Source organism: Sceloporus occidentalis, unplaced genomic scaffold (assembly GCF_023333645.1).
Source record: "Sceloporus occidentalis isolate IW3139 unplaced genomic scaffold, rSceOcc1.0.p SCAF_1, whole genome shotgun sequence".
In the NCBI taxonomy this organism is placed as follows: Eukaryota; Metazoa; Chordata; class Lepidosauria; order Squamata; family Phrynosomatidae; genus Sceloporus; species Sceloporus occidentalis.
Window position 1 is genome coordinate 116083171 of NW_028316981.1, and position 144179 is coordinate 116227349.

General features: G+C 40.3%; 5 protein-coding genes across 9 annotated transcripts; 3 read left to right on the plus strand and 2 right to left on the minus strand.

Moving 5' to 3' along the window:
• Positions 1–42214: 42214 nt before the first annotated feature.
• LOC149321971 (securin-like) lies at positions 42215–50276 on the minus strand. Of its 4 annotated transcripts, none has more exons than XM_089532211.1 (7): positions 50262–50276; positions 47724–47891; positions 46613–46723; positions 45737–45912; positions 43360–43450; positions 42972–43121; positions 42215–42712 (listed from the first exon to the last, which is right to left on the minus strand). In XM_089532211.1, exons 3-7 carry the CDS (start codon positions 46701–46703, stop codon positions 42627–42629), a joined length of 594 nt encoding a protein of 197 aa, XP_089388337.1. In that variant the 5' UTR covers positions 46704–46723; positions 47724–47891; positions 50262–50276; the 3' UTR covers positions 42215–42626. The 4 variants fall into 4 exon arrangements, with proteins under 4 accessions (XP_089388337.1, XP_089388321.1, XP_089388311.1 ...); XM_089532195.1 differs by lacking the exon at positions 50262–50276 and adding an exon at positions 49662–49728; XM_089532185.1 differs by lacking the exon at positions 50262–50276 and adding an exon at positions 48640–48746.
• Positions 49945–70198, plus strand: LOC149321972 (pre-mRNA-splicing factor SLU7). Of its 2 annotated transcripts, none has more exons than XM_089532163.1 (16): positions 49945–50018; positions 51296–51480; positions 52930–53083; positions 53442–53522; positions 54714–54878; positions 55778–55846; positions 58986–59033; positions 60106–60237; positions 61423–61520; positions 63641–63708; positions 64548–64687; positions 65079–65240; positions 66582–66686; positions 66805–66876; positions 67539–67652; positions 67847–70198. In XM_089532163.1, the coding sequence occupies exons 2-16, from the start codon at positions 51302–51304 to the stop codon at positions 68024–68026; spliced, it is 1767 nt and encodes a 588-aa protein (XP_089388289.1). In that variant the 5' UTR covers positions 49945–50018; positions 51296–51301; the 3' UTR covers positions 68027–70198. The 2 variants fall into 2 exon arrangements, with proteins under 2 accessions (XP_089388289.1, XP_089388299.1); XM_089532173.1 differs by lacking the exon at positions 49945–50018 and adding an exon at positions 50111–50187.
• Positions 70199–77318: 7120 nt separating this feature from the next.
• On the plus strand, positions 77319–90108 carry LOC149321973 (complement C1q tumor necrosis factor-related protein 2-like). The gene is made up of 3 exons (XM_089505857.1): positions 77319–77471; positions 85397–85648; positions 88854–90108. The coding sequence occupies exons 1-3, from the start codon at positions 77447–77449 to the stop codon at positions 89465–89467; spliced, it is 891 nt and encodes a 296-aa protein (XP_089361983.1). The 5' UTR covers positions 77319–77446; the 3' UTR covers positions 89468–90108.
• An 11576-nt stretch (positions 90109–101684) lies between these two features.
• LOC149321974 (cyclin-J-like) lies at positions 101685–112790 on the plus strand. The gene is made up of 6 exons (XM_089505964.1): positions 101685–101782; positions 104445–104553; positions 106674–106884; positions 109413–109712; positions 111265–111424; positions 112187–112790. Exons 2-6 carry the CDS (start codon positions 104491–104493, stop codon positions 112602–112604), a joined length of 1152 nt encoding a protein of 383 aa, XP_089362090.1. The 5' UTR covers positions 101685–101782; positions 104445–104490; the 3' UTR covers positions 112605–112790.
• A 9762-nt stretch (positions 112791–122552) lies between these two features.
• On the minus strand, positions 122553–126996 carry FABP6 (fatty acid binding protein 6). The gene is made up of 4 exons (XM_089505977.1): positions 126930–126996; positions 126160–126335; positions 124287–124376; positions 122553–122617 (listed from the first exon to the last, which is right to left on the minus strand). The coding sequence occupies exons 1-4, from the start codon at positions 126994–126996 to the stop codon at positions 122564–122566; spliced, it is 387 nt and encodes a 128-aa protein (XP_089362103.1). The 3' UTR covers positions 122553–122563.
• Positions 126997–144179: the final 17183 nt, after the last annotated feature.

Consider the following 144179-nt stretch of genomic DNA (forward strand, 5'->3'; position numbering starts at 1 on the left):
GAGAGAGAGAGGCAGGGAGGGAAGGAGAGAGAGAGCTCCAATGGAGCCCCCGTTGCCCTGAAAGTGGAGAGGGCCACCGGAAGCAAATGGGGCAAAATGCCAGCAGGGCATCATGGGAGATTTGCAACCCAGGGGTCTTGTGGTGTTCAAGAGCATCAGCAGATTGGAATTCCACACCAGACCAATCCGCAGTGAGTTCGAACTGACCATCAATGCGAATCTCATCAATCCACTTATTTAGCGCACTCGCCAAAATGAGGAGCCAGCTGGATTCAGTTCGGAAGCCCCACGGAAGGGGCTCCCATTGAAAGCTACCAGGTGTGAAAATACATGAATGTTCTAACGTGAATTCGCATCACTCAATTCGAACTCACCCTAGTTCTGAGCTAAAAAAACCCAGTGTGATAAGGTCCATAGTGAAGACATAATTCCAAAAAATTCCAATGAGAAGGAAAATTAGAAGTGTCTAAATAACCTGAGGGGTGCAATAAAGTGCATTTGAAGATGACTCCAAATTAGGAGGTATAACCAATACCCCAGAGGACAGGATCAGAATTAAAAATAACTGCAACAGATTAGAAAGCTGAGCCAAAACTAACAAAATGTATTTCAACAAGGATAAATGTAAGTTAGGCAGAAAAAATGAAATACACATATTTAGGATGGGTGATACCTGGCTTGACAACAATACATGTGAAAAGGATCTAAGAGTCTTAGTAAACTACATGCTGAACATGAGCCAACAGTGTGATGAGGCAGCTAAAAATGCCAATGCAATTCTAGATTGCATAATAGGATTGTGTCTGGATTGAGGGAAGTAATAATATCACTCTATTCTGCTTTCATCAGACCTGGAATACTGTGTCCAGTTCTGGACACCACAATTCAAGAAGCATATTGACTAGCTGGTCATGACCAGAAAGGGGCAACCAAAATGGTAAAAGGTCATGAAACCATGCCCTATGAGGGGGGCCCTTATGGAGCTGGGTATGCTTAGCCTGGAAAAGAGTAGGTTAAGAGGCAACATAATAGCTGAAATATTTGAAAGAGTGTCATATTGAAGATGGAGCAATGGAATCAAACTACAGAAAAAGAGATCCCACCTCAACATTAGGAAGAACTTCCTGACAATAAGAGCTGTTTGACAGTGGAACACACTCCCTTCAAGTATGGTAGAGTCTCCTTCTTTGGAGGTTTTAAAAGAGAGACTGGGTGGCCATCTACCAGGGGTGCTTTGATTGTGTCTTCCTGCATGGCAGGAGGTTGGACTGGATGGCCCTTTAAGTCTCTCCCAGCTCTATGATTCTGTGCTTCTATTTTTCTAATCTGCTGCTCATTTTGAGACTACCAATCAGTAGGCTTTGGGCAACTACTCCAGCTTTCCCTCCTTCTGTGATCATGAAAAACAGGCTGAAGAAGACCTAGGGAAATATATGAAGCTTACAAATGGAAAAGGCAGTAATATCTGGAGACGAAGTAATATTGCATAGATGGGTTAGAGCCATTTCACAATAAAAACTACACTAAGAAACACTGCAGGTCTGCCTATAAAATGGGGGAAATCTAATTTTAAAAATGCAGATGTTGGAAGCAAGAATGTTTTTTCACATTCTGTAGATGTATAAGATTACATATGTTAGCAAAAGCCAGAAAATTACTTCCTAGAGTAAATGTAAAATGCTGAGTTAAACCCTTATAATCACAACTGAAACCAGGAAGGGAGCTCCATAGTCAAACTCTATTGCTGTTCAGAAACTATGTACATAGACTAATGCAGATAAGGCCATTCAAAGGCAATTTGCTGCTGGAGGGTGAGCAGCAAATGGTAGCCTTCACTCATGCCCTGTCCATGGTGTATAGTACCCAAAAGCAGAGAAGTTATTTGGGCAGAAAATCTTAAAAGTAATTCTCCCAGTTCCTGACAATATGGAATAACTTATAATTTGCTGACCTTTTATGGCAACCTAAATCTGCTAGTTGAGGTAGTCACATCACTCTTCCTAATGATAGGGCCAGCACATTGCAACTGCGTTTCAGGTACAAAGTATATAATGAAACAAACATATGTAGCATACATATGGATGATATCTGGAACTCTCTATGGCAGTTATGAATGTGTAACCTAAAGTTGCACAATCGTGACTATTAGTATTCACGGTTCTTACATAGCCCCTAGTGTAGGGGCAATGTAGAGACTGTGAAAGTCCCCCACTCTCCATTTACCAGGAAGCAGCCATTGTGATTAACAGTGGGTTGTTTCCCTGACAGTCAGGAAGCAGCTAACTGCTGTTCCCACCCATCCATAGCTGAGCAATTTCTAGCACAAAGGAGAATTGTGACATGTTACACTAGAGATTGCTCATGGGAGCGGATGAAAACAAAATCCTGGGTGACAGGGAAACAGACCCCCATAGATCACAGCAGATGCTGCCAGTAAATGGAGACTGGGATGCTGTGACAAGCATAGCATGGTAACTAGGGTGCTGTGCATATGTAAGTCCCCATATACGATTCCGGCTGATGTTCAACAGTTCCATATAACATTACAATATGAAGAGGAATACATATTTCCAGTTACCACCTCACAAGCCACACTCCCATGCAACTGTACCGGGATGGAGTCCTTAAAGTACTGTATAAGCAACCCCAACAGCCAAGGAGAAAAGTAACCCTTTAGCAAATATCAACACAATCCAATAGCGCATTCTCCAAGTGTTAATCCCTGGTGAGGTTTCAGAGCAAGAGTGAGAATCACATGCCCATCCAGATGTTGTTGAACTGCAGCTCCTAGCATCCTTCACAATTGCCTAGCACTGCTGGAATCTGTAGTCCAACAACATCTGGAGGGCCACATAATTCCAGTCCATGCTTTAGAGACAAATACAAATTCCCCATCTATCAGAGAAGGACTAGGAAAGCTTTCTGACCCTTCTGGATCATTATTGCAGAATGAGAGTAAAACCCATTTATATATTATCCTTCATAAAATGTAGCCAGCCTGATTATAAAATTAATTAAATTAGATTTCCTCTGGTGATTTTACCTCAGCTAATACTACACTAATTCAAGAGAAGATATATTAAGGAGAAAATATAGAGCAGTCATCCTAGGATTATTTTGATTTACATAAATTCCTATCAAATATTAGTTTTCAGACTGCTAAATGCCAATGTGTAAATTAAATACTCCACGTGCAGAAGAAGTCTCTGAAACCAAACTTCTGATTTTCACTGCATTGCCATAGTAGGTCTATCTCTCCCTGCATTGCCCTGGTTATCTTTTTCTTGATCTTATAGATTCATTTTCATCCTCTAAGCAAAGAACCCATAAGGACATCTTCACAGCCCCAAAACTTCTCCTAGACAACTTAGAAACTCCTCAGGTAACAGTTTCTAATGGAAGTGCTGACAAAGGCCAAATCCCAGCATTACGGCATGGATTGTTCTACAAGGGTAAAGTGAAGGGCCTTGAGAAAGTCCAGCTCTGCATGACTGATCAGTCTCTTTAGGGACTACCTGCCCACCTATCTGACAATATTCATCCAGAAAAGCGCTAGGCTTGCCTCAGTGCTATGCATGTCAATGAAGTCAGGAGTAAACAAATCGGTACCTCAAAGTAGCATCCTATTATGCACTGGCACATCATTTTGCATTGGAACTGGCTCTGCATTTTATAAGAGGTATCAATATTGCCTTTGGGCTTCTACTGAAAGGAAAAGCTTAGGCAACATTAAACAAATAAAAATAAGAGCAAAATGAAAACAAAAGGCTTTCTCTAATATATTTTGCTACTGGGAACATTCTGCTGCTAAAGTTAAATTATGATTTTACAAAAAATTGGTGGAGAGGGGAAACTGAACAAATATTAACCATTTAGTCAGCACATTTGCCATAAAGTATATCATTTTGCTTTTAATTTTATAAGACATTTTTTATCCAGATTTCTTTAATTTTACAACATAGTACAATATATTGCATATTTAGATTTCACTGATTTCAGATTTCCAGACAGACTGAATATCATGCAACTGTTCAGAAACTGTTGGACTGCAACTCCAGGTAGCCGAACTAGTAGGCCTAGGCAATGGCGAGCTGTAAGCTGCCACTCCTCCCTATCTAGAGGCCCAACTGATTTCTGCTCCCACCTCAGAGCAATGCCAGCATGCCTTTGAAATCACTTTGTTGTTAACTGCCCTTAAATCCACTCCAGCTCACGATGACCCTATGGATCAGACATCTCCAACACCCCTTGTCCTCATCTGCTCTGCTCAGGTCCTGCAGGCTCTAGCCTGTGGCCTTACTTATTGAGTCTAACCATCTGACATATGATCTTCCTCTCCTTCTACTGCCCCCCATGTTTCTCAACATTATAGTCTTTTCTAACGAGTCATTCCTTCTCATGATATGGCCACAAATATGACAGTCTTACTTTGATTAACTTGGCTTCCAGGGGAAGTTTAGGCTTGATCTGTTCAGGGATCCATTTGTTTGTCTTTTTGGCCATCCACGGTATCCTCAGCACTCTTCTCCAGCACCACATCTCCTATGAGTTGATTTTCTTCCTATCCACTTTCTTTACTGTCCAGCTCTCACATCCATACATAGGGATGAGGAATACACTGGCTTGGATTATCCTAACTTTAGTGTTCAGTTGTCTTTGCACTTTAGGATCTTGTCTTGTTCTTTTCCAGTTCTAGTCATCTTCTGAGTTCTTGACTGAAGTCTCCATCTGGATCAAGATTTGATCCAAGGCATGGGAACTCTTTGATTATTTCTAGTTTATTATTATCTAGGATGAAATCACTGCCACCTAGCAAAATAACAGGAACTAATGATAAGTAGCAACAACAAGATGATAGATACAAAAATGGACACCATTACCTCAGACAATACAGTAGATAGGACTAACATTTTAGTGCTCTTTCTCTTTCAAAATACACACACACATACACACACACACACACACACAATACAAAATCAAAACAGACAAAAAACTAGGGCCAGAACCTCTTCCTGATGTGTGCTGCTTTTCTATTTTCAAGTGATTTGAGGTTGTTTCTAACTGTGAGAGCAGTCAAAAGTGAAATCCCTCACCTACCATCTGAAGCAATACAAGAGCCAATTAGAGACATTTTGCTGTCACTCTGTTGTCTGAGGCATAAGAACAAATGCTCTTCTACCCACTGAAAAAGAATGATGTAGCCAAAGCCAAGCAAAGCATCTTGAAATATATAGCAGAATATCCCACAAACCTTCTCCCATTCCTATGAGTAAAAAGACAATAGTGACATAAGAATTTTATGCCCTTTCCAGTTCCCAAAATCCATTGTCTGAGGACAATGCACTGCCTAGTGGTAGGTGAGGCCTTGAATTCTACCATCTCTTTCTACAGGGGTGGACAATGTCAATAATGGAGTGTTATGATAAGCAAACTATTTTAACAGAACATCATCCAGATTCAGGATCTCTACAATTACAGATTTTTTACTGTTATTCATGCCAATCTTTATTCATGTTTATACCTTTTATTCACACTGACGAAGACAGAGAAGCTCCATTCTCTCTGCCAAAACAAGACTAGGAGTAGATTCTGGCACAGACCATGAAATACTAATAACAAAAATTAGAATAAAGCTAAGGAAGAACACTAAGCCAAATGCCATGCTGAAATGCAACCTGAAGAACACCCCCATGGAATTTAAAGATAATGTGAAAAATAGATTTGCACTATTAAGCTTAATTGGCTGGGAGCCAAAAGAACTCTGGACTGAAGTAAGGGATATTTTCAGAGAGGAATGCAAAAAGATGCTATCTGTAGCCAAAAAGAAATAGAAGCCTCAATGGATAACAGATGAACCTCTTCAACCAGTTAAGGACAGATGAGAAACAAAGCAAAAGGTGACAGAAATATAATCAGAACCCTGGATGCAACTTGTGCAAAAGGACAAAAAGAACTACTTTTATAATCTGTGTTGTGAAAGAGAATGTGAGAACAACAAGAGACCTCTTCCACAAGATTTAAGAAATCAAATAGAAACTTAAAATGAGTGGGGATGCTCTACAGTCAGCATGGGAATATATTACATGACCAAGCAGAAATAAAAAGACAGTAGAAACAATATAGGGAGAAGTACATAGAAAAAAATGAAAGAATGACAGACTAATTCAGAAAGAATCATTTGAAATTGAACCTACAATTTTAAAAACGGAAGTGGAAACTGCACTCAGAGCACTTGGGCAAAATAAATCACCAAGAATAGATAGCATACCAAGAGATCTGTTTTTAGCTGCAAGAGACAGAACATACTCTAGTTTTAACTAAAATCTGTCAACAAATATGAAAAACAAAACAATGGCCCACAAATGGGACACCAGGGATTGCAGTAACCACAGGGCCATTGCATTAATCTCCCCACCATGCAAAGTGAAGTTCAAAATTCTATAACCAACACTTTTACCATATATGAAGCAAGATGCCCAAGCTAGGTTCAGGAAAGGCACTAGGGATCATATTGCAAACATAGGTTGGATAATGGAACCCACCAAATAATTTCAAAAGAAAATCAGCCTGAGCTTTCTAGAAAATAGCAAAGCCTTTCATTGTATAGATCATGAAAAACTATGGCTTGCTCTTAAAGAAAAAAGGTGTGGCACAACATTTTATTGTCTTGATGCGCAACCGTTATTCAGAATAAGAGGCTACAGTCAGGAGAGAATATGGGGAAACAGAATAGTTTCCAATTAGCAAAGAGGTCAGGCCAGGCTGTATTTTATCCCCTAATTTGTTTAATTTGTATGCTGAACATACCTGACATAAAGCAGGATTAGGCTCCGAGGAAGAAGAAATGGAAATTAGAGGAAAGAACATCACCAATTTAAGAAATGCAGATGACAAAGTGCAAAAGTAGGTTTACAGCTGAACATTAAGAAGACAAAAAATAATGACCACAGATGATTTACATAATTTTAAAGCAGACGATGAAGACATTGAAATAGTTCAAGATTTTTAATGCTTGGCTTGGTCACTAACCAGACTGGAGACTAGAGTCAAGAAATAAGAAGACTAGGGCCATTATCACATGGTAGGAATGTCTCCCGATTTTGAAAGAAAAGAAAGTAGGGCCAATTCGAAAATGAACGCTATTTCGTGAATGGTTATCAAACACACAGAAGAACACAGCGCCCATCCCAAAGCCAAAGTAGGGCGAATGCAAAAGAAATGATCATATGAGTACATACCCTTTGTAATCTAGAATTCGAATTAGCATCCCTGCACACGCGCAGTGAGGGCAGAATCAGATCGTGACTTTTTTACACTTCCGGCGGGGCTTGTATTTGGTTCCCATGGTTTTGCCTTGTTTCATGTTATTTGTTCATTCATTACCCCTTATTTCACATTATTACACAATTCACATTACTTGTTCATTCAGTACCCCTTATTTCATGTTATGTTGACAATTTTATTTGTGCATTCATTACCCCTTATTTCACGTTATTTAGGTAATTGACCAATTCAAAACCATCGAAAGCAACCTTGTACTTGGTTTGAGCATCGGACTATGACTCTAGAAGGCAGGGATGGAATCCCACTGGGTGACCTGATGCAAGTCACACTCTCTCAGCCTCCTCAGAAAATGGCAATGGCAAACCCCATCTGAATAAACCTGCCAAGAAAACTCAAAAAGCAGGGTAGGGGGTCCCCAGATGGTTGTGTGTGGGGGTGAGTCTGTGTCTGTGCCTTCAAGTCCCCAGCTATGGGGAGGTGGAGGGAGAGAAGGAGTTCCTCCCATTTGGGAGAGCTTTGTTGCATTGAAGTTGTGGGGGGCCTGGGTCCTCTCTGGTTCTAACCTGGTCCATTAGGAGTCCCATTGAAGGCAATAGTGCTGCCTCGCCATGAGTCGGAAGAAGGGAAAAGGGGAGGGGAAGCTGGGTAGGAACCAGAGCTGGCAGCTAAGGCTACATCCACACTGGAGAAATAACCCAGTTTGGTACTGCTTTAATTCTTTGTGGCTCAAGGCTATGGAATTCTGGGAATTGGAGTTTGTTGTGAGCCCAGAGTGATGCCCCTGAGGAGAGGAAAACAGACCACCATTCCCCAGGCTGCCCGACTCCATCCTCCCCCAAAGGAGGAGGAATAGGGGGAAAGAACTCTTTGGGGCTAATAAAAATGAGGGTTCTCTCTTTCTGAAGCCCCCTGGCCCTGGAGGAAGAAAGGCAAAAAGATCCCTGAGGGGCACAAGGGGCCAGGAGCAGGGCAAGCCCCAAGCCCACCATTTTGGGCAGAGCATGCAGGACGCCTAATGGAGAGCCTTCCCCCCGCCCCGCCGCTTTCCTGTCAAAACAGCTGCTTTTCCTCCCAGTTCTCAGGGAAGACCTAAGAACCCGGGAAGCCAAAACAAAATGGAGGATCATGGGAATTGATGCGGGAGGGAAATACCAGGGCCAAAACAGACAGACATATCACGCCAAACAACACTGAACTGAATGTGAAGTAGCCTGGGAATGGCAATTATGAATTCACTAGTTCACTAAATTTACTTAATTTTGGATTGCTGTGGAATTGCCTTCAGAGTGCGTTCGGAATGCCAGCGAATGTGTTTGATAACCTTTCACTCAATAACGTGAATACCCATGATTGTGGTTGGGGTGACACTGGATTATACTTCCAATTTTCATCATGTGATAACAACCTAGGACTAGGCAGGTATGAAGGAACTAGACAAGTCCTGAAGTGTAAAGATATATTCCTGAATACTAAAGTTAGTATTTTCCATGCCATTTTATTTCCCATTTCTATGTATGGTTGAGAAAGCTGGAGAGTTAAGAAAGCAGATTGGGAAAAAGTTAACTCATTTGAAATGTGGTACTGGAGAAGAGTTCTATGAATAAAATGCACTGCTAAAAAGACTAAAGAATAAAATGGACTGCTAGAGCAAATCAACCTTGAACTCTCCCTAGAAGCCAAGATGACTAAACTGAGACTGCTGTACTTTGGCCATACCATAAGAAGATATGACTTACTAGAAAAGACAATAATGCTTGGTAAAGTAGACAGCAGTAGGAAAAGAAAAAGACTGCATTCCAGATGGATAGACTCAATCAAGGAAGCCCTGAATCTGCAAGACCTGAGCAAGGCTGTTGATGACTAGGTGACTTGCAGGTCTCTCATTCATAAGGTCACCATATGTCAGTCAACTTGACAGAAACAACAACAAGAACATCAATACTGATGGTGCCCTAATTACACTGGAAATCTGGAGCAGATTTGGAAAGACTCCTTGTTCCCTCTGTTTATAGGCTGAATCATTTAGGGCTTTGTCACACCAACTACCTCCACATGCTCTGCAATGGAGTGAATGTGTCTTACTGGCAGCATGCTGTTACACAGCTGAGATACAAAGCTGAAATTAAATCCTGGACTCAATTTACCCTGAGAGATTTCGTCAGACTCATACAGATTGAACAGGCAACCTGCAACCAGAAATGAAGGGCAATAGGACAACTCCAAAACATATGGAAGGCAGTAGTTGCTGCCATTTAAAAAAAGGCAAACATCTTGTAACTGGATTAATTGAGTCATGTATTTTGAAGCCAAAGGGGACAAATTTCATTATTTGACCTACTGCAAAACATAGGCCAAATAATTTAATCCTATACCAAGCAATATGTTCCTATCCCTCAGGTGAATCATTTCCATTCCATAGCCAATTTAGATGGGCTTGAACTTATACTTCTACAACCATTCTTTCCCCACAATACTATGCTGCTATAGCACACAGATATTTACAAAGGGAACTTGGGGGGAAAGGAAAGATGATTACCAAATTTCTTCCAGCTCTGAATTAAAATGAGATGCTAGAAAACAGACTACAAAAATTAGGGTCAGAGGAGGTAGCACAGATTTAAGGTGCAAGTTGAATGCAAGTGGGGAGATGGGCAAATTATAGGAGGAAATTGGTTGAGGCCACAAAACTGGTGGCAAAAAAAATCCATCTCAAAATAAACACAGTATTAAAACACATTTTAACTGCTTGATGAAAAGTTCTGTTTGATGAAAAGTTCTTTGGTTTTTATGTTGGCAGAATTAAGAACTGCAACGCATTTAATAAATTAATTATATTATTTATTGAAGAAGGAGGGGATGTTTCAAATGTCAACCTATTAATTCTGTGTTTTATTTTAATCTACTGTTGAGCTGCATTCTTAATTGATCTTTAAATCCAGCTTTCTTTTTCCATCTTTTCTCCCCTCTAGCAAAATATATAGATTACTAATTTTTTTAACATAGTTGTACTATTGTAGGCACACCTGTGTTCTAGCTAAGGGTCTACATGAGCAAATACACCTGCAATTACTGGGGAACTAGATAAATGCCTATAAAGAGGTGAATATGAACACCATACTATCCTGGCGATCACCCTATTCTCAAGAGTTAGGCCCAATGTGTTTGTTCTAAACAAGACTTGAATTCAGCTTTTGTGGGTGGTCTTCCATGTGCAGTTCAGGACACAAATATCTCCATTTTAAAGTGTTGTATATGAGATGATACGAAGAATTTCCAAGTGTGGCATTTCACACAAGCCATTACTTGATTTCACTTGATGTTGTAGTCATCAAAGGACTACTATGCATGAATAAGATCACTTTTAGATGTAAAAGAATTAATGATTGCCTCAATTTAGATTCCAAAGAACATCCACTTTCATCAATTCCCATTCCAACTCTAAAACCTTTTTCTTGGTCAGCCCACAAAACATGGTAAAAGACAGCTCTGAAGCCAGGGGATTTGTGGAAGGCAAGTGTTCTTCCATTTTCAGTCGGCTCCAGATAAAAATTAATACTTTGGCACTGATTTATCAAACCACTCATTGTTCTCCTGAATTTGAGTAACATCTAAAAAGTCCCTTCTGTAAGACATCATGGCTATCTGTATGCTTGTCCCCCTTTTCAATTACCATCACTATATAATACCTTCTGTCAGTTTTTCTTACTGAAATTTATATTAAAGGAAGAACTATTTCCATGGAGCAGGTTTAAATTTAAGCATAATTTTATGCTCATACATTGCTTCAATTTAGCTCCAACATAAAAAGACTCCCTAGTTTTTTGAACTTTGCAGGGAACAAGCAGCTAAAAAAAGAAGTGAACACTCTGGAAAGAAAATTTTAAACAGGTTATGAAATTTGAAAGGAGTAGATGCCAAATTGGGACAATCTTTTCATCAAGAATAATTAAACATCTAGCAATTGGCCTCCTTCCATAATTCTATAGGGCTATGCAGAGAGATGTGCTTGTGTAGCTGTGTAATGCAAAAGGCAAAGTACAAGGTAGAAGGAGTACACCAACATCTAGCAGTTTCTATTATGAAAACTACTGGGGTTTATTCTGTATATAGGAGCCAACCTGCCCTTTCTGCACACCATGGGAATGCTGTACAGTGGGCCTTTCCTATATGCAGGGGATGCATTCCAACTATCCTCCCCCCCAGTGCATGGGGAAAACCACTATGCTGGAATCCTTTGGATTCCTATGACAGCGCACTCCCATGTGCAGTGGCATGCACACACCTGCAGTACCCACACCATTTTGTCCACCGGGGCTTTCCATCTGCATGACCTCAAGTCCGTGGATGGCAGTCTGTACAAAAAAAACATCTTTTGGGCAATTGTACAGTGATTCTGCTCCATGTCTTAGCTCAAACTTTAACTGTCATAGAACAATAGAGTTCGAAGACAACACAAAGGCCATTCATTCCAACCCCCTGCCATGCAGGAATACACATCCTGACAGATGGACACTCAATCTCTGTTTAAAAACCTCCAAAGAAGGAGACTCCACCACACTTCAAGGCAACATGTTCCATTGTCAAACAGCTCTTACTGTCAGGAAGTTCTTTCTAATGTTTGGGTGGAATTTCCAGTAGCTTGAATCCATTGCTCAATGTCCTAGTCTCTTCAGCTGGGGAAAACAAGCTTACTTCATCCTCAATATAGTATCCATTCAAATATTTAAGCATGACTGACATGTCAGTTCTTAACCTTCTCTTCCCAGACTAAAAAAATCCAAGTTCCTAAGCCACTCCTTTTAGGGCATGGTTTCCAGAACTTTTACCATTTTGGTCACTCTCCTCTGGACACATTCCAGCTTATCAATATCTCTCTTGAATTGTGCTGGCCAGAACTAAACACTCTTCCAGGTGAGGTGTGACCAAAACAGAATACAGTGGTACTATTACTTCCCTTGATCTAGACATGACTCCCAGATCTCTTTCGTATGTTTTCAAGCCAGGTGTCACTCATCCTTTATCTGAGCCTTTCAATTTTTTTTCCTACGTTAAGTGTAGCATCTTTGTTGAAATAACTGGGGAAGAAGATAGTATTTTAGGACAAACTAGGCTATTAGGATAACATAGACAACCATTAAAAATGATCCCTGGCTGTGATTGGTTGAGCTGCTTTGATATCAGGCAAAGTATTTCTGGTGACCTTAGCTAAGCTGCTCTGATCACAAGAGCACTAGTCTTCCAGCCTTGCTGAAATCCTACAGATGGAATGAAGCACCTAGGGACAGACTGTTCTAGCTAAAAATAAGCAGGTTGTATATATGAATAGGAATAGAAATGCAAAACTTGTGGGTATGGTGATGAGGTGACAAGTTCAGTTATAACAATGGTTGATAGGTGACAAAGTACATAAATCAGACATTAGGAATGGAAATACACAAAATCCAGTTGCAGAACACTTCAGTCTTCCTAAACATTTTATCTCAGACCTCAGAACAACAGTCCTTGAACAATGACAAAAACTACAAAGGAAGATTAGAAAAATACCATTAAAAACCACCCTCCGGACCTATAAGAGGGCAATGTCCAAACTCCATTTGTTCATCAGGTCTAACGGCCTCACCCCCCACTGGCCCATAAGATCAAAAACTGTATTGAAGTTCCTAGTTTGGTTGAGGGAGGCCAACAGTGCGCCGCGCACTATGGCGGTTCACCTGGCGGGCATCTCCTTCTTCTCCAAGGCGGGTGGTCACCATGATCCATGTTCTTCATTCCTCGTCAGGAGGGCCTTGGAGGGTTGGAGGAGGGCCACTCCTCGACAGGCTGACGGCAGAAAGCCCATATGCTTTCAGTTACTATGTAGAATTGCTAAACAACTCAAAAAAGTTTGCACATCCAAGACAGAGGCAAAGCTATTCTGGGCTGCTTTTGTCACAACCTTCTTTGGGGCACTGCGGGTGGGGAAGCTGGTTCCTGCTTCCTTGTCCGACGCTTCCAACCATTGTCTACAGGTGGGGGATGTATATTTTGGGACTGATGCTGTTTTCTTAGTACTTCACAGGTCCAAGTATGACCAGCTAGGAAAGGGGACCACCATCACCCTCAGGAGGCTGTGGGGTCATACACTGTGCCCAGTACGGACTCTGAGAAAATTCGTGGCAGCCCACCCTAATCGACAAGGGGCCCTCTTTGCCCACAGTGATGGCTCACCGGCCACCAGGTTCCAGCTCATGTCGGTGCTACGCATGGCCCTGCGTAGGGAAGGTCTCCCTGCAAAAGACTTTGGCAGCCATTCCTTTCGCATTGGAGCTGCAACGGTTGCAGCACAATCAGGATTGCCGGTTGATGCCATCAAGCGGGTGGGCAGATGGAAATCTAAGGCCTTCGCAGGATATATACGCCCTCAGAAGGACATTTGCATGGATACCAGGGACCTGGGGCCCAGGGCTTCCCAATGTTAGGGTCTGAGTTCGGGTGAGGGTTGGCGGAAGGTGAGCTCCGGGGGGGGGGGGGCATCGCCTTTTGTGGCAGCAGCATAGGTCATGGATCTGATGGGCGTGGTTTCCGATGCTGCAGAGCACGGAATCGGGAGTCCCACCAGGACTCTGGGGTGCTGAGGGCTAGCAATGTCGCCAGTGCGGGGGTGACATCAATTCAGCGTTCCCCTGTGACATGGGGCAAAGATGCGCTCATGCGCATAGCCAATGTCTTTAAGTGGTGATCACGATTTAGGCCAGTTACCCCTCTGTCATCCCAAAGCCTGGGCGTGGCCAGGCAATTAGGTCATTGACCAACGCAGGTTGGTGGATGTTGTCAGGATTTGAAGGGTTAAAACACAGCACACAGGGAAATGCTTGATGTGTGTGTGTGTGTTTGGCCATGAGCAGTCAGCAGAGTGGCAAGGCTGATCTAGCACAGCTGAAGCTCATTGTGTCAAGGACTCTTCAGTGTCCAAGTGCACGTAGCCATGGATGATGAAACATGTGTCAGGATTGCACAGGAGACACATGACATGGCTACACACCTGAACTCACTGGGTTTGAGAGACCACATGGTCTGGAGACTATATAAGCCCAGGGGTTGCAAGGGATAGCTTGTGGGTTTGAAGTAGGAGTTGGATTGGTACGTTGTGGAGTTTGAGAGATCTAGTTTTGTATTATAGCATTGTTAATAAAGAGCACTTTGGGGACTTTTGTTTCTCTGGTGGTTTAAGCTACAGCATCGGTTTGCTGTGTGTCCCTGGAGGTCCCTGCATTGCTGCAGTTCCTGGAAGACATCCAGTTGCTGTCATCCCAATTGGACTCTGGGAGCCACGCTTCGGCTTCTGGAAATTTGCCAGCTCTGCTCCAAGGGTCTGATTTAACCCCAGGACTCGTTTGAGCTGCTGACAAGGGTTGTTGGACCCCAGCAGTTGCGCTGACAGATCCAGATCTCATGCTTTCTGGCCAACCCTCTTGTTATGTTTTCTGTGTTTAATAAAGTTGTGGCCTTTCCTTGCCAATTCTGTGTCGGCTGTGTTTGTCCACCCGGCAACCCCCTTCTCCTCTGGAAAGGTTTGTTCCGAGGCAGTTGCATCTGGTGAAGCTGACTTAAGTCTATGTTATGCTATCAATTTCTTTTTTCAGTTATTCTCAAAGGTGCTACAAGATCCTTTTGCATACTGTTCCAGACTAACACTAATTAAACCTTACAGAGAGTTTAATCAGGAAAAAGACCTAAGGATTGAGTAGACAGGGCAAAGAAGATGAGTTCCATTTCCATTAATGTGAATGGAAAGCTAATTTGAAAAAACTTTGCTTTAATGGAGAAAGAGTAATTAATTAGCATAGTTGATCTCAAGTCTGTTTTCACAGAAAGATCTGTAATTTAAAGGTGGCAATTAATTCTGCTGTTTTCATGCTCCTCCTTTGTTGTTTCTACTCACTTATTCAACTACAGATGGTTCAAACTATTGATCAAAGAAATAACTACACATAAGATACCACTATGCAAACAATGCCCAAAAGGAAAACTAACAGACACATGGCTATTTAACTTAAAATTTAACAAACAAATAGAGAGGAGGTAGACATAGATGGATCTTTCTGTACTATTTGTGTCTGAAGCAGCACAGGACAGCATTATTAAGAGCAAGCAAAGTACTATGAGAGAGGCATTGTTTTCCACAGTAAGCCATCTTAGCTTATTTTGTCTCAATGTTGTTTCTAGTCAAACAAGATTTATATATCATTGCAGTTTTTGGAAGCACATCAGAGGCATAAAGAACCTGTTAATGGTTCCCCACTTTAAGGTTAAAATGGGAAACAGCAGCAGCTAGTTGTCAAGTGGATAAATTACAGCAAAAGAATGTTAATGTTTAAAAGTACATTTTGACAGCTGTCAAAATGGCTTTTGTTTACTCTTACCAAATGACATGACAGATGAAGAACTGATGAACTTGTTTGAGATTAAACAGATAAAGTTGGAAATAATGTATATGACTTTGGATCTGAAGAATGATTTTAAACAGATGGTGAAAAAGAAGTGATAGAATTAAGCAATCAGTACACCAGATGATCTATAGAGTGGTACAGTCAATTACAGAAGAAGCTCATATTGGACAGTATTGTGAGAAGCCAGAGGACTTAGTAGATAATAAAGTTTAGAAAGATGAAAACATGGAGATTGAATTAGAGACTGGAAGACTTGCTAAAGATGCTCATCTGGAGGGTGGTATGAAGAAATTTGGAAGGACAGGAAAAAATGCTGGATGAGAAAGGCAAAAGAAGAAGGCTCATTTATGACATGTTGATGGGTGACAGACAAGAAGACAACAACATTACGGGAATGGATTGATGTAGGATGAGCCTGAAGGTTTTCACACAAGAAGAATAAGACTGAAGGGACACTTACAAGACTAATATGATGTTGCTTTGAATTTATTCACGTGGGATTGTTCTTTCTTTTTTCTCTCTCTCATTTCTTTTTTCCCCTCTTTTTTTTTTTTGGTTGTTGGTTTTGTTGTTGTTGTTGTTGTTGTTGTTGTTGTTGTTAAATATATGAAAATAGCTATTTAAACTGTTCTGTTGAATTTGATTCAGGAAAATGATTGTGAGGACTGGATCTTGGAACAGGATTTATAAACAAGGGAATGAATTTTTGTGGAGTCATGAAACATAATAAAAAGAAAAAATATGTGGCAAGAAAGGAGCCATAGAGAGAACTAATTGAGCTTTAGTTTTTAGTAGAAAGTAGAGATAAAGTACAGAGGTAAATTAGCATATCATCATAGCTTTTGCAAGATTTTTTTTTCATTTTTTTAGTTAGAAGATGATTGACTGGGTAAAACCAAATATTATCAAGTTGTTAAAATTAATGTAATATTGATTAGGTAGCTGCACAAAATGGGATTTTGTAAATGATAACAGAAGTAAGATCAGGACAACTATGTGATAATTTGATAAACTGATGCTTATGTAGAATAGAATGGATTCATAGGTAGATGTTGGGAAGGTACTGCAAAAGAGGTGGCTGGCAAGTGGGAAGTCAGTTTGTGTATATTTTGTTTTAATTTATGTAAGTTATGTTGTTTTTGTGTATTTAGTTTTATACTATATAATTTGTGTGTTTAATAAAGATATATTTAAAAAAAAAAACAGATGATATGTGTTTGGGATTTATCATCCCACCTCATATTCTCTGGTAGTTGGAGGGCTCTATCTCTCACGTCTTCATTCTTACTTCACAGCCATGAGAAATATCTCAAAAGCAGTGTTCTGCAATTATGCATCTTCTCTTATGGCTTGTTATTATGTGCCTTCACGATGTCTCCTACTTACCGTGACCCTATCCTAGAATTTTCTGGGCAAGATTTATTCAGGGGAGATTTGCCATTGTCTTCCTCTGAGCCTGAGAAAATGTGACTTCCACAAGGTCACCCGGTAGGTTTTCATGGCCAAGTAGGGATTTGTAACCCTGGTAACTACAGGGCATTAAATATGTGGCCTGCGTGTTGCTGTTGGACAGAAGGAAATCCTTCAAACTGGGTTGAACTGAAGTAAAGAATTTGCTGTTACCAAAGTATATATATATATATTGTTTATTAATTATCCCTTAGGTCATATCAAAATAACACAAAGCAGATAAAACATGCTATAAAATTCTATAGAAGGTCTATAGAATTTAAAAAGCTAAATATAATAAATCTAAAGTATGAATAAAATACCGTACAGATACCATCTGAATGCCATACAATTTAGGTACAAAACCCATAGATGAAACAAAATTATAAAACTTCATTATAAAAAATCTATATAAAAGAATCAAAGTATGAAAATTGGTAAAATGGGGGGGAAATACAACTTTAAAATGATAGTACATAAAACAGAAAGATTGAACATCAGTTACACATCAAAATTCATCATCACCTCTACAGTTGACCCCAATTGTCCCCACATATCTAGCTCTCAACTGTATTGCTTTACATAGAAAAACCGAACTGTGGTGATAGATATTTTTGAATCTTGACCACTCATGAAGTAAGAAGTTCTAACATGGGTATCCCAGAACATTGATCATTTGATATAGGGACCAAGAAACTGGTCTCTTTCCTGTTGGTACAAGTCACACTTGAATAGAATATGAGCTAAATCTTCAATCTCTCAGTCTCCGCAAATACAAGTTCGCTCATCGTAAGGAATACCATTAAATCTACCATATCTTACCATTGTGTCAAGCTGATCAAATCTGGCTCGAGTAAATGCCTCCCTCAGGTATTTTGGCATTTGTATTTTTAGATAGTTAGGTCTTTGAAAAGTGCGTTTAAATTGGCTCAGCCATTTTAAATTGCCTACCTTACTAAGGCGGGTTATAGACCGCCCATTTGGGGTGGTCTGGACCCGCCCCTTTCCCCGGAGTATCAGGGCCTCAGCGGCCAGAGCGGCAGCCGCTGAGGCCCCGATCCGCCCCTTTCAGGCTGCGGGGAAGCAACAAAACGCCGCTTCCCCGCAGCCTGAAAAGGGGTGTCCCTGGGGCTTCAAGCCCCAAGGACACCCCGCGGCGGCGGGGAGAAGAGAAAGGGGCCGCTTGGCCCCTTTCTCTTTTAGTCCGCTGGGCGCAGCCGTCTGAAGGCTGCGCCCAGCGGACTAAACCAGGAAGGAGCTCCGAAACGGAGCTCCTTCCTGCTCCGTGTTCAGGGCGCACTAAGCGCCCTGGCGCAGAGCAAGGACATCACAACCGCGCCGCCCCGTCTAGAGGCGGCGCGGCTGTGATGTCCTCACGGCGGCGGTCGTATGGAAGGGCCGCCGCCGTTTAGTGCGTGACGAGCACGCACTAGGGTTAGGGCGGTGCGGAAGCACCGCCCTTTTGTAACCCTAGTGCGTGCTCGTCACGCACTAAAGTGCCGGTCTGTAACCAGCCTAAGGATGGCTATATCTTTTTGGGCCTCGATATCCTGGATTCTCTGTCTCGCACCCTTTTTTGCTTGATCATTGACTGTGCAGGTTACAGGGAGACCACAGCTCACAATAAAGTTTGTTATTTGCATAAACCAAGAGTACTCAAGATGGGATTGAGACTGTTCTGAGAGACATAATTTTGGTAGTCTATCTGGCCCCATTTCATTGATTTTACGCCAATAATTAAACACTTTGATTTTGGCTTGTGAATAAATTGAATATATTTCTAGTTCCGCTCTAACAGCAGACACGAATGTCCTCTTGTCTACTCCCAATATACATCTCAGATGTTGAGTCTGAGCTAGTTCAACTACTGAAATGGGATTTAGACCCCAGACTTCTGCTGCGTATAAAAGCATAGGTGTAACCTTAGCTTTATAAACATTAATTATTGGGGTTAGAGAGCCAAGGTATTTGTGAGCTTTTAGCTTAAGTATGAGATTCAAACGGGCCTTTGCTCTAAGTGAACTTCTTTGATGATGGCATGGCCAGGATCCATTTTCTGAGAATGTTACACCTAGATAAGAGCTGTTACCAATATTTTATTACATGGCTGAATATCTTGGCAGATGTACCAAATAAGTTTACAGTATAGTGGGTTCTCGATATCCGTGGGCTTGCCATTTGCAAATTTAAACATCCATGGACAGCAAGTCCTGTTGCTTTCAATGGTTGTGAGTGCACGCAGCTGCATTAACAGCCATGCATGTGTCGCACCTGCCATTAAGGACAATGGAATTCGAAGTCCCACATTTTTCCTTATCTGCAGGGGGGTCCAGAACAGATTCCCCCACAGATACAAAAGGCAGACTGTATCATTAACTTTGGGACTTCCCAAACTGAGAGACACCAGTGTTGATTAAAATAGGGTTTTCCAAACCTAGAGACACCAGTATTTTATTACCGATTAAAAATAGAACATATACAAAGATTCTAATCTATCTCAAGTTAGTTGTAACTAAGGCCATGAAGAATCATTGATATTCACTGCTAATGTGTTCCATTGTGTTAGCAGAATTTAACTTACTGAATCACAGCAAGAAATTAGAATGCATGTCCATTCTAAAAGTCTTACAGGTACGTGGGATGAAAACAGAACAAATATATCTTAGGAACTGAATAAGTAGCTAAAGTACAAAGCCCAAGTATGTAGCTATGTTCAATAACATGAATTCCTGATAAAATGTATTTTTATAGACAGAGAGACTTATTCCAAAGCTTCTGTGCTATTTATGCCTCCTTTTACCAAATGCATCCATCTGGCCTTTCTTTATAAAACTATATAAAGTTATGAAATTGTTCACATTACATTTTGCAAATGAGATAGTTTGTCTGAACACCCAATAATATACATAGGGGAGAACGGTGTTTTCAGGACATATTTTGACATGTATACAATCCACAGCTTTGTAGTTTTTGTACTAACTTCCCTGATACTAACTGAAGTAGGTCACAAATGTTGTTTTCAGGTGACATCCCCATTAAACCTATTAGCCAAGTCAATTATCATAAATACAGCTTGAAAGAAGTTCCAAGGAGCATAGTTACCCATAACAAGTTAACTTTTTGTTGGTAATAAGAGAATTAAAAGGTTGTGGCCCGTTATAAGTGGGCACCCTATGACAGACTCAGTCTGTGCTAGGGTTAGAAAGGGGCGTCTCTTCCAGATGCCCCTAACCCTAGCACAGACTGAGTCCATAACAAATGGCGGCGGCTGTTCCACACGGCCACCGCCATTTTGACGTAACGGACGCTCTGCGTCCGCACATCACACGACGGAAGTGACGCTGCGAGTGAGCGACTAGCGCCTCACGGCGTCTCTTCCAGGCTGCAAGAAGGAGCGTGATTTTCACGCTCCTTCTTTGCTGCATCCAGGAACCGCGCCGTTTGGCTGCTGCAATCCACTGTGATGCAAGAAACTAGTTTTCTTTACATTACAATGAATAACAATAATTAATTGCTTGTTGAAAATAGGTAATGGGTAATCAGAATTGTTTTAGTAGGTAACTTTCCATGCTCTGATTATATAAAGCCAACATGTCTTCCCTCTGCAAAACGTAATTGGCAAAAAATATCAGGATGAATTCAGAGTTGCTCCAACAGAAACAGAAAGGTTCCCTTCAGAGAAAATAGAAAGTCCCAGTGGGGCTTCTATGCCATTATTACTTCCCAAGTTGATTCAGAGTATTTCCCCAAGCATCCAGAACATTTCATGAGTCAGGAATTGTGGCTGAGAAATTCATGTCACCCAACATAGGTTGCCAGTATTTTTTTTTTCAGGGCTAGAAAGGCATGTCCTTTAAAAGGTGAACAGGTGTCCCTTATTATATGGGATGTCCACTATTAGGGGGCTGGAATGCTTTTTCTTTTATATAAACTGAATGTGATGTCAAAAAATCCCATATTTAGGGGGATAGGGCCTTCATGAAGATATAAATCTCTGCATCATGTAATTTAGGAATGTGGACAATGTGTTAACTTTAGAGAAATACATGGATAAGTTAATGGAAATCCATATTTAATTATTTAGGTAGTTCACATACTTGTTAACAACTGATTCCTGACAGTGACATAGCCAGAGGGGGCCATGGAGTCCGGATCCCCCTTCCATTAAATACAATGCACCGCCATGCCCAAGCTTCATTATAATGGTGCCACTTAGTCTGGACCGCGCCCCCCCCCCTTTCCCAAAATCCTGGCTACGTCCCTGTTCCTGATTGTCAACCTTCATATCATGATTTTCAACTGTCCCTTATTGCCATTTTAAAAATCAAGGAATGCTGCCCCTACAAAATATGGATACCCCTCAGGATCAGAACAAAATCCTATCTAGTCTAGCATTCTGTTTCCACAGTGTCCAGCTAGACAGAAGCCTGGGGGAAGCCCACAAGCAGAATTTGAAGCACAATAACACTTTGTGTTGCCCAGCAACAGATATACAAAAAATCATATGAATAAAGTGGTCAGGACAGGTAACAATAGGATAATATGAAAGAGTTCCACTTCAGAATAAATGGGAAGTGTTAGTGAGATAAAGTTGTGGCACAATTAGATGCTCTTCTAAGCTCAAGAAGAAAAGGCCATTTTTCCCCCCTTAGGCAAATGTCTTGATGCACCAAAGAAGAATCAAGCAAAAGTTTTAGCTCATTGCCTGTCACTTCAACTTAGTAAAGAGCTTCAGAGACAAATAAATGGATCAACTGAGCCTTGTGGAATTCAAAAAGGTAAATAGACCGCTTTAGAATGCTCTCAGATAAATCGCCAATTAAATTGAATCAGCTGAAACTTGGTGTGCATCTGTCAAGATTAAAAATGTGTTGGCAAGGGAAGGAAGAAACCTATTCATTCATGGGAAGAACATTACCTGCAGTGCAATTCACAAACACAAACATAGTGTTGTGTGATTCTCTTGTATGTGCTTTTTTTTTCTTTGCAGAGACCCTGCTTAACTGACTGCAAATATGGAAGTTTTATGCTGGGAAAAGTTATATATAAATCTGGAGAATTAAAAGTGAAGGATTTATAGGTTATTTGCATTGTCCTGAAATGCATTGTTTGAAAGGGGATGTGATACAGCTTAATGCAAATGCAAGAACAGCAGATCAAGCCAGAAATATTCCTAGAAGCCAAGATGACAAAACTTAGACTGTCGTATTTAGGACACATCAAGAGAAGGCATGAATTGTTGGAAAAAATAATCAAAGCTGCAAATATGGAGGGCTGTCTGTAGAAAGAAATCATAAATTATTCTGAATCAAGGCATTAATTAACGAATTAATGAAAGTCCATTTAACCTTCCTCCCACAGGCCTTCAACAGATACGCAAAAGCCAAAAGTCTAAACAAAAGTCAAGAGGTGGGATTTTTTTTCTAGTACAGTAATGAGGAGAGAGCTCTGCTGGTTGAGTTTCTGCATAGAGCCCTAACCGGAATAGAAAATAAGGCAGCTTTTTTTCAGTTTGTAATGGATTTACCCTTTTCTGATTTATGTTTTGAACACATTGGTTCTAGTATCTCAATCTGGGTACACATTCAACAACAATTTCCCCTGCTAGTAAAAAAAGAACAGCCTACAGATGCTGGAGGACAAGAAGAAATAAAGATATCAAGGTTTCATTTCCACAGTAGGACTCTTCCACTTTGTAAGTGAGGAGAGAGGGAGAGAGAGAGAGAGACTTGTGGAAGGGAACCCCAATATTATACTTTCACCTCTTCCACCTCTTTATGTAGCGGGAAGTATCAGGTAAGAGAGAGCTTGTCCCAGGATTGAGGCAAGGCAAAGCCAAGCACATAAAGGTAGCACTCAACCTTGGCTGGCCTTCAGCTTGTGGGCAAGTTTAGCTTCCCTCCCGCCAATGTTCTACAGTGAAGGAGGAATCCGGGATATGTTGCTTCAACCAACCCAGCTGAACAGCATATTTTTAGGAACTTTAATCCATGATCTTCCTGGTTTGTAATGTCACATGCTCTCAAACAACCAGTGTGGTGCACCCAACTAGTTTCTGCTGCTGAGTAATGTGGCCAGTCCTCTTCTCGCTTTCCCATTCAATCTGGGAGAAAATACTGTTTGTCTGACAGCAACATAGTGAGTAGTGTTTACCTAATACAGTGACTCCAGTTTTTACGTCTATCTGTACTCTCCCACTTTGATCTTCCTTTTGCACTTGTCATATTTTTACAGTTTAGGCACTTTAAATTCAATCTTCTGCAGAATTTTGTGGGGAGGGAATCATCTGCAAAGAAACAGTTGTACATCCCATACAAAACTGGGTGCTTAACCTGTCTTACTACTCCATCACTTTAGGAACTGGAGAGTCTTCTCTGTAATTACACAACAGTATTTCCTCAACTCTATAATGAAATTTCACCCCATTTTATTACCATTTCATTCAAACTGCACGGAGACTGCTCATAACTTTCCTACACAGGTGTGCACAGCTATAGTATTTTTAAAGAATACATAATGTACATATGCTGGCTAGGAATCCCCTGCCCACTGTAGCTTCTCAGACCATGTATATAGACACACTAAAACAGATATTGACTTTACTTTGGTGTGAAATTGCTTTTCCTACTGCTAGATGCAAGAAAGTCACTGCATTCTACATTAATTCTACCCCTGAGCAGCCAATACCTTCCATGGTAGATTCTACGATTCATTAATAAGTCTCTTAATAGAGTCAGTGCTACATGCACCTCAGTCCTCTCAGCCTCTTCTATTATTCCCTTTTTGCTTAAATTCAAGTTAAAGAAACTAAGTACTAAAGTGCTCTAATTATCTCTTGGCAGCAGGAGGGGGTAGTAACTGTGCTACATCTCTTCCATTTTCCTTCAGGAAAGAATCCTTCAGCACTTCCATTTTTCTTTCTGCCTGTCCAGTATTAAAGTTAACATTAGTGCCAAAAAACAAAATGAATTTGTATGTTTTACTTCGGGCTCAAAATAAAGCTGCTTTGTGTCATTTAGGAAGTATGCTGTTTAAATGCTGCATGAGTCCTAAGAGGCCGGAAGCTGTGCCAAAGCCGCGCTCCAGTCCTAAGGACTGGAGCACAGCTTCCGGTCTCTTAAGATGCATGTGTCATTTAAACAGCATACCTCCAAAGTGACCTGAAGCAGCTTTATTTTGGCCTGTCTGTTTGGGCCCTTTGTTTCCTTAAGGTCAGTACCTAATCGCTACAGCCTCTGCTGCAAGCACTCAAGCTACCAAATGATAATTAATTCCTGCTAATCCATTTTACAAAGGCTGGACTGGCACTAGCACCCTTGAGGCAACTGGTCACGTATCTTATTACTCAGCTTTTTTATATTAAAAATCCCCTATGTCTAGATTATTGCTATTGGGTGTAGGAGGGGTCTCCCAGTCTACTGCAGCATCTTTTCATTATTCCCTGGTAAAATGAAGCCACAGTCATGGAGGTGGGTAGGATATGTTTTTCTGTGTCTCTATTCAAGGAGGGAAGAAGGAAGATGCATTCCTTGGGCATTTGCCCTGTTATGCCCGAGTATCAGAAGTACAACAACAAAGAGAGGTTATGAATTTCAATTATCTCAAACTCCTGTGCCAGCTTCCCAAGTCATTTTAACATTCAGCAGCAAAGAAACATGTTCTCAGTCCTTAACAACGGTGCTTCTATTCGCAGCTCCTTCTGGAAGAGAAACCCCTGATGTGAATTTCAGTTTGCAGAGTTCACAGAGAGGAGAAACTACACAATAGGAAAGGCTGTTCTCCCCCACTGCAAACGTACAGTTTATATTAAAGGACAGGTTTTAGGGCTGGCCATCAGTTCACAATCAGAGCACTTTATTGCTATATTTCAGAGATGCAATGGCAAAGCTACCTTTGGATTGGAGGGTCATAAGCCTGGGCCAGCAGACCCACCTCTGCCCACCCACACTATCTGCTAGAGTGAAAGGTAAGAGCCTTGCATGGTAAGTACAAGCAGCTCAACCACCATTTGATCTCCCTTCATTACCTTTGCAAGGCAGACCCCTCTTGGTATTGGTAGCCTAAAGGTTTATTCAAACTAGATCTGTCCTGTTGGGTGGGGGCATTTGTATTTTTTGCCCATGGGCACCCAGCTATGCAGGGGTGGGCAACATGTAGTCTTCCAGATATTTGTCTGCGATTTCCAGCAGTTTCAGACAGCATACCTTATGTTGACAATGGGAGCTGCAGCCCAACAACAGTAAAAGAGATATTATCAATAGTCTATGACTCAGCCATTCTCACTTGGTTTAGAGAAACAGTCTGTCAGACTTTCAGTTCCCATGCATTACACAATACATTGCCTGCTGAGATGGAGATCATATGCTGACCTGGCCCTGACCTGTGGGCCACTTTCACTTTTGACCAGCTATAAATAGTAACTTAAAAGCTGATGGGAGCAGCTGTCACCCTGCCATGGTCTCCCCTAGATACATTATGTGGATAGGTGATAGCAATGGTAGAGAAATATTTCTTCTTGTTATTATCACCATCCTCATAAATTCATATGAAATGAGAAATTGCTGCTACTACCTTGGCAGGGGTTGCTGGCATACTGATGTTCTCAGTCTTAAGCAATGCTAAAATCCTGGAATTTTTTTCATTGAACAGCTCTTACAACTATAAACAAAAACAGAGAGGGATCAGTAAGAGTCACAGAAAAATCCAAGAATGATGTTTGATGGATTCATCAATATTCACTTCATTCCCTGTAGGTACCAAGAAAAAATCATTGCACATAAATTCAAAAATTCCCTCTATGACAATAAGAAAAAAACTATTTTAAACAACTTTTTCAATATGCCATTAAAAATTTGTATCTTGTTTGGGGGTACGCCTGTGTTCCTTTCACACTGACCGTCTCCTGATCACCTGTAAGAAAGGATTATGATTATATTCTTGTACATTTCTTTAGAGAGACAAACCCGTAGGAACCAAAAATATAACTCTAATTGCTCAGTCTAGCACAACTAAGACTAAAACACTGCTTTGCATTAAACCACAAATAGCCTCAGCAAAGTTTATTGTCTTTAGACTAGCTCCACCCCAAAAAGGTGGTGTTTTGGAGGCTCATCCAAAGGAGACTTATTGATTACCCTGTTGAAAAGCATCCCACTGCCTTGAAAATAAAACTAGCAAGCTGCCAATCTTCACAAGGTCACTCTCAAAACAGGGCTGCCTCCCTGCTGGGAAAATGAGACAACACATCTGGGTCATTAGAAAGCAGCCCGGTCTGCATTTTAGAAGATGCAGGGCTTTCATTTTCCCACTTAAAACTGTGAGTATGTCCTATCTGCAGCCTGTATAGGGCTCTCTGCAGCTTCATAGGCAAATCAAACACTGAGCAACAGTCATAGCATTAAGAATATATGTATATGCTGTACCCTTTTTCGGCTTCTGCACTGTGGCTTAGCAAAAGCACAATGAGATCAGTAATACATTTTTCATAGAGTTCCCATCCACTTTCCCCACAACTGCTCTATCCTTTTGTATATAGTTGCTAAAGGAAATACTGTTCCACTGAGGCTCCCATCCGTCCCATCAGCCACCATAGCCTATGGAGAGAGATTGCAGGAGATTTAGTCTAACCTCCAGAAGACCAAGATGGTTACAGATTTTAAAATTCTGTTTGTAATTAGTATAAAAATTAGTGACATGGTTGGATTTGTGTTATATGTTATTGTCCAAAGTCATTCTTCCTGTGAAATGCCTATGGGGAATGGGGAATACAACAAAATTTAATTACAGACAGGTGGTTCTCAACTCATGTTGGGATTGCATTCCTGGTCTCACAATGTACACTGAGACTTAGATAAATGTGAAGGGGCAATTTCATAGGGAATCATTCAAAAGCAGAAGGGTCCATTCCAACAGAACTGAAGTAGCCACAAGGTCAAACATTTTATTCAATCATCTACCAACTTTAAAGAAGTTTAGAGCATATGAGAGCTTACTTTTTCTAGTCTAGTGAAATCTACAGATGCTCTCCAGAGGGATTAGAGAAGACAGAAACTGCTTATCCTAATAGATACTTGGCTGGAGTAAACTGCCTTGCCATTAGGCCACAGTTCCTCTTCACAGGAACACACTGACAGAGAGCAACTGGTAAGAACTGTGTTCTTCTGCTGTACCTCCTCCTGCAAATTCCCTTGGTGAAGCACATCAGGAAAGGGAGAGAGGGAGAGAGAGATTTTCCTGCTGTGTCTTCTGCAGCAGGTGCATAGAGGTCAAGAGGAGGAGAGACAGTACATCTCCTGATATGCCCTCTTCAGCAGGCTTACCAAATGAAGAAAGAAAACTCCAGTTGGCCATCCCTCAAAACCTAAGCAAGCAGAGCAAGCCTCTTGCAGCCATACCCAAACTCCAAGATTCCAGTTTCTTCTTCCCCTTCTCCATTTTGAGCAAGTAAAGGAAACCCCTTCATTCTAGCAACACTAAAACTGCAGTTGCTTTCTTTCCCTCCACACTCCATCAAACTAGGCATATAAAGGAAAGCCAGTCCAGTCACCTTTTCTTACTGCTCAAAAGTCCTTACCAAACTCCAAACTGCCTCACTCTCTACCCTTGTTGTTCCATCTCACTCAATTGCAAAAGCACATAGGATGAGTAATGCATTGTGGATGAGATTTCCATTTACTTATTTCTGGAGAAATGCTGTAAATTGGAGCAACACAAACTGCGACTCACCTGTATGTTCTCTTCATAAAAGTGCATTACTGAACAGGTTTCCAAGCCCAATTAATTGTAAAGATCCACCTAAATTCCAACAGTCACAACAGTCCCACTGAAATCCTGTTATTTTGCAATGAATAATGTCCATAATAAGCCAGATCAAAACGTCAGAAATCCTATTTTTTCCCAATTTATTTAGACAATAATCCACAGGTTAATGGATGAATCTTGAATCTTCTCATCTCTAGTTCAGTCACTTCAAAATGCTGTCTAAGAGATGGGGGCATTAAAAGGGACATGGTGAAATTATCTCTCTCTGCATGTCTTCAGAACCAAATGTTTTTGCCCAGGTGCCTGCAAACATCCTGTAATCCTGTTTTTGAAACTAGTATTTCCAAAGAGATCCATTTATGAATCCCAGGACCTCAGTGCCAAAATCTTCAACTATAATTTTGTTCAGAAAAACATGTCTCTAATAACTTAGAATCAGATTGTCCTAGTCATTAAAAGTTTAACCCATTCCTCCTAATTCACTTCAGGCTTTTTGCTTCAGATGCCACAAACCTTTATAAGAACTTTATTTTTTAAAACAGGTGCCAGAAATAGAGGTTATATCTAAACAGTTTATGATTTTGACGCATTGGCTTGTGTGATCTATTCTGAAAAGGCTCCTGTCATGCTTTCTGCCCATCCTTCATTACTTGTCTCAAATTTACATTATTTGAAGTGGATCCTGGTAACAATTTGCAAGCTGGTTGCTGTTACACTTCTGCCCTCTACAGGATAAAAATCTCACTGCCTTTGCTTTAGTAAACAGACTAGAATGAAAAGAGGGGCGAAATGAAAAATGGTTAGTCCGGTTTTAAATTCAATACTAGGCCTTTGCTGCTTCAGAGAATTTAGAAAGTTGACAAAGTCTTCTACTATATCAAAATAATTCTGGAAGGACTATCAAATTAACAAAGGAGTGAAGCAGTTTAGAAAAGATTAATCAACTTCAGTATTAGGTCGACTTCCCAAAAAATTAGCACTACTTTTCAACTAAGCAAATATTTCTTAGTTTAAAAAAAAAGAGTCCTAAAAAGAACTAGCTGATCTGGAAATTTTAGGATAAATACTGTTGCACAGTTGTTTCCATCTTGATATCTGCATCTTCAGGTACTACAGTAAACCTCTATTAAATTTAGGCAGACCCACTTATGACTAAATGTGTTCAAAATAACAGTGTAAACTAGTGGTATTATAAATCAAAGTTATTTTTGAAATGCTTGTTGCATTCTCTAAGGACTTTAACAACTTGCTTACCAACTACAGAAAAGAATGTGAAATTGAAATGGAAGTGGTGGGAGAGCAAAAGTAGTTGCTTGGGGGTTAAATGAATGGCTATGCTTAACTTTAAAGCTTCAAAACATAGCCACAAGTCTTTTGGCAGCTGTTTGCTGCAGGTATTCCTGGATGAAGGGATCCACAATATGAAAAGATATTAAAGTAAGATTTTCATCTGATTCCATGTACACCCAGCCACAGAAATCCGCTAGTAAAGAACTGGACTTTCTTTCCCTTATTGCTGAAGTCCTCCATGACACCCAAAAAATGCTCTACACGGTTTCCCAGCCTTTCTGAACAGGTCTTGATGGCACATGGAGAAGCTGTAAGAAGGGGAGAGGGGAACAGACCTCCATACCAGGATTCATCTACACTCCACACACGTTCATCCACTCTCCACACACATTCGATACCACTTTAGCAGCCGAAGTTCCAACCTATAGAATTCCATCCAAAGGAATCCTAGAATTTGTTGTTCAATAAAGTAATCAGAATTCTCATTCCCATCATGAGAGCTTTCTAGCAGAGAATTCCAAGTACCCCCATTAAACTGCAAATCCCACAAGTTAGAGAAAGGCAGCTAAAATGGTATCAAAGTGCTGTAATTCTGTAGTGCTGATCCACTTTTGGCTTTGCTAACAGGAGCTGATCTCACAGTGCAACAGTGAGATCTTAACAGATAGATTAAACCTGCATTTAGAAAAGCACATTGATCATGAGTCAGATGACCAAATATCAATAGACTTTAAGCTTGAGTGAAGGTGGGGAGCATAAAAATTACATTTCTTTGTCTTGTTTTGTTTAATCATTGTGTTACTCATCTTAGGACATGATCTGAAAAAAATTAGACCACTTCAGAAAATGCAAGCATCCACATGATAGCACTTTCATACATAATCCCCATGCAGAGACCTACTATCAGAGTGAACACCACAGGGGGCTTCAGAATGAAGATTATCTGTGATAGGTGTCTAGTGAAGAGAAGCACTGTGCCGTTTCTTTTAAAATTTCTTGTTGAAACACAGCATAGATGAACGATCATGTGTGGTACTCGGATTTACCCAAATATCATCAGCACCATAAAAAACTCAGAAAACAGATTGGAAGAAAGTTGGAACTTTTCAATCAAGCAATCGAGAACTTACTTCAGAGGACCACAAATGCATTTTTGAGAAAATAACAGTTTCCACTGCTGAGCAATGACCCAGAATATGCTCTCATTGCACACCGACTAAGCAAAAAGAAGGCATTTCGTATTCATGTGACAGAAGGCAAAACCTTTCTCTGCAGCAACTTGTGAAAGCTTCACTCTAAAATATGTATGTTTCAGTATACAAGGGCATTTGGTGTCCTTGGCTCTCTCCTACTTAGGAGTCTCATCAAAATAAGATGTCTGTATTGGATCCCAAAATACTGCAATCTTTGTAACTGTTCTCAAGAACATCATCCTCCTCATGCTAAAAACTAAGAACTGCAACAACCAATTTTATTTGCAATGTTCTCTGCTATTTCATGTTTTGCCAGATTCTGCAGCTGAGATTGCATAACCAGAACCACTACATTAAATACATATCACACAATTAAAGAGCCTTTCCTTCTGTGCTAGAATCTGCTAGGATACATTGATCCATTAAAGAGTATACAAAGAACACTGATATTATATTTGATCCATGATGCGTGGTTTATCCCATCTTCATTGCTGATTTGTAATTCCTTTCTCATTAATAATAAAGTATTTTTACAACTTTCTTTTTTACTTTCATGTAAGAACATATGGCCCCAATCAAGATCAGAACTAGTAGATGATGATGAGGAAGCTTAAAACTCCCCCACCCATATTTTTTAATTCAAAAACTGTGAAGAAAAGGATAAAGGAGGTCACAATATTCCAAGTGTTTCTACTAAACAGAGCTTTAGTTTCACTTTTTAAATGGATACTATTATTATTTTCATCATTCTGACCAACCAAGGGGTCATTCCTACTTTTTGCACTGCACTAACCAATTATTGTTGATACTGTTTTGTACTGCACTAACCTCTTATGTCTGATAGTATTATACCTTATAAAAATAAAGGAAAATAATTGGCATAATAGGTTGAGTGTTGGACTATGACTTTGGAGACCAGGGTTCAATTCCCAGCTCAACCATGAAACCCACTCGGTGATCTTGGGCAAGACACATGCTCTCAGCCTCAGGGGAAGGCAATGGCAAGCATCCTCTAAATGAATCTTGCCAAGAAAACCCTATGAGAGGTTCACCCTTAGGGACACCAATAGTTGGAAACAAAGGCACATAACACACAAATACAATCTCTGATTCCACCAGGTAGATGATTCAGATATTCCAATTTAAAAATTTAAGAGAAAGGCAGAAAACAAAGCAATTGTGTGTGCACGTGCGCACACGCATGTGCATGCCTTCAACTTATTTCCTACTTACGGTGACCCTAATCATGGGGTTTTCTTGCCAAGATTTGTTCAGAGGAGGTTTGCCATTGCCTTCCCCTGAGGCTGGGAGCACATGACTTGCCCAAGATCACCCTGTGGGTTTCATGCCCCAGCTGGGACTCAAACCCTGGTCTCCAGAGTCACAGTTGAACACTCAAATCACTACTCCACTGGCTTCAAAAGTATCAGCTCCAAAATGATACAGTCATACATATGAGTCTTCCTTCTCCCCCTACCATTGTTCATACTGAATCAACTGATGAGGCCAGCCCTATTAGACATAGTGTAACCTATTTATGAGTAAATAAACTGATGATTACACTGTCACTTTGGTTTGCATAATTTGTTTTGGTGCAAAGCACAGGAATACAAGATGAATATCCAGAATTATTAAGCAACACTTTCAGATTCATCTTAAGAGACAGAGAGAACAAGCAATCAATGCATTAGGTTTGCAATTATTTTAAAAATTATTTTCTTAGCCAGTCAAACTACCACACACAGCTCAGTTCTTCCAGTCACAGCAAACCTAAAATCCATGCTAACATAGTTTGAAGGAAGTAATAGTTTCATTCTATTCTGCTCTGGTCAGACCTTGTCTGAAATACTATGCCCAGTTCTGGGCACCCCATTCAATGCTAGAGCATGTCCAGAGGAGGGCAACCAACATGGTGAAGGGCCTGGAACCATGCCCTATGAGGGGCAGCTAAGGGAGCTGGGTATGTTTAGCCTGGGGAAGAGAAGGTTAAGGGGTGATATGATGGCCATATTTAAATGTTTGAAGGAATGTCATATTGAGAATGGAGCAAGCTTGCTTTCTGCTGCTGCAGAGACTAGGACCCGGAGCAATGGATTCAAAGTACAGAAAAAGATTCCACCTAAACATAAGGAAGACCTTCCAGCTGTTTGACTGGAATACACTACCTTGGAGTGTGGTAGAGTCTCCTTGTCTGGAGGCTTTAAAATAAAGGCTGAATGGTCCATCTGTCAGGGATGCATTGACCGTGTTTTTCTGCATGGCAGAGTGGATGGCCCTTGTCTCTACCAACTCTTTTGATTCTATATATGTAGTTGTAAACATTAACTGTGCTATTTTTCTTTGACAGCTATACTTTCCTACCACCATTTTTGTAAGACCATTTTTGTCCTCCAAAATGCAGTAAATCAAACCTTTTGGGGGTGCTGTTGGCCATTTCACCACACTTGTGGGACATTTTATTTCCCATTTTTATTATGCCTATATAGGGCTTTTTCCCCCAATGCAGGAAGTGAAGGTCTAGCCCTCCACATTGCCATGGAAAGTGGAACTAAAACCAATAAATTTTTATACTAAACTTTCTTCTGCTTGAATAACCTCAAAGAACTAATATTTTCTTCTATTTTCCAGTGCCACTTGCTAGTTACAGAAATGAAGCATTATATGCTAGCTTCCTTCTAAATTGGGGGTTGAAATGTATGACTCTTCAGATGAAGGCAAATTCCAACTCTCATGAACTCCTGCCAATACTGTCAATATCTAGAGATGTTGGAAGCAGTAGTCCAACTTCTGGAGATTCCCTTTGTTGTTAACTGCCCTCAGGTCAACCCCAACTCACGGCAACCCTATGGATGAGACATCTCCAAGCCCTCCGTCCTCCACTGTTCTGCTTAGCTCCTGTAAATTCATACTTATTACCTCCCTAATAGAGTATTGATCTAGCTTGCAGTCTTCCTCTCTTTCTACTTCCTTCATCTTTCCTGGCATTATTGTCTTTTCTAATTAGTCATGCCTTCACATACTGTGGCCAAAGTATCACAGCCTCAATTTGATCACCTTCGCTTCTAGGGGTATTTCAGGCTTGATCCGTTCAAGGACACATTTGTTTGTATTTTTGGTTGTTCATGGTATCCCTAGTATTCTTCTCCAGCACTTCATCTCAAAAGAGTTTATTTTCTTCTTATCCACTTTCTTCAATGTTCAACTCTCATGTCTGTACATGATGATGCAGAACATGATGGCTTGGATAATGGGGAATATAATGACTTAGCACAGATTCTGTACAGCTGTGTTAAATCCTGTTCCCAGAATACAGCAGTGGTTCTCAACTTTCCTAATGTCGCAACCCTTTAATACAGTTCCTCATGTTGTGGTGACCACCAACCGATGGTCTCGGTTCCTAAGACCATTGGAAATATGTGTTTTCTGATGTTCTTAGGCGACCCCTGTGAAAGGGTTATTCTACCCCCAAATGAGTCGCAGTCCACTGTATACTGGTATACAGTAACATTAAATAATTGACATTTTGCTGTACAACTTCAAACTGTTGGAGTATTAGCATCAATGCTTGTTTTGTAGATCTATGTTTTCTTTCCTTGAGAAGGGGGATGTCTTCTAGCAGGAATGTTGATGTATGTCTCTATGGTCATTTGGTCTTGCTTGTGAAGAGGTCACTTCCCATATCCCTCCCTTTTCTGGGGGTCAATAAATTTATTGCCCTTTGTTCTCTGTCTTCTTCCTCTCTCTGATCTCACCAAGCATGGACGCAGAAACCAGGTTATGCTACTAAAGATGTTTTTTCTTCTTATTTACACATATGAGAGTCAGCTCTAGAGACTCTTCGACCAAGTATAGTATTCTCTACTGATAGTTATTTTGTAGAACCTAGATGTAGCAATAAAGTAAGATTCTTTTTACCTACCAATGTATCCTATTTATTTATCACAAGCTCAGATCTAGTTGTTTTCTAGTTGTTTTACCAAATACCTGTGGAGTACATGCTTGTTGCTCTATTGTTGTTGCTTCTGCTGCTGAACTGATTTAACCACAAATAACCAAAACTGTAATTCTAACACAAACATGTTGTGTTGTTTAACCAGAAGATATACAATTGAGCACAAAAGGTAGAATCATACAAGCCATTCTTTTCCCTGTTACCATGTATGGATGTGAAAGCTAGACAGTTAAGAAAGATGATAGAAAGAAAATCCATTCATTTTGAGATGTGGTGCTGGAGAAGAGTGCTGAGGATTCTGGGAACAGCCAAAAAGACAAACGAATGGGTCCTAGAGCAAATCAAGCCAGAAATCTCCTTGGAAACCAAGATGACAAAACTGAGGCTTTCATGAGAAGAAAAGACAATAGTGCTAGGAAAGGTAGAGGGAAGCAGAAAGAGAGAAAGGCTGCATGCTAGGTAGATGGTCTCTATTAAGGAAATCATGGTTATGAATTTACAGGAACTACGCAGAGCAGTGGAGGACAGGGAGTCTTGGAGATATCACCCACTGAATCAGCATGGGTTGAAATTGACTTGAGGGCAGTTAACAACAAATATATGAATCAAGTGTTTAAAGGGGGCCTCAGAAGCTCCTTTAACCCACCTGAACCTTTGCCTCATTCATTTAATTTTGTGCCTGGTGAAAGTGGACAGGCAAATATTGATGTCTCTTCTATCTCTAAATGTATTCCAATCATTATCTTCTATTTGATAATTTTTTATTGAACAATTGTTAAGCTTTATTTGCAAGAATCAGATGGAAGCGATTGCTCACTCAAATAAGGCATGAAATTATAATCTATGTTCTTAAGGACATTTCACTGCCTATGCATCCTAATTTGTAACAGTTATTTAGCATTTAACAGTTTAAAGGTCCTGTTATATAGGAATGTGTAGTAGCCCTGCAAACAGATGTATCCATAAGCAAATCAGCAGATAAAATGTAATAGCTTTATATACCAATACACTACAAGACAGTCTTTCCAGAGTAGGTCAGTCAAGATGCTAGAGACTTCATTAATCCTTATATCTTTTTGATTAACTAAATTCAGTATAAAATATATAAAGTCTCCCAAAGCTAATTACATGTTGAGTTTTCAGCACTTTATCATTACATGTCTAACAGGGTTATTGTCAATGCCTTGATTTCTGGATCTAATTTCTAAGGTGCGTGCTTTTGCTATGAACACAGCATATGGGATGTTTTCAGTGAAATTATTTCTAACTAATCAGCATATATATTGCTTTTTTATGACGATGTAAAATCCAGCCGCTATTCAATGAATTCATCATGGAAAGTAATTATGCTGATTTGCTTTAAAATTATAGTATCTTGAAATGATGTGGTTATGTTCAGGTGGAAGAGAGGTGGGTTTTTGTTATCAGGTCACTTTTTTTTTAATACAGGTCAATGCAAGGGGAGATTGTAAAGGACAATTACAGCTACAGTGGTCCCTTGGTATGTGACAGAGTTTGGTTCCAGGACCCCCATGGATACCAAAAACCATGGATGCTCAAGTCCCTTTAAATACTATGGCATAGTAAAATAGTTGCCCATTTATAAAATGGCAAAATAAAGATTTGCAATCTCTCTGTCTGTCTCTGTCTGTCTGTCTGTCTCTCTCTCTCTCTCTCTCTCTCTCTCTCTCTATATATATATATATATATATATATTCAATATTTTAAAACCATGGATGCTTGAATAACGAATAAAGGATAAAGAATCTGTGGAAACAAAGGGCATACTGTAATTGGAATGACTATCTAGATATTCTTCACATTTAAAGTAGAAACAGATGTCTTAAATATATCAGATAAAAGTAGGATAATGGCCCATGAGGCAGGATTTTCTATACATCATATAGGGATGAGGGCCTTCAGTGTAGATAAATCTGTTACCTCTCTGTAGGCTTTATTTCTGGGCCATGAGACATTTTTATCCGTATTCCACCCTTCAATAGAGAGCAGTGTGCCAAAGAGCAAGACAAACGTTCACATTTCTCCACCCCATACAAGTACAAAATGAAAGGAGAGAGAAATGGATGGAAAAACAGACTAAACACAGCCAGCCGGTGTCTGTGAACTGTTTAATATTTTTCTTATTGGTCATGCACAGTAGAGCAAACTGGTGGAGTGGCAATCTTTTCTGTCTGCCTCAAAGAAATCACATTCTGTGAGCAGACCAGCAAGAAATTGAACACGAACTGTGGATTATTTTCTTAAGTGACAGCTGATGCTTTACTTTTTTATTATTATTTAAAAGCTTCACTGTTACTACAGATTATAGATATACTTCAGCTGAAGTAGATGTGTTTCTGGACATTGCTTGAATGGAAAACTTGGTACCAGCAGAAATAAAATGGAAAGAATAATGTTAGGTTCCTACACCATACACACACACAAAAGATCAGTTTAACATCTTTCCGAAAAGCTTTTAGTCAAAACAACACACATCAGATGAAAGCACTAAATATGCCTTTTAAACCTTCAAGAAACCACTTGATTGCTTCTTCCAAAATGCATCCAGGGATGACTTTTTCTTTCACCAGCTTCCACTTTTCTTATGATTTCCAGTTTTGTGGCCAAACATATAGATACACTTATATACTTAACATTGTGGGGGTAGTTTAGTCAGCCTTATTTGCTCTCACCTTTTCTGTTGTGCTGTTCACACATGCTATGTAAGGGATTGGAGGCAGCTATTTACCTTGCTGTAGGAGAATCATTTAGAGTAGACTCCCGTTGTTTCCCAGTTCAAGTTTATTATATTGTTAAATACAGATATGCTGCTGCAATTTCATCTTTTTTCTTCATCCTTCATCATTGTAATGCTGATGCTTCTAAAAAACCTTAAGCTAGAAAGAGGATGAGGAAGAAAAGTAGGAGGCTGGGGAGGTGTGAGGGCTTGTCAGAGGGCTTGTGAACTGAGTTAAACCTGTAAATATTTTAAAGATCTGACTAATCCAGATATTGGGTGCATATGTATACCATCAAGTCATCTGTCAACTTGGGTACTTATGGTGACCCCATGAATTTCATAGGGCTTTCTTAGGCAAGGTCCATACCCTACAACAAATTAAATTCCCACAAACTAAACATGCTGAATAAGTTGGGATTTCCTAGACACTTTGTTTTACTGCTGTCCTATACTGTACCTGTACTTTAACATTAGGAGGATCTTCCTGACAGCAAGAGCTGTTTGACAGTGAAATATGCTGCCTCAGAGCATAGCATAGTCTCCTTCTTTAGAGGTCTTTTAACAGAGGCTTCATGGTGATCTGTTGGGGGCTTTGATTGTGTATTTCTGCATGGCAGGCAGTTAGACTGGATGGCCTTTATGGTGTCTTCCAATTTGATGATTCTAGGTATAAACATCTGAGCCAGCAGCATATCATGATCTTTCTTGTCCACCTTTACACACTGAAGGTAATAGCTCATGATGCACTCCTGTACACATTTCCTGGTTGTACGTCCCACTAGACAGAGCAGAACTTCATTTTTCAGTCAATATGCATATAACTGCCATTTACTGCCATATAAACCCTCCCCAAAAACATGGATTCATGATTTTGCTGTAAACTACAGCACAATAATGCTATGCAGTTCCCTTCTCAAACCTGGAATGGAGGCCTATAGAACTGGAACTCTGCGGTTTAAATTATTCCACACAGGTAACTTCTTTGGTTAAAGAGCTTCAAGTATTCTACAGCAGAGGCAGAAGTATACCTTAAGAAATGCAGGGGCGTTCAAGAAAAGAGTGGGCTCTCTCTTTAAGTAGCATATTATTACCAGCTGGCTGCACCATAAAAGTTTATTACCTATATCATGTTAAGTACATTCAATTATGGTGTTCATCTCCAAATAATGAAAGTAATAAAGAGTATGTGACCTTGCGCATTGGGAAAGTAATAAGCTTTGCAGAAGGTTTGGGTAGTTTTGTATTCACCTGTTAGGTATATGCTTCCTATGATCATGATTTAGCCCATTAAGACTATATACACACATAGGTCTGTCACAGAATATGACAATATATTGTAGAAATACCTAGCCCTTCATTAAAGTCATTTACCCTAAGAAAACTCTCCTTAGTACAAGTTGTTGTATTTTTATTAAGATACTTTTTTTCTTTGCAAGAGAAACGATTTCTTTGCCAGCAAAGCACCTGTTAAGGAAAAAGCAACATGGGATATACAGTGAATGAAATAAAACATGTATGTGAGAGTCAGGGTGACTCAGCAGAAGCAATTAAGAGCCACACAGGTGTAGAAGGTAATGCAATTAGAAAGTCCTAAATGCCAAGGACAGAAGTGTAAAGTGGATAATTGAACACACCTGAGAATTGTTAAGTGGTCAAGGCTGAGATGATGAAATCATTAATTCTGGGTAGAAACAAGAGAACCAATGAGAGTGAATGTACACGCCCACTGGGTGGAAACTGACAAGAGTGGGTGGTATTATCCAAGGACTATAATAATGGCTATGAATCCCAATGTATTTTGTGGGTAGTAGTGGATAGTAGTGAGGAGTTGTATTGGATAGTTTTGGAGCTGTATATAGTAGAATAAAGTAGATCTTTTATATAAGACTACTGAGTTGTCTGGTGTCTTGAGTGAAGATACAAGAGCCAGCTGGATCCTGAAGAAGTGTGAAGACTTCTGTGGAAGCAAGAGTGAGAAGGCTTGGAGAGTTTGTCAGGGTCTTCAGCCTATTCTCTGTAACTCTGCTGCTTTAGAGCAAAGCTTTAACCACTGGCCAAAACTGGTCAGCGCCGGTGCGTAACAAGGTGGTGAGTTCGAGCCAGAGGTGAAGAGCTACAACTCCCATCATCCCTGACAGCACCTACAGCCATTTCACAACTGTTACTTTTCTTAAAACATCTCAGCCTCCCCTCCCACAAACATCCTTTTATTCCTTCCATCCAAAATAATCCATGCCCACACTGGTTGTAATCCTATAGGTCAGGAATGGACAACTACACAACTACACCACACACACAAATATACACCTCTAAGAAGTGGGGGCATTTTGTCATTTTTTAAGCCCAGGAGAATCTTTTTTAAAAAAAAAAAACAATGCAAGAAAAAGTCACTTACTCTTTCAAAAAAAAAAAAAGGCATCTGCTGAGCCTAAATTAGCAGGGGGGGGATCATAGCAAAAAGCTCCCATGCCATGTTCAGAGGACCTATGTAGTAAAAAAAATTCACCCCTAGAGTTGCACATAGCCCATGAGTCAAGCTTTGCCCACCTTTGGTATCTTCGAAGCTTTGCTGTATGTTAAAGCCCTTCTTGCTGTCTGCCATTTTTTTCCATTACTCCATTTAACTACTGCAGGCACAAGGTAGAGACAATATGAATTTCCCTTCTCATTGGCTCCAGCACTTCCCACAGGAGTCAAAAAATGTTTATATGTAGCTAGAAGTATTCAAGGGAAGGGTCTTCATTAAGAGCTCCTTTAGGACATACATATATAGGATGCTTAGGCAGGTACTTCCTCAGATTGCTATATATCAGCCTTGCCTGCAGATGAAGACATAGCACAAGCCATTTCTTGCCCTGTCCCAGGCTACTTTTTATTATTAGAAAAGCAGTTTAACTAAAGTAAGTTTTCTTAGGCTGCATGCACAGTGCAGAAATAATAATCTAGTTTGACGCCACATTAATGTGCTATAGAATTCTGGGAAATGTAGTTTTATGAGACATTTAGCCTTCTCTGTCAAAGATGTGTAATGCCACAACAAGCATTCCATAGCATTGAGCCATGGCAGTTAAAGCAGTGTCATACTGGATTATTTCTGCATTGCAGATGGAGCCTTAGTAATTTCAGTAATGCTGATAACACCTGTTCTTTTATTGTCCAGTACAGTCAAGGAAAATACCAGCTATCTCAGTCAATACAATTAAAACTATGTAGATATCTTGTAGCACCTTTGAGACTAACTAGTATCATAGAATCAGAATTGGAAGAGACCGCAAGGGCCATCTAGTTGAACTCCCTGACATATAGGAAATCACAATCAAAGCATCCCCAACAGATGACCATCCAGCCTGTTTAAAGACCTTCAGGGAAGGAGACTCGACTACACTCCGAGGGAGTGTGTTCCACTGTCAAATAGCCCTTACTATCAGGAAGTTCCTCCTAATGTTGAGGTGGAATCTCTTTTCCTGTAGCTTGCATCCATTGTTCCGGGTCCTGTTCTCTGGAGCAGCAGGAAACAAGCTAGCTCCCTCCTCAGTATGACATCCCTTCAAATACTTAAACAGGGCTATCATATCACCTCTTAACCTTCCCTTGTCCAGATTAAGGATCCACAGCTATCTTAGTCATTCCTCATAGGGCATGGGTTCCAGGTCCTTCACCATTTTAGTTGCCCTCCTTTGGACACGCTCCAGTTTCTCAACATCCTTTAATTGTGGTGCCCAGAACTGGACACAGAATTCTAGGTGGGGCCTGACCAAAGCAGAATAGAGTGGTACTATTATTTCGCTTGTTGATCTAGGCACTATACTTTTATTGATGCTACCTAAAATTGCATTGGCATTTTTAGCTGCCGAATCGCAGTTGACTCATGTTCAACTTGTGGTCTACTTGAACTCCCAGATCTCTTTCACATGCAGTCTCATTCAGCCAGGTGTCCCCCATCCTATATCTGTGCATTTCATTTTTCCACCCTAAGTGCAGTACCTTACATTTCTCCATGTTGGATTTCATTTTGTTGGCCTTGGCCCAACTTTCTAGTCTATTCGGGTCATTTTGAATTTTGATCCTTTCCTCTGGGGTATTAGCTACTCTTCCCAATTTGGTGTCATCTGTAAATTTGATAAGTATGCCCTGTCATTGATAAAGATGTTGAATAGCACTGGGCCCAGGACAGAACCCTGTGGGACTCCACTGGTCACTTCTCTCCAGGATGAAAAAAAGTTGAGAACTAAAGAAAGAAGTTGGCTTCCTCAGATGCATTTGGTCTGTTGAGAAAGAAGATGTCTGTCTGTACCTGGGTCATTTTCTTGAAGAGGTTGATGTATTTCCACTCCATCCAGCTAAATTTGGTGCTTTCCATACAATTCAAAGATATAGCCGTGTTAGTCTGCAGAATAGTATGTAGAGAGATCTTATAGCACCTTTCAGGCTAAAAAAAGAAGTTGGCCGCATGAGCTTTCGTAGACTTAAGTCTTCTTCCTCAGATGCATTTGGCGTACCTCAGATGCATTCAGCACTAAATGCATCAAAGGAAATAGACTTAAGTCTACGAAAGCTCAGGCTGCCAACTTCTTTCTTTAGTAATTTTAGTTCTACCAATTAAAATTAGTTTCATGCGTGCTCTCAACTTGAGGGGAAGGCAATGACAAACCTTCTCTGAATAAATCTAAGTAACACCCATAAAAGGTTAAGCTTAGGGTCACCATAAATCAGTAACAACTTGAAGGCACACAACAACAACAAAGCTGTCCTAATAAATTGCATATACAAGTCCAATCTGCACAGTAATGTATCACATCAAGATGGCCACATGATGGTAGTGGGCAGGCATCTGAGAAGCTGTCTGTATAATTTCTGAAGCTAACCCAGCAATTTGCTATAAAAATATTAAGGTTCTAGCTTCATTTATCATTGTTGGAGAAACCAGGCTAAGCAAGCATTTATTTCAGCCATGTGAAGAAATGTGAAAGATGCAAGGTGATCATCAACCATTACCATCCTCCCTGATGGATTATCAAGGGGGGACAGGAATTAGCCTGCTGTTTAGGAGCCTATAGATTCCTGATAGCCAAAACACCTTTACTTACACAGTTTTTTTATTAACATCATAATAATTTGAAGAGATCTGAATTGCCACTGACAAAATTGGATTATAACTATATATACCAACATTTAGAGATGCAAAGTACCCCCTTAGTAATATTATTTCAAGCACTGCACTTCCCAACAAGGAAGAAGACAGAAGCTGAGGTGTCTTCCATAACTGGAAGCCTTTTTCCCCCAAGTACTCACTTTGAAACCTGATGTCACCTTTTTTAAAAAAAATTCTATCTGGTGTTCCTTATGGGATTCTGCTAGTCTCTTGTAGAATTCTAAATCAAAAGCAACAGACAACCTATCTAAGTAATAAGAACTATGGAACTTCAATGGCTGTGTAATTCTAGCCTCTTAAACAGAACAGAGTCTTCAGTGTTATGGTGAAACTGATAAAGCTTTGAATTCAGTTAAAAATATCATTTCTTTATATATTACAAGGGTGGGGGAAGATCGATTATTATATCATCCAGGGTAGCCAGGAAATCTTTAGTTGATTGCAGAGTATCTGACAGATTATCTGAAACAGTACCAAAATAATATAATCAGCATTTCACGTTAGTTACATTCTGGTGGTTTTGATTGTCCCGTGACCTAACATCACTTCAGGACCCCATTATATTCACTTGTTTAGTCATCCACATTTTGACAGCTCTTACTAGGAAGCCATCAAATTCCATTTACAATATTTGCTCAACTCAGTCTCATTCTGCACCTTTTCAGTAGAACATTTCAAGCCTTAACTTGGTCTGAAAAATAAAGATAAAGGCACAACTTACCATAACAGCATGAAATCAAAGGTGGATCAACGGGTGCAGAGATTGTGCTTGTAAGTCGGTCAGATGCTTTTTCAAATGTCATGAGAGGAACACCAGTCAATGACAAGTGGCTCAGTCTGTGCTCCTCAGGAACCTCAAAACTCTCAAAGTCTGTTAAAAAAAAACACATTATTTTATGTTGCTTTCTATTCCATCATGGCATAGGAACACTGATAAACTTAATCCAGTAGCAAAGCTGCCTCAGTGTTTCATGTACTGAATCTGTTCACTTTACTCCCCATTGGTCTAGCATAGAAATTCCATTTACCACAGTATCTTTGACACTTCAGCAATATAATCACACTCTCATCCCCATTTTGCCAAGATGAAGATTATAATTAGTTGTTACCTAGAGGATTATAGGGAAAGAGATTCTCTTTTTCTGGACAGTCTTCAGGAACCATGCTGCAGCCTTCAATTTTATTTGTATTCTCAGTAGCCTTGTGAAAATAAGGGGGAGATAGTTAAAAAAAGATAGAAGTTGCAAGAAGCTGTGTCTTCATCTGGTACAGTTTCTTGGGCCTTTTACAAATGTCAATTCTGCTATCTAGGTCAAAGCTGCTAGGAGAACAGCTCTGTGTGGCTTGTCCCATCTCTGAAACATTCCAGGTCTTTAATGGAGCTCATTGCTTGCCTCCTCTCCCTTTTTTGTGTTTTGTTTTGTTTTTATACTGTAAACCTGTTGCAAGAAACTTCTAAAGAAACATAATCTTATGTAAGCTGCTCTGGGAAGATTTCCGCAGAAGAAAAAAAAATGGGGGGGGGGGGAATACATTAAATAGAGGTCCCACAGATACTCTATGCTTCTGTGTATCCAGGAAAACATGACAGTTTCTGGCAAACTCTGCTGGAATAACCTCAAGGGACTACAGTCAGGATTACAAAGGAATTCCCTAGCACCGGAGCAATTTCCCATCATTTAGGTTTCTGAACAGGTTCCTCTCACCCCCAGCCCCTAAACACAGAAAAGCAGTTTTCTTTCTGAAACAACTACACAGAGCTTCCAATGCCACAGAAAGAAAGGAAAAACTCAACTACCGCTGATACTTTTTCTTCTAATTGATTTATAGCAAATCAGCAAAAAACCAAAACATTTTCCACCCCCACCACCATGTAGGTTTCTGCAATTTGAACAGAACATTTTCTATGACTTCTTCCTTTCAACATTTTTTCTTCCATTTTGCTTTTTTATTAGGGTACACCTACTTCTCTACAATCCCCATTTGGGATCAAGACTTTGCTACAGCTTTCTCTTTTTAAAAACATTTCCACACTCCTCCAAGGACCCCTAGATTTGCTCTACATAATCTGTTTTCTCTTCTATTGAAACAGTCACAAGATCCAAAGTCACAACTTGCAAAGGTTTTTACTTCTCTTCCTCTTGCAGTCTCTAACACCTCTTTACCATGAGAAGACATGATTCACAAGGAAAAAACAGTAACACTTAGAAAAGTAGAAGGCAGTAGGAAGAGAGGAAGACTGCATTCCAGATGAATAGACTCCATGAAAGAAGACACAGCCCTGAGTCTGCAAGACCTGAGCAGGGCTGTTGATGATAGGGGGACTTGAACATCTCTCATTTATAAGGTCGCCATAATTTGAAGATGATTTGAATGGCAGTTAACAACAAAATGGTATTTCAGAGAGATGTGTACCTCTCTTCAAGGACCATGCTATTTTCTATGCATCTTTGTATTCAGCAGTACCCAGTGTATTTTGGAGATATGTTTTCAATTTCCTCATAGTATATTTGGAGTTAGTTTTAGTTCTTGAACAAATGATTAATTACTCCTCAGGACCTATCTATGGTCTGACTTCCATGGCTGGTGAGAGGGTCTGATGGACTCCATACCCAGACTGGAATCTTGCAGTTTACTTGTATGCAAGATATTTGAATGTGTGCGGTCACAACGTGTTTTTTAATTCCAAAATATCATACACACCACAACTATTACAGGTACCCATTAGTTAATTCACCATGATAACTACTCTGTTCACAATAATACCACAGTAAAGCATAAACTGAAAACTACTTAATAGATTTAGCATGGGATAGGCAAAGTTCAGCCCATGGGCTGCATGCATGCAGTCGCCAATGGCCCACAAGGAATCAAAAATATTGTCTACAAATAACATTTTGCTGCTAAATATCGTCAAATGCACCCTAAGTGTGGAGGGCAATGGCACCATTTTAAGAAACGCAAATCAGGTGATGGGGCTAAATAACTCACCTATCCACTCCAGATGTCAGGAAACATGATGATGCATCCTGATACTGCTGGTCCCAAAGATTTCATGTGGGATTACCCCAATCGAAGAGAACAAGCACACTGATACTAGCTCCAAGACCCAGAGGTAGGCTGAAGAGCATTTATACAAGGTGGTACGAAAGTCTTGAATGTTTAATCCATTCTGTATCTCACCCACCCACACTTTGCAAAGAGTACAAGGCAAGAGATGTTTGTAGTGCTACAAACATTTTATTGTGCTTTGTGTTTTAACATTTTAGATGGTAAGCCTAGGTACCAGCTCCCTATTTTCACCTCTAACTGGGGGAAATGGAGGCATTCCCCAACTTATTCACATTCCCAGTTAAGAGGATGAGCAAGGCAAATTAGACCATAGGTTCCTTCATTAGGTTTAATACAAACTGATGAGTCCTTATCTTTTGTTGAAACTGCTGGGCCAATAAAATATAAACAAAACAGAATATCAGTTCTACTCACCTTTTTTGTAAATAACTTCTTTCCTTTAGGAAACTGAGTCTTTGTTGCTGACAAAGGCCTATTCACATTTCCAAGAGCCTTCCTGACCGATTGAGAGGTTACAATAGCTAGATTTACATTAGCTGTCCTTCCAACAAGGGGAGTCTTAGGATGAGACCTTTCAACAGAATTCTTTGCTGTGGAAAGAAGCAGTTATCCAACAAACTTAAGGCCTAGGATTCAAAAACCTCTTCATTATTTATATGTAGTTTTGCACTGGACAGAGCGCCCAGGTGAGCCACAGAATTACTGATGACTATTGCTGTTAATATCACCAGCAATTCAAGGAAGATGACAGTTGTTGCAAGTGCAGTTTCCATTATGCTACTCTAAAGCAAGGCTACACAGGAATTAATACAAGCTCTGTAGACTTCATCACTTGGACAAGTGAAAGTCTAGTGGGGAAGAAATCAGCATTAAGACAGTATCTCTCAACCCTGTGCATCCTTCATGACTTACAAAGTGAGGAAGGGAGAGTTTTCAGTGTTGAAAGTATTACTATGACTGAAATAGAAAGGAAAACAATTCATATTTTCTGTTCTTTCTACCTTATTTTTCATCTACAAGGTATTTGATATGGTAAAAGAACTGTCCTCTGCTCATTGCTGATTTTTACATAGAGGCCTTATTAAAAGTCTCTTCTTAAAGCATACATTTTTATCCTATCCATCGTGGAACTCAATTAGTATAGATAGGGTATCCAGAGAGTCTCTCATTCAAGCACTTATGAAACTCTCATCTACTGCAATTCAGTAATTTGGCTGCCTATGAAATGTAACCTTGAATGTTGTTAGCAACTATGTTCAAGCTGCGTGAAATAAATACTTTACTACTCACAAGGTGCTGTCAGGAGTCTCAGTCGATCCTTAGAAGTAGTAACCACACCAGTGTCACCATTTTCTTTGTCTATAAATATACGCGTTGCCATTCCCTTTGCATCAGATGGCCCTAAAACAGATACAATTGCAGTAGTACATCCTATGTTGCTTACTTAACAATGTCTCAGAAATATGAGCAACATTGCGTGTTTGGGTGTGTGCATGAGCATCCTCAAATTGCCTGTCAACTTATGGTGACCCCCATACATTCCATAGGGATTCTTGGGCAAGGAAAAATCAGTGGTGATTTGCCAGTCCCTTCTTCTGAAATATAGCCTATATCACCTGGTATTCATTGGCAGTTTCCCATCAAAGCACTAAACAGGACTGACCCTGCTTAGCTTTCAAGATCAGACAGATCTGATGCCTTTAGAATATTTCAGCCCATGAGAGACAGCATTGGAAGGAATTATGTCTCACTGGTAAGTGAGAGTTTATCTCCAGAACAGCCTACAGAATTCCTTAGACCAAGGCAACAGACTGTTTACCATGACAGAGTTTCCACAGCAGAACTGGGACAAACAGTCCAACAATTTGTATAAAGAATTTTAGGTCCAAAACACACTGCAGAAAAACCCAGTTTGAGACTGCTTTAACTGCCCTGGCTCAGTGCTCAGGAATCCTGGGGATTGTAGTTTATTGTGGCACCAGAGCTCTCTGACAGAGAAGGCTAAATGTCTTATAAAATTACAGTTTCCAGAATTCCCTAACACTGAACCAGTGCAGTTAAAGCAGTCTCAAGCTGGGTTATGTCTGCAGCTTGTTTTGGACTTAAGACAGCATTCACTAGCTCCCAGTCACTTGCATCAGAAAAATAAAAACTGACAGCTTATTTGTACCACTACAATCCTTAAAATACTTAGTAGAAGTCAATTTGCAAATATAGAAAAAGTTCTTTAAAAGTAAATAAATCAAAAATTAGTCCCTTTGACATTTGTGAACATTTTCCATGAAGCCACTGTTTCAACAGTCACAAGGGTTTGAGATATATTCATATAAAATCAACATCTAGCAGCACACTCATATTTCTGGCTTAAATTATATAGCTTCTGTCTTACATTACTACTCACCCAAACTACAGTCTCTAGAAGGGAACCAAGTGAAGTTGTTGTAAAGCTGAAGATTTGGACTGGAATCGCAAAGCGACAATGCCAAGCCAACACAGCAGTATGATTTTGCAACACAGGACTATCTTAGTTGAGGTCTTTAGCAAAGCAGTTTCAACCAACCAGAAGCAGCTATAAAAGAAAAAGAACACACAAACACTGAAACACATAAATTATTACTATTATTATTATTAGTTGTTGTTGTTGTTGCTGCTGCTGTGCCCTCAAGTCATTCCTAACTTATCGTGACTCTAAGGTAAACATGGGACCCCGGATGGTGAAGTGGTTTGAGCATTGGATGACAGCTCTGGAGCCAGTGTTCGAATCCCAGCTTGTCCATGAAACCTACTGGGTGACCTTGGGCAAGCCACACTCTCTCAGCCTCAGAGGAGGGCCATGGCAAAGCCCTTCTGAAGAAATTTGCTAATTATTTCCAATTAGAGGTTTACAGTTAAGTCAGAAAAAACTTGAAGGTACACGGCGCCAACAAAAGCTAACTTATAATGGAGTTTTCTTGGCAAGATTTGTTCTGAGGTTTGCTCTGAAGCTGAGAGAGTGTGACTTGTCCATGGTCACCCAGTGGGTGTCCCAGCTGGGAAATTAACCCTGGTCTCCAGTCACAGCCCAACACTCAAACCACTATGCCATATGTTGGCTCTCTATTTACTAGTAGTAGTAATAGCAGTTGTATTCCTTGTCCTTTCTATGTTATTGCTTTAGGGAGGGGGGCTTAAATCTGAAACAAACATTCTTGAATACTAAAACATGAAGCAAATTTTAATTTAAGAAAATAATAATCCCAGATCAAAAGAGAAACCAAAGTTGAACACTTTAAAAAAACAAAAACCCACTCCCAGCTGGTTAATCACAACCCACTCACCGCGCCTTCAAAGCAAGATAATGGAGCAGCTCAGCTTGGTACAGGAACCGTTTTTAAATCGTTAAGCTTGTCCCTCATTGGCTGCCTCTCCCTACACAAAGGACTCTAACGATCCTGATTGGCTGTTTGGCTAAACCATTAGTGGGGGGGAAGAGGGTGGGCTGGACTTGTGTGTGTTGTTGTGTGCCTTCTAGTAGTTTCCAACTTATGTTGTCCTTAAAATTGACCGTATCATGGGCAGGTGTAATGGTTTGTGTGGTGGACTATATAGGAAATCAGCTGAGACCCATCCACAACTATAGTGCTATGACCCCGCTTTAACTTCAGTGGCTGCATCCACACTGGAGAAATAACCCGGTTTGGCCCCCCTTTAAAGCTATCTGGCTCAAGGCTATGGAATTCTGGGAGCTGGAGTTTGTTGTGGGCCCCACAACAAACTCCAACTCCCAGAATTCCATAGCCTTGAGCCAGATAGCTTTAAAGGGGGGCCAAACCGGGTTATTTCTCCAGTGTGGATGCAAGCCCTGAAGTGTTGAGTTTGGTTAGGGGCACCAGAGGAGCTTCCTGGCTGAAAATCCCCCCAAAAGACCTAGGCCTGTCTAAACTTCCAATCCCAGGATTCCATAGGATGTGGCCATGGCAGTTAAACTGGATTCATAACACTGGTGTGAAAGGACCCCTAGGGTCCAAAGCTACATTTAAGCATGAAAAAGCAGCTGGGTGACCTTGGGCACTACTATGGCCCAGAACACACTGCAGAAATAACCCAGTTTGAGACCGCTTTAACTGCCCTGGCTTAATGCTAGGGAATTCTGGGAACTGTAGTTTTGTGAGACATTGAGCCTTCTCTGTTAAGGAGAGCTCTGGTGCCACAACAAACTACAAATCCCAGGATTCCCCAGCACTGAGCCAGGGCAGTTAAAGCGGTCTCAAGATGGATTATTTCTGAAGTGTGTTTTGAACCAAGGTCCTTAGCCTTGTCTGCCAAAAGAGAAGTGCTGGTGCCTCACAAAACTACAAACCCCGGGGTTCTGTGGTTCTGGAGCCAGAGCAGTTAAAGTGGTGTCACTGGATTATTTGTACAGTGTAGACCAGTGGTCCCTAAACAGTGCTCTTTAAGGGAATTTTGGACTTCATCTCCCATAATCCCAGAGTCTTGGCCAACATGGCTGAGACTTCTGGGAGCTGAAGTCCAAAATCTCTTAAAGGGAAGGCGAATCGAGGGAGGGCCGTTCTGAGTAAAAACAGAGCCCTGCCCCTTTAAGAAAAAAGGGAGGCAGCTAATGAGGCGGCGCGCTGCATTGTGGGAAGCGGAAGTGAGGCCTGGTTAGGACCGAAGCCTTGCTCGAGTTTTAGGAACAGAGGCTGCTGGCCCTCAGGTGAGTCTTGTGCAGGGGCTGTCATATTATACCGGAAGTAGTGTGTGTGTTGTGGTTTTTGTAGTCTGCTTTTGGGGTTTGAGAGGGCCACAGAACGGGTTGCACCTAAGCCTCTCCAGAGGTGGCCCTATCGCAAAGGACAGCGCCATCCACAATCCACAGAGCAGGGGTAGCTTTATTGGGCGGCCCAATAGTGGCTGGTGGGTGGTGATGCTGCAGTGTGAGGTATAGCCAGGGTTATACCGTGTGTTAAATCCAAATATCCATTAGTTGTTGCTGTTGTTGTTATTGTGTGCCTTCAGGTCTCTTCCAGCAAAGGCGAGCAACCTATGGCAGGGCTTTCTGAGGCTGAGAGAGTGTGGCTTGCTTAAAGCCACCCACTAGGTCTACGGGGCCCAGCGGTGATTCGAACCCTGTCCTCCAGAGTCATAATCCAATGCTCAAGCCACTGCACCACGCTGGCTCTCCGTTGAGCACATACATATTGACAATGCGTCATGCGCAAACATGCGGAACAGCTGTATTTGCTGACTACCAAAACAAGCTGTGACTGTTGTGGTTTCATGGAAAGCGTCCACAGAAACAGGGTTCTGATGCCAGCTGTGAGCAGTATGGCATTTACTGCCAGTGTGGCCTCTGAGGTTTCCTGAATTTATAAAAGCACTGGGTGACTTTGGGCAAGTCACGCTTTCTCAGCCTCAAAGGAAGGCAATGGCAAAAACCTTCTGAACAAATTTTGCCACGAAGACACGATAGTGTTGCCATAAGTCAGAAATGACTCAAAGGCACACAGCACAACTGAAAACAAAAATCCATCACTGATACCTTTATTGGCCCACTGAAACGCACAATATACTTGTTGCAAGCTTTGGAAGCTCAATGGCTTCCTCATCAGGCAAGATGTTACAAACCAAGGGGGGGGGGGCAATTGAAGATCTTAGTCAGATGCCTGCATGTTGTTTCAGTCCTTAGTAAGGATGGTGTGCTGGGGAGGCTCTCTTTTTCAGGCAGGCTCCTCCTCCTCCTTCTGGCCATGCGGCAATAGGGAGATGTTCAGAGTCCAGGAAATGTAAAGTCCACTTGCATCTCAACATCTGACTAACATCTCCAGTTGTTGTTGTTTTTTCTCCTGTTTGGTTTGTAACATCTTGCCTGATGAAGATGCCCATGCAAAATGCTGAATATGTGGTTAGCTATAAATATTTTGGAGGTTGTCCATAAGTCCTTTTGACATTTCTTAATCTGTATGTGTTTATGTTGTTGGTTTATCTGAATAGGTTACTATGGAAAAGACTATGGAATCTGGGAGTATGGAAACAATAGCTGCTACCCCTCCAGGTGGGGGATCAAATGGCTTAGAAGAGCCTAAGAAGATGACAAGGGAGGACTGGAGAAAGAAGAAGGAATTGGAAGAACAGCGTAAACTGGGCAATGCACCAGCCGAAGTGGACGAAGAGGGAAAGTAAGTCTTGTGTAAAGCTCTTAATAAGCCCCCTCTTGGACTTTGTGGTCTGCATATGTAGTACTTACCAGCCATTGGAAATATCACACTTTCCCTTTTTTGCATTGCCGCCACCAGCTCCGTCATTTTTAAATGCACACCTGCACTGGTGTATTTTTACACCAGGTTAGGATGAAGTGCTCCTTTGGGACCAGTCTTGTGTTGGGGTGTTTATATACACTGTCAAAGGTGCTCATTTTCTGGGTTAGACAAGTTTATTTCTGGTTCTTTTTAGTCTGGCATTTCCCCCATTAGAGTAGCCACGGCACAGTTTCCGGTCACTTCCGGGGTGTACGTCATCTAAACACCATGCCCCCAAAGCGTCCTGAAACCACTTCTTTCGGGTCATCTGTTTGAAGCCGTTGTTGTCTTTTCTGTTGGGGCTAACTGAGTTCAGTGGAACTTATTTTCTAGTATGTTTGTGTAGAGTTGGAGCCTTGTCAAGCAATATAACAGAGTGAAAAGATCAGTGAGAAGACAGACTTGTTGAAGTTACACCAGTGGAAAATCCTCTGTGTCCACTCTGGCTTGGGAAGTAGGGAGGAGAAAGAAAAAGAAAGTCAATGCTGCAAGGGGAAAAACAGCCATCACCGCAATATCTATGAAAAATAAACAACCACCAACCAGTCAGAAATCCCTGCCCAATAACATAGCCAGCTAGTCAGGCCTCAGCAACAGTTCGTCAGCATGAACATTCACACATGCTGCAGAGTAAGTAAACAAAGAAGCTGAGACATTGGTACTAGCCCAGCATGTAGCCACAAGACATCTGGTTCAAACACTGAAAATCCACCTTTTCCGTGAGAGGCATCACAAGATGGCTATTTCCACGTTGATAAGAGAACAAGAGGGTACAGCAGAGCAGTGTCCAGCTATTCTCCTTTAGTTGAATGTACAATAATAACATCATCCTTTGGGACCTTTCAAGTACTGCTGGGAGCTCCCTGAGGATACCTGTCATAGTACACGCAACCAGAGGAGAATAGCTGTACATTTCTGTGCCACTCATGCTGCGCTCCACCAACACAGAAATGGCTGTGTTTGGGGGCTGCCTCTCTGAAAAGGTGAATTGGGGAGGATTTTGGCCATTGTGCAGAATATTGACCTCAACAAACAACAAACAAAAAGTGGGTTATGGCGGCTTAAGTTGGACTTACTCCACAGTAATTCACTAACGGGAGTTCAGCCTAATGTTTTTTTCAATACCTTACAAAGAATTGGAACTCCTAGTGATTGTAGGTCACCGTTCTAGTTAATGAGTTTTCAACACTTTCTTTTAATAGCAGTTTTTCTGATCTTGTATAGCAATACTCTCTTGCTTGTTCTCTCAGAAATATGTTCTGCCATCTCGAGTGAGCCTACTACCAGATAAGTGTATATACTGACTGTTCTGTTTTCTGTTTATTACAGGGACATCAACCCTCATATTCCTCAGTACATTTCTTCAGTGCCCTGGTATATTGATCCTTCAAAAAGACCTACACTAAAGCATCAGCGACCTCAGCCAGAGAAGCAACGTGAATTTACATCACTGGGGGAATGGTATAAGCGAGGAGTCAAAGAAGTAGGTAACAATGTGTAATAAGGGACTATAGTTGCACACTAAAATATGCTCTAATCAGTTTGCTGTGTGTATATGTAAGTGTGTGTGTGTTCTCATTTCTGGCATTCAAAAGATTGGCAGTTTGTCATGCTTTCCAAGTACAAAATGGTGTAGGACAGTTTTATACCAGATGGATTGTTGGGTTATACTTCTAGCTAAGGATATAATTGCCTACAATTAGCATTTCAGAGCAATGGAATTTGGCTAACCAAGCTGTTTCTTGTGGAGTCAAATTGGTACTGTCATATTTTCAATAATGGAAGGGAAAAACTAAATATGCTGTTGCTATGAAATATTCATTTGTGTTTGTGTTTTTTAGAATGCTTTTGCAACTAAATACCGTAAAGGAGCCTGTGAGAACTGTGGTGCATTAACACACAAGAAAAAGGATTGTCTAGAGGTAAACATTAGAAATTGTTGTTACTCATTTAAATTGGATTTGCTCACTTTGCAAATGTCAGTATAAGATACTACTGTATCAAATTTAAATACAGATCTGGTTTACATGTAAAATAGTTATTAAAATAGTCTTATATTTTTGTATACTGTTCTTTTCTTAGGCTTCAGATTTACCCTATTTTTCTTGAAACATAAAGACATAATTCACCAGCTGACAACATGGGATGGGAAGACCAACAAATAAATTCCTTTTGTTAACTGGGTAGGAATCTGGGAGACGTGGGAAGCATCTCTTGATTCAGATATACAGTTTTCCATATTGAAAATAAGTAAAGACCAATTGCTGCCCCAACTGAAGTAAACCCATTGATTTAATGGGATTCAGATGAGTGTTGACTTATCATTTAACAATTGATTTGGTGGCTCTACTCAAAAGGACTAGCAGTTAGATGAAGGGTTTCCACATGGGAGTGTCTCTTTGAACTAGATGTGGAATGATCTTATATCCAAGGGTGAACTAGCATGAATATTCCTTCATGCCAGCAGGAAGCAGAAAGCAGTTATTTTCCATATACGCCATACCAATGTGATTGCCGCTTCCATGCACAAAAAATTACATTGGATTGACAGATCACATAGTTCCCTTTTCATGTCAGAGTTGAAGTTACCTTGTAGCCAGTGAAGGTTTGCTTTAGAAGGAACCATATTTTTCACTTGTCCTATGTGGTTTACTTGTTTCTAATGTTAGCAGTGCAGCATGGGTCCTGACCACATGGAAACTGCAAATATATATAAAATCAGGAAAGTATGTGCAGGAGGGAAAAGTCAGAAAAATAATGCAGTGTGCCCTTGTCTTACGCGGGGGATCCATTCCAGACACACACACTCACCACATAAGACAAATTCCACGTATGCTTGAGCCCCATTTAAACTAATGCTGCTCGGGCGTGGGGGCACGCGCACACCACAAGTACACACCATTTCTTCCTTGTTGCATGACTTTCAGCATAAGCTGAATAGGCCACCCGCATATGACACAAGTACACTGTACTTTGTATTGTGTGATGCTTTCAGCAGGATTTTTGTTGTTTCCCTAAGATCCACTGTCAGACATCAGTAATAATGTTTCCATTTCCCATTCCAAAGAACAAGGATATGATGCAGAATTTATGTTATTTTTTGCTCCCTGCAGAGACCCAGAAGAGTTGGAGCAAAATACACAGGAACTAACATTGCCCCGGATGAGCACATGCAGCCTCAACTGATGTTTGATTATGATGGAAAGCGAGACCGTTGGAATGGCTACAATCCAGAAGAGCACATGAAAATTGTAGAAGAATATGCCAAAGTTGATCTAGTAAGTAGGTGTTACTTTTATAGAGATCCATTGAATAGGTGTGGTATAAATTGAAGTGAAAAAGACCTTGGTCCATCTAGTTCAGTGTTGTCTCCACTGACAGGCAGCTTTCCGAGCTTTCAGACAGGAGTCTTTCCCTCTTACCTTGTAATGCCACAAATTTCACTTGTGATCAGTTACTGAGCTACCCACCAGTCCTAGAATTAATAAGGAAGTTAATTTTGCATTTTAGGTATGTTAGACTGTAGTGGATGATCTTATTGTTAAGATGATCTTTGGTTGACCTGGAACAAATGTAATGTTAACTCTATAAAGATTTGTCTCCACTGTATGTACTTTCTCATCTTTAATTATGGTTTAACCATAGTTATGATCTAAGATTAATTATTACCATAGTTCCCTTGAAATCCACAAATTGGTACTATTCTTTAGTCCCCTCAAATTGCAACTAAGTGTCAAAGAACTTGGTGGAACAACATATAAAGAGAGCAGAGAAGATTGCAGGGCAATAAGGAAATTGAGAGAAGTTGGCAGAACTCCATTACATTGATGACCATGCTTTTCCATTTGTACAAACATCTCTGAGTTCAATCCTCAATTTTGGAGAGAATCTGGTTAGTGTTGACCATAGAATGCATACCATTGTTAGCCATTGTCTTAATAAAATCAGTAAGGGAAATGAAGAGTAGCTTTCAGACCAAATCCAATGAAAGATATACTCTAAAGAAAACTACCATATGAAAGGTGTTTTTCCCCTCCACTAATGGTTGATAATTCTGGATAATATAACCTTTAATCCCACAGTAAAAGTAGACAAAACTAGTGGTTGTTTGATTAATGAAATTGCTGTGGAACATCTAAATACCATGTGAATAGTAATCCTGCTTTCCTTTTAATAGGCTAAACGTACTTTGAAAGCACAGAAGCTACAGGAGGAGCTTGCTTCAGGGAAACTGACAGAACAGGTGGTGAGTGAATTTAACCAAAGATGGTGTGAATTTTCTTGTTTCTTACATTATCTTTTCACATTTACCATAGGACAATGATAGCAATAATATTTATTTAAGACAAAATTTTCACTGTAAACCAACCTATAGAAATGCTTAGGCATTCCCTTCATTTTGCAGAAAGTTCTGCCTTTCTTCACTAGGGGGCAGTATGGCTTGTAATACTAGAGCTTCAGAAGAGAACTGTTTCTGTGTGGGATAATATTGTGATTATTTTGGTTTTATTTTATGTTTTTGGAGTTCAGTCATAGGCTTTTTTAAAACAGCTACTTTGAAATTTAGTAAAACAGTAAAACAAAAGCACAAAAAAGAGCTGATAATGATTGTGTTGTAACCGCCCAGGCCTCAGGTGTCTTGAGTCTCCTAAACAAGACTAAGGCGATGGCATCCATAAGTGGACAAACAACAGTGGACAACATAATGTATAACAATGTTTAAATAAGCATGTCCATACACAAATACAACATGAGGATTTGGAGTTAAAGACTTGACTTATAAACTATTCTGTTCCATAATATTCCTAACAACAGCAGCTGTTCTAAATATATTCTTTCCCTCCTGGAAAAAAGGACATAGAATATAATTTAGAATCATAGAAACGTAGAGTTGGAAGAGACCACAAGGGCCATTCAGTCCATGCCCCTGCCATGCAGGAAATCTCAGTCAAAGTACTCCTGACAGATGGCCATCCAGCCTCTGTTTCAAGACCTCCAAAGAAGGAGACTCCGCCACTCTCTGTCTTCCACTGTCGAACAGCCCTTACTGTCAGGAGGTTCCTCCTAATGTTGAGGTGAACTCTCTTTTCCTGGAGCTTGCATCCATTGTTCCGGGTCCTGTTTTCTGGAGCAGCAGAATCAAGCTTGCTCCCTCCTCAATATGACATCCCTTCAAATATTTAAACAGGGCTATCATATCACCTCTTAACCTTCATTTCTCCAAGCCAAACATCCCCAGCTCCCTAAGTCGTTCCTCATAGAACATGGTTTCCAGACCCTTCACCATTTTAGTCTCCCTGCTTTGGACACGCTCCAGTTTCTCAACGTCCTTTTTGAATTGTGGTGCCCAGAACTGGACACAATATTCCAGGTGGGTACTGACCAGAGAAGAATAGAGTGGCACTATTACTTCTCTTGATCTAAACACTATACTTTTATTGATGCAGCCTAAAATTGCACTGCATTAATACCATCTGTAATTGGGTATTTTCTGTTGCAAAACAGGAGTATCTTCCTTCAAAAACCTTTACTTTAAACTGTGTGTGATAAGTTTCTGAATTAAGTATTTACCAGTTTTCAAACTAGAGTTCTGGTAAATAATGTGCTATTCTAACTGTTTCGATTGCATTCTTTAAAGCAGGAAGTTATGAAACAAAACCTAGTCGTTACTTTCCATGCAGATTTATTTTCTTTGTGCAGACATTAATCTTCTGTGTTCCAGATTGAAGGAAATTATACAATGTAGAAATTACACAGTCCTTTAATTTAGGAGTGCAAAATCTTTTACTTGACCAAAGTGAATTTGCTTTTGCTCTTTTCTGCTACAACCATAAGATGATACTTGAGTTCTTAGTGATGAAGGAAGTGAAAACTCTCAATATTATAAGAATGTTGTATTTTAATTTTAAAAAAAAAATAAAAGATTTTTTTCCCTATGTTTTTTAGTATATATAGTTAGGTTGAAGACATGTTTCCAAGATGTGGGCAGAGTGCTTGCAGTGTACAAGGTGCAAATTATGTTTCTCAAAACAGCAGAATGAATTACTATGATCCAAACATGCTGCAGAAATAATCCAGTTTGAGACCACTTTAACTCCCCTGGCTCAATGCTAGGGAATTCTGGGAACTGTAGTTTTGTGAGACATTTAGCCTTCTCTGTCAAAGAACTCTGGTGCCAGAATAAACTATAATTCCCAGGATTCCCTGGCAATGAGCCAGGGCAGTTAAAGCAGTTTCAAACTGGATTATTTCTGCAGTGTGTTTTGGACCTATCAGGAGGGAATTTGACTTTGGTAGGAGCGGCTGATTTTGAGAAAATACTGCTGTCTAAACGGAATGGAACAACTGCCCATGTTGGGCTGTGATCCAGAGATTCCTCAACCTTGCTTTAAGTGTTTGTTTTCTTTTCCTGTGTTTGAATTATCCTTTTGTTTTGTGCACTAATTTGACTGAGACATATGTTCTCCATTTGGGAATATTCCCTTTCCTTATTCAATCCAGTAGAACTAGGACTGATTTACACATGTGGAGATCAGCGGTGTGATCCTTCCTGATCATTGTTAGATAAAAGTATAACATGAAGAAATGCATTTTATGAGCATTTACTGTGCTAGCTTAAAATGCTACTACAGTCTCAAAAATGAGGAAAATATGAGCAAAGAAATGGGCTTTTAAAGTAAGAACTTACTAATAATTAGTACTTATGAGCCACTTGTCTGTCTAGCTTAGTAGTATCAAAACTGACAGCTCTCCCAGAATTTCAGTGCTGTATCAATGGAGCAGTGCTGTCTTTAGTGCTGTATCAACCTATGGACCCTCTCCCCAAACAGACCTTTTTTTTTTTTTTTTTTGTCTCATTGTAATGTGTTTTACCAGTAATTGTGTTGTTCATTACACACTATATCAGGTTGTAAACCTGTTGTGATTAAACTGTAGATGTCCATCTTCAAAAATAGTAACCTGACTATAAAATAGGATTCATAGTGAATTAACATTTTAATTGTCTCATTAACCCTTTAAATTGCCAATATTAATAGTCCATCTTTTAAGAACATTAATTTCTGAAGTTGGTGTGGAAAAGGTTGTTTAAAGGTGTGTGTGTTCCAAAATTTTATTCAAATATTTTGTTAGTAGCTTGAGGAACTAATCAACTTGAAACAAATCCGATTCATTGCAAACCCTCTTTGGAATATTTTGCATAATTAAAATGCAAGTTAGTAGCCTTTTTTTTCTGGCTTTTAAATTCCAGTAGAATATATTTTTTAAAACTGTTTTCTGTACTTTATCTCAGGAATGACATTCTTCTTCATTCCTCCCTCAACTTTGCTATGTAGTTTTCTGTACTGTACCGATACATTTTTTGTTTGTTTGTTTGTTTGTTGCAGAACTCCCCACGACATCGATGGGATGAAGAAGAACCAAATTCACAAACAGTAAGAAACCATATTGTAAAGAGGCACAACATGGGGGAGGTCCCACGTAAAGGGCTTGAGATATCATGTTCTGGGAGTGTTTTCCTTTCTTTGTTGTTGTTGGGGTTTTTTAAAATATTTTTTCTTTTTAAACAGACCTGACAAGATGTTTGTTGCCCTTTCATCTGGGTAATATGAGCCATCTTGAAAAAAGCTTAATATCCAGTTCTGGTAATCTTGGTCTGATGGAACACACTGCTCTGATGGAACACTAAACTTGTCTTTGGCAAACCAGATCATACTCAAATCATAGCATACTTTTAAAATCCTGGATTTGACATTTGTGTCCCACAGGTGTAAAGTTTCTTTTGTGTGTGGAAGCTTTGTGATCCAGTGGTTCATTTCTGCTGGTGATAAGAAGGAGGCAAATCTATTTTAGATGTTTAGGGAATCCCTACAGATCAGTGGAAGATGGCCCAACAGGTTACATAGTGAGAACAAATCAGCTAAAATTGCCTCCTTCCTCCTGGCTCTACCCTGGCTGTTTGACCAACAAATACTGCATCTAACCTAATTTTCATGTATGTATGTGACTTGTATACACATGCATTTTTATTTGCAGAGTATTTAGTCAACTTTGTTTATCCTTCCATTAATAAAGCCGTGTAGATATTATTTTTTGCTGCATGTAACCAAAGGCGGTTAGCTACATGTGGTCAGCTACATGTGAATTCTCCCTCACTACTCTTTTGCTTAATATGTGTCACTGCATTTTGAAAGAGGATGCGAAGTAGAAGGGGAGAAGGATTTAAGTAGGTTGGATTATGTAAGGAGAAGGTCTGAGAAGGAGAAAGAACAAGAAGGACGATGAAAGAAGATACTAACAAATGTGCATAAGATGCCCAGAATATGAAGATAAGAAGAAAATCCCACAATATATGCAGTTTACTTTTTTGTCTGCTTAAACTCTCTGAACCCTTCAAAGATTTCTTTTGTCTGTTTGTTTTATATGATGAATGTGATGTGATGTTATTTTAATTAATAAAATTCATTTAAAAAAATTTGTAAAAAATATGTCTCACTGCATTTTCAGGAAAGAGATCATAATAGTGAAGGAGAAGACGAAGACAAATATGCAGATGATATTGATATGCCTGGACAAAATTTTGATTCCAAAAGGCGAATTACAGTCCGAAACTTGCGTATTCGAGAAGATACTGCTAAAGTAAGAGATGCACATGAACTATTGTCCTTATTTAGTTATTGTCCTCCATGTCATTATCCTCCTTGTCTTAATTGCTTATTCTTTTATTTTTCCAAGCTATAATTACTATTACTATTCAGGCAGCAATGAGAACAGGGATTTCTCAATTAGGGCTGACTCTCAAGCTGTTCCTTGAAATCCAGAATGCTGGTGCCACAAACACAGTATCAATATGCAGTAAAAATACTGGTGCAACTTCTGATAAGTTCCTTCTTCATCTTGTCTAGAAGCACAGTGTCCTAGTAAATTTATTTTCTGAATCAAAGCTAGAGCTGTCCTTTGGAAAACAAAATGTCAGTTGCCTTCCACAGCATTTCACTTATGTGGAGAACACAGAAGAGGAAATATATCAATTTTTGAATACATATTGCCTGTGTTTCTGTATACCTCTGAATTTATCCCTGAGTTTTGACAGGAATCCAGTTCAGTTCAGCCTTTGTTGAAGGCATGAGCCTCTCCTTAGAGGACCAGTGATTTGTGGGTTCAAGATTCATGCTTTGATAATGCACACTAGTAAAAATGGTATAATATAAAATAAAGAAAAGGGGTTTGCTTTATCTTCACTTGTAATGAAGTAATAAGTTTATTCCAGTGATAAGCATGTTCAAAGCTGGAAAGTTAAATCCATTTCTCTTAATGGGCTTTATTAGAGATATGTCTGAGGTAAATTAAAATTGCCTCCAGGTGAGTAAAGATAATACTGTGTATTACTGTATTGTTGATTTTACCTATTTCTATATGGGATCTAAGAGGATTTCATGGTGGATAAACAGCATCTATCAAAAATTGCATTGGCTTTTTGGAGAGGCCAAAAGACAGAAATGTATCTCTCCCTTTCTCTTCTGAAACACAGGATTCCTTCCTAAAATATCTGAATGGGGCCTAGTTGATAGCATAGTGATGAGTGACAGAATGTAGAGTGTATCCCAGTTCAAACAGACTGGGTGCACTTTAAGCTGTTGGGATGACTTTTTGACCTATAGGAGACTTAGGTGTGTCTTCTCAAGAGAAATTTAGCAACATTTTGGGAACCCTTGTTTTATTGAGTTGTGCTTTCAGAATAGCTGTGTTGTGCAGAAGTATATAATCAAGGTACTCTTATTACCTGACCAAAAGTTTCAAGTCAGCATTCTGATTTTTTTCCAGTACTTGCGGAATCTAGACCCCAACTCTGCATACTATGACCCCAAAACCAGAGCAATGAGAGAGAATCCATATGCCAATGCAGGAAAGAATCCAGATGAGTAAGTCTATAATTAACTTGCTTCAACAATTTGACAAAGTGACTATGTCGTGGGCTGGACTGTCCTTTCTACACACATATATGGCCATTGCCACCAGCAGGAAGGATTGGGAGGCAGCAAGAGAGGGAAAGAAAGAAAGGCTCCTACTTCTGCTAAACCGATCCCAGATCCTACTTCCATCAGTTGTCCTGTGGAACAGATTCTTGCAGGCTGTGATTTCGAATAATGCTTTATAGTACCTTTTATTAATGAATGTTTATATTACTTGTAATATAATTCTGCCTTGGCAAAATTTTTATTCTCAATATATAAATTGTAACAAATTTAAATTAATTAAATTGTGTGTCTTTGCAAACATAAATATTTTCCTGCCAAAGAAGCAGTATATAGCAGTGGAAATTATGAGCGGTGCTGGTGCCAGTACTGGTTTCATATTATGAACTTCATTGAATTTGATTTTGTGCCTGTACCAGACCACCCACTTTGAGAGCAAATTATTATTCTTTAGAGTTATAATTTTGTCTACAGCATAAACTATAGAATAAATAATATGGTACACAGGCATCCACATCCCAGGTCATAAGACCTCCAGTGAGCATTATGTCTAGCAACTTGTATTCCCTTCTTTAAGCACTTTGTGTATCCAAGTAAGGAAGGAGAAAGAAATTGCTGGAGTTTCTCATTCTTGCCTCTTTTGTCAGGGCCTCTTCTTAAACCACAGAACTAAGGGCAAGGCAGAGTTTTCCATCCTTTCAGCTTGGATAATATAGGAGGGAGCCCTAGTGGCACAGTGGTTAAATACCTGTACTGCAGCCACTCACTCAAAACCACAAGGTTGCGAGTTCAAGACCAGCTAAAGGGCTCAAGCTTGACTCAGGCTTGCATCCTTCCAAGTCGCTAAAATGAGTACCCAGATTGTTGGGGGCAAATTAGCTAACAGTTGTAAACCGCTTAGACACCACTTAGGTGGTATGAAGCGGTATATAAATTAACCTTGTTTGTTTGTTTGTTTTATCTGCTTAGAGCTGGTGAGATAAATCGCCAACTCTTAAGTCAGGGTGGACAAAATGTGGCCTGCAGCCCATCAAAGCTGTTTTTGCAGCCCTTGGCCCTTCTTCAAACACAATGGGCTGCCTTTTTGATGGCAATTCATCTCTTTTAAAGGTGCAGGATGCCCTTGTACAATGGGCCTTTGGTATCCACTGGGCTTTGGTTCCAGGAGCCGTCATGGGTACCAAAATCTGTGGATGCTCAAGTCTCATTCAATACAATGGCATAATGAAATGGTATCCCTCATATAAATGGCAAAATAAGAGTTTAATTTTTGGAATTGATATATTTTTAAAATAAAATATTTTCAAGCCATGGGTGGTTGACTCTATGAATAAGAAATCCATGGATAGGGAGGGCTGACTTGACATTTGGCCACATCCATTATTTGCTTTTGGGTTTTGATATTTTGGAGAGTTTGCCCAGGGCTCACTGAGACTGAGGCAAAGAAAATGGCCTCTAGGTGCACAATTATTCTCACCTCTTCTAAGTGCTCAGGCACATGCAGAGGGCTTGGAAGATGGGGAAGACCTGGTAGTGAGCTCTGTGGGGGACTGGCTAGGTAATAATTGTGGCTTGTGTGAACACTTTTTTCATTTTCTTAGGGTAGTTCAGAAAGTAAGATAGTTGAAAGAAGATAGCAAGAAATTTCTTTTTCATTTAAGATGTTATCAAAAGGTTGTTTTTCATACAGTGTTTTGGCAGTTACTGATTGTGCACATTACTCCTGTTTACAAACATGAAAATGTTGATAAGTAGAGCGGTTTCTCCCAGAGATACACCAAGTAGACTATTTTTCACAGGGTGTTGGGTGAAAGTCAACTTATGTATCACTAAATCTTATTATTAAGTCATTTTCACATTTTTGCCTACAAGGAAGTAGCTCCTCCTAGCTAAAATGCAGCATGAGAAGTATGGTGAATTCCAGTGCCACATCATGAACAAGGAAGCTCTCTTATTGTAAAGTCATAAATTAATAAGACAATTATTATACTTTCTGTGCATATGTATGTTCAAACCATACTAGGAACATGTTCACTTACAAGGTCAAATCTGTTCCTTTCTTCCAGAGTTAGTTACGCAGGAGATAACTTTGTGCGTTACACTGGAGCTACCATATCAATGGCACAGACTCAGCGTAAGTACTGGCTAACATCTCCCCAAGTAGTGTCACACATTTTTTCTTAATAAACTATACTTTAAATGTGATCTTTTATGTTTTGGGGAGAAAACCACGCCCACTTAACTATTAGGAAGGGTGGATTTTTTGCATGTGTAGCTGTGTATATGGGGGAAGGAATATCGCAGGAATCAGTCACTATTGGTGGCATATTCTAAAATACTCAGAAAAATCCTGAATGTATTAAAGAGTGTCACTTGCACACCTCCCTCCCCTTAAAAGCTTGACCAGCTTTCAGATATGAAAGCATGAGTGTACACACAACCATCCACAGCCAAACAAATGTTGACTGCAGACAACAGCATGTAGTCATGTGATCAACCAGTCATTTACAGATAGGAATTAACAGACAATTTACTTCCTTTTAGCATAAAGTGGGTTTCCAACATCCATGTGTCCTCCAAGCCCAGTTTTCTCTTTTTCCCTCAGCTCCTTAGACGGAGTGGGAAAAGACCTTGGAAAATGCATATTCTCCAAGCTGATGCACTTCCTTTCCCCCGATCACTAGTGACCATCAAAGTAGAAGGGCACTGGGTGAGCAGTGGCTCTCCTTGGAGCTGACTCCACAGAGTCAGGTTCCAAGAGACCCATGGTAAGTATCCTGGAACTGGGAAGCATTTCAAGAAGGAGAAAGGTGAATCAAGAGAAAGCCATCTTTTTGCCCTGCTGTTGTCCTTCACTTCCTCCCACTTTGTTGCAAAATTTTATATTCGAGGTTCCTATTGTGATAAACATAATAGCTTAAATTCATGTATATCAGAACAACTGATGATCTTTCCTTCTCTTGATCTCCAAAGTGTTTGCCTGGGAGGCCTATGAAAAAGGCTCTGAAGTTCACCTTCAGGCAGACCCTACAAAGCTTGAACTCTTGTATAAATCCTTCAAAGTGAAAAAAGAAGACTTTAAAGAACAACAGAAAGAAAGCATCTTAGAGAAGGTAGGTATTGGTGTTCTTGAAGATGTCTTTTTTGTAAAAGTATGTGGTATTTGCACGTGCATATTTTAGTATTATAGTTCTCACAAAGTCAAATGACAGAAACTTTTGCTAAAACTATTTAAAGGCCAGTATGCTTTTGGAAAGGAAATTGATGTATAGTTCTAAACTTGAGGTGCATTTACTTAAAAGAGCCCAGTACTGCAAATTGTTGCTCTATTGTAGTGATTTATACTGAATGAGTATAATCATCAATAGACATGTGACATGTGATCTCTTTAATGAAGTACAGACACAGAGAGATATAAATAACAGTATTTTAAGCGCCTGTAAAATATTATATAGTTACATGTTAACTAGTATTTCACTAAATATTTTGAAAACTTTTTTCTAGTATGGTGGACAAGAACATCTGGATGCCCCACCACCTGAATTACTGCTTGCTCAGACAGAAGATTATGTGGAATATTCTAGACATGGAACAGTTATTAAAGGCCAGGAGAAAGCTGTTGCTCGTTCTAAATATGAGGAAGATGTAACGATCAACAATCACACGGTTAGCACCTAGAAAAAGATTTTAATAAAAAATAAGGCTGTGCAATACACTTGATCATGTTCGAGCAGGGTTCTTATACTCAAGTATATTTACATTATACATTTCAGTTTATTTATTCTCTTAGGAGTTCAAGCAAGTACACAATATATTTTTGGTCTTTCATCTCCCCCCCCCCCCATCCTCTTTATCTTCACAACAAAGGTGTGAATGAAGTCAGGTGGAAACAGAGGGTCTGGCCCAGCATCACCCATTGAGATTCATGGCTAAGTGGAAATGCAACTTGACAGAGTGACTTTGGTTGAGTCACTGAATACACTCTTCCTTGGCAAAATTATAATGAAGTGAGAAACTGAGGCAGAATGTCCTTCTGTTCTAAGCACGTTCAAAGTAAACAGTAATTTCTAAAAGAAAGGCCCTAATTTAAGAGATATCAATTATTAAGCTCTTTAGAAAGGAATGTGATGTGTTGATCATGATAACTGTTGCATTCATTTCAATGGGGCTTAATCTTGACTAATTTGGGAGGAACTGAAGATCGTCTTAATACATATTTTCTTTGGTTTTACTTCTGCTAATGATTTATTCAGAATTTTACATGAGGTAAATGTATAAAATGTATAAAAGCAAAAGCTTACAGAGAAAATATGAGTAATAGTACAGTATAGAAAAGGCTGGTTCAGCTAATTGCAACAATTTTCATTTCCTGATGGGGCAGTGGGGGTATAAAATGTAAAAATTGTTAGCAACAATTAAGAAAATATTTCTTTTACATACATAAATGAAATGGTGTCATAATGGTATACAAGAAATGCCATAAATTGCCATGATTGTAAATGCATTAAGGACACAATCCCACTAAAAAGAAACATTTTCATATCCCCCTCATTTCATTAGTAGAATTAAACAAATGGTTAAATTTCTCATTCACATATATTAGTAGGACTTAAAGGAACATTTATTGACATTTTTCTTATCACTACAGACTTGTACATCTAGATTTGGAAGATAATAATACAAGACAGGTAGAAGATTTTATTGCCAGTCAGAGACTTTGAATTTTTTAGGGTGGGTCACATTCTGTATTCTGGATGAACTGCTTTTTGTTTCAACCTTAGAAATGTTTGGTAAGGACTTCTTTCATATACAGAGGAATGATGGCTTCATGCTATGCTTCCCTAGGCTGAAAATGTGACACTCGGGGTTTTATATATCTGAGGAGACTGATATTCTGTTTCTAGAAAATGTTGTGTATGTTGTGTTTTTCTTGAAACATGTTTATAAAATTATATATAATTTGCTATTTTTCTTCTTCATATTGTTTTGTTTTGTCTTTGCCTACAGTGTATTTGGGGTTCCTATTGGAAAGAAGGCAAATGGGGGTACAAATGCTGCTACTCATTTGTCAAGTATTCATACTGCACAGGAGAAGCTGGAAAAGAACTCACTGTAAGAACTGGCTTATCTACTAGAATTATAGATTTCTGCTTTACATTTTTTTAAGCCAGCCTAATAATAGTCTTTTCTTGTGAAATCTAATTTTGCTACTCTGTTGCTTCTTCTTCAGAATACTGATGGAGACTTGCCAAGTGACCTGCATGAGGAGGAGTATATGTCCAAACCCAAAACTCTTGTAGAGGTAGGTTGACTTTTTCTCCTGCCTGCCTTGCTTTCTACAAAAGTCTAGTGATGTGCAGCAAAAAGATTGCTCTGTTGATCAGACTAGTAGTGATTAACATTTCATCTTTACAAATACTATGTTTTCTTCATCCTAATACTTAGAAGGTACTGAATATAAAATGCAGTTTCTACTAGCTTTGCAACATAGGTGGGTTCCTTGCCATCCTTATGGTGCTTCTCCATTGCATTTGGCTTTATTATGTTCTTCTACAGAGCTCTACAAAAAATGTGCTGGAGAACCCATGTGCATATTATAAAAGTGCAGATGTCTTATACATGGTATAGCAAATAAGAAAATCTCTAGCCACTTGGAAGCTTTATATGTGCATCATAGCAACTATCTATGCAAATTAATGTTTTAAATTTTTTTAACTGAAATTATTTTAACTATGTTGTGTTTGTAACTGTTTTTTTTAATATTAGAACTATTTTTAATTTCTCTTAACTTTTGTAATGTTGCAGTTCTATCCTTTTAAAATTATTGTAAGCTCCCTTGAATCCCATTTTGGGAGAAAAGCGAGATATAAATCCAATAAATAAATAAATTCCATGCAGCTTGGAATCTTTGCACTGTCCTCTGCAGTATCTATTTTATATTATTACCCTTTCTACATTAAACAGATACACCAAGAAAAACAAAAAGAGGAAAAGAAGAAGAAAAAGAAAAAGCATAAGAAGAGCACAAGTTCTGATAGTGAGGGAGAAGAGAGAAAGAAACAGGAAAAATTGAAAAAGGTATACTTTGCCATAGTGAGCAACTTGATCTTCATAATGCTAATCACAACTACACGTCCATTTTTCCTTCTTTCTATTCTTGTCTTTCAGCGAACAGTCATTTTCTGCATTGGTTATTTGCATTTCCTTGGTAGTTTCAGTAAATGTTCACATTCTAGGCTCTGTTGTTAACACAGTTTTGGATTATGTTACAGGCATTAAATGCAGAAGAAGCTCGTCTCCTTCACGTGAAAGAAATCATGCAGTTAGATGAGAGAAAAAGGCCATACAATAGCATGTATGAAAGCCGTGAGCCAACAGAGGAGGAAATGGAGGCTTACCGAATGAAGCGGCAGCGACCAGATGATCCTATGGCTTCGTTCCTGGGACAGTAATTTTGGAGAAAGAAATTGGAAGTCGATAGGATTCTGGTGATGATATACTTCATGACCCAATGGACAAACCTCTGCCAGTTTCTTTAACATGTGACTGAGAGAAAAAAATATGTGGTTGGACCTGGAAACATCTGCACAGTGTACAGCATTCTCCTTTGTAAATACCTGAATCTTTTGACATTCAGTCAAATTGAGTATGGCACACCTGCTCTTCAAAACCAGTCTAAGAATTATTAAAAGCTACTATCAATCTAAGGTATTATATGTTAAAAAAGAGAGCAAAGTAGAAAAAAATGTGTAACTTCTGCTTGGTAAATGTCTACGTGTGTAACCCACTCCTGGGTAGAGATTATATTGAGTTAATGCAAAAGGTGTAAAACCTCTGAAGAATGAAAACATTGTTTTTAATCAAGAACTACAAGAGCCACTTTTTTGAAATCTATCTTACAATTATAAGCTTAGCTGTTGACAGCTTCTCATCAGACTTCATCTTAGTATGCCAAACATCTTGAGTGGTTCAAAGGGCTCTGACTTAAGGGGATTGTATATTCTGTCACATTTTTATTCATCTCTGAAAACATCTTATAATTGGAGAAGTATCTTCTTCCTGCCTGTATCTGTCTCGTCCTACACACAGCACATGTGAGATGGCTACAAAACCACCAAGGTCTACTCTATCCATTTAGAACTGCACATACACACTGAAGGCAAACTGTTTAGAAATAGCTCTGAAATGTACTACTTGATACCCTATTTTGCTATGGGTAAGCTAATTTTGCTGGATGCTGCTTTTAACAAGCCTTGTGTTTGCTTATAAGAGCTATACCATTTCTTCCCTTGTGTTCTTTGGAAAAAATCCTGGATTCTCACAGATTTTCATATAGCTGCTAAGCATATGTATTCTTCTTGTTATATCAGCCGTCAAGAATAATTTCAGGAAGCTTCATCTAATGATAGGTCCTAATACTTAATGGTTCTGAATAAGCTTGAACATGAAACTACATGATTTCAACAACAGAAATAGTTTTGTGAAATACATTTAAGTAGATTCCACTTCATAAGATTTGTGAAATGATATTCAGTTGGGAGACACAAGGAGACAGTGGCAAAGAGGGGATGAGGAACAGAGACCATGGGAAACATTAAAGGCAAGAGGGGCAGTTTTTTCTATGCAAAGTCAGATGTATTCAAAAGTAGTCTTTAGATTCATGGTGTAGTAACCAACAATAATACAATTGTTGTAGCTATTGTGATCATTTAATAGTGGGAGTTAAATCTCACTTAAATCATAAATGAGAATTAAATGTACCATACTGATAAACATTGTTTTAGCAATCTCACCTTGAAGTCTCCCTTCTAAGCTCCCCTTGATTTTTCCGGTCAGTAGCTGTGTGTTCTGAAGAAACTGATGTTTCCTACCAGCTTGCCATTGTTCCTGTCATAGTGATGTCCATACATTATTTTGGATAGGTACTGACTTATTTCTCATGATGACAACAGAAATACATTGTTGACGTGTGATAGGGTAGAAAGCAAGCCCTGTAGGTTGTGACTAACAGCTGGGTCCTAAGGCTAAGGTTTAACTTCAAAAAGAACATTTGTTTTCAGTCCTCAAGGGCAGCTTGGCCTCTTTATTCTTAAATCTGCACCTCTTAGACTTGACTGCCATCAAGGACTGGGAACTGTAGAACAGAATACAATCTCCACCTCCTAAGAGGCTGTTCATTTGTTTTTGTGGAAATGGTACCTGAAGTAACTTGCAATTAAAATTTGAAGGAATATTTCAATTGCAAGAAAACTAAACTGCACTCTTGTGAACGGGAAGAGGAAGCCAACTTTGATCTAGCATATATTTTATATCCTCAAACAACAGCTGTTAACGCAGTGAAAAGTAAGCTGGCATGAGTAAGATAGTAACTGCATAGTTGGTGCATTTCTGCATCTGCTGATCCTGGTCAAACTTGCCTGTGTGCATTAACTATGCAAAAATACAGAAAAGTCCCTCACTGTCTCTAAACTGCCAATCTGTTTTCAAGTTCCTTGTCCCACACAAAATCCCATCAACTGATATGTCTGATGTTTCTTTTCAATGGCCCAGAACTTTCAGAAAGAATCCTTTTCCGTCTCTTTTTTAATTATTTGTTAAAATACAACATTTTTATAATTTCCAAAGCTTCCATCTTCTCTTTCTTGTCCCTGAATACTCAGATTTCATTCAATGTCTTCAGCAAGGAAGAGTAAAAAGATAATATTACATTCAGAAAAATAAAACTTAAATATCTATAGCAGTAGAAATTGGTTTTAACCCCCGATTCCCCAGCCTTAATTGCAGTGTTATTCTTGGTACGTTATTGTATTTACACTCATATATATACCTGCTAACTTTCATTTCATTCACAAGTATTCTCAGATTGATGTTACTAACCATAATACATATTATTATAAGGTATTTTCCCCTTATCATCAATCCCCTTTTCCATCTCTCAAGTTGGTTTGGTTTAGTCTTTTTAGCTGCTTGCTCTTTGTCTAGAAATCAACAGTCAGACTGTTCTGGACAGCCTCTGGCATTTTAGTGCTTTTTTTTTTTTTTTTTACTTTTGCATCCAAATTCAGCATCTTACCAAATTACTCCACTCTCACTTGGCCATAACACTGCTGCCCTTGACAAAACATTGGATCAAATAATAATGTTGTTTGTCTTCTGTACCCCTGATGCCTACAGCCCTCTTCCCTTTAACCTTGTCCAAAATGAGAATTAGCTTGTGTTTTTAGTGCAACATTTTTAAAAAGAGCAAAAGAGCTCAAACAGAAAATAAGAAGAGGAAAAAGTGTTGGCCTGCATGCAGCCCCAGGCTGATTTTACTGGCCTTTTACACCTCTAGACTTGCCAGACTGATCTCTTTTTGGCCAAATATTTGGATTGCTTCTCTATGAAGCCTCCAGAACCGACAAGTCATATGTTCAACAGGTTTCAAGATCCCCTTGCACTAATTTTTAAGTACTTATTTTTCAAATCTAAAAATGAGATTCTGACCCCTTTGGATTTTTTGGCCTTCTTGGCAATCTGGGCAGCTCCCAGACAGTCCCAAGGACAGTAAATGGGCATCCAGACCCACACACAGAAGTTGCCAATTGCTGCAAAAATCCACTAATCCCTTTTTTCCTTCAGGCAGAATTGTTTCCATTCTAACAGACTAGTTAGTCAAATTAATTCAAATAAAACAGCAGGGCTTGCTAATCAACAAGTTAAAAGTAAGGTTGCAAGCTAAGAGAAGCAGCCTAGATCTATTTTTGTTTCTACAAATCAGATGTGAGAGTAAGGCTGAGAGCCCCAGATGTGGCTCATTTCCTAATACATTCTAAATAGGTCTCAAGGCAGTTTGATACTACACAACATTCTGGTACATTTCTCTGGAAGAAATCTAGTACAAATTAGAAAAGATGAGCCCTATTTTCAGCCTAGTCTCCGTCACATGCACATTAAGTCCCTTTTTATAGGCTATGTTAGCATTCCTGTGAGAGACTGGTATTGCTGCTCTTGGTCTGCTTAAAGCCTGAGAAAAATCTTGTAAAGAATTTTGGCTGTCGTAGTAACCTAAGAGCAGCTAAGATCTGGCTGACTTCACAAAACCATATGAAATCTATGCTTATCATTTTGTTTAGCTAAGAGAAATTATTTAGAATATGTTCTCTCTAGGGAGGCTGTACAAACACTCCTAGGCTGCAGAAAAAGATCAGCCTAGTACAAAATATACATAGTATTCTTTTTTAACAACCCAAAGCCCATCATCCTCAAAGCCTGTGAAGTTCAAAAGCTAGTGTGATGTATTTTGTTTGGTTGGCCTAAGAAAGGTTTCTTTATATTTTTAAAATTTTATTCAGCTGATACCTTACTTTTGCCCTGGTGTGAGGCCCATGTCAACTTATAATAATTTGAAATAAATGTTTAGCTAATACCTTATTTTACAAAAGTTTAGCAAAAACAACAATTTTGTTAAAAAAGCAGTTCTGGTTAAAAACAGTTTAGAATGCATTTAAAACATAATTTGAAAGATAGAAACACGGCACACCACTTTCAAACATTCTTCTGCCATGTGATTAAAACTTAAAGACGTCTAAACAGAAAGGTCTTTGCCTGGCAGAGGAAAAAGAGCAGAGATGGGACTAACTGGGCCTCCCATGGAAGGGAGTTCAACAGCCTAGGAGCAGACATCAAGAAGGCCCTCTCCTGTATCCTCACCAAATGTGCCTGTGATGATGTTTCACAACAAGATGGATTTTGGATTTTGTTCTATCACATGGTCAACATGATCATCTTTGCAATTTTTTATAATCTGGTAGACTTGATGTTGCTCATACAGATTGTAGATGGTTGCACAAAGGAAGCTGAGGTGGGAAAGGCTGCTAAATGGAAAGTAGCATAGTACACAGATGTCTATTCATGGCAAGCAAGTAGCCATTGAACGTGCCTCTCCCCTTCCCACATTAGCAATCAGATGGGCAAAGGACATCACCAGTCCTGGCGGAGGAAAATAATGTGCCAAGAATTAATGGCTCAGAAAACAAAAGTGAGCATGAACCTATGTTAAATCAAGAGAGCAAAAAACTAGAAAGCCATACATTTTCACCAAGAATAAGAAATGAAAACGACAGGCCAAAACAGAGTGTACCAATGCAAGACCCTGTTTTCCTCTATATATAATCTACCTAAGAGCTTATGCCCCAAAGGTAAGAGGGTTTCTTTTTGCCTGACTGATCAGTAGTCTTTAACACAGAATGTCTCTCACTTTTATCCATTCAATAAGATTTAAACAGCATGGCTTGTTAAACTTAGCAATTTCCAGAAGGGTAACTGCTAGACTGATGTAGCAAAAACAAAGACTGTGGAACCAAGACTGCCAATTTTGTTATAGAATCATAGAATCATAGAATCATAGAGTTGGAAGAGACCACTAGGGCCATCCAGTCCAACCCCCTGCCATGCAGGAAATCCAATTCAAAGCATCCCTGACAGATGGCCATCCAGCCTCTGTTTAAAGACCTCCAAGGAAGGAGACTCTATCACCCTCCGAGGGAGTGCATTCCACTGTCGAACAGCCCTTACTGTCAGGAAGTTCCTCCTAATGTTGAGGTGGAATCTCTTTTCCTGTAGCTTGCATCCATTGTTCCGGGTCCTGTTCTCTGGAGCAGCAGAGAACAAGCTTGCTCCCTCTTCAATATGACATCCTTTCAAATATTTAAACAGGGCTATCATATCACCTCTTAACCTTCTTTTCTCCAGGCTAAACATCCCCAGTTCCCTAAGTCGTTCCTCATAGGGCATGGTTTCCAGACCCTTCACCATTTTTGTCGCCCTCCTTTGGACACGCTCCAGTTTCTCAATGTCCTTTCTGAATTGTGGTGCCCAGAACTGGACACAATATTCTAGGTGGGGCCTGACCAGAGCAGAATACAGTGGCACTATGACTTCCCTTGATCTAGACACTATACTTCTATTGATGCAGCCTAAAATTGCATTGGCCTTTTTAGCTGCCGCATCACACTGTTCACTCATGTTCAACTTGTGGTCTACTTGGACTCCTAGATCCCTTTCACACGTAGTTTCATTCAGCCAGGTGTCACCCATCCTATATCTGTGCATTTTATTTTTCCGCCCTAAGTGCAATACCTTACATTTCTCTGTGTTGAATTTCATTTTGTTAGCTTTGGCCCAGCTTTCTAGTCTATTCAGGTCATTCTGAATCTTGATCCTGTCCTCTGGGGTATTAGCTATTCCTCCTAATTTGGTGTCATCTGCAAATTTGATAAGTATGCTCCCAATTCTGTCATCCAGGTCATTGATAAAGATGTTGAATAGCACTGGGCCCAGGACAGAGCCCTGTGGGACCCCACTGGTCACTTCTCTCCAGGATGAAAAGGAGCCATTGTTGAGCACCCTTTGGGTTCGGCCGGTCAACCAATTACAGATCCATTTTACAGTTCCTTTGTCTAGCCCACATTTTACAAGCTTGTTTGCAAGAATGTCATGGGAAACCTTGTCAAAGGCCTTACTGAAATCAAGATATACTATATCCACAGCATTCCCTTCATCTACCAAGCTGGTAATTTTATCAAAGAAAGAGATTAGGTTTGTCTGGCATGACTTGTTTCTCTGAAACCCATGTTGACTTTTTGTGATTATGGCATTGCCTTCTATGACACAAGCTTTCATAGCCCACTTCACATGTACATTAAGTTTCAGGTATACATAGGTAAAGGCACACTCTACATGGTGATGGGTTGTACTGTGAACAAATCACAAACATTTAAATGCTGAAAGTTCCAGTAGTAGCAATCACATTATTAAGAGCAGCCATCACAAAACACAAACATCTTAGCAGTAGGTATGTCAAATAATAGAGCCAGCATAGTGTAGTGGCTTGAGCACTGACCTATGACTTGGGCAAATTGCACTTTTTCAGACCCAGAGGATGGCAATGGCGAACCCCCTATGAAGAAACTAGCCAAGAAAACTCTGTGATAGGTTCACCTTAGGATTGCCATAAATCAGAAATGACTTCTGATTTATGGGGAGACATTTTAAAATTTTAATTCTGCTTCAAGCTTCAGGAAAGAAAAATTAGCCTGTAGATTAATCCTAATTCAATAGTCTCTTACTCTAATCTAGTCTGACCAGATGTCCTAACCACAAAAGAGGACAAGGCACCCCAAAATGTAGGATATTCAAGAAAAATGTAAGACATTGCCCACTAAAAGTCAAAAACATTAATATAAATATAAATTGATGCTTAGTCATGTTCAAAATGGAAGACATTGAAATTCCTGTGGGACAGAAGGCTGAAATGTAAGCCATGTCCTGGAAAAGGTAGACATCTGGTCACCTTAATCTAATCATCCTTTAAAGTTTTGTACTACCTGTGGTGCCTTTCTATTGTGATTCTTGAAGGCTCTCTCTCTCTCTCTCTCTCTCTCTCTCTCTCTCTCTCTCTCTCTCTCTCTCACACACACACACACACACACACACACATCCCAATCTGTTTAAGGTATCTTGCCAGTTAGGCTTATCCTTGTGACAGTTCACAGCACAACAGAACACTGCATTTTTTAAAATGCAAAATGCATTTACAGTTTCATTTACAGATTGCATCACAGTTATGAGTTATGTGATCATATGCACGGATAGAAAACAAATAAATAAATAGAAATAAAATCTTATGCATACATATTTTTATGTTACGTATTATATATTTATTGAAGTGATTATAAATATACAATGAGCAAAATGTTTGTGTTGCTATCCCCTGACTGTAGATCCTTATGTAACTGAAACCGCACCATCCATGTGCAAGAGAGAAGTATCAGCACACTTTCTTGGAGGGATCTCAAGCTTGCAGAAGTACATTAAAACATTTAAGTTGAAGAAAAAACATCCCAGTGAAGACTTACCATGCTCAGTAGGCACAGAGTGCTTACAGACTATTGGGTTAAGGGGGATGGCATGGAGTGACATAGTGGTTTGAGCATTGGACTATGACCCTGAAGATCAGGGTTCTGATTCCCCACTCAGCCATGAAACTCACTGAGTGCCCTTGGGCAAGTCATATGCTCTCAGTCTCAGAGAAAGGCAATAGCAAACTTCCTCCAAACAAATCTTGCCAAGGAAACCCCATGATAGCCAGGGTTGCCATAATTGAGAAATGACTTGAAGGCACAGAACAACACATCCTGGGAAAAGCTGTGGTTACCTGGAATCTTAATCAGGAACACTCCACACTGCAATATCTTGCTTCAGGTCCCAGTTGTAACATACAACTTCTACAATAAGAGTTGTAACATGAAAATAGAAAACAGAAATAAATAAATAGGAATAAAATCTTATCAGCAGCATAATAGAGTGAGCATTCAACAACATGCATCTCTGTGGCTTTATTCTTAACTTTTTATAACTGGAGGGATAATGTGATGTTGCAAAGCTCAAGGGTAATTGACAGACCTTCCTTCCTCTGGGTATTATAAAAAGGAAAGTTGCTGTTTTGAGAATAGTCATGTTACCCCAAGGGCCACCACTGATAACATAATTGTCATTGTACTCTTGTATTTCCTTCTGACCTCTCAATGAAAATCCCCAACAATACCACACGTATAAATAACTATAATTCAGAATAACATGCCACGCATCTCATAAGGCGGATCATAGCCCCAAAAAGCTTGTGTTGTGTTTGCAGTAAGTCTTTAAGGTGCCACATGTTTCTTCATTTTTGCCCAACCTGCCCTGCCACTGAAGAAAGAAAAGTAAATTGCCTTGTTTAGAAACCACTAGGAGTGGTGATTCAAACAGTACCATCCCATGATGCTGTTTAATAGTTTTTTTAAAGCTAATTTTCAAAATCAGAAATGGATATCTGGGCACTTTGGGTTTTATCCCCTCCTATTTTAACTTTGTTGTTGTTGTTCAGCCTGTATGGCCCTTAAAGTATTGAAAGGACACAAAATTGGCCCTTGGGCTTGTTAAAGTTGCCTGTCCCTAGTATAAATAATTGAAAGGCAGGATGTTGCCTATATACTGGATTAAATCCCACATTAGTCTTATCTAAAACCAACCTACTGCAAAAATTTTAGTGATTTCAGTCAAGGCTGACAGATAGGCCTTTTATTTATTTGTTTATTCCCATCCATATGAATATAGCTTCTCCTTGGATGTGTGGGTTTGGATGCTACTCCAGTGTGTGCTTGCACTTCAGAAAGTACTGTACCATGATGCTGTTGACTTAAAAAATACATGTGGAACTGTAAGCAAAACTTTCTGCTACACCTTGGTTGAAATTTGGCACCAGTGTCAAGACTCATCAGATACACTTGCTTTTGTGAGAATGACCCACGATTTAACAAAATGCTAACTTTTGTAGGAACGGTACTACTAGCAGGTCACCTGTGGGCTGTTCCTGCCCCAGAAGATCTCACAGCAGCTTTCCTTTGCTCGTACATGCTCCACTTTGTTTGCAAAAGTCTGAGAACAGGCAAATCCTGATCCCTTTTAAGTCTTTGAGCTACAACAAAACCAGGGGAGGAAATTCTTCCAAGTATCCAGAGCCTTCCAAACATTTTGGGCACATGTGTGCAAAGTTTTCTTCCCATCTCACGTGACATGAGGCAGAAGCTCAAACACATTACACAATAATCAAAATATGCCTCTGGCAAAGTGGGGCCAAGAAAAGTGAAGCTGCTGCAAGAAAGCAAGTGGGGGGAGAGACTGCAACTGAAAGGCATCCACTTTGACAAACTTCAAGGGAGACATTTGAGAATGCAGTCCTTCCTCTAGAAGAAGCCCAATTTGCAGCAAGAACAAGGAATCCCAGGAAACTGGACAACAATGTGCTACAGAGCAACATCTGTTTAAGATTCAGCACATTTCCCTGTCATATGTCAAGTATCGGTGTTTATGTTCGTAAGTAGTATTTTAATTAAAGCTTTTAAAAATATATATTTTCTAAACAAAGCTATGCTGTTTGCTTGGGCACAAACCCCTTTCAATGTAGCTTACTTCTAAATTATGTGCCTAGGACACAACAAAGAGCCTTAAAATGGTTCATTCCTTGAAGTCTGTATGAACTATTTCCATAACCGTCTCCCAAGATAATCCAATATCTCTGAGACCATATCTAGACTCCACCAAAGGACACTGGTAGCATGTTACCTGCGCGTCAGACTGACTACTACTGGTTTTATTTAGAATTCTCTATATGGGGTTGCCTTGCCTTGTTTCTTCTCCTCTCCCCCTCATAAACTTAGACATTTAGACGCACTGTTATAAAAGAGGACTTCTAAAACATACAAGACTACATGGTTGCAAAGTCAGTTGTGTTACATTTTAGGAAGTGTTGTTTTTGTAAATAAAGGATACCATGCTGTCCCTCTCCATCTGTAACAAGAACTCTGTCTGGACACTGCAACATTTGATCTGGAAATTCTAACATTTAAATACAAACACATGTGCACTAGGCTGCCCTTGTTTGGCAGTGATGATGAAATACTTTGCACATGTCCTGTGGCATTTTTTTATTTCCTCCTCTTGTCTCCTATGCCTAGCAAAATATACATGAGAATTTGCTGAAGTGTTTCTGAACCTAGATGTCTTTTGTGTGTGGTTTGAAGCCACACAAGAGGGATACTATTGAGGCCACACAAGAGGGATGCTATTTTTAAAAAATGTTACAAGTGTTGGAGATCTGGTATCTTATTTCATCATTGAGGGCCAGCATGACATGACATATTAGTGGTTTGAATGTTGGAATACAACTCTGGAGAGCAGGGTTCAATTTCCAGCTCAACCATGAAACCCATTGGGTGACCTTGGGCAAGTCACATACTCTCAGCCTCAGGGGAAGGCAGTGGCAAACCTTCTCTGAGCAAATCTTACCAAGAAAACTTCATGATAGGGTCACGGAAATTACTTGAAGGCACACAACAAGAATAAATTATTCATTATGTATAAAAGACAGTGAAATAGAACAAAATTAATAATAGCATGGAAAAAAGAATGATTTTTCAAATGTTAATTTTCCCCCTTCCCTCCCTCCTTCCTACATATTTTATCTTTCCATTTTTCAAAATGACTGATATCTTTAAACAACGATTCTGTAAGACATTTCCCCAGTGAGTAGTGTGGGGTGGAAAAAAAAAACATGCCAGAAATGTGCAAGATGTGTTTTATCTCTTCCCCATTCCTGCCCATATTCTGGTTTCTCAGTTCACTCCTTCCCTAGATCTGAAGAAATGCTTGGTCTGGCTTCATATTATATTACTTGGCTGTAACTTCTCCCAAACACTCAGGTCTCTGAGCAGAAAATGACGCCCATATGTATATTGCTTTCAAAGGTAAAGGCATTGGAGGGAGGGAAGAATACGCCCACACATTTTTCAGAAGTCTCTCAAATACTGACACTCCCCCTCATGAATTGTACTAGCCTAAAAACTCTTTCCTTTCAGTCCTGAAACTGGTAAAGAAAGGAATTCAAAACTGAGGAGCAAAAGAGACTGTAGCAGTATGATTCCACTTTAAATGCATCCTGGAATTTACATGGTCTTCATCCTTCTCTGCCAATGAGCACTGGTGCCTCATAAAATGACAAATCCCAGGATTCTGTAGGATGGAGCCAGGACAGTTAAAGTGGTGCCAAACTGCATGATTTCTACAGTGTGTATGCATCTCTACAGATGTGAAGGCCTGTAAAAGGACCAGAAAAATGAAGGAAAGGGCAGTTTTCCACAAAACATATTTTTCTGGAAAAAATGAAATGGGGGTGTGGGAATATTTTCTTTGAGAATGATGACTAAAATTTTTAAGGCAAGGTCTTGATATGCTTACTGCTCCAAAATTTATAAAAATCATGTAACATGAAAACTTTTATGCAAGACAATGTACAGCATCTGATCATTGCAATTCCTGGTTTTTGTTTCAGTTATGTTCATAAGAATGAGTGTGTTTACATCTGCATGAAAGCAAGCATGGTTTAGTAGTTTAAGTGTGGGACTACAACTCTGGAGACCAGGGTTGAATTCCCACTTGGCAATCAAAACCGTCGGCGTGACCTTGAGCAAGTCACACTCTCTCAGCCTCAGAAGACAAAGTTTAACTCCATCTGAGTAAATCTTGCCAAGAAAACCTTATGATTTATGGTTGCCCTAAATCAGAAACAATTTGAAGGCACACAACAAAGACACTGTTCCTTAACACTATGGAGAACTAGAGGAGACATGTTAATTTCTCTGTTTTGCTAATGTTGGTGGCTTATTCTGTTTTTATTGATTTTGGGCCTGCTCTTAATAAAGTGATAAAACTGGAAAGATCCCATCCAGTCCAGGACATTTTAGCTCTATTTGAAACAAAATAAATAAATAAATTGTAAAATAGAAATTCAGTTTGCAACTATTGTCTGAATAAACTGTACTGGAAATATATCAACATGATAATGTCATGGCAAACATGCTCAAGGAAGAGTGAGTGTGTGTGGGTTTCCTCAGAAATTATTGCTTTCCGGGGTGGGAAAAAGCACACTCCATCGCTTAAAATGCCATGGATATTCTCAAAACAGAGGAAGAACAGACCAGGGAAATAGGCTTCCTATTCCATCTCCCTATGCTTCTAGGTTTCATTTTTCTTTTCCTGTGAGGAGCAAAGAGAAGAACAACATTTCAATCCTTTTTTTAGGCAAATAATTAGGAGAAAATGCCAAAAATACTTTTGACTGTTCTATCCTCTGTAATTGTTATAGCATTAACAAAACAATCCCATGCTTTTCAGTTTGTTGTTGTTGTGTCTTCAAGTTGTTTCAGATTTATGGCAATCCTGAGGCAAACCTATAATGGGATTTTCTTGGCAAGATTTCAGAAGAGGTTTTCTAATTGGAATGAAGTCTTACTGATTTCTTGGAGATACGCTAAATAAAGTGTATATTGCATTGCTGGGAGAAATATTTGGCCCCTGAAAATACTGGGTGAAGCTCATAGGATTTGTAAGCCAAAACATCTGGAGGGCTCCAAATTCCCTAATTCTGGCATACTATATAGCATTGCAACCTAACGGTCTATGGTTTAATTTGTACTGCAGAAATATTGCAGTTTGACACCACTTTAACTGCCATGGCTCAGTACTATGGAATTCTGGGATTTGTAGTTTGTTGTGGCACCAAAGCTCTGCGACAGAGAAGGCTAAATATTTCACAAAACTACAAATCCCAGAATTCCACAGCATTGGGCCATAGCAGGTAAAGTGGTGTCAAACTGCATTATTACTGGAGTTCAGATTCAACCTAGATCAACAAAATGTGCTCTTTATTTAATTTTGATAGCATATGTAATCTTCCTAAAGTGGGTATCTCTTCTTTTGCCTATTTGAAAACTTCATTCTGTCCAAAGATCAAACACAGAGAGATATTTTTGTTTAAAATGTAAAGCCGCTGATCTTCTTACAAGCTGTATGCAATATTTAAAATAAAGTGTGTTTTGGCATGTTTAAAGATATACAGTAGTGTTATTCTTTTTTTGCATATAGACTTTCTAAATACAGGGGTCATCTAATCCAGCCCCCAAGCTTGGAGGACAAGGCACGATATTTTCCATTTTATAGTTTATAGACTCATTTTACTGAAACTGATTATCTTGATTATATTGTTAAGTACTTTGATATCGCTTAACTTTAAAATGGCAACTACAGATCTCGAAAATACTTAATATCGATGAGCCTTCCCCAACCTGATACCTTTTAGTTGTTAGACTACAGTCCCATCACTCCCAACCAGCAGGGGATAATGGGAATTTTATTCCAGTATCTAAAGAGCATCTGGTTGGAGAAGGCTGACACAAGAAGGCCCAGAGTTTCAAAGGCAGTTATGACAAAGTATGGAGTCCATGTCTCAAGAAAGACTTTTATAGCTTGGTCAGTGAGCAATATGACAAAAGAACCAGAGCTAGTGTGGTGTAGTGCTTTGAGCGTTGGACTCTGGAGACCAGGGTTTGATTCCCAGTTTGGTCATGAAAGCCACCGGATGACCTAGGGCAAGTCACACACGACCTCAGGGGAAGGCATTGGCAAACCTCTTCTGAACAAATCTTGCCAAGACAACCCCATAACCTTAGAGTTCACATAAGTCAGAAATGACTTGAAGATACAGAACAACAAACATCTGAAAGTGAAGGAAAATGGAGATAAAGATCTGACCATGCCCTTCCTGACTGAGCCACACCTACTGGGATTTGCCCAGGGCCATAGTGTCTGTTATTTTTCTTTTTCATGTAAATAGAGAACATCAATTGATAGCTCAGTTTACATATGTCCACTATTGAAAGCTGTCTTCCTTGTGCTCTAAACCTCCAGCTGAGATTAGGAGAGATACTGGGAAAGAAAAACACAGAAAAAATGTAAAAATCACAGACCAACTACAATGCTACAATTTGTTATTGTTTTTTTTTTACTTATGGCGACCCTAAATTGAACCTGTTGTGAACCTTTTCTTGGCAAGTTTCTTCAGAGGGGGTTTTCTATTGCCATCCTCTAAGGCTGAGAGTGTGTGACTTGTCCAAGGTCACCCAGTGGGTTTTTATACTCAATTGGGGAATCAAACCCTAATCTCCAGAGCTATAGTCCAACACTCAGACCACTACACCACTTTGTTCAAGATTTTGAGGTCCGGTCCCCAGAACTTTTCATCAGGATGGCTGGTAAAAAATTGATTATGGGTATAAAAGAAAAATATGGAAGCCCACAATTATGGCTAAAATTTGTAGGAAATTATATCTATGATTAGATATAATTAGATAACATTAGATAGAAATTTTAAAAATTAATATCACACGGAATGAAGAGTCACACAAAGATCAACCCCAAATTCTTGAAAGCGAGGTAGAAGCTGCAATAATAGAAAGAGACTTAACAGACCAGCAGTTTCCACCGGCCTCCGTGCGAGTTAAGGCTGAAGAAGGGCTGGGAGTCCACATGTGCCCAGCCCTTCTTCCACTGGGGCACACCACAATGGCATCCCTCATACACAGCATGCAAATGGTGCTATGCATGAAGGGCATCGTAAGGCTGTGCCGCAGCCCTTATGGCACCCCTTCTAGGGTGCAAATAGAAGCAGTGTTTCACGGCTTTTATTTGCACTGGGTTGGTGGCGTGGTGTGTAGCTGCTGTGTCCCCAACCCAGCACTTCCAGGAGCGGCACAGAGCCAACCCTCAACATGCTGTCTGTCGAGTCCCTAAATCCCCAGGAACAAATGATATTCCAATTGAACTGCTACAATCCATACAGACAGAATCAACTTTAGTGTTAATTAAAATATGTCAGCACATATGGAAAACAAAACAGTGGCCCCATTCACAAATAAGGAGACTGTAGCAACTATAGGACAATAGCATTAATTTCCAATGCAAGAAAAATTATTCTTAAAATTCTGAAGCATAGACTCCAATCATATCTGGAGAGGGAAATCCCAGAGGTACAAATGAGGTTCGGGAAAAGTAGAGGCAGTCAGGACCACATAACAAACTTATGGTGGCAAATAGAGCACATGAGGGAATTCCAAAAGAAAATCAGCATGTGCTTTATAGACTATGGCAAAGCCTTTGACTGCATAGATAATGAAAGGCTATGGAACACTCTTAAAGACATGGGAGTACCACTACATCTGATAGTCCTGTTGAGGAATCTGTACTAGGACAACAGGCCACTGTTAGAACAGAATATTGAGAAATAGAATGGTTCCCAATTAGCAAAGGGGTCAGGCAAGGCTGCATTCTATCACCATACTTGTTCAATTTGTACGCAAAAAACATCATACGAAGAGCAGATTTAGACATAGAAGAAGGAAGAGTAATTATAGGAGGAAGAAACAACACCAATTTCAAATAAGCAGATGACATCATATTACTAGTGGGAGACATCATAGACTAAGGAAGGTCAAAGAAGAAAGCACAAAGGGTGGCTTACTGCTGAACATTAAAAAAAAACCCAAAAATAATGACCATGAAGGACCTACATAAATTTAACCTGGACAATGAAGAAATCAAAGATTTCTCATGCCTTGGATCAAAGATTGATCAGAACGGAGACTGCAGTCAAGAAACAAGATGAAGGCTAGGAATGGGAAGGGTAGCAATGAAAGAACTACACAAGATCCTAAAGAGATATACAGCTGAACACTAAAGTCAGACTCATCCAGCCCATTGTATTTCCCATCACAATGTATAGATGTGGGAGCTGACAACTGAAGAAATTGGATTTTAAAAAAATCAACTTTTTTAGAGGTGTGGTGCTGGAGAAGAGTGCTGCAGATACCATGGACAGCCAAAAAGACAAACAAATGGCTCCTAGAACAGATCAAGGCTGACCTCGCCCTGGAAGCCAAGATAATGAAACTGAGATTGTTGTACTTTGGGCACATCCTGAGAAGGCACAACTCATTCAAAAATGATGCTGGGAAAGGTAAAAGGTAGTAGAAAGAAAGGAAGGCTGCAAGCCAAATGTCTAGACTCAATTAGGGGGGACATGGGCCTGAATCTACAAGAGCTAAGCAGAGCAGCAGAGGACAGGGGGGCTCAGAGAGGTCTCATCCACCAGATTGCCATGCTTCAGGTTTGACTTGAGGGCAGTTAACAACAACAATATCTATGATTAAACTCAGTTCCAAGATGGAAAGTGCAGGCACAAAAAGGAGCTTTCCAGGAATTTGCTTCTCTGATAGAAAGGGAATGAGAGGTAACATTATAATCCAGTTGCTAAAAAATCAACAAGATTCTTGTGGTACCTGGAAAACTAACAAGATGTTTTTCTGAATTCCAGTTAACTTGAACCTAATAAAGTGGGTTGGAATCTACAAAAAAATTATGTTAATTAAAACTTGTTAATTTCTAATGTGTCATGAGACCTTTTGTGGTTGTTTGAGCTAAATGATAGTTACTCAAGAAGTAGGGAAAGGTTTGCTAATGTAATTGTGGATTATGGCAGCAATATGCCAGCATGGTGTAATGGTTTCAGTGTTGGGCTACAACTCCTGAAGTCAGGGTTCAATTTCCTGCTCTGCCATGGAACCCCCTGGATGATCTTGGATGAGCCACACGTTATCAGCTCCAGAAAACCCTGTAATAGTGTTGCCTTAGACGCACAACAACATTAACCCAGTCTGGTTTGTTTGTTCCAGCATGAAAAGAACTCCATGACATTATCTTCTGAGACCACAGGCGCATATTTACAGTATTCATAGAACAGAATGGTGAGATTTTAGCCTAATAAAACTTTTGTTTGTTTGTTTTAGTTAAATTCCTAGCATCAACCTAACAATGTGAGTATGGGTGCAAAAGATATACACTTAGACTGAACTGAGTGGTTCAGAATTGGTTTTAAATACAAAAATTAAATCAACCTCACCTCCTACCACACAAAAGCCTACCCTGTTTAAACCCAAACTTTTTTCATTTCAACAGTACAGTCAGCCCTCTTTATCCATGGATTTTTATCCATGGATTCAAGCATCCACGTTTAGAAAATATTCAAAAAAAAAGTATAATTCCAAATCTTGATTTTCTATTTTATATAAGGGACACCCTTTTGTTATGCCATTGTATTTAATGGGATTTGAGCATCCACAGATTTTGGGCAAACGAAGCTTCTGCCCACCCCTGCCCTAACAAAAGTGTGCTACCCAGGCAGCTCCGTCTACCTCTTAGAGAAAGCCAGCCCTATTCAGTGAAGAGTGGTTTGAGCTTTTTCCAAGGATCTATTAATTTAAATCCCATTATTCTTTTTCTAAGTTTATAGCATCCATTGGTGCCTGCTTAAATATGTGTTGCTATAACAGCTTCTCTTTAATTTCTTACAGGTGTCACCATGATCTTCCTTGTTCTGTTTGTATGGATTGTGCCCTGTGTTGCCAATCAGCTTCTCGGTAGCTTTCTAAAAGCAGAAATCCAGAAAGGTTCCAAGCAACTCATATGCAGTTTGCCTGGCCCACAAGGCCCTCCAGGTATACCTGGACCTCGAGGTGCACCTGGGAATATGGGAAGGATGGGTTTGCCAGGGAAAGATGGACAAGATGGAAAGGATGGGGAGAAAGGAGAGAGGGGAGAAGAAGGTAAGAGACAATGTCCCTTTAAAGCTCTCTACATCTCAGTAGGAATGCAACCCTCTGTACTGCCAGCATGCTGTAATGGTTTTGGTGTTGGACTAGGACACTGGGACACCAAGGTTCAACTCCCCACTTGGCATGTAAATCCACTGGCTGAGCTTGGGCAAGTCACATTCTCTCAGCCTCAGAAGGGAGACAAAGACAAATCTGTTCCAAATAAATTCTGCCAAGGAAACCTCATAACAGGATTACCTTAGAGTTGCCTAAACTCAGAAGTGACTTGAAGGCACACAACAACAAATGTTCTCTCTAAATCTGCTCCAAACTGCAGTGGGAGAGGTACACTGCTGGAAATTGCACTCCCCAACACACAACCCTTCTGCCAGCAAGCAGGTTTTGAGTGAGAACTTGAGGATGTTTCTGCAAGCAGAAACACATATTGTCCTTCATCTAATTACTAGCCTCAATGAACGTCAATTCATTCAATTAACTGCTGAATGGAGAGTCAACATTTTGGTAACTCTCACTGTTTCTATGGGTTTATTCTAGTTGGGACTAGCAACTGGGTTTTTGCATTATGAGACTAATAGTACATCTACACTGTAGAAATAATGCAGTTCAATTCCACTTTAAGTGCTGTATCTCCATCCTATAGAATTTTGTAGTTTTATGAGGTCTTTAGCCTTCTCTGCCAAAGAGTGCTGTTATCTCACAAAACTACAAATCGTAGAATTCTATTGGATGGAGCCCTGGTAATTAAAGTGGTGTCAAACTGCTTTATTTATACAGTGCATATGTACCCAAAGATGTACTACAAAATGGAAAGGTAACTGCCATACTGTATAGGTACTCCATTGTTTTTTTGTGGGAGTGGGGAGAGATAATACAATGACATATTGGCAGGCTGGGTATGCCCCATATTAAACTAATGAATATTATGAGTCATGACCATCTGTGGTTTTTGCCATGTGTGGGCCCAAAACCAAACCCCTCCAAATGGGAAGGGTTGGTTGTATTTTTTTAATGTTATTTGGTGTTAAATTGTCTTTGATTTGTGATGGCCCTACAAAATAGAGGCCTCCAAGACCTCTCATCAATAGCCCTGGTCAAGTCTAGAAAACTCAAGGCTGTGGCTTCCTTAATCGAATCAAGCCATCTGTACTGTGGTCTTCCTTTTTCCCTACTCTGGAAACCATGCCCTATGAAGAGAGACTTAGGGAGCTGGGTATGTTTAGCCTGGAGAAGAGAAGGTTAAGAGGTGATATGATAGCCCTGTTTAAATATTTAAATATTTGTCATATTGAGGCTGGAGCAATAGGATCTGGAGCAATGGATTCAAACTACAGGAAAAGAGATTCCACATCAACATTAGAAATAAATTCCTGACAGTAGGAGTTGTCTGATAGTGGAGCACATTGCCTCTGAGAGTGGTGGAGTCTCATTCTTTGGAGGTTTTAAACAAAGGCTGGGTGGCCATCTGTCAGGGGTGCTTTGATTGAATCATAGACTCATAGAGCAGGAAGAAACCACCAGGGCCATCCAGTTCACCCCCTGCCATGCGGAATACACGTTCCTGCATGACAGGGGGTTGGACTGGATGGCCCTTGTGGTCTCTTCCAGCTCTTTGATTCTGTTATTCTAATGTGAAGTCAAAAGCTTTCATGGCCAGCATCCATAATTTTTTGTGGGTTTTTCGGGCTAACGTCAGGAAGAAACTCTCCTAGAACATGACCATATAGCCCGAAAAACCCACAAAAAACATCTATTATTCTACTCTTTCCACTTCACTATGCAATGTTTTTGATGCAAGAGTTAATTTCTGCTTCATCTTTGATCTGTTGAAAAATACTTGGTTGAAAAGGGTGAGGAACCTGTTTCTCTATGTACATGTATCTATGTTTCTCTGTGTACACATACACATATACACCTACATATACAGGGTGGTTAGATGTCCTCTTTTTCCCAGGCATGCCCTACATTTAAACCTTCTGTCCTGGAGGAATTCCAAAATGTCCAGTTTTGAACATGGCTAAGAAGTACCTGGGATAATCACATTTGCTGTTCCACTTCAAGAAATCTGTCTTCTTGGCAGCCTGTTCTCACTGCAAATAGGGGGGTGGGATGGATCCTTGCCCCCAGAGCTCAGGGCAGGTTTGCTTCTTGAGGGGGAAAAGGGCAGCAAACTTAGAGAATGGGCAGCTTGAGGACACAATACAAACTGTTGAAATGATGTTCCCCTTCATTTCAATACAATGGACAAATTAACGGAATAATTTAAATGTAGATTCAGTAAAGGATTTGTTGCCAGTAAAATACAATTTTAAGCATTTGACTTGCTCAGAGTTTTATAACTCCAGTATATCGCAAGTCAACAAGGCATTTTAATGAAGATAAATTCACCTGAAAAATATGGTAGAGTACATAATAAAATAGAAAGCCAGTGTGGCATAGTGGTTTGAATGTTGAACTACAACTCTGGAGATCTGGGTTAGATTCCCAGATCAGCCATGAAACCCACTGGGTGACCATGGGCAAGTCACATGCTCTCAGCCTCAAGGGAAGGCAATGGCAAACCACCTCTAAACAAATCTTGCCAAGGAAACATCATGATAGGTTCACTTTAGGCTCACTATAAGTCAGAAATGGCTTGAAGGCACACAACAACAAAAACATAACAAAATACAGTATATGTAATATGCAGAGTCAGTGTGGTATAGTGAGTGTTGGACTATGACTGAAGATCAGGGTTCAGTTCCCTGCTCGGCCATGAAAACCCACTGGGTGACCCTAGATAAACGTGGAAGCTCATCATTCACATCACACACTGTCAGCCCTAGAGAACCCCATGATAAATCCACCATAAGCCAGAAATGACTTGAAGGCAAACAACAGCAACAACATGAAGAGCATGTGTATTATAGATGTAAATAAGCCACATTAAACGAATTTATATTTCTTGTTGTATCTTTAGCTTTCATTTGGTAATGCCCTACATTTTTCTTGAATGCCCTACATTTTGCAGCACCTTGTCCTCTTTTGTGGTTATGACATCTGGTCACCCTGAACATATACTAATTTTAGAACACAGTCAAACAGTACAGATAAGACTGAAAAAGCACTTTTAAGACTGGGACCGTAGCTCAAACCATGACAATGATTCCTGTTATACTTCACTTGTTTGAACTCTCACTGACATTGATTTGTGTCGTAGGTCCACAAGGCAGAACTGGAAATCCAGGCAAGTCAGGGCCAAAAGGGAAAGCAGGAGCAATTGGTAAAGCTGGCCCTCGCGGTTCAAGGGGTCTGAAGGGAAACCCTGGAAGAAGTGGAGGACCAGGAAAGAAAGGGCCCAAAGGCACACAGGGGGATCCTGGGATGCCGGGCCCCTGCAGCTGTGGAGCCAACAAAGCCAAATCAGCTTTTTCAGTTGCCATGACCAAAAGCTACCCAAGAGAGCGCCTACCCATCAAATTTGACCGTATCCTCATGAATGAAGGTGGGAACTACAACACTTCAAGTGGGAAATTTATATGCAGCATCCCTGGCATCTACTACTTCACTTACGATATCACTTTGGCCAATAAGCATTTGGCAATTGGACTGGTGCACAATGGGCAGTACAAGATAAAGACATTTGATGCCAACACTGGTAACCATGATGTAGCTTCTGGATCAACTATCCTCCCTCTGAAGCGGAATGATGAGGTCTGGCTTCAGATATTCTACTCAGAACAAAATGGACTCTTTTACGATCCCTACTGGACCGACAGCCTTTTCACTGGGTTTTTGATATATGCTGACCAGGATTATCTCAATCAAATATAGGACTGGACTGACATCAGCCAATGGTAGCAGAAAAAGGAGGATGAAATGTTATAGCCATAATGTATGTGTCTCTCTGAAACATTCTTACTCTATGAAATTCAGACTATGTGGACTACAGCCTACCTATTTATAGGTAGTCATAATGTTTGTCTTAGTCTGTGCAAACCTCTTCAAGAATAAATTGAATATCCATATGATGTATGAAAGGGAGGCTAGAGAAAGAAAAGTAAGTGTTTTCTCAAGATTCATATTCCAAAATGGAGTCTTTGTCCGTCACCCAGCATAGGACAGCCAAAACTGGTTGCATGCTTAGTATCTTTACATCCCTTATCCCTTACTGCACAGCACAAAACAAACACTGCACATACACAATACTTGATCTCTCTTTCACTGGAGACAAAATAAGGTGCTAATGCAGATCAGGGACGACTCAACATTGTCATAGGAAGCTGTTTTATACCAAATCAGAATATTTGTCCATCCAGTACTCATTCTGATAAATGGTGGCCACCATTTCAGGAAGATGGCTTTTCCAGCACTGCTATCTTTAATTGGAGAACGTAGAGGTTTTACCACGACTTTCTGCATTCAAAATATATGTTCTACCCCTGCCTACCTTGCAACCAGAACTTCTGCTGCTTAAAAAGAAATGTTTCTCATTTCTGATGTCTCTCTGTCCTTGTTTTTTGATTCTGTTAGTTGTGTATTGCATATTTTAGCAGTGTGTAGAGTTGTTGTAAGATACAATCAAGGATTTCCGTGCACAACCCACTTTCCTCTTGCACATTCTCGACAAGGCATTTCACATTTTTTGTATTTACCCAGGCAAGGTAAGTGAGAGGCTCCTTTGCACTTTGTTATCCCAAATCAAAGGTATCTGGAAACTCAGATCTGGCTTTTTAAATCCCTTTTTTAAAAAAAGCATATGAGTTAAACAAACAAGCATCCAATAAACGTCTCTTCACACAGTCATGTTTCCATTCAACCCAACAAAATTGACTACCCAAGTATAACTGGGGTGATTTTAATCATGGGAGTCCCATGTAAGTGTTACCTTCACTCATACATCTTTGCCTTCTAGCTGAGAATGAAAATTTGTTCCAGACTCCCCACATCTATATAACCAAATTTTGTGTGCTGGTGTCCATATGTAAAAATAGCAGCTGTTTACTGTTAGTACTGGTTTGTGGAGTTAATGATGTGGTGGTGCTTGTACACATGGAAATCATTCCTAGTTTAACACTAAATTAGAGAGAACAAAATAGTGAAACAATCAAATGTAAATCCAGTTATTAGTCCAACTAAAGCAAAACCTTTGCATCAACAGAACTCATTAAGGGTTGAATTACCATGTTCCAAACAATTCAGGGCCCTTTCACACTGCACCGTTATAGCAGTATGATTTCATTTAAACTACCATGGCCATATCCTATGGGATCCTGGGGTTTATAGCTTGGTCAGACATGCCACGGGAGTTCTCAAGATGAAGATTTTAAAGGCATCTCCCTTCACTGCCAGTCCCAGGATTCCATAGGATGTAGCCATGGTAGTTAAAGGGGAATCATACTGCCGTAATTGATTAGTATGAATGCATTCTCAGTGGCTTTACTGAACTGAGAACTTTGGTGCTGTGCAGACCAGCATCTACATGGCGCATGCCCTGACTCTTCCCCTAAGTCAGCGTGATGCCACAAACCGCACCACATAGCGTGCGGCATCATGGTGTTCTTCTGGCACTGTGTCTAGATGACACAGCGCCAAAGGAACGCTGTAAAGCCGTGGCTATGGTGGCTATGGTGCCTTTTCCAGGGTGCAAAAAGGAGCCGCTTTCTGCAGCCGCTTTGTGCAGATCCTTTTTGAACTGTGGAAAGGTCAGTTCGAGGCCGCGGTGTGTGGTTGCCACAACCCCAATCTGGCGAAGACAGAGGTGGCTGTAGGCCACCTCTTCAGGGTCAGTCTGCACAGCCCCATAAACTGCATTTAGCTTGAAAATGTCAGGTTAGGATGTATCTACACTGTAGAAATAATGCAGTTGGACACCACTTTAACTGCCATGGCTCCATCTAACACAGTCCTGGGATTTGTCATTTTGTGAGGCACCAGCACTCTTTGGCAGAAAAGACATTGTAAAACTACAGGATTCTTTAGGATGGAGCTACAGCACTTAAAGTGGCATCAAACTGCATCATTTCTACAGTGTGGGTGCACTTAATAATGTCTGTTGCATTTTATGCCCATTCATTTCACATTTATGATCCTTTGGTAGGGTTGTCAGTATTTGATCCTGGACCTCTGAAGAATTATGTGGGAAGCTACAACAGGCCACCTTCTGTTAAAGGTTTAAAAAGTCCAACAGTAATATCCTTTATGAAGATAAAGCAAATTGACAAAACACTGTGAGCAAAAGTCAGGCTTTCCAGAACTTTGCACCAAATTGGATGATATATGAAGCAAAGGTAAGCATTAGAAAAAATCAGAACAAAAACAAACTTTACAACTCACCTTTGTCACCTAAAGATGGGATTCCACTTGAGGTATGGAGTATGTTGGGCGAGTGTTACTTATTTTCCTACAGCTCTATTAGTTACAAGACCCTGGTCCAAACACACTGCAGAAATTATCCAGTTTGAGATCACTTTAACTGGCCTGGCTCAATGCTAGGGAATTCTGGGAATTGTAGTTTATTTGTGGCACCAGAGCACTCTCACAGAGAAGACTGTGTCTCACAAAACAGTTCCCAAAATTCCCTAGCATTGAGCCAGGGCAGTTAATGCGGTCTCAAATTGGATTATTTCTGCAGTGTTTTTTGGATCACTTTTACTGGAGGAATGAGATAGAGAAAAAAATGAAGTATGTTGAGGGGGGGCGTTACATACCTTCCCACCACTCCATTGGTTGCAAGACACTCTTACTGGAGTAATGAGGTAGACACAAATTAACTGGCTGGAGACGATTAATTTTTTTTTATGTGTCCCAACTCTTTTTTGTTAATTTAGCGCCAGATCAGGGCCACAGCAACTATGTGCTGCAGCCCCAATCTGGCCTTTTTGTGCCACGGAAAGGGCACCATAGTCGCTGGTGCCACAACTTTTCAGCGCTCCTTTAGTGTTGTGTCATTTTGAAGACTACAGAGAGAAGGTCTCTCAAGTTGTCCTCTTCAGGGAAGGGACATTCTAGGTCTGCCACTGCTGGATGCAGCCTTTTATATTTTCAGACAGAAGAAAACGGTAAATTACACTGAGTCCCAAGCTCTAAATGCACAGAGAAATCTAAAGTGAGGCAAATCTAATTATACCCCCCTCCAGTCCAGTTGTACTCCATCTAAAGACTTACAAAATAAAGACTAAGCAAATATCATGTCCAGCTTTTTCTATACCCCATACAACCTTTACTGGACTCATGATCCCATCTGATCAAAATTTCTAGAGCATTCAAGAGCTTGCCCCTCTTTTGTAACAGTTTGGTCAATCCTAAATAAAAGTATTAGTTTGTAGCTTTCCTACTAAAGTTTCTTACAAAGATAAACTTTGTTGTTGTGTGTCTTTGATCCAAAACACACTGCAGAAATAATCCAGTTTGAGACTGCTTTAACTCCCCTGGCTCTGTGTTAGGGAATCCTGAGAATTATAGTTTATTGTGACACTAGAGCTGTCTGATAGAAAAGCCTAAATGTCTCTACAGTTCCCAGAATTCCCTAGCCAGGGCAGTTAGTGGATTTTTTCCTGTCATTTCTGATTTATGGTGACCAAAGCAAACTTATCATGGCATCTTCTTAGCAGAATTTGTTCCGAGGGCATTTGCTATTACCTTGCTCGAGGCTGAGAGAATGTGATTACAGGGGAAGAAGGGGTTGCAAAATTGTTTAACAGTGGGTGGAATTATAAATTCATGATCTGGACATCAAACCAACAGTGTCTTATCGAAGAGACACAGATTGAGGCACAGAATCAACTGAAAGTATTTAGTTCCTTTTTTATAAATTTGTCTCTATGTTTATTTCTGACATCATCTGAAATGAGCTATTTGCTAAATTAAAAAAAAAAAGAATGGATACCACTTTGAAGGCACCGGATCCTATCTGATCTTGGACGCTAAGCAGGATCAGGCTTGATTAGTACTTGAATGAGGGAGTGCTAAGTAATACCAGATGCTTTAGTCTATATATATTTCAGAGGAAGGAACTGGCAAAACCACCTGAGTATTCCTGGCCTAAGAAAACCCTATGGAATTCATGGGATTGCCATAACTCCACAGCCAACATGAAGGCATGCACACAGAAACATATGTCAAGAGCCAGCATGGTGTAGTGGTTTGAGTGTTGGACTATGACTCTGGAGACCAGAGTCAGTTCCCAACTTGGCCTTGAAACTCATTGGGTGACTTTGGGCAAGTCTATGTTCTCAGCCTCAGGGGAATGTAATGGCAAGCCTCCTCCAAACAAATCTTTTTTTATTCTTTTATCAGAAAAAAAGCAAAAAAGAAGAAAATTATGTGTACATATATACAAAAGTCTTGTTGACACTTGTTACCTACTCCATATAATATTATAGTAAATACATTAAAAATAAACCTTCCATCTTCACTTCCATCATAGCATCTTTGAGATTTTTATTTATAGACCAATATAATCGTATTTTGAGTAAAACATACATTTTCTGTTTCATATCTATTATACCTTATATATTTTTCTACAAGAGTACTTTTTACCCTTCGTAAGTCTTTCCATTTTCCCCTCCCTCTTGGCACAAATCTTGTCAAGAAACCCATTAATAAGGTTTGCCTTAGGGTCACCATAAGCTTGAAAAGGACTTGCAGGCACACAAGAGCAACAAACATCTAAACACAGACACAGAAACCACTTTGAAATTAAAAAAAGCAGCCACTTCATTACAGTATGGCATGCATGCCACCAAGTAATTAAACATTTATTGTCTCCTCAACTCTTTTGTTATTCAGAATGCTGCCTCAGCAGTAATATTTTAGGAACAGCTTGGGAAGTTTCATTGTGCAAGGAAAAGTGCCCCTTAGTATGTTCTTTACAAACGCAGAAAAGATTGTAATGTGAATGCAAATGTGAAAGATACCAGTAAAATGTTAATGAAGAGAGATCTTTTAGCACCTTTGGGATTAAGTGAAAAAAAGAAGTTGGCAGCATAAGCTTTCCTAGACTTAAATCTACTTCCTCAGAGGTGCTACAAGATCTCTCTACACTGATTCTAGAGACTGACACAGTTACACCTTTTAATTCCATCAAGAAAACTGGGCTATTTAGCTGTAATTTAGCATAACCTCCTAGGGGATAGGCCTCATTCCCTTTCCTCTGAGAAAGCCATGAAAGGTCCAGGCATCTCCCCAAGAGAACTACAATTCCTAAAGTCCAATGCAGAAAGTCATTAGATTAACAAATAATATGTATGGGGTAAATCTATTCCTTTGTAGTAGATAAAAAGCTGACAAAATCTGGTAACGATCCTGCTTTTCATTAAGCCTGCAGTATTTGTCTGTAGCCTTTCATGGCAAAATACATTAATTAGATGGTGATGTGGCTTGTGCTAACTAACCTCTAAAGGGCTTCGTCGAATGTTCCCATTTGGTATTCCAGTCCTCAGTTTTGAAAAATGTCACACAGCCTTGACAAGGGACTGATAGCAAGTCCTATGCTCATCTGTACAGCAGGCAGGATTAAATATGGAGCAAAGATGAGCAATTCCCTTAATACAATTTATTTTTATTTATTTTATTTATTTGTGTGTTAATTTCATTTTTATGCCGCCTTTCTCCCAAAAGAGGACCCAAGGTGGCTCACAAGAGAAAAACATTATAAAAACCTTACAGTAAGAATTTAAAAAGTTAACAGACAAAACCAGTTAAGAATTTTAAAACAGTTAAAAATAAAATTGAACGGGAAGATTGTCAGTGCTGCTACATCAAACCTTGCAGAGTATGGAAAGAAAAGCACTTACACTGTCTTGTTGTTGTGTGCCTTGAAGTCATTTCCAGCTTATGGCAACTCTAAGGTGACCCTATGATGAGATTTTCTTGGCAAGATTTGTTCAAAGGGGATTTTTGCCATTGCCTTCCCCTAAGGCTGAGAGAGTGTGACTTGCCCACAGTCACCCAGTGAGTTTCATGGCTGAGTGGGAATCAGAATATCAAATCCTGATCTGCAGAGTTGTACTACAACACTCAAACCACTACACCACACTTGTACCTCCATTTCATCTTTAAATTAGTTTACAACGTGGAATTAGATTAGGACTACTCAGCTTTTTCTGTGTTCTGCCGATGTATTTACCAGTCGTGCAAGAAGAAATAATTCAGCAAGTGGAGGTTTTCTTATGTTATCTCCATTGTGACAGAAACCTTTATTAATGTTCAGCAATTTTTATTTTTGCTTCTACCATAGTAAATGTAGTCCTGCTGCTAAAAACCAGAAACAGAGGCAAGTCCCACAGATGGATGTGTGTACCAGCACTTTTGGTGTTATCTTTCTGTCATTACACATAAAATTAGCGATCCTCTGACTCTGGACAAATTATTCCTTTTCCTTTCATGTGACATCCAACACATAAATAACTTGGCAAAAACTAAAAGCCCTTTAGTGTCTGTGCAGAAGGATCCCTGAGGGCATTCTAAAATCCTCTAAGACTAAAAACAGCATTTAATTTCTTGTTTATATAATAATTCACTTAATAATTTCCCAGGTTCAACAACATCACTGCTGTGAAGACTATAAATTTTGTCTTGTTGTTGGCAGTGTCCAGTTACTGCTTGAATTGTGGCTGGCTCTTTTTTTGTGCTTCATAAATATAAGTGGGGGGGGGGGGGATATTGTAACATCTTAAGGTAAGTATAGACTGAAATCATTGTGATGGGAGCAGATTCCAGAATCCCACAGGGGACAATATTTTTATCCAGGTTGGCTGATTTAAACTAAATGATTAAAACAACAACAACACCACACTCCTTAAAAAAAAGTTATTTATTTTAAAGTTTGGCTATCATTACTATTTTTCAGCAAGACTGTTTGAAATTAAATGTGTTTTAAAAAAATATTAATAGTTTATTGGCAGTTAGTCATTGCTAGACCAATATCCTGTGTCAATTGCCTCAGTTAATCCCTTTCTTTTATGAGAAATGCCATTCAGAAACACATTTTCAATTAATATTAATTCAATCAAAACAACTTATTTTAAAAGAGCCCTTTTTAAAGAACAATGTTTATTTATATGCTAAGTCACGGGAACCCTAAGGCTAGTAACAGCCAAAATCCACAAAACAGTGATACCTTCATTGGACCAATCAAAATGCACAATATATATGTTGCAAGCTTTCAAAGCTCCACTTGCAACATGTATACTGTGCACTTTGGTTGGTCCAATAAAGGTATCACTGCTTTGTGGATTTTGGACATTATTGTACTTTGCTATATGACTAATATGGTTACTCCTAACTTAAATATATGTATAAAGAAAGATAGATAGATAGATAGATAGATAGATAGATAGATAGATAGATGATAGATAGATAGATAGATTTAAATTAAATACAGATATATTTAAGCTAGTGGCTATAACATCTGAACTGCACTTTGCTACTTAATTTTCAGATTTAGTCTTATATTGGTGTAGTCTTATACTCATATATATATAATTTATATTTAATTTATATATGTACTTTATATATGTATTTATATAATTTATAATTATATTTAATTAACTAATTAATAATTTATATATAATAGTATATAATATATATTTGATATAATTAATTAATATTTAATATATAAAGTAATTTATATATAATTCACAAAGCTTTATTGAAAGATATAAACCATATAAAATCTAATAACTTTGGATTGTTAATGTTAGAAAGCATTGTAACAATAGTTGATCAAACTTTCTAATAAATGAAATAATATTACACCATATTAATATAATAAGCAGGATGAATTTTCTTAAAAATTGAAACAGTATTATAAAAAGTGTGGTGGAATCTCCCTCCCTGGAGGTCTTTAAGCAGAGGCTGGATGGCCATCTTGTCAATGGGTATTTTTTGATTGAGAGTTCCTGCATGGCAGAATGGGGTTGGACTGGATGGCCCTTGTGGTCTTTTCCAGCTCTATGACTCTATGATTCTAGGGGGGAGCCCAAACGATTTAAACAACAACAAAAAGCCCTGGGATTTTGGCATGTGTTTTTAAAAACCTGCCCCCCCCCCCCATCTTGATCTTTATATGGGTCAATTATAACTCTAATATAATTCACAAGGTTCTGAGTCCTTCAAAATTCCTCTAACCATGATTCACATTTTTGGTAGAAGTTTAGTTAGACCTGGAAGAATAATAATCTTCTTGTTGTTGCCTTGTTGAGTGCCTTCAGTTCATTTCTGACTTATCGACCTAGCACAGGCTTCCCTTGGCAAGTTTCTTCAGAAGGGGTTTGCCATGGCCATCCTCAGGGGCTGAGAGAGTGTGACTTGCCCAAGGTCACCCAGTGGAATCGAACCCTGGTCTCCAGAGTGGCTCAAGGCACTACACCCCACTGTCTCACTAAATAATGTTTACTTGGGACTTTTTTTAAGAGGCAGCATGGTGCAATGGTTTGAGCGTTGGACTATCCCTCTGGAGATCCCTCCCCTGCTCAGCCATGTAAACCCACTGGGTGACCTTGGGCAAGTCACACTCTCTCAGCCTCAGAGGAGGGCCATGGCAAACTCTCTCTGAAGAAACTTGCCAAGAATTCTTAGATTGTAAGCCTGAGGGAAGGGAACCGTCTAACTAAAAGATTGTATGTACAGCGCTGTGTAAATTTACAGTGCTTTATATATAAAGGTTAATAATAATAATAAGAAAACCCCATTATAGCTTCTCTGCCCTAGGAGACTACATATACATATACATATATATATACACACACACACACACACACACACACACACACACACACACAGAGTTGTAGAAATTGTATATATCTATATCTATATCTATATATACACACACAGTTGTAGAAATTATATATATATATATATATATAATTTCTACATATATATATATATAATTTCTAAAACAACTACACACACACACACACACATATATATATATATATAATTTCTACAAAAACAACAGGGGACTTTTTTGAAAAGGCATTTATTTCACCTTTTCTGCAGCAACAACAAAAAGGGACTTTTTACAAATTTTATTGATATATAAATATATTTATATTTACTTATTTAATTTTTTTCTACTATGACAAAAAAGGGCATTTTTACAAAAGTTGTGTGTATTTCGTTTCTCCAACAGCAACAACAGGGGACTTTTTTCCCAAGTGCATTTATTTATATTTACCTATTTCATTTTTTGTACAACAACAAAAAGGGACTTTTTACCACCACATTTAATTATAATTGTGTTTATTTCATTTCTACAGGAACAAGCCCAGCAGCCGGGGATTCTCCCCCCACAAAATGTCTTTATTTATTTAATTCCAATGCCTCTTTCCCCCAGAAAACTCCCTCAGTTTCTTTAGAGAAGCTACACTATTGTGCTGGTGGTTTTTTTGAGTGAGTTGTGTTTGTGTTTCTTAAATTAATTGCTCCAGACATTAAAAAGATTAGGCTGTAATGGTGATGATGATGCTAATCCCATCAAGGCTGGCTATAACTCTTGGGACAAAAGGGGCGGAAAGCACCCTGGAAAATCTATCCCCTGCTTGCTTGCCCCTCAGGGGGCCATGATCTCCAGGAAAATGCCTGGCACTTAACAGCCCATCTCCTGCCATCAAGGCCTCTCGGTCACGTCCCATTGCAACACACTCCCCCGCTGCCAGGCCCGTCTGGAGGACCTTAGGGGGACGGAGGAGGAGGAGGAGGAGGAGCCCCTATAAAAAGCAGCCCTCCACTCTGAGAGCCCACCCGCCCGGGCATTCACTTCTTGGCAGCCAGAGCTGCTGAAAGAACTACAAGCCCCAGGAGGCGCCGCGGAGGGAGAAGCCTGCCCGCGCCTGCGCACTCGGAAGCCGGTAAGGTGCTTTTTTTTTTTTGAGCGCGCGCCGCTGGAGTGCCTTTTTTTTCGCCAGGGATTCGTAGCGCTTTGCAAAAGGAGGCGGCGGCGGATGGCCTCCTCGCCTCCCCTCCGCTGCAATACTCCTCCTTGCCCTCAACCTGGGCCAGAAGCCAGTGAAGGGGGCCCTGTCAATGCTACTGTCATTAAGCATTCTTGTCATTAATGTTAAGGGGGGGATGTGGGCTCCCCTCTCCTCCTCCTCCTCTGGGCTGCAGTGTTTTTCCAGCAGCATCAGCCCCTGGGCAGCCAGGATCCCCCCAGCCTTGCTTTCTTTGTGCTTGTCATTTCCCCCAGGTTTACTACAGAGGCTCCTGCACTTTTTCAGGGGAAAGGGATGTGAAGGAGGGAGCAGGTTTGGCCAGACACAGCCCTCCTTTGCTAGGTCTGCCCTACATTCCCGCTTTCTGCCCGAGAGGGAGTGCAAGGCGTCCTCCATTTTAGGCAGGGATAGGAAGAGGGTGACCAGGCACGGCCTCCTTTTTCGGGGCGCGTCCTCCTTTTCCCAGCCTTCTGTCCAGGAGGGATTCCGAAATGTCCTCCATTTTAGGCAGGGCTGGGAGCAAGGCGACCAGGCAAGTCCTTTCCGAGGGCGCTTCCTCCTTTTCCTCCTCAGCCTTCTGTCCAGGAGGGATTCCGAAACGTCCTCCATTTGGGACATGACCAGGGTGACCAGGCACGTCCTCCTTTTCCAGGACGTGTCCTCCTTTTTTCAAGCTTTCTGTCCAAGAGGGATTCAGAAATGTCCCATCTTGGGCAAGGCTAGGAACAAGGCGGCCAGGCACGTCCTCCTTTTCCAGGAGGTGTCCTCCTTTTCCCAGCCTTCTGTCCAAGAGAGATTCCCAAACGTCCTCCATTTTAGGCAGGGCTAGGAACAAGGCGGCCAGGCACGTCCTCCTTTTCCAGGAGGTGTCCTCCTTTTCCCAGCCTTCTGTCCAAGAGAGATTCCCAAACGTCCTCCATTTTAGGCAGGGCTAGGAACAAGGCGGCCAGGCACGTCCTCCTTTTCCAGGAGGTGTCCTCCTTTTCCCAGCCTTCTGTCCAAGAGAGATTCCCAAACGTCCTCCATTTTAGGCAGGGCTAGGAACAAGGCGGCCAGGCACGTCCTCCTTTTCCAGGAGGTGTCCTCCTTTTCCCAGCCTTCTGTCCAAGAGAGATTCCCAAACGTCCTCCATTTTAGGCAGGGCTAGGAACAAGGCGGCCAGGCACGTCCTCCTTTTCCAGGAGGTGTCCTCCTTTTCCCAGCCTTCTGTCCAAGAGAGATTCCCAAACGTCCTCCATTTTAGGCAGGGCTAGGAACAAGGCGGCCAGGCACGTCCTCCTTTTTCCAACCTTCTGTCCAAAAGGGATTCCAAAACGTCCTACATTTTGGGCAGGACTCAGAAGCATGAATTTATTATTATCGTCATCATGATTATTGTTGTTATTCTGTTTATTTTGTATCCCGCCTTCCTCCTCCCAGTATAGGGACTCCAGGCGGCATGGAAATCTAAAACAGTATAAAATACTATAAGTGTGTGTGTAAATATCTATTTGTATGTGTGTTTTGTGTTGTTTTTGTTTTTATTTGGTCATGTCCCTCCATTTTCCTCGAGTGTCCTCCATTTTCAGTGCCTTGTCCTCTGGCCGCCAGAGGCCTGAGAGTTTTATATATGCATTTGTTCTTTTAAATGGTCAGCAGCTTAGAGCCTCAGTTTTGAGGGGGGGAAGAGGGATGTAACTAATAGGGATGATGATGACGATGATGATGATGATAGTAATATGTTGTGGGGTGCCTTCAAGTCGTTTCCTAAGACAAAGAACCCATCGTGGGGTTTTCTTGGCAAGACTTGTTCAGAAGAGCTTTGCCTTTGCGGTCCTCTGAGGCTGAGAGAGTGTGACTTGCCCAAGGTTGGCTAGTGGGTTTTCATGGCTGGTCTCCAGGGTCCAAACCAGACATCTTTGGCTCCCTAATCATATATACTGTGTTTGTGGGAAAGAACCTCGGGCGAGTCACACTCTTTCAGCCTCAGAGGATGGCACTGGCAAACCCTCTCTGAAGAAACTTGCCAAGAAAGGGACTCCATAAGTCTGAAGGCACACAGCAACAAGCAAAATCTCCTTAAAGGCGTGCGTGTGTTTGTTTGTTTGTTTGTTGGGCCTTGTATGCCGCCTTCCTCCCACAATGGGAGTCCAGGCGGCTTGGAATAATGTAGGTGTGGGTCCAGAGCCACAGAGGGATGGATGGATCTCTTGGAAAAGTAAAGAAAGCCCCAGTGAGTTGGAGACCCTTTCCTCTATTTTTATTTTCCAGCGTTTCTCAGTATATTCCTCAGTTTTTTCTCTTGACTTATTCCCTGCTGAATATAATTCTTTATAATATTCTTCAAATATCTTTTATCTTTCCTTTCATCATCATACACATCTTCCCTGTTTTATCCTTGATTGTACCAATCATATCCGTCTCTTTCCAACATTTTGGAATTTTTATTGCTAAATGCAAAAACTCCCTCCGCAAATATAGCACATTTTTCCGGACCTCATCTGTTTCTATTTTCTCCAATTCCTTTCTTTTTATTTGTTATTCTCTCTCTCTCTCTCTCTCTCTCTCTCTCTATATATATATATATATATATATATATATATATATATATTACTCCTACCCTTTATATAATCATTGTCTAATTTTTAAATTTCCATTTCTAATTTTATTTTTCTCTTGCAGTCGCCTCTTTACATGTTTCCCTAATACAAATCCCTCTTGCAACCATTTCCATAGTACCCCATAACACAGCTTGAGAAACCTCCCTATTATTGATATCCCATATATTTGGCCATTCTTTCTCAATTTTACTCACTATGTCTTTACAACTTCTATCTTTTTGCTTCTCTATAATCGTTTTTAACTATAAAATCCATATTGACTAAAGCATGGTCTGTAACTTTTATCTCTTCTATTCTTGTATTTTAATACCTTTGGAACAATATTTGTAGATACAAAAGTAAAATATATTCTAGAATAATTTTTATGAGCTGCTGAATAATAACTATATTTATTTTTATCCCCTTTAATCAGCTTTTAAATCTTGTCTATTCATTATCTTATTTGGGGCTGCAGAGTCACAGTCCAACACTCAAACTACTATGCCATGATGGCTGCTTTATACTGTATGCAAAGTCAGGATTGTATGCAAGGTTAAGTGCACCTAAGCCTTTGCAGGTCAGTGGTGGGGTTAGGTGTGTTTAACCTGATGTAAGATTTATTTATTTATAAACTATTGTTTGTTGTATGCCTTCAAATTTATTGTTTTTAACTTGTACTGTTTTAAATTTTGTTTGCTGCCTTGAATCCCCCACAGCAGGAGAAAGATGGGATATAGCATTTTGATTGGGAGTTCCTGCATGGCAGGGGGTTGGACTGGATGGCCCTTGTGGTCTCTTCCAACTCTACGATTACAGTCGGCCCTTCTTATACACGGATTTTTTATACACAGATTTAAGCATACACGGTTTGAAAATGTTACAAAAAAGTATAAATTTACTTTGATTTTCCATTTTTTATAAGGGACACCATTTTGCTATGTCATTATATTTAATGGGACTTGAGCATACACGGATTTTGTTATACACGGGGGATCTTGGAACCAAACCCCAGCGTATAACAAGGGTCCACTGTATATGATTCTAAATAAAATAATAAAAAATAACAATTCAAATTGTTTACAACTCGCATGTGTTATGTGCCTTCAAGTTGTTTCCAGTTTACAGGGACCCTAAGGCAAAACCTGTCATGGTTGTTTCTTGGCAAGTTTCTTCAGAGGGGGGTTATCATTGCCATCCTCTGAGGCTGAGAGATTGTGACTTGCCCAAAATCACCCAGTGGGTTACATGGCTGAGCAGGGATTTGAACCCTGGTCTCCACAATCCTAGTCTAGCAAACAACTGTGCCATGCTGGCTCTCTTATAAACTATTAAAATATTTTTTCTTGAGCCAAGCAGAAAGAGTCCTGTTGACTTATTGCTTTTAAACAGAGTCCCTCTTTTGCCCTGCACTGCCGCAGTCTGGGGAGTGAAGGATGAAACAAAAGCTGAAACGATGAAACGGAAAGCCTCATGCGCACACATACACACACTGAAGGAGCCTCCAAGTTTTGCTCTCAGCTTATCCACAGGTCATGGCAAAATCCATAATTTTGGCCCCCAAACCTGCCTTTAATTTACTCATGAGGCAGACGTATAGTTGAGTATATATGGTATATTCCATCAGTCTCAGGGCAGCATGCCATAGCCTCTGTCAGGCATTTTGTCAAGCTTTGTGGCACAATTATAAACATATTTACTGGAAAGCAAGTGTAGCATAGTAGTTTAAGCATGGGTCTGTGACTGGAGACCAGGACTCAAATCCCTGCTTGGCTATGGTAGCCCAATGGGTGACATTGGACAAGTCACACACACTTGGCTTCAGAAGAAAAGGGAAAAAAGCCCTTTGAACAATCTTGCCAAGAAAACCAATTAAACTAATTGGGGATGTGCATCAGCACCATAGAAATAATGCAGTTTTACGCCACTTTAAGTGCCATACCTTCATCCTGTGGAATTCTGGGATTTGTAGTTTTACAAGTCTTTCACTTTCTCTACCAAAGAGTGCTGGTGCTTCACAAATTGACAAATCCCAGGATTCTGTAGGATGGCGCTATGACAGTTGAAAGTGGTGCCAAACTGCATTATTTCTACAGTGCAGGTGCACCCTTGCAGGCACACAAGTGGAATTTTGCAGGGGAAAAAAGCCTCCCCATTAAATTATTATTATCATTATTATTATTATTATTATGGGATTTATATCCCGTCTTTCTCCCAAAATGGGTTTCAAGGCTGCTAGAGTGTCTGATCTGGTTTATTAATTTACTTTTCTCCTACCACCCTCTTTTTTTCCTTTAGTGCTGCCAACTTACCAAGACTGTTGGGTTTTGATTGAAAATCAAGGATGGAAAACGTGTGGTGGCAAGATGAACTTGCAGCTGAAATCCATGAAACTTTGAGGGAGAAGGTTAGAGTTAAATTATCTGCCTCCACTTTAACCTGTTCCATTTTTCCTTTACCATATTTTCTACTGGGTGGTGCTTGGTTGTTGTAGGCCACATCCACATTGCAGAAATAATTGGTTTGATACCATTTTACCTGCCATGGCTCAGTGCTATAGAATTCTTGGAACTGCAGTTTTGCTCTAGTGCCACAACAATTCCCAGAATTCCCTAGCAGTGAGCCATGGCAGTTAAAGTGGTATCAAACCGGATAATTTCTGTAGTATGGATGCAGTTGTAGTCAGAGTTCCTAAGATTGCAGTCTCTTAGTAAATATGCTTAGACTTGCTTAGGCAAGAAGAAGGATGCCTATGACAATTTTCCTCCTTATGTGTGTGTTGAATGCCTTCAAGTCATTTCTGACTTATCGCAATCCCTTCATTGGGGTTTTCTTGGCAAGAGTTGTCCAGAAGAGGTTTGCCATTGCCTTCCCCAAAGGCTGAGAGAGTGTGACTTGCCCAAGGCCACCCAGTGGGTTTCAGAAGAAATTTGTATGTAAATACATTCTCGAATTGATTAAATATTCTGTCAAGTCATTTTTACCTTAATAGTACTGTATTAAAAAACATCAGTACAAAAATATTTGATGCAGAGTGTGAAGGTGGCTCTTGGATCTGACAGTCAGCATTTGTAGAGTTCATTCCTGTTGGGATGATATGATGTCTGGCACTTTTGCAATTTATGTGTAAACGTAAGATCCTTCAAATGTAGTTCATTTTATTATACAACCCAATTCCATCCTTAAAATGGAATGCTTTGGCTTTAAAACCTCCATCAGGAGATAGCTAAGGTCAAATTAATGTTTTTGCCTTTTAAGCCAAGACTGTATGGTGCCATCTAATTGTTATGTTCCGTTGTGAGTGGACTTGCTGTCCAGATAAGTGTGTTTGCCTGAGGAAATTAGTCCTCTTCACCACTGTATAAATATTTATACAGCAGACTTTTATTCAAGAGGTCTTGTCTTGCCAGTTTTTAGGAGGTACTTCATGTACTGCTTGGCTTCTGCCTTGTTCAGGAACTTGGTCCCTTTAAAAAAAAAAGACTGTTGGATCTATAGGTGGACTTTAAATTTCAAGAGTGGACAGCAGACAATCTTGGTGCCAGTATGTTATATAACATTTTGTTGTTGTTTGTGCCTTCAATTTATTTCTGACTTACGGCAACCCTATCAAAGGGTTTTCTTGGCATGATTTGCCATTGCTTTCCCTTGAGGCTGAGAGTGTGTGACTTGCCCAAGGTCACTCAGTGGTTTCATGGCCAAGCTGGCAATTGGACCATGGTCTCCAGAGTCTTAGTCCAAAGATTTCATCCAAAGGGAATAATTTTCAATGAGAGCCTGATCAAATTTATTTGGTCCAGTTGCTAAGGAGCCAGCATGGTGTAGTGGTTTGAAAACTGGACTATGACTCTGAAGCAGGGTCAGCTCTAGGTATTTGACCACCCTAGGTGAGAAATATTTTGGCACCCCATGTCACCCCTCAAAGTAAAGCGGGTGGGTGGCGAGAGGAAAGGGGGCTGTTGACCTTAATTCAAGGCACATGCGGAAGGTGGATGATGTACCATGTGATCGTACCACAGACACGGGGGGGGGGGGGCACATTTATGTTTTGGCCATTGTACAAAGAAACCGTCATATGGTAGCTTGCTTTTACATCACTTGCTGTAATGAGTTTTTACTTTACTTTAATATTGTTTAATTATGCAAAAAATTATACAAAAAAGCCACCAAGCCACCCCTAAATTTTTTCACCCTAGGCGGCTGCCTACTTTGCCTATATGAATGAGCTGGCCCTGCTCTGAAGGCTAGGTTTGAATCCAGGCTCTGCAGTAGAACTCCACTGGGTGACCCTGGGCAAGTAACACTCTCTCGGCCTCAGAGGATGGCAATGGCAAACCCTCTCTGAAGAAACCTGCTAAGAAAATCCTGTGTTAGGGTTACCATAAGTCAGAAACTACTTGAAGTTAGACAACAACAACAAGGGACTTTTCTGCTAAGTACTAGTCAGACTAGAATTCTGGTCTGGATATTTTGTATTTTCTGCCTTGAGTGACACACCTTCTCTTCCCCTCCTTTGTCTCCCCATAGGAGCTGGCGCTGCCCCCATACAAGTCCCTTTCACCACTAATTTGGATGCGGCGCTATTTTGCCGACTTCTTGTCGCTCCTCAGCAAGCGCTATGAACTCTGTCCCTTAACTCGGCACCTTGCTGTTTACTTGCTAGATCTCTTTATGGACTGCTATGATGTTAATGCCATACAACTATATTCCATCTCACTTGTTTGCCTCCTCCTTGCAAGTAAGTAAATATAAATTATCTTTGATAGAGAGGCAGGATACAAATAAAAATTTCATTATTATTTTATTAAATGGTGCAGTTTTGCAATTTTTTTTAATTGAACGGAAGGGGGTTGTCTGGCTATTGTATGCATTATACAGGCTAACAGCAACGTTGCCCATCATCTGTAATACAGATTACTGATTTCAGTGCTTTACCCTTAATATAATGGACTACTGCTTTCAAGTGTCAACAATCTCGAGTTGAACATCTTGTGAGAATGTGCTCAGCTTCTGCTTGTACAGGGAAAGTTCCTAAATTTACAGTGTTCTAGTTTAAGGGGTTGTTCAGTACTCCTGTTAGAATATTGTAGGTTCAGTGTCATGCCATTTAGCCTTTTAGATGTTGATGAACTGTAAGTCCCATCAGACCTGGCCAGCATAGCCAATGGTAAGGAATTCTTGGAGCTGCAGTTCAACATCTGGAAAACCTCACAGTCCCTACTTTTTAGATAGTGTCTGTTCTTGACTGCTGTTTGTGCTGTTTGTCTACTTGTGTACACTGTCTAAAGAAGTTGAAGATGTAGAATTAATCTGCTGTTAAGAGTAAGCACTATTAATTTTTGGAGAGTTCTCATACTGTGTGTGTGTACATGACAACATTTCTTAGGCAAGCTGTTGATCTAAGTAGTCGTAATGGTTTGAGGGGCTGGTAGAACTAAGGTGACGGATTTAGAAGGGAGATAAGAAGTACTTCCAATAAAACAACAGATGCCACGGTAGCTATTTAGCATGCCATGTCTCCAGTCCCTCCGCAGTCTATTATTTGTTCTTGTATTCTGCTCTCACAAAAAAAAAGGCTTACCTGCCTTTTACTTTACATTCTGCAAGGCTAGGGAGATGTTGATAGTAAAACAGAAAGAGCTAGTTAAACTGGAAGAAAAATCTGGAATCTGGACCAGGATTATGGAGATCTATAAACTTAGATTATTCTTCACTAATATGGCACACTCCCAGATGTGTTGGACTGTAACTCCCATACCTTGCTGTCAGTTGGATGTATTTGGGATTGTAAAACACAGCTCAGATGGGATCAGATTTGGAATTCTAGTCTTAACTGTTGAACATCTTCTGCTGGGCAGTTAATTCATATAATTTATTTCATTTCCTTGGCTTCAGCCCATTTCATCAAATCAGTGAAGTGCTGGCTGGGTTGTTAGAGGATTATACACATACTAGTAAGTGTGAGATGTAACCTTTGTGGTGAGAAGAAATTGACATGCACATACAAACAGTGATCATTAGCCTAACAATGATCATTAATAGACAGTAGCTGGGTTGTGACACACAGGCATCATTGCACAAACTTACTGGTTAACATATGTAGTGACCATTTTGAATAGACTGACCTCCAGTGAAGGGCTGTGTGAAGAAAGGAGAGATCACTGTTCCACTCACTAAAAGAGACTGCCTGCTTTTGTTTCAATGTTCCCTTTCCTTCCCCAACCTGACCAATCATCTTAATACCCCCCCAAAAAAACCTTAATACCCATCCACCCCCCAAAAACAGGGCTCTAGTCACTAGAGCCCTGTTGGTATAGCTTTGAGGGTATTATAAAAGGAGGTATGCAATGACCAGCAGCAAAATATGTCCCTACCAACTGGGATGCTGTGCACGGTCAGTGTCTGGTTGTAGTTGTACTCTCAGGAGAATTAAATAGACATAGTCCTGCACCTCCAGCATCTGCTCGTGTGCTGACTAGAAATTCAGGAGAGGTATGTCTGCTCTCTTCTTCTGGCTGTGGAATTACAGCCAGACATTATAATATCCTCTTTTGGGTGTTAAGCAGACACAAGGAGCACTCCACGACTGAAAAACTGACTTCTACACATTGGTCCATATTTGGGGGAGTCCTCTGGCATAACTGTTGTGTGGGCCACCTGCCAAATCCCTGAGAGTTACTCTTAAGACTAGTGGTTTTAGTAACATGATGAATTCTTCCTGCATCTCTTCTTTACAGAAACTACAAGTTTCAGTATTCAGTCTCTCAAGACTTTTAAGGAGTTGTTCTCTGTCAGGTTTCAGTTAATTCTTGGCTTTTATTCTGAGTGCTTAGATAAAATAAAAGTTTACTAATCTTAAGAAGAGCTCAGCCTCTTTCTCTCCCTGAATTTCTTACACTAAATTTTTTGTTCAGGTCAACATAGATTTACAGCAGGATGTGTTGTTTAAAGTTCTTTGTATGAATGGAAATGCTAATATGTTCCACCATATACTTCTATGTCCTACAACAAGTATCAGTAGATGGTCTGTAGTCAAACAAATACTCCATTTGTAATTCAGGATTATGGCAAACAGATGATTTTAGCATTCTCAGTCTTTGGTGAACATAGATGATGATAGTGGTAAGCAAGTAAAGTGTTTGCATGCACCCATGTTTGTGTGTCATGATTTTTAAGAAGGAATTATTCCTGGAGTTTGAGGGGGGATGATGATGTTTCAAACTCAAGACAAAAAAAAATCATTATAATACTTTCCCCTTTCAACAGGCAAATTTGAAGAGAGGGGAGACAAAGTGCCTATGTTGAAAGAACTGAACGAACATTCTTGCAGGCTTGGCCTTGGTGTGGTACTAACAAAGAAAGAGCTGCTGAAAATGGAACTGTTGCTCCTGAAAACAATCAACTGGAATCTGTGTCTGCCAACGCCAGCACACTTCATTGATTACTACCTCCATGTCTCTGTTACTGCTGCTGACCGACACAATGGCTGCCGAATCACATCCAAGGCTGAAGCCAGATATTACATAGAAAATTACGCTCATTACTTTTTGGAAGTCTCACTGCAAGGTAACATGCTCTTGTCACGTTAACAGCATGTATTGACAATCAGGGAGTAAGAGGGGGACATTAGTCCTAATGAAAATACCACTAAAGAGTCTATCACACTTTAGAAATTTCATCATGTCTCAAGAGATACAGTATGCAAGGGGATCTTGTAGCACATTTGATACTAGTCTCAACTGTGCTACAAGATCTCTTTGTATACTGTTATTTCAGACTAACACAGTGATGTTTCAGAAATACAACAAAGGCCCGATACAAATGGGCATGAAGTGCTGTGCTGGCACCAAATTTAGGGTTAGTGACCGCGCAGCAACCGCACGGTCCCTAAACCTAACACAGTGCAGCGCATTAACAATGGCGGCGCCCCATGTACACAGGTGCTGTCATTGTTCTGTAAGCACTGCGTGGCGTCTGCACATCACTGTGCAGTGCTTACATAACAAGTGAGCCAATGGTGCACTCATTACGTTGGCCCTGCGGTGCAAAAAGAACCCAGTTTTTCCAGGTTCTTTTTCTTCTGTAGGGAAGCTGCGCAGTTTGGCAGCTTCAGCATACCTCTGGAGGAAATTAGGCTGCCGGCAGGCCACCCTTTTCTGGCGGTCTGTCCCGCGCCTAAAACATCATTAAGCAAAAGTGATGACGAAGTCCCTGTTCTCCAAGGTCTTTTCTTAAGACTAGATATACCCTGGACCAAGCTAATTCATGTTCCTGGTGTGAGAATTTGACCTACAGGAGATAGATCCAGTGAAATCAGTGGAATTTAACTAGCCATTACTGGGGCTGCATCTACACTGCAGATTTAATGCAGTTTGACACCTATTTAACTGCCATGGCCCAATGCTATGGAATTCTGGAATTTGTAGCTCTGACAGCCTTCTGGTGCTATAACAAACTACAAATCCAAAGATTCCTTAGAATGAAGCTATGACAGTTAAAGCGGTGTCAAACTGCATTAATTCTGCAGTGTAGCAGCAGCCTAACTTGAGTCCCATAGGTATCAGTGGGCTAGCCAAAGTATGATTAAATCTAATTCTAACTTGTTTTGTTACCTCTTGAAGTTAAAGCAAGCTTGGGAGACACTAAAAGATTCCTTTGTTTTCTGAGCCTTTGCAACACATGAAACAAGAATATGTATTAGCTTGTTTGTAAATTGAAGCAGTACTGCGGAAATGAGTGTGTGTGTGTGCGTGTGTGTGTGTTTTTGAAATGAAGTGTAACTGAGTTTGTTTGGATTCACCTGGAAATGTGTTTATGACTGTTTCCTTAAACCTGCTAAGGTCTAGCATCCAACAACACTGGCATATAGAGCTCCTTTCTGAACCTATATTATTGTCCAATAAGTTTGCATTTTGTGACTACAGTAGTTGTGATACTTGAAGGAAATACTGACCTAAGTTAATTTGTTCTCTCCAGGGTGAGAGCTGTTATTTTGACATCACTTTACAGCTAGAAAATTGGGCCTTCTCCCAAATCTAGAGGAAGAAGTTTATCAAAGTTTGTGCTTTAAGGATTTAAGTTCCTTGCTTCCAATCTCATGATTTTTTCTCTCTTCCAGACCATGCTTTCCTCGCTTTCCGGCCTTCTGTGGTTGCTGCTGCTTGTGTGGCAGCCTCACGCATCTGCATCAAAATCACACCCAGTTGGCCCATACTGCTCCACGTGGTCACACAATATTCCTGGGAATTTATTGCTCCGTGTGTTGATCTCATGCTTGCGTAAGTATTCTGAACAAAAGTAGACAATCTCACTTGCTCTTAATGCAAAGTACATTAAGAGAACTATTCCTGTCTAATAACATGGCACTAAGGGTTGCTTCTAGTGTGACTTGTTTTATTCAAATCCCTCCCCTCTGAACTGGAATAGAACCTTTTAAAAATCTACAACTCCCAAGATTCTGTATGTGTGTTTAATATGCTGTGGGTCATTGTGATATATTGTTGAATCTTTTGAAAACAACACTTCTTTAAGCCTGGTGTGGAGAACATATAGCCCTTCAGATGTTGGACTGCAATTCCCATGATCCTCCACTATTGGCTGTTCTGAAGGGATTGCAACATTGGCAGAGCCACACATTCCCTACCTGTTTTAAAAGATGTGGACTATCATTTTATTAGTCCTGGAAACAGACCATGAAGCCAAGACATTTGGTGGAAGAATAGGATGTGTGGACTGTTTCTGTATTTCTCCCTGTGCAGTATGGTTTCATCTCTATGAACAATGCAGAGTCAAGCAAGCAAAAACATTCCAAAGTTTATCTTAGGGTAGGAAACATATACAAATGTTTTAGACAACAACTCCCATGAGTCCCAGCTAGTATCTCCTATGCATCCCCCAGTGTTTTACATGCACATCCTAACCCATCTCCACTATCATATACCTCTATTGTAGTAGTAAAACATGCATGCAAAAAAAACATTTTACTGTTCCCACAACACAGCTTGGCTTTAGCACCCTTTTGCTTTATTTTTCTTGAACAGAGCCCATGATAAAGACATCAGAGCAGCCAAAAAGGAAAAAGAACAAGCAGTGCTACTTCAGCAGCAGCAACATATGGAAAGCCTTACCTTCCCGATCCCAGCTCCGGTTCTGTTCCAGCCTTTGCCCTGCTATTATCCTCAGGCTCAGCACCAGAATGTTCCCACTCATTTCCAATCTCCAATGCAGGATCTGTCTGCAGTTTACCAAGCATCTTTACAAGCTCCTCAATCAAGCAGCCTTGCCTCAGGAAATAGCACTTCACCACCTTCTGTCTCCACTGCACAGGCCACTGCTGAGATGGTTCCATTTCAAACCACACCCATTCAAGGGCCTACAGTCACCATGCAGGTAGACATCTCGAAGGATCCAGCGTACTATCTGTCTTTGGTCCTTGGTAATAGCTTTTTCAGCACTTAAGATTCGAGCACAGCAGGTTGTCTTCAAGATGAGCAAAGTCAGTGAGCAAAGGCCAAAGGAACATGAGAGAAGAAGGCACTATGTTTCATATAATGTTGGTGGTACACAAAATGGAATTGCACTTGCCCCTAGAAGAAAGAGAAACTGATTGAACCAAATAAGTGCATTTATAGAAACTGCTTTTAAAACAAGGGTCCCTTTTAAACGTTTTTTTAAATTTTTTGGCAAGATTTAATAGAAAGAAAAGAAATGTAAAAATATATACCTCACAATTTAAAATGCAACTTTTACAGATATGACTTACTGAAATTGATTCCTTTTCACTTAGCCCCCTGTCACTTATAACACCATAGAAGTGGTGCCAATGAAATACACACATCATGTGATTTAAAAATATTTATTTGGAAAAGGGAGCCTGGAGAAACATCTTCCATCTGCAATTGTTGCTTTTAGATGCCATCTTTTTCAAACCTCTTATTGATTTGCTGTTCTTAACATGTTAACACTAACACTTCTTCTGTTTTCTTTTCAAACTGTGGAATACTTTCACTGCTTACACAAAGCAAGATGTTAAGCTTTAATGCATGCACGGAGAATCATCAGCCACTTTGGCCTTAAAATCTCTCATGAAATTTGATGAGTCATCAGTAGACAAAATGTCACTAGGGCCTATGTTCATAGTATTTTTTAAAAAAATGCAATTAGAAGTTACCTCTACATATTTAAGATGCCTTAAGTAATTATCATTTGCTGGGAAAATGTGGTTTACAAGTTGTATCAGGGATTAATGTTTACTTGAACACAAGTCATTTTTAAAAATATAGATATAGGTAATTGCGGTCTTTCAATGTAACATATTAGATCTTGTAATTGGAATTTGTACTCATAACCAAATTATGGACAAAAATCTACATAGAGGTACAGTATTTTAAAAGAAAGAGAGCTTGTGGGTGAAGATGTAAAGTCTTTGAACCACTAATTCTGGAGTAATTTTGCCAATGCCCAGGATGGATGCTGCAGGAATATAACATTATGCTGCAGTTTGGTTTTGGTTTAGTTTTAGCAAGAACATGCAAAGCAAATATCTATTGATAAGTTTTTTAATGTCTTGGTCACTTAAGGGACAAATGATGATTTTCTAATCCCCCCCCCCCCCGATTTTCTACATCCAAATTTTTGATCTATCCCCTGCCCCAGTGCAGCTTCCTGTTCTAGGCAAACGCATCCTTTAAGAGTAAGCTGCATATGATAGGTTCCCCTTGTTTGCTTGTCACATAAGCTGATACATGGGGAGTCCACTTGCAGGGGATATTTGGGCAGTGATGGGCTTCCCCTCCCACACAAATTACCTCCTGCAAATGCCTCCCCCAGGACATTAATATTTCCATCCCTTCTTGTCTTGACATCTTTGGAAATGAGCCTGGCTGATGTGGGGGGGGGGGGGGTGTGTGATCGTTTAGAGTTGAGGAGGGCATTTGCAGAGATGTATTGTGAGAGGAGATGAGTGACTTGCCCAGCCAGTAAATTTTTTTCTGCACTCACAGATTTGGAGGCCTGCCATTTTGCCTTGGATCCTCTTGATTTGCGTTGAGCTTAGTTCCTCAATTCTGTATGTTTAGGGGATCATAGCCTGAGCAGTTTGCTGTGATTAAGCTTCCTATAAGATTTGGGTGGGGTTGTTTAACAAAACTTATTGAAGACTTCTGCTAGAATGTGAAGCACTCACTTGATGTACAACCACTTTTCCTGAGTCCCTGAATGTCAGCACTGTTGGTTTGTGAAAAAGGTTCTCAGGATTGCAATACAGATAATGTGCAATGTTTTTATACTGCTTAATTTTGTGTACATGCAAGTATGGGGTGGTAATGGTTGAACCTCACCCCTTTTGCTTTTAACTTATTCATTTACTTTTAGAGACAGCATTGTTGAAAAAAGGCGTGTTAGGTTGATTTTTAGAATGGGAGAAACCTTCCCTTTTTCACAGGCTGTCGGTTGATTGTGAGTTGATGGTGTCTTTAAAGTGCACTTTTCCAGCTTGGGCCCCCCCAGATGCATTGGCCTTACAAGTACCATCATCTCTAGCATCATCTAAAAGAAGGCTGCTCTAAAATAGATACTTTGTTTCGAGACTTTAACCATGTATGTAACCAAACAGAAGGAGGAGCTGTTTTACAGTTTCTTTGTTTCTGTTGTTGTAGATTTTTAATAGAATACTTTTTGTGTCAAAAATAATGTCTGGAATTGCATTTTACACTCTTTTTAATACTTGTAATAAAACACTTTTAATAAAATCTGATATGTATGAGACTGTGTTTTGAAGTAGGCTTTAATAATCCAAATGTGTACAATTTCACTGGGGAAGTTCTGGCCTTTTGTTATATTCTTGTTGCAAAACCCTGTAAAGAAGTCTTTTTTAAAGTCAACATTTCAAAATGTCATGGAAGGTTACTCCATAAACAACACAAAACACTACTTTTGTGTGTGTGTGACATGTCTATCTGTGTGCACTCTCTTTAAAAAGAGGGAGAAATATACTGAGAAACCCTAATCTATGGTAGACCTTTGCTCTTCACTTGCCTTTTAATCAAGTTCCACCATTCCATCAGCAGTCATTGTGGTGCTTCCCAGTATCTGCAGACAAAACTTGATTGGGGGCACTCAATATTCTTTGGATTACAATTCTAGATATAATACAGTTTGTACAAAGAATTAACTTAGGCTGGTCCCTCCATGACTCATTTCAGCCTGGTACTCTTTCACTTTTGCAAAGTGGATCTGCAGCTGCAAAACTTCATTTATTTTAAGTCTCAAATGAGTGAGAATTGTGTGGCCCTTCCGATAGTGATGGATTTCAACTCTCGGTATCCCTACACAATTCCTGTCCTCAACTAGAAATATTCACTTTTGTAAAGTTGTGCTCCTCATACTTTCCTGCATAAAATTATCACTTTGTTAAAAAATTAAACGCTGGTATTTCTGATAATGCCTCTACATTTAGAGCAAGATATCTGCTCCAGAGTAAAATCAAACATTGATTAGTAATGTGTAAACTGAATCAATTATAATTAATTTAATGTGAAGTTGAAGGCTTTCAGCTTTCAGGGCTGGCATGCATCATTTTTTGTTCCTGATGTTTCGCCTAGATCTGTGGCTGACATCTTTACTTTTTTACTGAAATATGAAAATGTGTATAGGTATCTGTTAGGAATCTTTGGAGAGGTGAGAGCCACCACGTGTGTGTTAGACCCTTGTCCTTCCAGGCTTATCAAACAGGGACACTGCCTGAGTGGGTGAAAGGGATAGTGCCTCCCTACGACACGGCAGTATTCCAGCTTGCCCAAAGGAGGCAGTTGTGAGGCCTTTGTTGAAAAAGCCTCACAACTGTATTCTGAATCCCATTACAATGGATAATTACCAGCCAGTGTCCACCCTACCATTTGTAAGCAAGGTGTTGGAGCATGTGGTAGACTCCAGACTATGGGACAGAGACCATTTGGGTTGCCTTGGTGGGTGCACTACACAGGGAACTAGACAGGATGTGTGTGTCCTTGTTGGTTCTGCTGGATCCCTCAGCGGCTTTTGATAACGCATCAACCATGGTATCCTGGGCTGGCTTGCTGGAATGGAACTAGGAGTCATTGTTTTACAGTGGCTCTGTTCTTTCCTGAAGCAAACCCAAAAGGTGGTGCTGGGGAACTCCCGTTTAACCCCCAGCCATTGGTCTATGAGGTTTTCCAGGGTTCCCCCATGCTATTGAGCATAGACATGAAATCACTGGAAGAGGTCTTCTGGAGTTTTGAGGTGCAGTGCCATTTATATGTGAATGACACCCAACTCTACTGCTCTTTTTCACCCCAATTCAAGGAAGCTGCCCTGGTCCTAAACCAGTGTCTGTCATCAGTAATGGACAGAATGAGGACAGAGAAATTGAAACAATCCAGAGAAGAGGTGTTTTGAGTCAGCTGGAAGGCAGATCAGGGAATAGGGATTCAGCCTGTGTTACACAAGGGTCACACTTGTTGAAGTTTGTAGTTTGGAAGTACTCGGACTCAGATTTGTATCAAGGCCCAGGTTTTTGCACATTTCATGCTCGTATGCCAACTGAACCTGTTCCTTGAGATGCTGGATCTGGCCACAATGGTACATGCCTTAGGTACATCCTGTTTGGACTACTGTAACAAACACTATTTGGGGCTGCCTTTGTAGCGTATTTGAAAACTTCAACTGATCCAAAGAGCTGTAGCAAGACTGTTAACTGGGGCAGGTTACAAGGACTATACTATGCTGCTGTTGAAATAGCTCCTCAGGCTGCCAATTTATTTCCGGGCACAATTCAAAATGCTGGTAATGACATATAAAGCCCTGTATAATTCAGGCCCAGACTATTTGGCAGACTATTTGCATTTCCCTGTATGAGCCGGCCTGGGCTTTGACATTATCAGGAGAGAACCCTTCTCTCAGTCTCTCCATTGCAAGCACAGTTGGTGGGGACAAGAGAGAGGGCCTTCTCAGTGGCTGCCCCTAGACTCTGGCATTCTCTCCTCAGGGAGGCTAGAATGGCTCCTTCCTTATCCATCCAGCAGCAGGCTAAAAACGTTTTATTCAGACAAACTTAAGTAAAAGAAATAAACATGTGTGTGCCATGTAAATGTCATAATACACAAATCCTTTTTGGCTCCCTTGCAATGAACAGAAGCTGCCAATTTTCCATTCAAAATGGAGGATTTTATTTCAACTCAAAAAAATGAGCAGATCTGATTGTCCCATAACATCTCCAAATCCTGTTTCCCTTGGTGCCTGTGACCATTTGTAAGCACAAATGGTCACATGCATAGTATCTTCACAAAAATTAAAAGTGGTATGTATTTCTTAGCCCGATTCAGAAACTGCTTCTTTGAGCTGTAGTAGCAACATCTTGTCCTGAAGTCTTTTTGTGTTCTCACATTTATTTTGAAATGAGGACCATTTTTTTAACATAAAAAAGATGGGGCCTACCTTCCTCTACAGAAGAAATAGCTCTGCTGGCTTTTCCTGGGTAAGAAGTTAAACCTCCTTTACAAATGCTAAATCACCTTTGGCTTACTGGTTATTAATGTCAGATCTGTGAAGCACTTGATCTCAGGCTAGAGAAAGTAGTTTGACTAATATTTTTATCCTCACTTGCCTCATCATGCTGCAAAGCAAAGATTATGGGTCCAAATTATACACAGTGGTCTCAAGCCACATTTTTTTGGTTTTGTCTAGACAGTGAGCATGATAACAAAAACAGTTTGCAGGAGAGGATAATCAAAACAAATTTATTCAAAACAGGACAATGTGGACATAAGTCAGGGACGTAGCCAAGGGAGGGGGGTTTCTGGGGTCCAGACCCACCCCTTCAACAGGAGGAGAGAAAAGGGCGCTCGTTGGAGTGTGCGAGTGCCAGGGCCCACTTGCTCTTGCTCTCCTCTAGGCTTCAGGAGGAGCAGAAGTGGAGCCCTGGCATTTGTTTGGGGCTGTGAGCATGCACGCGCACACTCCAACAAGCGCCCTTTTCTCTCCTCCTGGCCCTGACAAAGCCAGAAGGAGGAGTGCAAGTGCCGCCCCTAAACTTTTTGCGGGACCTGAGGGGGAGGAGCCAAAAAGCCCTGGAGAAGAGGCAGGGAGGGACAAGAGGCTGCATCAGGCTGCATCCACACTAAAGAAATAACTAGGTTTGGCAGCGATTTAACTCTTTTCTAGCTCATGGCTATGGAATTCTGGGAGTTAGAGTATGTTCTGGGATCCAGATATTGAGGCTTGGCTCCTTTCTGGCTCATGGCTATGGAATTCTGGGAGTTAGAGTATGTTCTGGGGTCCAGATATTGAGGCTTGGCTCTATTCTGGCTCATGGCTATGGAATTCTGGGAGTTAGAGTATGTTCTGGCATCCAGATATCAAGGCTTGGCTCCTTTCTGGCTCATGGCTATGGAATTCTGGGAGTTAGAGTATGTTCTGGGGTCCAGATATTGAGGCTTGCTCTTTTCTGGCCTCCTTTTATAGGATACATCCTACATTTCAGACTTCTGCCCAGAAGGAATTTCAAAAGTCCTCATTTTTTGTAAGATGAGCAGATGTCCTCCTTTTCTAGGACGTGTCCTATGTTTCAACCTTCTGGCCTGGATGAATGTAAAAATGTCTTCCATTTTTGGTAGGTTGACACACATTCTCCTTTATCCAGGATATGGCACACATTTCAGCCCAGGAGCAATGTCAAAACGTCCTCCATTTTACCAGGGTGACCAGACATCATCCTTTATCCAGGACACGTCCTACATTTCTGCCCAGGAGGAATTTCAAAACATCCTGGTTTGTTCAGAGAGTGTGCCTTTTCCAGCCTTTCCTTGAGGCTGAGAGTGTATGACTTCCTTGCCTAGTGGGTCTTCTTGGTTTGTTCAGAGGGTTTGCTTTTGCCAGCCTTTCCTTGAGGCTGAGAGTGTGTGGCTTACTTGCCTAGTGGGTTTTCTTGGTTTGTTCAGAGAGTCTGCCTTTGGTGACTTGGGTGTGTGCGAGTGTGCACCTTCAAGAGGTTTTCTTGGGAGGTTTGTTCAGAGAGGGTTTGACTTTGCCATCCTCTGAGGCTGAGAGAATGTGACTTGCCCAATGGTTTTCGGGGATTTGCCTTCATCTTCCCTTAAGGCTGAGAGAGTGTGACAAGCTCTGTGATGTCCCTTGTACACCGCACCATTTGGACATGATGCATGAGCCACGTCAGTGACACGTACCCCATGTAAGATATTTAGCCTTCTCTGTTGGAGAGAATCAGATTTTCATTGAATCCTGGTCTCTAGAGTCATAGAATCGTAGAGTTGGAAGAGACTGCAAGGGCCACCCAGTCCAACCCCTTTATTCTGCCATGCAGGAACTCTCAATCAAAACATCCCCATTGACAGATGGCCATCCAGCCTCTGCTTAAAGACCTCCAAAGAAGGAGATTCTGCTGCACTCTGAGGAAGGAGTGTGTTCCACTGTTGAACAGCCCTTACTCTCAGGAAGTTCCTCCTAGTCTAACACACAAAGCTATATCCCAACCTCCTATCCAGGAAGAATGTCAAAATGTTCTCCATTTTGAGCATGACTGAGAAACATGAATTTATATTGTTTTTTATTAATGTTTTTGGCTTTTAGTTGGGTGTGTTCTCCATTTTTGAACATCCTACAATTTGTCCTACATTTTGTTGTGCATCATGTCCTACACTTTTCCTACATTTTGTGTCTTGGGGGGCTCTTAGCCTCTCAAAATGGTGGCACTTAGTTTGGATCCCCCCTTCCCAAAATCCTGGCTACGTCCCTGCATAAGTCAAAACAATGTTGGGCTTTTAAACGTTGAGCAAATTAGTCTCGCTGCCATTCTGCTATGGACGGTTTTTGGGCTGGGACAGACTGTGACACTTCCCTTTGGCCCGACTGTGTCTAGACAGTAAAGGAGCCAAGTAAACGTATTTATTTCTCATCCTGTCTGAATTCCAGTGCCATTTTCAATGGAGGGGAACAGCAGCTGTGTAAAGGTGCAACAAAGCAAATACAGTAGCTCTGCTTCATTTTTGTGGGGCAGAAGTTGACATCCTGATTTCAGATGGAAACATGGGATCCTTCCTGTTGGTTTGCAAATGGGAGTTGTAATGGATTTGGGCTTTGTGAACAAGTGCTAGGTAGGAACACATGCTCAGATGATGTTGCTATGTGACAGGGCAAGATTAAGCCCCTGACACATGGCTTCCCTGTGACAGAAAGACCAGCATTTGAACACGTCTCTCTTGTTTTCCTCCCAAAAGCTTAAAAGAACAGGAGAATACAGTTGCCTGATCCTTCTGAGTAATAAGCTTATCTAAGCAGTTGTGTTTGCAGCTGGCAAGGGAATCATGTTTGTACCAAGAAATTCAGCTCATGCCAAATGTAAGCATGCTTGTGAGGAATTTTGTGCTATTCTGCTTAACAAGAGCCCAGTGGCTAAACTACACTGGAGGGAGCAGTCCTAAAATCCTTCTTCCTGCAGCCCTGTGGAGGGAGACTTTGCTTTTCCTATCCTCAGAAGACCGAAACATGGGCCATCCATAGACTGCTTCCTTTTTTGCACTGGGCACTTCAAACATTGCATTGGAATTGGCAGCAATGCTTAATAATGTCAGCACCAGCTTAGAATATTGTACAGTGAAATTGAGAGAGTTCAGGAGATCATAATGTGGAATGGAAAATTCCATTAAGACTATCAGCCAAATTAGCATATGCACACACACACACATCTATATTCTGAAATTGTAATTTTGACAGCCCAAACCCTGTCAGCCGTTCAGCCTTTTCCACGTATGCCAGCTCAACTCCTCAAAAGCAGCATTTGTAGCACAATTGTTCCACATGCACCAAGCTTTTTGCTCTATGCCTATGATACTTTCTATATTGTGGCAAGTGAAGCATGACTTTAGAGTGTATCTAAATTGTAGAAATAATGCAGTTTGACACCACTTTAACTGCCATGGCTCTATCCTACAGCATCTTGGGATTTGTAGTTTTGTAAGGTACCAGCATTCTTTGGCAGAGAAGGCTTAAAAGTGTGTAAAACTACAAATCCCATGATTCCATAGGATGGATGTACAGCATTTAAAGTGGTATCAAACTACATTATTTCTACAGTGTAAATGCACCCTTAGACAGGAGGGATCTATAGTAACATCTGTTCAGCTTTTAACATGTTGAGTTTTACTTTATATGTTGTAGAATCTGAAGAAATACTACCTGTAATACATAAAAATATTGTCTGGATTTAAAAGGTGAGAATAAAAATGGTCTTGCTATATGCACAGGCAGTTTGATAGCAAAAGATAGTTTAATATGTCCACATTTCATATCACATGTGCCATAACTAAGTAGTAATGTGTTATGGCACAGTGAACTTAAACTAGTATTTCTTTTACAAGCTAAGTGGGATCAGTCCTGGTTATGACAGGATGGAGACCACCAGGGACCTCCCAATAGGGTTTCTTGAAACATCCTGCCTGAAACCCTGCAAAGTCACTCCTGCTGGTCACAGTTGACAGTACTGGGCTAAATGGGACAATGCCTGACTCAGTAGAAGCAGTGGAGTCACTAGGGTCGGTGTCACCTGGTGCGGTAACTCATGGTGTCATTGACCTCCTCCCATTTCACACCACACAGAATCCTTAGCAATGTTTCCTGGGCTAATGGTACTCATAAATCATAATTCCCATATACCATGGAATGGAATGCCAACAGTTGTGCTATCAACAACTAGCAAAATTATACCTTCAGAATACACTATCATAGCACAACCAAAATGTATTTACTGTACATATACATAGTGAAGATTTAGTTAAAATGTGATGTTTTAAAAGAACATTTAGAAATAATAAAAAGACTTAAAATTTCAAATTTCAATTTTTTAAAAAAAATAAAAATTGTAAATTGTAAATTCTAATTTTAAAAAAATCTGGAGCCTCTTCTTCCTCCTCCCACTGAGCTTCACTCCACTCCCACCATCTTTTACGGCACTTTAAGTGAAGCACATGAATTCTGCCAAAATGTAGGTGTTTGAGGAGCAGTGGTGTCAACCCCCTTAGGGTCTCACCTGGTGCGATCCGCAGTCCCCGCGACCCCCCTGAGTATAAGGCAGATCCCTATGTTATAGTTCCTTCTCTCTATATTTAACCCATAGCATTACCTTCAGGTACGATCAGACCTCCTTAGCCACAGATTCAAACATCCACGGGTTGAAAATATTCCTAAAAAGAGCTCCAGCAAAGTGCAATAGGAGTAATTTAAATTGAGAAAGGCTATGCAGGAGATAAACCTTTTACTCCATTTGATTGTGCGGGAAGTACAAAACTAGACAAAGTTTTTTAATGTGTTACTTTATGTCATTTTATTTTTATTTCTCATGTTCCTGTAAGTCTAAGGAATAGGCTTATCCCTTCACCAGTATCTTCTTATGCCAGCTTCTTGCTGATTCTCTTGAAAGTTACATCACCAACTGTAGAAATCTGCAACAAAGAGCACAGCAAACATTATTGTTGAAACTGGAAATTAAACATATACCAATTCATATCTGAATTCTCCCCTCTCCTCTACATCTGACTCAGAGGCAACAAAAGTCCTGTATATGCCTCTAAACTGGAGGTGGGAATCCTGCAGCCCACCACTACCACCTCTAGGCCTTTTTCCTCTCCAGCCACCAAACCCTTCCCGGCCCTCCTTGAAGGGAAAGGGGGGCAAAATTTTCTGTTTCTGCTCCAGTTTTCCTTAGAGCAAGAGATGGGCAAGTGTGAGAAGTTAAGGGGCCACACTGATCTACCAGAAGAACATGGAGGGCTACACCTACAAGTCAAATAAATAAATACCCCAGAGGGTATGGGGGCATTTCCTGCACATTTCTCTCTTTCTCTAGACCATTTTAGGCCCAGTGAAGACCCTTTTTATACCAGCAAGTTACCTGAAAGTGAAATTCAGGTTACTTTCTGTTTAAAAACAGACCAGCCTCTCATGTGCCCAAAAGACCCAAGGGGCCCAAAGCATAGCAAGATTGCCTGCCATGCTCCCTAGAGGGCATTTGAAGACATTGAGGGCAAAAATAAACTGTGGGCCACAAAAATGGCCATGGAGCTGCATGAGGTCTGTGGGCTATGCTTTGCCCTCCCATGCGTTGGAGCAATGCACACATACACCCCTCTTGTTTTGCAAACCTTTCAAAGTGTCTCCCACCACCATCAAAATGGAAGTGGATTTTCAGACACGTAGGGATTGAGGGGTTGAAAGGTGCTCGTTAACTTCCAGAGCTTACCCATCCTCTTCTCCAAACAGAGGAGAAGTTATATGAACAGAATCCTTCCCATATGAGCCTATCTGAGATTTAAGATGTTCAGGGAAGGCACTTCTGTCTACCACTTTCTAAGGCACATTTGGGGTGAGGAGAGGACCTTCTTCATGGCTGGTCCCAGCTGTTTTTTGGGGTATTTTTGGCAGCAGGTGAAGGCCTTTTTTGTCCAACAAAACCTGGGGAGGTGATTGCTTTTTATTCTGCTATATTGCTTTTCTTCTTTGTTTTAAAATAATAGTTTACATGGTTTTAAATATAACAACAACAATAATAGCCCATTCCACTGAAGGGCAGAACGTCAAACATATAAAATCAAAGACAGATAATAAAATATAATACTATAAATATACATAAAATCCCCAACACCCCACCAGCTGCTACCCATCTCAACAACCTCAGGTACAACTCTGCACCTTAAAACAACAAATCGAAGAGGAAGGTCTTCATCCCCTTATAAAAATGGGTGAGATCCTCTTCCAGCTGGAGGTCCAAAGGAAAACTGTTCCCTTGGAGCCAGATAGTGAAATGCTTGCAGCTTTGATAGGGCTATGCATGTGGGTGGAACAGGTCTTTTGCCTGTAGACCTTAAATTTCTAGGTGGTGTGTACCATACTGGTTGAGCTACTATGTACTGGGAGAGGTCAGATCACAGAGCCCTAAACTCTGTTGTTTGTTTATTAATGTTTTAACCTCAGCTTTTGTATGTTTTTATCTAATTTCTTTATTTTGCACATCACCTTGAGTACCAGTCTGGGTAGATGGGTGGATAGGCCTAAAATAGAGATAATGGGGGGATAGCAACATTCCTCTCCCAAGGAAGGTTTTCACAAAATTACCTCCACAAGTTTGCCCCCAGTGATCTCTGCAGTATGATGATAATTAGGGAAGTCAGCAACCACTTTTCCACCTTCCATTTTAACTGTTGCCTACAATAGAATGACACATATTGGTTAGATGTTGTATTGGCTGAGGCAAAATAAGGATAACATTTACATAAAGTGCTGCTATCATGCCAGATCAGTATTCTTAGATTTAAAAAAACCTGGGTTAAAAATCTTCAGCTAGTCCAAATTCTAATCTTTTTAAGCAACATATAACACAGCAAGGAAAAAATTCAGCAGAGTGTTTGTTGGAACTCTCAGTTGCCATGCTGGCTGTCAGTTCTGGAAGCTGTCATTCAGAATAAACCATGGGGTTTTTTGACAAGATTTGTTCAGAGATTTGCCATTGCCTTCTGCTGAGGCTGAGGGCATGTGACTTGTTCAAGGTCACCCAGTGGGTTTCTTGGCCAAGCAGGGAATAGGACCCTTATCTCCAGCATCATAGTCCAACTTCTAAATAAATTATTATTTACCAATTAAAAAATACAGGGGATAAAACAGGGGGTATGCAAGCCAGAAAATGTGCTGAGGCTTAAATCTGTTTAAGAGGACCAAATGAAAGGAAAGGAAAACTGTTTGGCTTCTTAAAGTGAAGGTAGCTTAGGGAATCAACATGTCTTCTGGCTTGCCCTTGTCAACTGTCTTTCATTATGTAATAGATGTAACCTCCTTTAACAAAATAATTGACATAAGCATCCTTAACCCAGTATTTTCACTGTCTTGAAGGACACCTTTTCTTCCCTTCCTTTCATATTGGGAAGAACCATGTGCAGATTAATTACAATGGGTTAATTCCAGATTTAGTTGTGCTTAGATCAGACCCATTGAATGTAATGGGACTTAAGTTAGACATTAATTTAAAAGAATCTAATTACTGTATATGTAGAAATAGATCCAACATGGAGTCATATTATTACAGGTTGAGTCAGTCTACCTTATACAGAATTACAAAATCCGAAATACTCCAAAATCCAAAGTTGTCTACATGGGTGGTTGGGATAGTGATACCTTTGCTTTCTCATGGTTCAGTATACATAAAATTTGTTTCATGCACAAAATTATTAAAAACATTATGTACAAAATTACCTTCAAGCTATGTGTACAAGATGTGTGTGAAACATTCATTAATTTCATCTTTAGATCTGAGTCCCATCTCCAAGATACCTCTGTGTGTGTGTATGTGTGTGTGTGTGTGTGTGTGCAAATATTCCAAATTCCAAAATCAAAATCAAAAATTCCAAAATAGCACTTCTAGTCCCAAACATTTCAGATAAGAGAGACTCAAACTGTATTGTATCTGCATAGTTTTCAGAAAACTCACCATGAACCATCAGCCGATGGCCCATGGACCAACATCAGCCTATAGAACACCACTTTGAGTAGCATTGCTCTTCTCTACTAGTATAAATCTTGAGTAAGTAATAATAAGTATCAGTCTACAGACTATCAGGCTTGCTAATGAAACAGGAATGAAAATTAACCCGAGAAATTATTATTCACTTAGTGAACAGCATATGCTATAACTGTAGGACGTAGGATTGGAAAAGTAAGCACAATCTTATAAAACATATACCACAGTTAGGATCCTTCAGACTCTTGTATGTTTTTTTAATGGGAAGACTCACTCATCCATCTATGTTATGCAATGCAAACTGCTTTTGAAAATGAGTTTCACAAATAGTTTGTGACATAGCTTGGGAGAAAGCAGTGTTCAAAGCAGAGGATGATGATGTAAAAAATCTCATTGGGCATGCCTTTGGTAACACCTAAAATTATGATTTCAATCCTGGTCCAGCTCTTGCATATTTATGTATAGCCACCCATTTACCTTGAATTTTTTTCCAGCCAGTGTCTCCATTTCTGATTCCTTGCCAATGACAAATTTGTTAACCATAGACTTCCCTCCTGGGTAAATTTGGGACCAAGTGAATTCATCTCCATTCTGCATTATCTCAGTAACAATCTTGAAATTTCTTCCTTTTTCAATTACATCAGCAGGAAGACCTAGTTCAGTGGAAATACAATTTGCTTTTAATCTGTGGTTTTTCTGTTGGGTCACTTCTCAAATGTCCTTGAATGTTGTTGTGTTGTATAACTGCTTCTTTCCCCACAAGGATATAACAATGATATAGCTGGAGAGGGGAGGATGTTGCCTCCAATGCCAAATAAGAATTCTGACCCCAATTGAAGTAGTCTGTCAGTCCCCAAATGTCTAACATTGCAGTAACTAAAACCTTCCACTGAGCATTTAGAACAATGTTTCCCGAACGTTGGTTCTCCAGATGTTTGGAACTTACCTATACGGATGTTAGCTGTCTCATGATTGTATCTTAACAAATGATCAGAGATAAAAGAGAAAATGGCATTGAAAAAGTAGGCAAGCTTTTGATTCACAAAGGAATTTTGCCAAACAGAATTCTACATCTGCCTAGATTAATTAACTCTTACACTATCTGCCAAAGATTGCTAGATCCTAATTTAAAATATTACAACCCCCATTTTGAATTTCTCTTTCCTGAAACCACAGCAGTGCAATGACTCTCATTATCAATCCAAAGAATTGTCTAAGTGATGGAGAACAATCTCATCTATACGTACCAATGCGCTTCATAAAGCTATCATAGTTTTCTTCGCTTTCCACTTCATATTTGCCAGAGAAGGCCATGCTTTCTTCTTTGTTGAGGAGAGTAGCTGTGATTATGGAAGCAGGCTGAAATCAGCTTGGTCCAGGGGCTCAACTCCACCGCTTTATAAAGCTTTCTTGGTTAAGGTTATCCACACAAAATACATTGTCCTCCTCCAACCCACTATGTAATGAGGAAGTTAATTTTTACAACACAAGAGCAATTTTGCATGAATCACTAACACCAGTGTTATTGACCCTTGCAAAATGGTCCATTAACACTCTGATGTGTAAGTTTTTCAGAAATTCCTAGGTATTTTCTCCAGATACGTTCAAGGTGGTATTTACTTTCTATTAAGATTAAATATTGCTGACAGATCAGAATTTTTTGCCTCATTTGAAAAGCAGATAACATGTGTCGTTGTGTGGTCTTGGTCAAAAATGACAATCTGAAACTGACCATAACTATATATGGTATTACAGAAGGTACTACAATAAATAATCATATAATTGCTTTATGATGCTTGCTATTTATTTTCAATCCCTTTCGAAGACTAATTTTACTTTCACAAGATGAAGTGAGAGAGTGCTGGGTGTGATGCTTTGCAGGCATTCACTAAGCTTTGAGGTCAGGGAATACCCACCACCACCGTCACTGTTCACAGTATGCTATGCTTGAGATCAGCTAAGCACTGTATCGTATGCTAAAATGTTGTTGTATGGACAGATGGTCATTCCAGTTATTCTGCTTAGACAACATCTATTCCCTTCAATTTCTACACCCCTCCACCAAAGACATCAAGCCAATGTGGTGTAGTTGTTTGAATGTTGGAAGTTTATCACACGGGCCCTAAAACGGGCCCGTTGCATTTCAAAACAGGGGCGCGCACGGGTGCACACGGAATGGGATGGGGCTAAGAACTGGAGTTTACCGCACACTGGAATGCCGCCACTGCTGCCGGGCGTTCCAATCGTGTCCTACATCTGTTCCAGAGGGCGCCATTTCTGAGAATGCTTTGGAACAGGCACTGCCAGGTGATTTAGCTGGATTTCCTGCATTGAGCAGAGGGTTGAATTCAATGACTTATTGGGCTCCTTTCAACTCCATGAATCTATGATTCTCAGTCTTTGGTCCTGAGAGACTTCAGCTCCCAGATGCCCCAGCCAGTTTGACCAATGGTCAGGAATTCTGGGAATGGAAATACAAAACATCTGGAAGAGGAAAGGTGTAAAACCATGGTCTAAGGGATATTCAGCAATGTAACTGGTTATTATATTTATAAAACTCACCCTAAAACCTCTTACAAATTGTTCTGAGAGAGAAATTATAGCATGTAAACTCTATGGCCTTTATCACATTAGGGGAGATCTCACAGGAAAATGGGAGTTGAATGAGGTTTAAAGTACATTTGAATTTAAACCAAACTTGCAAATTCAGTTACTTTATCACACTCGGGAACTGCCCAAGTGAAATACCACAAAGTTAATCCGAACGCAAAGCAGAGGAAAATCACAGCTTTTTTTACTTTTCAGTTGTTCTGAAAGTAAAAAGCTGCCGGTTTTATCTGCTTTGCGTTTGGATTAATTTTGCGTTATTGCACCTTAACTGCGATCAGGGACATAGCCAAGGGGGGGGGGGTTGGGAGTTTGGACCCCCCCTTCAGCCCTGGGGACATTCAAGCTCCTTCCTTCCCCCTCTCCTCCCCTCCATCAAAAGCATGGAGGGCTCAGATAGAGAGAGAAAACAAAAGAGGAAAGACAATTTAAGTTGCGGGTTCAGAGAGAGAGGGGGGGGGATGGAGGGAGGGGGAGTGGGCCAGGGTCTCTCCCTGTGCTTTCTTTCCCTTTAGTTTCCTTTCCATCCCAGTCCTTCCACTCCTCCTCCTCCCCCCCCCATGCTTTTGCCTGAATAAAAGTCTCTCTTCCTGGGGAAGAAGGGAAGGAAGAGAGGAAGGAAGGGAAAAAAAGGAAGGAAGAGGAAGGGGAGAAAGGAAGAAAGAAAATGGAAGGAAAGAAGCTTCTAAAAGGAGATATAAAAGAAAGAAAAGGTGACTTCTAACTTTCCTTTCAGCAGTTATATCCATATACAATATAGTAAAATAATAATAATAATAATAATAATAATAATAATAATATCCCTTACCCAAAATTCTGAGGACTAGATGTATTTTGGATTTTGGAGTTTTTCAGAGTTTGGTATATTTATATACAGTATGTCTAATGGGATATAATGGGAGATGGGATCCATGTATGTCTCATATGCATCTCATAGACATAGACTGAAGGTAATTTAATACACAATATTTTCAAAATAATGTTGTGCTTCTGTACACTGAGCTGTCAGCAAAACCCTGAGACCACTGTTCCTTGTATAATTCACTAATTCAGTAATTGATCTAAACCTTCAGGATTCCCAGGCGTCCTTGAGTTGGGGTCAGACCAGATGCTCACAGGGTCAGTTTTGGGTTTTGGAATAATTTAGGTTTCAGAAGTCCAGAGAAAGGAGACTCAGACTCTACTCTGGACATTTCTTCTGATAATGAACTCAGGTTTTCAAAAACAGTCATTTCTGGATTTTTGCAACAACAAAAAAGAGGAGGGTCTTCGATGCAAAAAGGCAAGAGGCTTCCTTCCAGCCTTGTTTTTTCTCTTTTTTAAAAGACAAAGTGAATAAAATACAGTTAGCTGGCCCCTTTTTAGCATGTCAATGGGGATGCTTTGACGGAGAGTTCCTGCATGGCAGAATGGGGTTGGACTGGATGGCCCTTCTTGGGGTCTCTTCCGACTCTATGATTTTATGATTAATTAATTAATATATGGAATCAATCTAAGATGATGAATCGGGGCTGTGGAGTCCTATGGCCCTGCTCCAGGCAATGCTAGACTGCAGGCCTCATCATCCAGCAGCACCACAGACTGCTGGGAACTGCAGTCTAATAAGGCTGCACACTGCAGAAATAATCCAGTTCAACACCACTTTAATGCTATGATAAATCCTGGGATTTGTAGTATGTTGTGCCACCAGAGCTCTCTGACAAAGAATGCTAAATGTCTCACAAAACTACAATACCCAGATATTGTTGTTGTTGTTATTTTCTTATATCCTGCCTTTCTCCCAATATATGGACTCAAGGTGGTGATTTTCCATAGCATTAATCTATAGTATATCTTTCTACAATGTAGATGGACACCTCCATTACATAATTTGTTGAGGATGCTTTGACTGGGAGTTCCTGCATGGCAGAATGGGGTTGGACTGGATGGCCCTTGGGGTCTCTTCCAACTCTATGATTCCATGATTCTATAGCACTCTGAGCCTACTGTGATTTTAATTGTTTTTAAATGTATAAAGGTATAAAGTCTTATAATGCAAGCCATGCACTGATGGACTATTGCACTATAATTTTTTATTGATTGATTTTATACCCTGCCTTTCTCCCAAAATAGGATTCTCTTAAAGGGGTTTGTTTTTCATAAAAAGAAAGGAAGGTATAATGTCTTGGAATTTAAAATTATGATAGATAGATAGAGAGAGAGAGAGAGAGAGAGAGAGAGATGAGTCTTGGAATTAAAAATTGTGTGTGTGTGTGTGTGTGTGTGTGTGTATATGTCTTGGAATTAAAAATCCCTCTTGGAAGTGGGAATGAAATGCTGTGTGGATGCAGCCTGGGTTCTTAGCTCAGCTCAGAAGTTGGAATACAGTGTCTCAAAGCATGAGTAGAGTGTCTCTGAGCATGAACAGAGTGGCTGCCGCTCATTGCTTGAGCAGCTGCACTTTGCTTTATTGACCTGAATGTATCTGATGTAAACATCTTCAGAGGAAGGACTCAATTTGCATCTGCACTGAAAAAATAATCCAATTTGATGGCACTTTAACTGCTCTTGGCTCCATGTTGTGGAATGCTGGGATTTGTAGTTTGTTGTGGCACCTGACAGAGATGGCCAAACAGCTCCTCAAAACTACAAATCCCAAGATCCCATAGCACGGAGCCATAATGGAAGTTAAAGTGGTGCCATCCTGAAGTAAACGCTTGACCCTCTTTTTGTGTCTTGGGGGGGGGCTCTTAGCCTCTCAAAATAGTGGCACTTAGTCTGGACCCCCCCCCCTTCCCAAAATCCTGGCCACGTCCCTGCTGCGATGTCATGTTATAAACTTTGGGCATTTCTGAGTTTTCTTTGCTTTAAATCTCATTTAACTCCCGTTTTCCCGTGGAATCTTGCTAGTGCGATAAATTCCTATGTGTTTTACTTTTCAAAATTCCCTGGTTTTTTTATGTGAAAAAATGAAGGCTGAAGCTGCTGCTACAGTGCGGAATTAATGCAGTTTGATACCACTTTAAGTGCCATGGTTCAATGCTATGGAATCCTGGGACTTGTAGTTTTATGTGGCACCAGAGCTCTCTGACAGATAAGGCTAAATCTCTCACAAAACTACAAATCTCGTAATTCCATAGCATTGAGACAAGGCAGATAAAGTGGTATGAAACTGCATTAATTCTACAGAAGAGATGCATCCTAAGAGTGGTGTATCTTCTTCCTCCCCCCCCCCCCCACCTCTCCAAATATAGAAGGAAAAAATGATCTTCATCACTACCCCTTGATTCCTGGTTTGGATGGAAATTTCACTTCTACGAACTGAGAAAGGAAGAGGTGAATGAACTCAAACCACAGATCTTTTCCAATTTGTGCTGAACTTGCAGCCTTGCTCTTCTAGCAATAATGCCAACAACCTTGAAAATCTTCCTCTCATCTAGCAGGTGCAGCAAAGCTACAAAGCTGCTGGAATAAGATGAGGCTTTTGATGCCTCATTTTTATGTGTGAGTCACCTTTCAGAAAATCCAATCATGTAATTCATTTCCTCCAACTATCTATACACATTTAACAGAGGTGGTGTTTGTGTGCCTTCAAGTAATTTCCAACTTCCCTAAGGCAAATGTATCACAAAGTTTTCTTGGCAACATTTGTTCCTGAGGAGGTTTGCCTTTGCCTTCCTCTGAGGCTGAGAGTGTGTGACTTGCCCAAGGTTACCCAGTGGGTTTCCATGGCCAAACAAAGATATGAATCCTGGGCCGCGTTCCCACTATGATTTAAAGTGAATTGCTGATCAGGATGTATAACTGTCATTCCCACTTGAAACCACTTCCAGTCCTATTGTGATCAGTTTCAATCATGATGAAGTGAGGCAAAGGCAAAAAACCCACTCATTTCTGACACTAGTTTTTGGCGGTTCATTTGAATAAAATCAATTCTGAAGCATGTTCAACAAGTGGGAACGACAGGTCTGAATTGCATCATTCTGGAGGGGAGTGACTAATGGCAGAAGTGTGTTTTCCATCCTTCCTCAGTTTTTGGTAGATTCACCATCCCCCCCACCCCGCAGTGCTGCCTTTGTGCTTGTGGTATGACCTACGGGTGCATTATTATTATTATTTAATTGATAGAAGATTCAATTCATTGATTTGCAACTACTTGCAATTACTTGGGCAGCAAGCCGGGCGATGGCACAAACTAGTGGGGACGACAATCATGCCAAAAAAGAAGCAATTACAAGGGAATAATGAAAAGATCTGCTTTCATAGTGAAAACGACTGAACTTTTGGAATCGATTCATCGACATGAAGTAAAGGCGAATCGCAAACCAATTTAAATGTAAGTGGGAATGGGGTTTGGTGTCACACAGTTCTAGCCCAATGGTCAAGCTGCTACATTCAAAGCCAGGCATTACTGAGTTCTAGGACATAACTGCTTCAGTTCATCAAATTGAGCAACAGGTAGAAGTTTAAATAAGAGTGTTTGCCTTCTGTTTGGGCTTGTACATTTCACTATATCATGCAATTCAAACCAGTGTGCCAACCCAATACAATAAAGAGCTTGTACATGCTATCAGTATCTTATCTTCCCTCATGAAAAACTCCCAAAATAGTAGCAGGCCTATGAGGTCTAATGGCTCCCACCCACCAACGCACAAATATTATTTGTACGTACAGTGCTGTGCAAATCTACAGCGCTATATAAATAAACTATAATAATAATAATAATAATAATAATACCCACACAATACAAATGTAAAGTGTACTACTGAATAGAACCACTATTCTGCTGTGACTGTATATGTCAGGAAGGAATTTTAGCAATAGTGAAGCCATTGCCTTTCAGGAAAACTTTTTTGTCATTACTGGACTTTGCACTGAAGAATTTCAACTATTTCCCCCAAGAACACCAAGAAAAATCTGAAAGCCGTTGTCAAGCCATTTGCCAGACTTCTACATTTCTGTTAAGATGTGTGGTACAAGCAGGAGGTCAAAATCCCCACAAAGAGGTTGTGTACAGAGGTGTGTGTGTTGTTGTTTTTTTAATGGGCTATTTTAACTCCATGAAAAGAATATAGATTTCTTGGGTTTCTTAACAGCTTCCTTAATCAGAGCATAGAATGTTTCACATCAGGGTTTATGATTAACAGCAGTAGAAAAGACAGTTGACTATGATCCTATTTTATACAGAGAGTATAAATTCTCCCTCTGCCATAAATAAGAAATTACACTTATCTACTTTTCATTATCTAAGTTATTTTATGACTTGGTCATCTCTTCACAACTCTACTTTCTAAGTCATATAAATGGAACTGCATTCTCACAGTCATTTTATTCAGCTAGTTTTGAGATAAGACTTTGGGACTCAAAAGATTTTTCACCATCTTTATAAGGACAAAGAACTTACAGCTGTAAAATAATCTGCTCATTTAATAGATAGTAGGGCAAGAACTTCCTATGAAAGTTGCTTGGAAAAAGAGAAGTGCATAGGACTAACTATCTGAAACTTGACAGTCTTTGGTTTTTAAAAAAAATATATTTATTTACATTCAAAAGGGATCTCAATTACATACAATAATATTCCCTTAGAACAAAAGCATGAAAATAAAAACACAAAAGGAGCTAAAATAACCATATTAGGCATAAGTTTCAATAAAAGCTGACAAAACGTCCAAATATAAGTCTATAGGTAATTTTATGTGCATCATTCCTTCAAGTGTTGCGAGTGTTGTTAGTTCTTCCATCCATTGGCTCACAGACAGAGAAAAATCTTGCCAAGAAACACCCATAATAGGTTTGCCTTAGGGTCACCATAAACAACTTGAAGGTACACAACAACAATAGAGCATGGTTTTTTGTGGGTTTTTTGTGGCCGTGTTCTGGAAGAGTTTATTCCTGACATTTCACCAGCATCTGTGGCTGGCATCTTCAGAGAAATAATGGAGCAGTCTGCAAGTTAGTAGGCATTTACTTACTGGCATAGTTGCGTGGCATCTTTACACAGTTTGGCAACAAATGCAAGCAATGGAAGTACTTAATGCAGTGAGCCAGAATTCTCTGATGTTCTGATCAAGTCAAGATAAAAGCACCAATGAATGCAACAAAATAAAAATTAATGGATTTTTATTACTCTTCTTGTTGCCACCAAGCACAAAAGGCTTATTAATTGTTACTTAATGTTCATTCTATAGGATTTGCATGATAATTATTGCTGTCTTAAATCATTTCTAACTTGTGGCAACCCTAAAGTGATCCTATCATGGAGTTTTCTTGTCAAGATTTGTTCAGAGGAGGTATGCCATTGCCTTCCCCTGAGGCTGAGAGAGTATGACTTGCCCAAGGTCACCCAGTGGGTTTCATTACCAAGATGAGAATTGAGCAATACCAATCAACCTTGTTCACCTCATGAAAGACAATCTCAGATTTGCTATAACACAATAACTTCCATTTTAAGCCAAAAAAAATTTCATACTGAATGAATCCTGCCCAAATGTATGCCTGATCTGGTTGCCCACTCTTATTGGTAAAGGAAGTGCTGGGGAACTATCTGTAGACCAGGTGTTGGCCATAGTGCATTTTTCTGAATTTTGGTGTGTGTGGTATTCCACATGACCCCAGACAGACTCTGCCAAGCAGCCCGTCCTAATCCCCTAAGCGATGGAACATGTTAGCACTACACCCAGGGGAGGTCAGCCTCATGGGACCTCTTGGGAACAATACCCCTCAGACTAGCTCAACAGGTAGTTTGGGAGTCACTAATGGGACTATCATCAGTAATCAGAAGGATGGGCAATGGTTATCTAGATGATGAGCCAGCTATCGACTTCACTCCCTTCCCATTTCCCTTGATTACTGACAGATCAGATTACCTCACTCCAGACAATTCAACACCTTTGCCCAGTGGCTAGTTTTAGCCCTTAAAAACCTCTGGAAATCTCCCCTCAGTGTGCTAGTTTGGATTTCATGGGGATACTTTGTTGCTGTGATCTCTAGGCTAGCTTTGGCACTTCCATTCAACAGGAACGGCTGTGTCTCACCCTACTTCACCCAAATGGATTCCGGAAGCAAGCCTCATCTGTGGTAAGTATCGCCCATAGTTCCGCCTTCAACCTATTCTAAATTATCCTCTAATTTCCTGAGCCTTGAATGAATGAGCGTGTGATAGTGGATTGCTGTATGATTTTCCCATTTAAATAAAAATATACTTTAATTGAAGACTTCTGCCTCTGCATCATTTCTTGGATCCACCAGCCCCTCTCAATTTGAGCTAAGTAAAAATTCCCTTACAAAGATTTTGGCTACACAGGTCTGCCTGCTATTCCAGGATTGTGTGAGGCCATTAGTTTCCAGATTTTGGTTTATGCTGTAGCTGGGAAAAATAGTTTTTACCCCAAAATTGCTAACAGAGATAGAAATTTCTACTTATAGAAGATGAATTGTAACCAAGGAAAGGAGGTTGTTAGTTGAGGGGATGATGGACAAACCTTGAATGTTTGTGAGTTCAGAAGTACCAATTGTTCCTCCACTGATGCAAATGACAACTATACACCCTGTTGTTGTGCTCATAGTTGCCATGGGCAGCCCCTCCTCCTAAGGCCAACCTTCTGACAATAAGCCTCTCCATACTTTAGCTAGTATGTCAAGGGATCTTGCAGCAACTTTGAGACTAAATGTAAGATACAAGTTGGTAGCATGAGCTTTTGTAGACTTGAGCCTACTTCCTCAGATGCATTTGGAGGACGTAGGCTCAAGCACTGACATCACTAGGGGCCACAGAGAGTACAGACCACACTGGATGACACCTGGTCAGGACTTCCTCCCACTTTCTTAGGTGCTGTACCTCACTGGGGTGAGATTGCCAAGGCACCAGAGGAGCTGCATGCCCCTTCTGACCTCTCCCACTGTCGCACTTGCCCAGCTGCCCACCTGATCTGCAGCAGCCCTGGGTGGATATTTGGATGGGTGGTGGCCAGGCAGTCAGGAAGGAGTGGTTGTTGAGCAAGACAACAGGAGGAGGAGGGGAGGCAGCAAGGGCAGGCTGCCCCGCCACCACCTTGCCGTCCCTTTCCAGGCACCCACACGAGTTGACACCAATGCTAGGGACACCATGGGGCTCACGTCTACGAAAGCTCATGCTACCAACTTCTATCTTTCACTTAGTCTCAAAGGTGCTGCAAGATCTCTTTGCATACTGATTTTCCAGACTAACACAGATATGTCTTTGAATACATTAGCTGGCACATAGTCTGTTGTTGAGATCAAAATCGTTACCAGATTGATACCCAAAACATTGCCAGATTGATAGAACCTGCTAGAGTTTGTGTTCTGCTGCTGGCCTAGCCATAGAAAGCCCAAGGTCACTTCCACAACACTTCAAGGCTGCAGAGTAGAATATAGAAGGAATTAATTTGGGATCTAAGTAAAGATGGAAAGTAGCACATATCCTACAGTCCTGCTTGCCCCCTGCTTGACCACTGAGGCACCAGTGGTCCACAAAATATCTATTTTATTAATGAATTCTGGATGAGGGAGATAACTTTGGGTGTATGTATATCATTGAAATCTGCCTGATGTATGTGGGTTCTACTTGATTGGACAGAACTGTCAGAACAACTCAGCTCAGCAGTTCATCAACTGAGGGCACAAGAGTCAAAGGGGATTCTGCCAAACTCCCAGCCTGCACAAACAACTTCCTAGTTGGAATAACTATTAATCTCTGACACAATACTGCTGTCTTTATTGTTTAAGATACTTAATCATACATGCCAAGGCTATCATTCCAGGCCTAGCTCAGAATATTCCCCATGGTACTGGGCCTTTCATTTACCTGGTGGGGGCCTGTTGAGACTGACAAATAAATTACCACCTTGGATTATCTGTATTTGTTTTATTTATAAATCAACAAAATCTTATCTTTAAAAAATGAGTTCCAAAATGGCATTCTGATCGTAGTGAAAAGCAGATCTATCCAAATGCTTCTTCCTATTGCCTTGTTATCACAGATCCTGTCTGTTGTATATAGAACCCACATGCAACAGAAAACGGAAATATAGTTAACTCCACAGAAGTGTAAAGAAAGTACTGGGAAACGGAATAGGACTTGTATTTGACAAAAGGAGAAAATGATGTTGGCTTGCTTGTGAGAACACAAAGGAAGAACATGGTGTAAAAAGTAAAAGAAATCTAAAAGATGAAAACAGTGCACAGGTAACAGAGATGGCCTCCAGCACCTAGCAAGTACCTGTTAGTGACTTTGACACTAAAAGATTGCTGAGAAGTGAACCCAGTGGACAGCTACCTGAAAGCCCAAGGGATAAGTGATCTAAAGAACAAAAGGTTGTAGGGTTCCAAATCAATACTGGGCAGAAAGAAAGAGGCACCTGCAGGGTCTGATGATACCAGAGGAAAACTCTCTGCAGAGGATTGTGGGGCAGGAAGGGAGACTCACAGTACTTGTTTGTACTGTTCAACTTTGATGTGTGGTGTACACCGAGAAGAAAGTGTCTCTGTTCTTCATTCAGTGCGGAAGGTTTTACTGAAAGACAGCAAAAGACAACCAAAGACAAGGAAGAGTGGAAGAAAGTCATATATGAGCAGGGTCAGATTTTGTATTAACAAGAGACTTGCTGCTTTCCCCCACTTGTTGCGATTAGCCTTCCCTTCTGGATGTTTCTCCTCTATAGCTCACTTAAAGAAGGGGTCAGGCAGCTCTCTTAATGGAACAGACTGGTCTTTTGCCTCCCTTAAAAGCCAAGAATGGAAGGAGCATTGCATCAAAATAACAGTAATTCTGAAAGCAGAATAAAAATGCTTAGACTTAAGAATTGTGTGCCAGGCAGGTGATTAAAACAAAACAAAACACTACCCAGATAAATTAGTAGTGTCAGCATGTATGTGCATTGCAAATTGTTAACTTCATGCTGCTTTCTCTCTGAATCTTGTTCATGCAGCTCTGTTGACATTTGGCTTGTCCTATTTCCATTTCAGCATGGACACTGATCACATAACTCAGCCAAAGGAATGGCTTCTTCACACAGCACGTAGTTAATTTTCTGGCTTCAAGTTGTGGGGAACAGCCTTTAGCTGGCTGGAGGAAAGGATTAAAAAGTGAGACAATTTCAGGGAGGAAAGGTTTATCAGTGGCTGCAGCACACCCTTCAGCCATTCCCAGTTTGACAGGGAACATACCAATTAATCCGTTGTTGTTGTTGTCGTTGTTGTTGTGTGCCTTCAGGTTGTTTCCGACTTAAGGCAACCCTATCATGAGGTTTACTTGTCAAGATTTGTTCAGAGGAGGTTTGCCATTGCCTTCACGTGAGGCTGAGAACATATGACCTGCCCAAAGTTGCCCAGTGGGTTTCATGACCGAGTTGGGAATTGAGCCCTAGTCTTCAGAGTCATAATCCAACCCTCAAACCACTGCGCCACACTGGCTTACTGTTAATTTCTTATCATCTCAATCTTCAGATGCTTTTAAAATCTCCCAATTTTTCTTTGCTCTTCCCACTTTGCCCCATTCTCCTCAGTTTTCTTCAATTGCCACAGCTCAGTTGCATCCAATTAATTCAGCAAGGGAAAGTAGAGGAAGGATGGAATGCTGCTTTCCCAGTAGGCTCAGGCAAAAGCAAACTGCTGCAGCCCCTCCTAGCTTGTGTGTTCTTCCTCATTAATAACTTTTGCCATCTTGACCACATTCTGATGTTACTGGGCTATACTCATTTTGGTTTTTATCTGTGCAATGCTGGAGGCTCTGCTGACATCTCTGCATAGCCTCTAGTTCAACAGTACCATAGCTCAGAATACCAGTAGCTGGTGGCTTCTATATCAGGGAGCCGGGGTTAATGAGTCCATTCTGGGTTTTAGTCTAAACGGTAAAGAAGTTGCCCACTGAGCACAATCTCTACATCAGGGGTCGGCAACCTACGGCCTGTGGGCTGGATCCGGCCCAGCAAGGCCTTGGGACCAGCCCCAGCCCGGTCCTGCCACCAATTGCCATCCCTTCCGCAGCTTCCGCGCCGCTCCGGGCGCCATTTTGTGTTCCCGGAGGGAAGTCTGGGGGAGGAAGGGCCGCGAGGGAGCCCAGGACCTGGCAGACCGCCGTCCTGGGCTCCCTCGCGGCCTTTCCTCTGCCAGACCTCTCTCTCCGGAGGGAAGAGAGAGGAAGAAGAGGAAAAAGAGGAAAGTGGAGGAAGAGGAACGATAAGAAAAGGGAAGAGGAGAAGGAAGAAAGGGAGGAAAAGGGAGGAGGAGGAGGAGGAGGAGGAAGAATAGGAAGAGATGGAAGGAGGGGGAAGGAGGGGAGGAAAAAAGGAAGAAGAGGAGGAAAAAGGGGAAAGGAAGAAGAAGGGGGAGGAAAGGAAGAGAAGGAGGAAAAGGAAGGAGGAGGATGAAGGACTAGGAGGGAGGAAGATGAATAGGAAAGAAGGAGGAAGGAAGAGGAAGCAAGAAGAGGAGGAAAAAGGGGAAAGGGAGGGAAGAGGGAGGGAAGAAGAGTAAAGGGGAGGAAGGAAGAGAAAGAGAGATGAAGGAAGCAGAGAAGGAAGAAGGGGAGGAAGAGGAAAGAGGAAACAGAGAGGAGGAGAAGGAGGAAGAGGGAGGAGGAAGAGAGAGGAGGAGGAAAAAGAAGGAAGACGAAGAAGAAGAGGGAGGGGGAATAGGAAGAGGGAGGAAGAGGAAGGAGAAGAAGGACAAGGGAGAGGGAGAGGAAGGAGGAAGAAGAAGAGGAAGAATAGGGAGGAGGTGGGAAAAGTAGGAGGAGGAGGAAGAAGAAGGAAGAGGAATGAGGAAGAAGAAGTGGAAGGAGGGAAGAAAATGGGGAAGAGACAGGAGGAGAAAGGAAGAGGACTAAGAAGAGGAAGGAGGAGATGGAGGGAGAAGGAAGAGAAGATGAAGAAGGAAGGATAATGATGGAACAACAACAACAAGGAGGGATGACTGAGGAGGAGGAGGAGGATGGATGGTGATGATGATGGTCATATTAATCCCTATTTAGGTCATCAGATGCGCCTGGTCTTCCAGATACGCTGCAGAGGTAAAGCAGTTTGACTCCACTTTAGCCTCCATGCCTCCATCCTGCAAAGTCCTGGGATTTGTAGCTTGGCGAGGCCTTTCAGCCGGGTTTATTGGAGCGCTCTGGAGCCTCACCAGACTACAACTCCTGAGGCTGTGAATGGTTTGGGGAAACTGCATTTTGAAAGGCGTTGCATGAAGAGAGTACGAGGCAGTGCTTACTTTTTATTTATTTATTTAAATTTTTCAAAAATTATTTAATTATTTATATTTTGGCTTCGGCCCCCCAGTTGTCTGAGGGACAGCAACCTGGCCCCCGGCTCAAAAAGGTTGCCTACCCCTGCTCTACATTATGTTCAGCTACTTGCAGATAACTTTTACTATACAGTTTAAAACTGGGCATGAACTCACTGCCGTACTGACATCAGAACACCATCTAGAGACCATTAGCTGAAGGATAATCCCAAGATGTCCTGCTTCCAAAGCCCTCAGAGGTTTCTGATTGGCTATTGTGGAACAGGTTGCTGGACTAGAAAGATGTTACAGATGTGAGAAGAGGGAGAGCCTTTCTCTACTGATGCATCTTTCCCCCCAAAGAGTTCCAGAGAGGGGGGGGGGGTCTTGTTCTGAGAAATATTCCAGCCCTTTTGCTGATTCAGCCCAGCATCTTCTCATAGCCAGTGGTAGAGTTGGGCCCCCAAACTAATTCTATCCCCAGCTACTGTTAAAAGTCCCCATTGCTGGATAAATGGGTTCCCTGAGCTGGGATGAACATAATCCCCCTCCAGGATGAGGCCCATGGAAGACAGATTCCCAAGGATTACTTACTGCAGAAGCAAACAAAGAAAAACTGAGTGTGCAAATCAAAGGTTCACCCTCTTCCCTTAGCTAGCACAACTATGCAAGCAGGTTTGGTGTTATGTGCCTTCAAGTTGTTTTTGACTTACGACCCTAAGATGACCCTAAGATGGGGTTTTCTTAGCAAGTTTCTTTAGAGGGAGTTTGCCACTGCCATCCTCTGAAGCTTTAAATAACAGGAAAATTCACTCCCTAGTCCCTTCTCAGCCTTCATATCTTTTCTTAGCCTCAAACTGTCAAAGGTAATGTAGAAAGTGCCAAACAAGGCCATTCATACAAATGGACTCTTTCTTGCAACTGGACAGCTCTTACCGTTTGGCCATAGATAGATACTTCAGCTTGGGTGGTAGTCTGACATATCCAGGCTTGCTCAGATGGCTCAGGTTATTCTGTTAAGCACCGTTTCCTTAGCCCAGTCTTGGAAAAGTAGGCAGGGAAGGAAGGTCCTTTGGATTGTGTTACTCAGACTCCAGAAGAAACAAATCTTAACAAAATCTTGTGGAATAGCCTACTATATAGGGCAATAGTTTCCCAACACTGGTTCATGAAAACTGGGATTCAGTACAGCAACTTGGGACCAAAGAACATGCTAAAATATTAAGCGCTGCAGTTTTGTTTCTGGAGTTCATTACATTAATTATAGACATGTGGGAGGGATTATTAGCACAAATTCTGGATCGTCATGAAAGTCTCTTCCACTCATATCCAGATCTCTGGGGCAAAATTAGAATGGGGGGATTATTTGCCTGAATGGGATTTTCCCCCCCTCTTTATTACATTTACATTAAGAATGAGGCAGAGAGGATGAGCAGTTGATTTGGAGTCTTGTAGTACTGAGTGGAGTTTGGAAAAAAAAATATTTTGGACTATCGTTTCCAGAATCCCCCAGACAGTCTGACCACTAGCTGTGAGGTTCTAAAGTTGCAATTCGAAAAATAACTTTTCTAAGACCTGGCATTGGGGAATAAAGAAATAAGCCTCTCCGATCTCCTGGCTGTAACAGTTGTGATAAGGATCATATCCTCTTCCTATAATTAACTTAATCCAAACCAGAACAGGAGCAGAACATTTTTGGTCTTCAGGTTCCAGATCAAGAAACAGATGACAAGGGGAAAAGATGTCCCAGTAAAGAGTCATCATTTTGTTGTAACCCACTGAGGACTAGTTCCTTGTAAGAGCAAACAATGGGAAACGTTGTTACATCAGAATAATGAGTTGGACTCAAAATTTGTCATACAGTGTCAATATCCACTGAAGTTTGGTTCCAAACCTCCCTTTCCCACATGGATACCAAAATCCATGGATGCTCAAGTCTCATTATATAGAATGGTGTAGTAAAATGGCATTCCTTATATTAAAAAGTGAATAACTCAAAAGTTTGCTTTTTGGAATTTCTAAAAAAATATTTTCCACCCTCAGAGCAATATTTGTTGAATTGCCCCCCTGCTGTCTCCTCTCCCCACCAGTAGGCAGCAGCAGATACAGCTGCTCCTGGGGCTAGAGAGCTGTAGTTGTGAAGTTTTCGACATCACACAAAGGGCTGCAGAATAAGATCTTAAATTAGACTTACACACCTGTAAGCTTCAATTATACATGCGTACATCACCAAAGATTCTTGTCTCTGGCTTCATCCACACTACAGAAATAATCCAGTTTGACACCACTTTAACTGCTGTGACTCAGTGCTATGAAAGTATGGGAACTGTACTTTTGTGAGACATTTTAGCCTTCTCTGTCAGAGAGTTCTGGTGCTCCACAAACTACAGTTCCCAAAATTCTATAGCCCTGAGCCATGGCAGTTAAAGTGGTGTCAAACCTATATTTATTTTTCCTCAAGAAGACACACTATGGTTTATTTTCAGGGGACGTCTTATTTTTATTAAATATGATATAACAATCTACATTTATTCAAATATAGTTAAGTCGTCTTCTTCTGGAACATCGTCATAACTCTCCAAAGCCGGAATTCCATCCTGAAGTTCTTGCGACTCCATTTGCTTTAGAACCATTGGCCCCTATCTTTCCACTCCTTTCCTGTCCCCTCCTGTTCCACGTTGGGCCTTTCACTATATCTTATTTTCAGGGTATGGCTTATATTGCGGAAATGCTTAGAAATCCTGCTACAACTTATTTTATGGGTATGTCTTATTTTCGGGGAAACAGGGTAATATAAACACATGCAAAATGGAGGCTTTGATAATATCAGAACTACTCTGGTTTGTCTAGAATAGCACTTTTTTAAATGATCCTAAACTCTGCAAAGATAAACCAAGCCCAAAAGGTAGACTCTTACAAGCCATTGTATTCCCTATTACCATGTATGGATGTGAGAGCTGGACAGTTAAGAAAGGGGATAGGAACAAAATCAATTCATTTGAGATGTGGTGTTGGAGAAGGGTTCTAAGGATTCTGTGGACAACCAAAAAGACAAACAAATGGGTCCTAGAGCAGATTAAGCCTGAACTCTCCTTGGAAGCCAAGATAACTAAACTGAGGCTGTTGTACTTTGGACACATCTGGAGAAAGCATGAGTCACTGGGGAAAAAAACAACAATGCTAGGAAAGGTGGAGAGAAGCAGAAAGAGAGGAAGGCCACAACCTAGAGGGATAGACTCTATTAAGAAGGTCTTGGGTATGAATTTACAGGACCTAAGCAAAGCAGAAGAAGTTAGGGAATCTTGCAGATGTCTCCTCCACAGGGGCACCATGAGTCAAGATCAACTCAGGGGCTGTTAACTACAAAAGAAATATTTTAACCTCTGGCAATTTAATGTTTCATTTCTCAATGATGAGTTTAGGGCTCAAATGCAGCAGATCTGACAGAATATTTTAAAATGAATAAAAGCTCTGCAAATTCATACACTATTAAATAGGAAGCATGTAAAGCCTACATTCGCAGCAGAATCATTGCTAATTCTTTTTACCAAAAAAGACTTACAAATTAAAAAGGGAATTATTAAACAAGCAGCTGAACGTTCTTATATCTTAACTTGCTCTTTCTCCATCTGAACAACTTTATGAAGAATTGCAAAAAGTTAAATATGAAT

Bases quoted from the DNA above. Each gene is read 5' to 3' on its own strand.
- LOC149321974 (XM_089505964.1), top strand. From the start codon at position 104,491: ATGGAAAACGTGTGGTGGCAAGATGAACTTGCAGCTGAAATCCATGAA. The intron at 109,713-111,264 runs GTAACATGCTCT...TCTCTCTTCCAG, and splicing joins TTTGGAAGTCTCACTGCAAG to ACCATGCTTTCCTCGCTTTC. The intron at 111,425-112,186 runs GTAAGTATTCTG...TTTCTTGAACAG, and splicing joins TGTGTTGATCTCATGCTTGC to AGCCCATGATAAAGACATCA.
- LOC149321971 (XM_089532211.1), bottom strand. From the start codon at position 46,703: ATGGCAACGCGTATATTTATAGACAAAGAAAATGGTGACACTGGTGTG. The intron at 45,913-46,612 runs GTGAGTAGTAAA...TTCTTTCCACAG, and splicing joins GAGACTCCTGACAGCACCTT to CAAAGAATTCTGTTGAAAGG. The intron at 42,713-42,971 runs GTAAGTTGTGCC...GTACTGTTTCAG, and splicing joins TTTGATTTCATGCTGTTATG to ATAATCTGTCAGATACTCTG.
- FABP6 (XM_089505977.1), bottom strand. From the start codon at position 126,996: ATGGCCTTCTCTGGCAAATATGAAGTGGAAAGCGAAGAAAACTATGAT. The intron at 126,336-126,929 runs GTACGTATAGAT...CCACTGAACTAG, and splicing joins TAGCTTTATGAAGCGCATTG to GTCTTCCTGCTGATGTAATT. The intron at 122,618-124,286 runs GTAATTTTGTGA...TCTTTGTTGCAG, and splicing joins CTGGGGGCAAACTTGTGGAG to ATTTCTACAGTTGGTGATGT.
- LOC149321972 (XM_089532163.1), top strand. From the start codon at position 51,302: ATGGAAAAGACTATGGAATCTGGGAGTATGGAAACAATAGCTGCTACC. The intron at 53,523-54,713 runs GTAAACATTAGA...TGCTCCCTGCAG, and splicing joins AGAAAAAGGATTGTCTAGAG to AGACCCAGAAGAGTTGGAGC. The intron at 54,879-55,777 runs GTAAGTAGGTGT...TCCTTTTAATAG, and splicing joins AATATGCCAAAGTTGATCTA to GCTAAACGTACTTTGAAAGC.
- LOC149321973 (XM_089505857.1), top strand. From the start codon at position 77,447: ATGTCAAGTATCGGTGTTTATGTTC. The intron at 77,472-85,396 runs GTAAGTAGTATT...AATTTCTTACAG, and splicing joins AAGTATCGGTGTTTATGTTC to GTGTCACCATGATCTTCCTT. The intron at 85,649-88,853 runs GTAAGAGACAAT...TTTGTGTCGTAG, and splicing joins AGGAGAGAGGGGAGAAGAAG to GTCCACAAGGCAGAACTGGA.